Here is a 138,024-nt window from a genome sequence, read left to right on the forward strand (position 1 = left end):
TCCGTGCACCAACAGCCTGTTTGTGTCCACGTGATGCACGGTGAAGGGAAGCCTGCTGTTCTGTCAGTAAGCCTGCCTAGTGGAATGATGTTTTTGGCCTTTTTGGCAAGTGTGTGAGGAGAGGTCCTTGGACAGGCTTTTTTTTTTTTTTTTTTTTTTTTCTCAGGGGAAATGCTATTTCAGTTGTTAGTTACAATGGTTGATTGGTGCTTGTTTGAAAAATATTTGTCATCTCGAGAAGCAGTGTTCTCGCACCAGAGAAGTGAGAAATCTCCTGTACATCCTGTCTTCTCCGTGAGACCTTTGCACAATGTCTCTAGATGCCTGTAGAAATGGTGGGGGGATAAATGGGGAAGAGCTGAGGTGCAGTTTCTGTGCGTGCTCTGTACACGGAGCAGGCGTCGCCTAGTGAGAGCTAGGAGCCCTTTGCAGCGTGGTGGATTTGTTTTCCTTGCTTGTTGGAGCGTGATGCTTTTGTAGGTGCTGTGTGCATTGTAAGTAACTGTGAACTGTGCTGAGACAACAGGTGTGCTGGAGAGAGCCCCGCTGCAGCCTTTTTGTTTGGGCAGTTTTATTCCCTCTGGGGATTAAAGGGGTCTTGAAAAACTCACAAGTGCAACGTGCTACTGCTCCAGCCTGTCAAGTGGAGATGATGCCTTTCCTCCCATTGGGGCAGGGAGGAAAGTAGGTGAGAAATTCATCTGCCAGTGTGAAGTGGCAGGTTCGGAAGATGGTAACAGGCACGGTAGGCCAGGTAGCAAGATCTCAGAATCCTAGTATCGCCAAGGTTGGAAGAGACCTACGAGATCAGCAGTCCAACCATCCACCTATCATCAATAGTTCTCACTCATCCATGTCCCTCGACACAGCGTCTAACCGTTCCTCGAACACCTCCAGGGTCAGTGACTCCACCAACTCCCTGGGCAGCCCTTTGCAGCGCCCAGCCACTCTTTTGGAAAAGCAGTATTTCCTACCATCCAGCCTGAATCTCCCCCGGCTCAAATGGAGGCCGTTCCCTCCAGTCCTATTGCTAGTTAACAATGTGAGTTAACAGTGAGAGAGTGTTAACAGTGAAAGTGAATGTGTGTGGGGCATCCCTGACTTGGCTGACAGGAGTGGAACAGTGTTCACGTGGACGGCGGGGGGCTTGTTCCTGTGAAACGGTCCCTTGTGCTCCAGGAATCTCTCTGACTTTCTATCATGGCCTCTTCCTCCTGGTTTTCAGTGTGTACAGAGGCACTGGTAATGAAGAGAGAACAGACCTCTTCCTGGGCCACAGAATGGAATGTGCTTGAGAAGCAAAGGCAGGCAGGTGTGTGCAAAGCAAAGGCGTGTGTGTGCTTGCAGAGGGAAGCAGAGGGAAGCATGTGCACGCATCGAAAGCAAAGGCGGGCAGGTGCTTGTGAGGCAAAGGCAGGTAGGGGTATGTTTGTGAGGCAAAGGCAGGTATGGGTGTGCTTGCTTGCTTAGCAAAGGCATGCAGGTGCATGCTTGCATAGCAAAGGCAGGCAGGTGCATATGAAGGAACGGCAGGTAGATGGATGCATGCTTGCTTCGAAAAGGCAGGCAGGTGCATGGCTGTGAAGCAAAGGCAGGGAGACGTGTGCTTGCTTAGCAAAGGCAGGCAGATGGGTTCTTGCAAAGCAGTGGCAGGCAGGCAGGTGATTGCTTGTGAAGCGAAGGCCGGGAGGTGGTTGCTTGGTTAGCAGTGGCAGGCAGGTGTGTGCTTGCAAAGCAATCTCTAGCCAACTGAGGGGATGATGTTCTCAGGTTTTGTTGCTCTTTAATGACTTTCCTTTTTTTTTTTTTTTTTTTTTCCCTTTTCTTCTTTACTGCCTTCAGTGTCCCCGTCTCTTCCAGAAGCTGCTCTTTTGGCAGCCGCCGCGTGGGCTCGTTAGATGCCCTGAGTGTTTGGAAGAGAGCAGTTTTGTTGAGGGCTGTTGGTGGAATTTCTGTTGCCAGGAGCGCGCGGACAGAGAAAGAAGCGTTGTGCAGGCGGGGCAAAAGGAGTGCTGGGGGTCCTGGGAGCAGCAGTGAGGGAAGGTGTTTGAGCTAGTGCCGTTCCACTGGAACGTCCCTTTGGTTTTCTACTTCTGAGAGTACTGGAACTGGTTGAAAAAGATGTGACTTTAAGCGAGGGTGCAGAGCAGATTTAAGCTTTACAGGCGGCTGTGCCAGAGCGTGAAGCATCATCAGCAAGCATGGGTAGCACCAGCTTGAAACATCAGGGGAAGCAGTTAGCTTCCTCAAAACCCCCAAGTGGAGTGCCAAGGTGATGAGATGAAGCAGCACTGAGGGTGGTTTTCCAGGATCTGTGTCTTCTAGGGCTCGGGACCAGGGCTGTCACTGGGGTTGCTTTCACTGGACACCCGCCACCCCTCCTCAGGACCCATGGTGAGCGTGTGGGTGACAAACGTGTCACTGAGTGAGAGCATCAGGGTGGGAATGCATGGAACATAGCGGCCAGGGGAGAGACAGGCAGCACGGGGAGGGGTGCGTGGGGGGGGAAGGTCAGCCCCAAGGAGAAAGTCTCCCCGCATGGAAAGAAGGGCTTGTTGAATGCCTTGGGTGAGATGTTGCAGAAGAGGAAATGAGTGAGGTTAGTTAAAATGTGCCACCTGGGTTCTGTTTGAGCCCCCTCCAACCCCACAAGTGCCGTCCAAAGCTCTCCGGTGCCCCCTGGTGCTCTTTGCAGTTCCCCACTAAGGTCCCATTGCCTCTCGGCGTTGTCTGGACTCTCCTTGTGCAAAGTCAGTGCCCCCCAGTGCTGCCTGGAGCCACCCCAGTGCTGTGTGCGGCCCTCGCTAGCCTCCCAGTGCCCCGCAGTGGACCTCCCAGTGCCACCAGTACTGCCCAGTGCCCCCAGTTCAACACCCCCATTGCTCAGTACGTGACCATCTCCTTCCCCAGGAACAAAACAAGGCAGCAGAGATGATGACAGCAGCGATTGTGCTAGAGATGTTCAGTGTGGAGGAGCTGCAGCTCTTGGCTCCCTGCAGCCACCCCAACATCCCCAGAGGTGGGCACGGAGGCCTGGGGGGGCTTTGGTGCTGCATGAACGACTGCAGGCAGAGGTGTAGCAAAGCGAACGCAAACCATTTAATAGTTAAACGTACAAAAGAGTAAATAAATGACAATATTCCCAACCATTTCCCACCCTAACAATAGTTGCTGATCCCACCCCCTAAAATTCCCACCCTCTAATCAGTTTCCCACCCCCCGATCAAGTTCTCACCCCCCCGCTCCCTCCCACCAACAGTTTCCTCCCCGTCCAAAAAACTTCCCAGCCCCCAACATTCCCACCCCAGTAATTCTTTCCTCCCAGTTCCAACGATTTTGGAGTATAACATTGTATCAGAGTACAATTTCTCACTCAGAATTGCCACCCCACAAAAGTCCCTCCCCCTCCCCACATCCCCAGTGCCAGCAGTTACGGAGTACAAGAATTTTTGATGCCAGCCATCTCCCACCGCAGCCAGTTCTCACCCCAGTCATTTCCCACCCCAACAATATCACAGTACAGCTATTTCATTTCCCACTCCAAAAAGATCCCACCGCCCCAAAATGCCCACCCACAGCCATTCCCCACCCCAAGAATTCCCACCCGCAATTCCCACCCGCAGCCATTCCCCACCCCAAGAATTCCCAACCCGCAATTCCCACCCGCAGCCATTCCCTCCCCCCAGCCATTCCCACCCGCAATTCCCACCCGCAATCATCCCTCCCCCCACCCCCATTCCCACTCGCGATTCCCACCCCCAACCCTTCCCCACCCCAGCCATTCCCACCCCCCAACCATTTCCCACCCCCCAAGCAACATTTCGCAGCCCAAAGCTTTGACAGTCCAAGACTTTTGCAGTCCATCAGCTTCAGAGTCCCACATTGCCCCAGTCCAAGACGCCGCTTGTGGACAGCCCAGTTTGGGAGGGGTAGGGCTGGCGCCGGTGCTGGTGCCCCTGGAACAGTGCCGCTGCTCTCTGGGTGTCGTGGGGGCCAGCGAGGAGCCCAGGGCTACAGGGAGCCATATTCATCGGCTACGGCCACGTCTCCTGCTGCACCAAGAGGGCTGGTTTCTTGGTCTGCTCCCGCTCGGGCCACTGTTGGGGTGTGATGGGCACCGAGCCCTCCTGCTGGCCGCCGTGCTGCCACAGCCAGCTTTGCCTAGCGCCGATGTTTGTGGCCTGGAACATCCTGGCAGCGCGGCAGCTTCCTCTTTGCGGCTGGGATGCTGCCAGCGTGCTGCTTGTGCCCGGTGCTCTTGCGTTTGGTGGTGGTGCAGGCGGGCGTTGGGCACCTGGGTGGCTCGGTGCTGTCCCCACGGTGCTTGTCTGCCAGCCGGCAGGAGATGCATCCGGGTGGCAGTGCGAGGCGCGTGAGAACCACGCGGGGCTGTTCCTGCTGCGCCTCTTCCAGGAGCTGTCCAGTTTGCGGCAAAGGAGGCACGGGGCGCTTGGCTGTCTCAATGCTGTCCCCCTGGTGTTTGTCTGCCACCCGGCAGGAGATGCATCCGGGTGGCAGTGCCAGGCGGGTGAGAATCACCCGGGGCTGCCTCCGCTGCACCTCTGCCATCAGGTGTGCCGCGGTGGGCGACGGTGGTGTGGAGGCAGCCAGTGGGTTTGGCAGTGGCAGACGGGTGAGAATCACCCGGGGCTGCCTCCGCTGCACCTCTGCCATCAGGTGTGCAGTGAGGGGCGCCGGAGGTGCTGGGGCAGCCAGTGGGTTTGGCAGTGCCAGGCGGGTGAGAATCACCCGGGGCTCCCTCCGCTGCACCTCTGCCATCAGGTGTGCAGTGAGGGGCGCCGGAGGTGCTGGGGCAGCCAGTGGGTTTGGCAGTGCCAGGCGGGTGAGAATCACCCGGGGCTCCCTCCGCTGCACCTCTGCCATCAGGTGTGCAGTGAGGGGCGCCAGAGGTGCTGGGGCAGCCAGGGGGGTCGGCACAGGCAACTCCGGGGATGCTGTCTTCTGCGGGAGCGAGTTGGTGCGGAGCCCAGATTCAGCATCTGTCTCGTTGCTGAGCTCCCTGCTGGCCCTGGGGGAGTCAGGCAGCTCTGCGATGGAAGAGCAGGAGTCGAAGCTGCTGGAGACATCTGGGCTCAGTCGCTCCGTGGCAGTGATGCACTGCATCAGGTCTTTGCTTTTGCAGCTGTCCGGAGCGCTGGCTGCTTCTGGAAAAGCGGAACATCCCCAGAACAATGATGGCAGCCTTCCCACGCCAGCTCGGTGTGGACACGGACCCGCCATCTCTGCAGACCACAAACTCACCATCAATCCAGTTGAGGAAATGGTCAATTTCCGCATCGTCAGCAAGAGTGTTGGTGCTGGGTCTCTCTTCTGGAAAAGGGAAGAAATCCCCAGTGGGGCAATGCCAGCTTTCCCACGGCCACTCGGCGCAGACAGCCGCCCAGCAGCTGTGCTGCTCCCAGACTCACCGTTGTTGATCCACGTGAGCAGGTCATCCATGTCTGCGGTGTCGTCCAGGATGCCTGTGTTGGCCGTCACTTCTGGAAAAGGAAAAAATCCCCAGTGGGGCAATGCCAGCTTTCCCGCGCCCACTCGGTGCGAACACCCCCCCGCCAGCTGTGCTGCCCCCAAACTCACCCTCGTTGATCCACATGAGGAGCTCCTCGATGTTGTCCGCGATGTCCTCCGGGGTGTCTGCGCTCGTTGTCACTGCTGGAAAAGCAAGAACATCCCCGGTGGAGCAATGCCAGCTTTCCCACAGCCAGCCGGTGCGGACAGCGTGCCGCCCGCTCCGCAGCCCCTGAACTCACCGCCTGGTTCCAGCGTGGCAGCGCTGCAGGTGAGCGGAGCCGTGGCGGGATGGGGGCACACGTCGGTGGGCGCAGGGTGCCCCCGGTCCTCCGAGAGCACCACGGCGTCTTGGAAGGGCTCCATCGGCGCCTCCCAGGTGTCAGGCAGGGTGCAGGGCACGGGGAGCACCTGCTGCTGCAGGGAGGGTACCTGCAAAAGAACGGGTGGGGGGCCGGGGCGGGCGGGGGCCTGCGGCAGGCAGGTGCCTGCGGGCTGCGGGGGCTCCCCGTGGAGGAGCACGGCCCCAGGCCACAGCCCCATGGGCTGCTGGGGCAGCAGCGTCCCTGCCAGCAGGGGATATCCCGAGCAGGGAGCAGGGGCGGTGGGGGAAGCCATAGCTGGGTGCAGCCCCCCAGGTAGGAGCAGCAGCACCGGTAAGTGCAGCCCCGCAGCTGGGGTCAGGCCCCCAGGTGGCAGCTGAGCCGGGGTTGGGGGCAGCCCCCCAGGTGGGAGCTGCGCTGCCTGTCCCCAGACACCTGGTCCCCCAGGCCAGACAGAGGCCTGAGGTGCCAGGTAGGTGGCAGTGGGGACAGGGGAGGGTTGGGGTGGTACCGGCATCGGTCCGCGGACGGTGGGCTGCATCCAGGCGGGGTCCGGTGGCGGCACAGTCGCTTCAACGAAAATGGCGTCGGGTGTCAGAGGCACCGTCAGCGCTCGTCGAGGGAATCTCTCTGTGGGGAAATGCCAGAAGGGGCGCTGGGCTGAGAGCCGGGGCACTGGGGTGAGATCCGGGTGAGAGGAGAGGGATCTGGGGCGCTGGGGTGCGATCTGTGGTCACAGGGATGAGATCAGGTGTGCTGGGGTGAGATCTGGGGCCCTGGGCTGAGATCTGGTGAGCTGGGCTGAGATCTGGGGTCACAGGGATGAGATCTGGGGCCCTGGGCTGAGATCTGGAGTCACAGGGGTGAGAGAGATCTGGTGCGCTGGGGTGAGATCTGGAGTCACAGGGGTGAGATCTGGGGCCCTGGGCTGAGATCTGGGGTCACAGGGGTGAGGTCTGGGGTGCTGGGGTGCGATCGAGGGTCACAGGGATGAGATCAGGTGTGCTGGGGTGAGATCTGGAGCCCTGGGCTGAGATCTGGTGCACTGGGCTGAGATCTGGGGTCACAGGGATGAGATCTGGGGCCCTGGGCTGAGATCTGGAGTCACAGGGGTGAGAGAGACCTGGTGCGCTGGGGTGCGATCGAGGGTCACAGGGGTGAGAGAGATCTGGGGCCCTGGGCTGAGATCTGGGGTCACAGGGGTGAGAGAGATCTGGGGCCCTGGGCTGAGATCTGGGGTCACAGGGGTGAGAGAGATCTGGGGCCCTGGGCTGAGATCTGGAGTCACAGGGGTGAGAGAGATCTGGGGCCCTGGGCTGAGATCTGGAGTCACAGGGGTGAGAGAGATCTGGGGCCCTGGGCTGAGATCTGGAGTCACAGGGGTGAGGTCTGGGGCGCTGGGGTGCGATCGAGGGTCACAGGGGTGAGATCTGGTGCGCTGGGGTGAGATCTGGGGCACTGGGGACAGCTGGAGCATCAGAGCAGGGGGAGCCCGCTGCCTTACCTGCCATGACAGCTGGAGAGTGGCAGTTGGGGGAGCCCCTCCCCCCAGGGGGGTTCCGTGACCGTTGGGGTCAGCCCCTTTCCCCCAGGCTTGCGATGATTTGACTTTTCGTACCCAAACATCCTTCCCATGCCAGTTGTTTCCCATCCCGATGATCAGTGACCATCCCGATGGGCATTTGGCAGCCCAGTGCTCTTCCTTGCCAAGGGTCTGCCCGTCCCAGTGGGGATTTGCCATCCCTGCAGTGAGTTCTCACCCCAGGGATGGTTTCCCCTCCCGTCCAAGCGATTTCCAGTCGTCACCGCCCAAAATTGTGTTTATCCAGGCCATGGCTAAGAACTTAAAGTGCCAGCATTAGTTACGAGTTCTTGAAAGTGGTAGCGGCCGTGGTAGGCCAGTTAGACCTATGGTAACAAGGGACAGTAACAACATGTGGGACAGCCCTGGTTTAGCTGAGAACAGTGCAGGAATGAGTCAGTGCCCGTGCAGCGTATGCCGAGCTTGTTACTGTGAACTGGTCCTTTGTGCCTCGGAGAACATCACTAACTTTAAACCGTGGACTTTTTCTCCTGGCTTTGGCTGTCTCTTGGGGGCATTGCTAGCGAGGACAGAAGAGACAGCATTGTCTTTTCTGCTCTTCCCTCTTCCGTGCTTCCCCTTTCTGCTCTCTTCCTCATCTACTCTTCAGCTCTTCTCCCTGAGTGTTATCCTCTTTTTTTCTGCTCATCTGCTGTTCTTTCTTCCTTGTATCCTGAGTCCTCTCCTGCATCTGTACTCCTCTTCTGCTTTTCTTTTTTCTTACCCGTATCCTCTCTTCTCCTCTTGTTCTCCTCATCCACTCTTCTGACTTAACTGTATCCTCTTTGCACATCTTGCGCTCTACGGTTCTTCTGTTCTGGCCACTCTCTGCTCTTCTACTTCACAGCTCTTTTCCTTCTCTGCTCTTCTGTGCTCTCTTCCTCCCTTCTGTTCTTTTTCGTTTCTGCGCTTCTCACGGACCCGTGTCCTGTCTTCCCATCTTCTGTACTTCTGCCATACCCGTATTCTCTCTCCTTCTCTTCAGCTCCTCTCCACTTCTGCTTTTCTGCCTTAGCTGTCTTGGCTCATCTCCCTTTCTGCTCTTCTCCCCGTCTGCACGTCTTTCTTACCTTCATCCTCTCTTTTATTCTCCTGCTCTCCTCCTCTTCTGCTCATCTCCTCATTGCTCTGCTGTCTTGCCTGGATCCAACCGTTTTCTCTCTTGCGCTTTTCATCTTCTGCACTTCTTTCTTACCTGCATCCTTTCTTCTTTTTCTTCTCTGCTGCTCTTCTTTATTTCTGCCTTGTCTGTGTGTGCTCTTCCCCTGTTCTGCTCTTCTAGTGCTCTTGTCAGCATCCAATCTCTGCGCCGCAGCTCTATGTCGGACTTTATTTTGGGGTGGAGGAAGGTACGTAGGGCCTAGATTTGTACAAGAAAAGCTATTGTGCTGTGCCCAGAAGGTGATGAAGAAGAGCCCTGGGGAACCAGGAGCACAAAGGCAGCGTGTTTCTCCGAAGGCCACAGCGTGAGCACATGTTCCCTTTGGCGGATTCCTTTGTACCTCTGCAGGAAGTGCTTTGGAATGGAGAATTTTCTGGAGTTGTTTCCAGTTGTTGCTTGGATGAGCTGAGGCTTTTCTCCTTGTATCTTGGCAGGAAAGCAGAGCGGAGGGAACGTCTGTGGTGAGATGCTCAGGTGAAGTTGCCTTCCATGCACCAACAGCCTGTTTGTGTCCACGTGATGCACGGTGAAGGGAAGCCTGCTGTTCTGTCAGTAAGCCTGCCTAGTGGAATGATGTTTTTGGCCTTTTTGGCAAGTGTGTGAGGAGAGGTCCTTGGACAGGCTTTTCTTTTGTTGTTTTTTTTTTTTTCTCAGGGGAAATGCTATTTCAGTTGTTAGTTACAATGGTTGATTGGTGCTTGTTTGAAAAATATTTGTCATCTCGAGAAGCAGTGTTCTCGCACCAGAGAAGTGAGAAATCTCCTGTACATCCTGTCTTCTCCGTGAGACCTTTGCACAATGTCTCTAGATGCCTGTAGAAATGGTGGGGGGATAAATGGGGAAGAGCTGAGGTGCAGTTTCTGTGCGTGCTCTGTACACGGAGCAGGCGTCGCCTAGTGAGAGCTAGGAGCCCTTTGCAGCGTGGTGGATTTGTTTTCCTTGCTTGTTGGAGCGTGATGCTTTTGTAGGTGCTGTGTGCATTGTAAGTAACTGTGAACTGTGCTGAGACAACAGGTGTGCTGGAGAGAGCCCCGCTGCAGCCTTTTTGTTTGGGCAGTTTTATTCCCTCTGGGGATTAAAGGGGTCTTGAAAAACTCACAAGTGCAACGTGCTACTGCTCCAGCCTGTCAAGTGGAGATGATGCCTTTCCTCCCATTGGGGCAGGGAGGAAAGTAGGTGAGAAATTCATCTGCCAGTGTGAAGTGGCAGGTTCGGAAGATGGTAACAGGCACGGTAGGCCAGGTAGCAAGATCTCAGAATCCTAGTATCGCCAAGGTTGGAAGAGACCTACGAGATCAGCAGTCCAACCATCCACCTATCATCAATAGTTCTCACTCATCCATGTCCCTCGACACAGCGTCTAACCGTTCCTCGAACACCTCCAGGGTCAGTGACTCCACCAACTCCCTGGGCAGCCCTTTGCAGCGCCCAGCCACTCTTTTGGAAAAGCAGTATTTCCTACCATCCAGCCTGAATCTCCCCCGGCTCAAATGGAGGCCGTTCCCTCCAGTCCTATTGCTAGTTAACAATGTGAGTTAACAGTGAGAGAGTGTTAACAGTGAAAGTGAATGTGTGTGGGGCATCCCTGACTTGGCTGACAGGAGTGGAACAGTGTTCACGTGGACGGCGGGGGGCTTGTTCCTGTGAAACGGTCCCTTGTGCTCCAGGAATCTCTCTGACTTTCTATCATGGCCTCTTCCTCCTGGTTTTCAGTGTGTACAGAGGCACTGGTAATGAAGAGAGAACAGACCTCTTCCTGGGCCACAGAATGGAATGTGCTTGAGAAGCAAAGGCAGGCAGGTGTGTGCAAAGCAAAGGCGTGTGTGTGCTTGCAGAGGGAAGCAGAGGGAAGCATGTGCACGCATCGAAAGCAAAGGCGGGCAGGTGCTTGTGAGGCAAAGGCAGGTAGGGGTATGTTTGTGAGGCAAAGGCAGGTATGGGTGTGCTTGCTTGCTTAGCAAAGGCATGCAGGTGCATGCTTGCATAGCAAAGGCAGGCAGGTGCATATGAAGGAACGGCAGGTAGATGGATGCATGCTTGCTTCGAAAAGGCAGGCAGGTGCATGGCTGTGAAGCAAAGGCAGGGAGACGTGTGCTTGCTTAGCAAAGGCAGGCAGATGGGTTCTTGCAAAGCAGTGGCAGGCAGGCAGGTGATTGCTTGTGAAGCGAAGGCCGGGAGGTGGTTGCTTGGTTAGCAGTGGCAGGCAGGTGTGTGCTTGCAAAGCAATCTCTAGCCAACTGAGGGGATGATGTTCTCAGGTTTTGTTGCTCTTTAATGACTTTCCTTTTTTTTTTTTTTTTTCCTTTTCTTCTTTACTGCCTTCAGTGTCCCCGTCTCTTCCAGAAGCTGCTCTTCTGGCAGCCGCCGCGTGGGCTCGTTAGATGCCCTGAGTGTTTGGAAGAGAGCAGTTTTGTTGAGGGCTGTTGGTGGAATTTCTGTTGCCAGGAGCGCGCGGACAGAGAAAGAAGCGTTGTGCAGGCGGGGCAAAAGGAGTGCTGGGGGTCCTGGGAGCAGCAGTGAGGGAAGGTGTTTGAGCTAGTGCCGTTCCACTGGAACGTCCCTTTGGTTTTCTACTTCTGAGAGTACTGGAACTGGTTGAAAAAGATGTGACTTTAAGCGAGGGTGCAGAGCAGATTTAAGCTTTACAGGCGGCTGTGCCAGAGCGTGAAGCATCATCAGCAGGCATGGGTAGCACCAGCTTGAAACATCAGGGGAAGCAGAAGAAGAAGAAGTAGAAGAGCTGAGGTGCAGTTTCTGTGCATGCTCTGTACACGGAGCAGGCGTCACCTAGTGAGAGCTAGGAGCCCTTTGCAGCGTGGTGGATTTGTTTTCCTTGCTTGTTGGAGCGTGATGCTTTTGTAGGTGCTGTGTGCATTGTAAGTAACTGTGAACTGTGCTGAGATAACAGGTGTCCTAGAGGGAGCCCCAAAGTCCTTAGTTGAGTGAGGGCCTTTTTTCTCCCTCTCTCAGTTTTTTTTCTTCTTCTTTTCTTTCTGTTAGTGTGATATAGCTGGCCCATCAGATAATTCACTGGGAGTTGTGCCTTCTTGCGAAGCTGTGGCAGGTGGGTGCATGCACTTCACTGCTAGTATGACCAAGCTGAAGATGCCTGAGCTGTGTGAGAGCTTTGAGAATTGGATGGATAGTTCTTGACCAAGGAAGAGCCCTGTGGTCCTAGCCCCCTGGGGAGAGGCTGGGATTGCTGAAGGGAGCGAGGATTCTTTGAGTGATCTGAATGGTCTAGGAAGGGAGGTGACAGGTTTAGGGTTCCTTTGCAGTGCTCTGCCCAGGCTGTGACACTGCCGGGGTTTGATTTTGAGTCACTCTGAATACAAAAGGAGACAAATGGTATTTTGTGCAGCCTGAAACCCTGCAACTCTGCTGTAGGGGCTCCAGCCCAGAGTAGGTGCCCTGTCTCCATGACTGCTGACCACGCTCTTCCCTTCTCCACAGTGACCACGGCCAGCCCCTGAAGCCCCAGTCATGAAGACCCTGTACGTCATGCCCAATGGCCATCTGTCTGTGCTGCCCATGTCTGTGATGGGTGATGGAAAGAGGTTGGGAAAATTGTCATTTTTCTTTTTCAATGCTCTCTACGTTAAATGATGAAATGTTTAGTGTTCACTTTGCTACACCTCTGCCTGCAGTCATTCATGCAGCACCAATGCCCCTGTACAGTGCATTCCTTAAACCCAGAGTAGAAAATGTGTTATTTGTGGGCAAATTGTATGATGTACATTTTTTATTGCTAAATCTGTCTATGATGTACTTAAAAAATGATTATTTTTTTGATAGAATTGGCTTCAGTTTTTAATTTATTTTTCCAGTCGATCCTTTCTTTTGTGTCCTGACTTGATCTGTCTGGTAGCTGCTGTGATAGTCTTACCATTGCCCTTTGGACTAAGGGTCTGTGTCTGCTGTGGAATTGCCTAGCAGGGATAATGGTAACCTAGTTGCAACTGGAAAACTCCACCAAAGGTGTTTTTCAGTGACACTGTTTGTTTGTTACTGGTGGTGTTCTTGTTACAGAGGTAGACAGGGGCAGAGCAAATGAAGTGCTGAGTAGGCAAGTGAATGAATGTGAACTTCTCAGACAAAATTCCTTCGATCAGGCTTTGGGCAGGGGGAGGATGTGTTGAAAAATCCTGTTGCCAACAGAGTGAAGCGCTCTTGCCCTTGATGACATCTTTTTTCCCATAAGTCTCCATATTGAGTTAGACAAGTAGTCATAGTCCAGCTGCCTACATATAGCAGTAAGCAGCCGTAGGGGAAGAGGATCTGATTTTGGCATTCTTTCTTTTACTCTCTTCTGAATTCCAGCAGTTATCTGAGTGCTATAATCTAGTGGTGGCCTTTTCACAGTGAATTCAAAAAGTATTTACTGAGAGTTGTAGTTGGAATATCTGGGTCTGTTGAATGGCCATCATTTTCTTTCCTGTTTTATATGGATTGCAAGATCAAGTTACCAGTAGTATACAATTATAATACAAGTTACCAGTAACCTTTTTTTGTCTTGCTTGTGCATGGGGAAAACTAGTGTTCTGTGGATCTGAACCTAGTATAGAAAGATCTGGTGCTGAAGATTGTGGAGCTATTCTGCAATAAAGACATCAGTGATGGAAGAGCAAAATACTGGGTTGAGAAAGCTGCCAGGCTGCTCCCTGGGAATGCTGCTGCTCTCTTGAAGGTTGAAGGTAAATTCCAGCTTCTCATGTCATCTAGTCATCTCAATATTTCCTTGGCTAGATTATTTTAGAATCAGGAATCTTAAATCAATTACATATTAATTTCTTTGCTGCCTGCTGTTTTTTTCTAGCTTGCATGAAAATTACAGCTCTGGACTTTCACATGCATTTTAAGGTTTATCTGTTCAAAAATGTGGGGAAATTGTTAGTAATAATATCTAAGAAGTTGAGCTTAGATAGGCAATACCTGATGTGTCTCTTGTGACTAAACTCCTTTTTAGTTTTTTGAGTTTAAAAATGAAGTGTGTGGGAAGTGCTGTCATTCTCAACTACTGTGTAAATGCTTTCAGTTATACAGTGTCACTTTGGCACTTAGTTTTATGTAGCACAGCAGCAATGACATTGAGGTTCTTAGGGGCTTCTGTTGGTTTTCTTTTGTTTTACTTGGACTAGTGTATGGTCAATAAGTATACAGATGCTATGTAGTATATAGAAAAGTTAGGCTGGTAAGGTTATCACGTTGAGAAAGATAATCAGAGATAAATGAAAAAATGCTCACTGATGTTGTGGGCTCACAAGAAACTCCATGAGGAGCGATCTCCAGAGAGAGATCCTTCCTCAGTGGCAGTCAGCCCTTAAATGGGGTCTAGGAGAGGTGCAGCCGGGCTCCATCCCTTGTGGTCACACAACTGAGTTGCCTTCACCTGCAGTCCCAGGGCTGACTCAGTGCTCACCTGCGGTGATCAATCAGAGGTTCAAACTGTGATTCAATAGTTCTCATACGGACTAGCTATTCTGTAACAAGGTGTGCTGTCTCTGAATCAAACTGTCTGACAGTCTTAACTTAGCATCTACAAGAGGCACCCTCTGAAGTTTTTTCCCCTGTTATCTTGTTTCTAAGATGTTGGAGTAATTTCATCAAGTCTGTAGTCCGTGTAGTGGAGGTGAGCAAACAGTGGTGATGTGGTTGTTGAAAAGACTGATGCAGAAAAAAAATTAATTATGTTGCCTTCATGTTTCATAGGAGAAGTTACAAGAATATAAAGTTGAAGATGGCTGAAATGAGCTCTTTTATGTGACTCAAGCTGAATTCCATGCAAGACCTGATGACGTCTCTCTTAACATCAAACTTGGTTGCACTGTACCACTCATGCAGTAAATTACGAGATGCTGTGCTCCATGTTCAGGAGGCAGAGAAGAAAATACCTCTGGAGACGAGCTTGGAATATGGTGTTTCTGTGTCGTAAAGACACTTGAGGTATTTAATCATCTTTTGATTCTGTCATAATCTTCCATATCCTCAAAACTGGTCACAGTCTCTTAGTTTCGTTCCACTGACAGCTATTGCTCAAATAATGTAACTCCTCCAAATGAAAGTCAACTGAAGCCAATTGTTTAATGGGGATTTTCTTCCTAAAGTTAAACCTTGTATATTTTCTAACTTCAAGTCTAAGCTAGATATAGTAGCTTCATCAAGGAGAGAACTGTTTGAAGAGTTCCTGGAACTTCACTGCTGAAAGATACATTAATGCCTCACCTGTGAAAGTGAGTTAGGTAGCAGTGTGTCCTGGAGAAGTAATATCCTTGCCTTCACAGAAAGATGGTTATTCCTCTTCCTCTGATGAACTTTATTCTTTAGGAATACCTTGAATCAGCCCAGGACTTGGAATCTAATACAAAGAATTGGAGAGCTATCAAAAGCAGTCATCTACTGGCTCATTCTAGCTTTATTAAAATGAAATTTGCTTTGGGAGATGTCTGTCAGTGCAGAGAGGTGCTTGAAAGGTATTGTTTTATCATTTTTGTATTTAAAAGTCCAGAACGGAATACTTTTTTCTTAGTCAGAGAACATCTAGCAGGTGTCAATTTCCCTGCGTAACCAGTTTGTGGACAGGAGAGGAGTTTCTCTGTACTAAGGTTCTTAGTAGGCTTGAAGCCCAAGCTATGTATTTGTCCAGGCTACAAGCCTTGGAGAAGACTTGGTGATATCCTGGGTCGGTTGCCTTCTGTCTCTTCAGTAAGAGAACGTTGTTCTATACTTCAGCATCTAATTCAGATTTCACAGATATTTGTGGACCAGTTTTGTCCTGGTCAGCTTAACACAACCCGCATATGATATGATATGATGAAGAATTGTAGATATAAATGGGAAGCAGAAGGCCACCCCCAGTAAGAGCATTCTTCTTCAGGGAAAACTGGTCAGGCCAGCTAAGCCAACTGACTTCAAGGTATATCACCTGCGGCACAGCCGGAATAGTGCAAAACAATGTTTGTAGCCCATTTCTTGGTGAAGTTCTGTGTTCCATTCTTCCTGTTATGTTTTCTTTCATACTGACTTCTACTGACTTCAGTTGATTTCACTTCCATAAGTGAAGGTCAGTGCTTTGGGAACTTGAGGCTGTTGTCCTGCTTTCTTGTGCAACTCAGGTTTAAACAACTGAGGTGGTAGTAGCAGTTGAATCACCGAGTTGCTCGGTCCACAGTTAAATAACACTGACCCAAAGCATGCGATGGCTTTCACCAGGACTTTGTTGAAAATGAGTCTTTTCTGCCTTCTAGCTTTGATCGTCTCCTTCACTCTGTGAAACAGTATGTGAGAGAAGCTGAGGAGCTGTCTCACACCGTCCTGGAAATGAAAGGACAGCTATACATGCATGCTGGGATGTTTCTGCTCAAACTGGCCCAGAACAGTGAGGTGCAGTGGAGCGATGCGTGTCAACTGGCAGCACTGTGTTATTTGAAAAGTTTCAGCATAAGTCACTTTTCACTTTCTGCCTGTAGTTAATGCAGTTCTTGACCACTCTTGCTGTACATGTGCGGAACACCCATATTCCAAAGATTAATTAGTGTTTGTAAGGCTCTCCCCTCACTAAGTCTTACTCTTCCACATGCCTTTAAAGGACGTGGACAGGAGCTAACTGAGTATCTCCCACATTCTTGTTCACAGACAGTCAGTAGAGCTTAGTCAGTCTTAATTCTTTGCCTTATGAAATACTACTAATTTTCCATTTTGTGCAACTGCTGGTGTTCAGAACTTTACTTTCTCTTGTGTGTGCTTACAGCTATTGGCAGTAGCTAAAATTACTCACTGTGTCTTCTTCATTGATATGTTGCAGAGTGCCTTCAGAATGAGTGTATATTTCTAAAGTTCTCTTGTGCTAGAAATAAGAATATGTTTCCTAATGTTCAAGACTAAACTAAGTGATCTGCTTTTTGTTGTAAAGAAGCTGTGACAAATCCTCTCCTTTCTTCTCCAGGTTCTTAAACCAAAGTCAAAACTAATAAAAGGGGATCCCGCTGGAGAAGACAAGCTGGAAATGTTGGCTTGTGATCGCAAAAGCCAGTCTGGTAATAAGAATTAATCCTTAAGAAAGTTCCATAGATCTCTTTTAATTTTATGAATAGTTACTTGAAGAGTTAAGTGGCTCGATTCCCAACCTTAAGTAGCAAGAGCAGCCCACTGTTGGGGTTGTCCTTCAGTGTTTTTATGTGAAATCCCATTTTTGTTTTCTAGGTCATATGTTGCTGCGCTTAAGCCGTGGCAAGGACAATTTCTTGAAAAAGACTGGAATCTTTTGCCAACACAAGGGGTTTACTGACGTTATTTGAAAGCCTCTTTGGGAGGGGGGCTTCTCTTTCCTTGGCATAGATGAGACAAGCAATGTCAGTACACGAGCACCAATGTAAGAAGAACTTAATAAATATGATAATGGTAAGAGGTGTTTCTTAAATTCAACTGAAGCACGACTGTTTCAGAGGAGCTTTTTTAGCTCCTTCCTTTTGCAACAAAAGAGGTGGGGCTGTGACAGCTGTTCAGTGTATCAATGCAAGGGGGTGATGTGCACGAAGCTTCCATTGATGCTTGTTGCTGAGAGGTGGTACTGTCACGCCTGCTTCTGAAGAATTTCTCATGCACTTCCTGCTTCCACGGTGCTGTCTTCTTGTCTGCTTTGATTCATTTTCACTTCAGCTGTCTGCTTAGCCTTTTGTGTCTGAACACTAGGAAGTGTTAATAGGAAGGCACATCTTGTAATGCAAGAATGCAGTTTCCAAGCTTAAAAATGAAGTAACTCTAGGATGAATTGCTGAGACTTGATGATGAAGTCTGGCTTTGAAATTGAGTGAGAGAAGATTAGAATACTGGTAGTTTTCTACCTAGCTGTTAGTTTTCAGAAATGTTTAGATTATTAAATCTAAAATGATCTAGCAGGATACAAAACAATAACTACAGCAACAACTATGGCCTTTTTTCTTGATAGATATAGCTAAAGAGAGATACGTGTAGGTATAAAGGAAAAAAGTTTATAGTTTTACAGTCTCTCCTAAGAGGTTTGTTTCTTTATATTATTTTGTAATGTGTATTTAAAAACAAACTAACAAAAATGAAAACAAAAAAAAAAAAACAAAAAAACCCGAAACAACAGCACTCAAAGGCTTGTGCTTATTATACATGGGATAAAGATTTCCCCTATTAGAGGAAAAGCCGTGTAAGCATATTTGCAGGAGTAAAAAACAAAACTGAATTCAAAACAGAAATTAAGCATTCAGGTTGTTTTCTTTGCTGAAAATGGTAGATCTCTTGAGCTTTACAGACTTAGAAAAACGGGAAGGATGTCTGTATAATACATCAGCTTAACCTGATACCTCAAAATGGAGAGGTTAATGTTTAAATTTTTTATGTGCTTCCTTGGAGATGTTCTCTCCATTTTTCGCCTTGACAGAAAGAGCAAATGTACCAATATGTTTGCCTTGTGCACTTCTGTGAAGTTGGTATTTCTCCTTTAAAAGTTACTTGTGTAATCAAAACAGATGGAGAAATCACTTGAAGAGTGTTACATCTGCTTTTCAAAATGCTTAGTTCCAGCTTGTTAGACAAAGGCAGACAGGTGGGAAGAGGTTGCTAGGAAGCTCCTAGGATGGGAGAAATCTTCAGAGCTCCTTACTTCTCTTGGAATGAAACCCAGCTTTGATCAGACGCTAGCCTTCCTCCCTAGGACGTAGATACTAACTTGCTACTGCTTTGTTTTTGCACAGGTGCTGTTCAAATGCACAATGTAGTGTGCTGGTAGTCTCCAGCACCCTGTGTGGCTTGGTTTGCAGTGGTGCTACCCCCAATGTGACAATTTTAAAAACAACTTTTTCACTTGCTGCAAGAAACATCAAGACTTGAGACAGATACTCCTGAATCCATTTGCCTGTTGGACCTTGAAGTCAGTGCACTTTCGTACATCTTAAATGCATTTAAGTGCTATTTTATCTTTTCTTATTTATTTTCTTCTCCTTTATTTTCCTTTATTTCTTTTGGTATCTAATTTTTTGGTTGTTGTTGTTTATTTATTTTCACAAAAACAGGTATTTCTACTCGGGATGGTATTCACTAGCAACTTAGAATTGCAAGAGAAATTTAATATTCGTAATGAAACACATCAGCCTCCTTTCTTACTGTTGCTGCTGTGCAAACAGTGCTGTACTGAGAAGCAAACATCCTGGTGGGATGCTGTTCATATTCTTATGCAGAAAAAAAACAATGTAAGAATTCTTCAGTTCAGAAATATTTGAAACAAGCCTTTAGACAGCTTCTGAATTGATTCCCATAGTTTGTGTAAAACTAGTTTGCTTTGTTGGGCTGTTTTGGACATGAATGTTTTGTTGCAGTAGGGGTTTGAGACCTACTGCATACGAGCTTTCTGTAAATGGGCTTAATGTTTCATGTACAGCATTTCTAAACTAGAGCTAGTTTAGAACCTACTAGCTATTTGTTTTCGTCAAACAAGTCACGTGAATAGAAGAAAAAGAGAAAATACTAACTGAGGACTGTTTCCTTTGATACTCAGACCAGAATCAGAGACAAAACTGAAGTTGCTTGCACAGCATGGATTAAGTACTCTGCAAACACTGGAGAAGCATGGCCTTCGGCCTGCCTTAGTTATACACTGGGCAAGAAGCCTGCAAAATATAGCAAGCTAAGATTATTTTTAAAGGTGTACAATCCGTTTTTTCTCTCCTTGTGTAAACTGAACACACAAAGTAAACAAAATCAGATGAGAAGGTACTATTGAGAACTGCTGTTAACTTTGTCGGGTAAGTTACTCTATCTAGTCAACCTATCAGGTACACTCTCCCTCACTACCTCTTCACATTACAGTGAACTGTAGTGTTGTTTTCTGTCTTTATGTTACTTCAGATAACTCTAGAGAGAGACCTCCTGAAATTTATCACAAGTGTCAGAGAACAATTCTTGAATTTTTCAAGAAAACAACTACACCAGGAAAGAATAAGTGTTAGTAAGACTTGATTTGAATTTGTTGAGGTAGTTTCTATTTCTTTTCAACAGGGCACCAGCCTGAAAATTTTCTGTGATCAGAAGGAATACATTGGAAGAAGTGTCTACTACTGGAAGAAAATCCTGATTAGTTTGGAAACAATAAAAAGAACAAAAATATTCCTGAACCAACTGATCCTCTCTTCAAATGTTTCCATAATGTGGACATTCAGGTGCAGATTGACCAATCTAAGATTGGAGTAAGGTTATATGTCTTTATACAAGCTTATGGTTGTGATTTAACCTGGAAGATGGCTAAACATGATGTCATCCTGCACGGAACACCCCTTTGGCCAGTTTAAGTCAGCTGTCCTAATTCTGTTCCCTCCCAGCTGCTTGGATTATTTGCTGAGAATGGCTTGGTTCTGTACAACATGCTTAGCAGGAACTATAAGCATTGGTGTGTTCTCAACATTGCTTTTCTCCTAGAACCAAAACATCGCATCATACCAGACACGCTGAAGGAAACAGTTCCATCCCAGCTGCAAATAAGACACTTACATTTACATTGGAGCTTTTTTGTTTGTTTGTTATGTACTCGTTGTTGGTGGGTTTTTTTTGTTTTTTTTTTTTTGCATTGTGCTAACGATGAGATTTGGTAGTATCAGAATGTATCTGATGAAGGGGGAAAAATATTTTCTGAGAACTTTTCTTAGATGTGAACCTGTATCTGCTTGGACGACACTGAACTCCCTTAGCACCAACTTTGTTGAAAAAGTATTTTCTTGTCTTAGAGGAAGATGAGTAATACCTGATTACTTCCTGGATGTTGGCATGCACTAGCTGTTCCAAGTATTCACGCATATGTTAGGTATGACTTGTCTTTGGCTTTGGTTGTAGGTCTTTCAGGTTGCAGCCTATGAAGAAGAGGCACGAATAGCATTTGCAGTGCTGGATGCGGTTGAAGGCAAAACTGATGATGCCTTCCTAGCATTTGAAGCTATCAAGAATGTGATTTCATACTGGAATCTTGCCAAGGTTGGTCCCTAACCTGCATTACCCCAAATGCTCTTTCGTTACTTGCATTCCAACTGATTCTTATTAATCCAAATGCTGTTGCTTAGCTTTGCCAAAAAAAGGCAGAGGAGATTGTGAATGGTGATGTTTTGCCAGAAGAACAAGGAGAACACAAAACCTATCTTCTTAAAAGAAAGCACTACCTAACGAAGATCATTGATGAGTTCTCCTCAGATCTGTCAGTAGCTGACAAAGTAAGTAATTCTTGCCCAACATCTTGTTTGGAGAGATGCAGTGGTGTCGCTTACAGTTTCAAATTGAAACCATTTGCAGCCTTTGCTTTAAGGCAAGTGAAAACTTACTTGTTCCCCCAGACAAATAACTTGCCTTACTCCAGTGGGTTGATATATTCTGGGAAACTTCTCTAACAACACGAGAACATGCAATGTTTTGACTCCTGCAAATGGCAGTTTTTATGTAAACAAACAGCTTTTTCCCACTATCTTCTCAGTGTGGTTGATAGTTTCCAAGTAGAATTCAGGCTTGTGTGAATTGTCCTCTTACATTAATTTTAACAGAGGTTGGGCTTTGCTGGGAAGGAAAAACAAAACAAAACAATACAAAACCAAGGAACAAAACTTAACAACATTTCTGTCTTTTTGTAATGAAAGCCTTGTGAGCTGTTCTACCAGAGTTCAGAATGTAGCCTCTTGCTCTGAGGAAGGATTGCAATCATGACTTGCATTTCAATTAATTTTCCAGCTGCCAGTGTCTATTGAAACTGTAACAGAAATGCTGAACGCAGTGATCCAGGAGCTTGGAGAATTTGAAGAGAAGGAAGAGGGGAATCTTTCCTCCAGAAAGATCTCTCAAGCTGCAGGTTCAGGAGTAAAACATTCCATTCCATTTCCTAAGAAGTTATTGTTCTCACCAACTGACAGCTACAAGGTACATGAGACATATGATTTCAGGGAAGCGTTACGTTTGAATAACAACTCAAAGTTCAGTACATTCTTTTTTTTTTCCAGTTTTCTCCTAAAACTCTCCCTCAGTGGGCAGAAGATGCCCAGTCTTTACTTCAGATGCTCTGTCAGCAAGTGGAGGCTTTAAAGGTAAATAACTTTGTCACTATATTCAATGCAGAACAGTTGATCTTTTTGTTACGGTAGGTACTTGGTGATCCAAGCATTGGACAGACATTCTTTCTGGACTAGTGCACGACTCATGAAAACATCTGCTCTGAACATCTGCTGAAATTGAGTGCGAGAGTAAAACTTGTTGCCTATAAACTCTGACTGGGGACTCAGAGATGCGGAGGGAGCCTTTCTAAGGACTGTGTGAACAAGAAAGAGTCCTGCTTTCATCAGCTTGGCTATCGTCCTCTTGGTTCTGGGCTTTTTCTAGCTTTGGAGAACAGTCTCAGAGTTCTGTACAGGACGGGCAGATCTTGAATTATTCCAGCAGTTAACTCTTGATTTTTTTCTCAGACCTTAAACATGCTTTTAAACAGCAAGAGAGTAGGGATTATTCCTTAGGTTTTCTTCAAATACCGATGGAATACCTTTACATTCTCTTAATTGAAACACTGTCTTTAACAGAATGAAATTCAGGAAATGAAATGTAATAACTCCAGTGTGAGTGTATCATCTCATTGGTGGTCTGCTAAAAGCTATGGAACAGATGCTATGTCAGATAGTTCTCAGCACAAAATCTTCGTGAAGCTCCCTTAACAGGTAAGTTGTTGCTCTTCCAAAGAAAACAACTGCAAAGAATTATGTTTCATGCCAGAGCCCAAATCCAGCTATGTGGGAAACACGTGGCTCCCCATTCACTGAATGTACTGCAAGTTTCAAAGCCAAACATAATACTGCACGAGGGAAATTTGGATCTGGCTTTGCTAAAAAGGAAGGTCAGTGGGACTGTAACATCTGTTCGGTGAGAAACAAACCCACTGCCTCCTAGCATGTTGCCTTTCAGAATCCAAGCAAAACTAATACAAAAGCATCTCTTCAACGATTTTCCTTTAAACTTGAAGAAGCGGATGCTCCAAGCGTCAGAATTACTTGAGAACTGCTTTTTCTTTAGCTGTTCTGTATGCCAAAACGAAGGAAGTGATGAAAACTGTTGTTCCTGTAAGAATCCTAACTCGCAAAGTCAACCTAGTGTGCTACTATCTGTTGTTCAGGATTATTATATACATAATAAATATATAATATTTATAATATTTATATAACTGTCTGTTAAATTTCAAAGACTGAGAGCAGTATTCCGGTGATCTCAGGAGCATGGAACTAAAAGATGACTTCTTGAACAGAAGTTGTTTCAGTAACAGCTACCATGGTAATAGGTTGAGATTAGTTAGTAAAAAGCACAGATCTCCCATGACTGACTTGAAACAAGTCCTCTTCAGTTGCTATTCAACGTCTTCTGTAATTTCAAACACTCAAAGTTATTCAGTAGTACGCGTTGCTGCAAACAGCTTTTTTTTTCTCAGTCCTGCCTGAATTTTACTTCTCCGCTTCTGTAGACGACACCTCTTTGGCTCTTCTCCGTAATCCTGTATTGTTTGATGTGAGGATATAGCTGACCCTTGTGACAGTATGAAGATGCAGGCTTGTTCCTGATCTGAGCCTTGAATTTCAAAGGCAATAGTATAAGACGTAACTGTGCATGGAGATTGGAGCTTGTTACATTGCAACACAGTCTATAATTTCTGCCCCGCCATTCTGTAACTTGGACTATTTTTTTTTCTGTGGGCAAGGAGAAAGTGCGTAGACTCCAAATCTATTTCTAACTACCTGGGAATTAATTAGCTCAGTAATAAGGGCATTGTGGGGTTAATGTTGCTGTTGTTCTCGAGTAATTCAGTCTTCATGTTTTGCTCAATTTCTGTCCAAAGCTGTGACTGCGCCATCAGACGATCCACCATCTGATGATGTTATTATTGCTGATGAGCTAACAGCTATCCCAAAGCCTTTCTGGGTCTTCCAGAGGGCTTTCTGTAGGTAGGCCCCAGGTTTACTTCTGTAAGCAGGCCCCCTCTCAGAGATTGGTCTTTGCTTGCTGCTTTGCTGTGCCTACCTGCCTGCTCCCTGTGCTTGCTGCATCTGATACCAGTGGTTGTGGAGCAGGCTCCCCAGGGCTGTGGGCCTGGTCCTGAGCTGCTGCAGCTTAAAGACCGTTTGTGTTTGGGTGGTCCTTCTTGGAACATGAGGTTGGACTTGATGATCCTTGTGGATGCCGTACAACTTGGGACATTCTGTGATTCTATGATCTTGGTGTTTGCCTGGAAAATACCGGATGATTTTTTTTTTCCCTCATTTTTTCCTGGCATTTAAAGTTGTAGTTTCACTTCTAAATGTGAGAGTGGAGTTGGATAAGGGGAGGGTAAGTTGCTTCTTTATTTTCTATTCTCCCAGGTGGGTCTGTATATTTTCTGCCCAAGTTGTGGTAGCTCTGTAACTGGGAATGTTCCTAATGGTCATAAGAAGAGTCTGCTGCCAGCACAAAATTTGGCCACAGGACTGCCTGCTGGATTCAATTCTGTAGATCGATTATATGTTATTTGAGATGGCATGTTCTGTTTATTTTTTCCAAGACAATCAGGTTTTGAGGTCACTGAGATGCATTGATTAATCAGTCACTTGCAGCTTGTTTGAGCTCATCCCACACAACAGCATTGTTAAATAAAACCTTACAATCACTTTGAAATTGTAGCTCTGCGCTACGCTATGCCACTGGTGTGAATGTCTGTGCTACAGATGGCATCCTTCCTCATCCTCATCCTCCCACTGTGCTCCTCATTGGCAAAAGCTGTCTACTTCACACAATGGTTTCTACCTGAGCAGAGATTTGGTCACTTTCCAGTTTCTCTGTGGCACCCCCCTATGCTGTTAGTTCTTTTTTTTTCTGTATTGGTGTCCTGTCTTGTCTTCAGTTTGCCCCAGGATGCCAGGTCAGTTGAAAAAAAATTTCAAATTATATCCATCCTGATTTTTTTAATGTATTATCTTTTTTCTTGATGAGGAACACACTAGAGTCTTCAGAAGAAATCACCATTTCAGGTGTGCGTACTGTTTATCTGTGTAACCAACTAGTCCTCTCAAGGCTCTTGTTGTCTAATGTGTTTGGTTCAGGATCAGTCCATGTCCTTCGTCCTCCTTGCTTTGCTGTCCTCTATGGATTTACCTGAGGTTTTTTCTTCAGCCTGCTTTGCTTTCAGTGCTGACAATCATGAGGAACTCTATGTTGTATGCTGCTGTGTTCATTTTCCTCAGCACGTTCCTTCTTGATGTATAGCAGGTACTGGTGATAGCAGAGCCACTGTTCTGTGTGAGTGACTTGTGCCAAGCCAATGTTTATTGAGCTCTGATCTGCAAGATTAAACATAGCTTCAAGCTACCTGTGTGGAATTGTGGTTTGCGCTGCTTTGAATTTAGTCCTGCTGGCCAGAGATGGACAAGGCAGGGATGTTGGGATACTGAGGAAAGTGTTGGCGCTTGATATTCTCGCTGGATTTTATTTTTTAAGCAAGCATTGGGAACCACTGAAGTTTAGCAAAGGAGCCTTAGTGGTGTGGTTGTATCAGGTGTACCTGATTTCATGATGATATGTGGCCTTTTAGTAGAGTTTAGGCTCTGACCCCTCAAAGCAGTGAATGGAATGAGTTCCGGGTGATACCAAGGCTAATACAATAAGGTTCCGATGAAGCTGTCACAGAAGAGTTACCTATCTTTACCAGCCTGGCTGGTGTGTGATGTATGTTACTGAGATGCTCCTTCCTCTGTGTTTGATGAAGTAGATGCTGTTACATAAGGGCATTAAGGCATTGGATCTTAGCTTCAAAGCACAGTGAAGGCAGTTGGAAAGCAGGAAGGTGACAAGTTGGAATCATATTGTGAGCCCAAATTCAGCAAGCCGTTACTGCTAAACAGGGGCCTCAGGCATACGTTTTAAGTTGTTCTGATTCCTATAAGACTTTGCAACTATCTATCTATAAACTATCTGTTTATAGGTTTGCAGTGTAGATGCCTAGGAGCCATGTTTTTCCTAGGGAGAACGGTGTGCTTGCGTATCTTGTGTGCTCTTCAGCAAGGACATGGTAAAAACCAGTCCTGGATGTTTGGTGAGGGAGCAGAGTGAGAGAGGTGAGCCCAGTTAGTGATGGGAGTCCTGATCCAACGGGTTTCTGTGCCTCTCTCTAGAGCGAAGACGTTTGGAAATTTTCAGATTAGCTTTGGATAAGCCTCTGAGCTTCTGGATGCTTTTCATGACCAGTTCAGACCTCTCAAAAGCTTGAGGTTTGTCCATTACTAATTTCCAAAGGAATTGCATGGAAAAAATATATATGTTTCTTATTTTAAAAATAGAAGCAATAATGAATATGCTAGTAGTGTCACAGTCATGGAGGAGCACAAAGTAGTAGTGAAGTGATAGGAGAAAGGAGGAAGAATGTCCTTTGGTTTTTTTCTCTAGGATCTCCAAGAACTGTTGATAAATGTGAAAATATGTAATGTGCACATAAAAAAAGATAGTTCCTACAGTTAGAAAAAAATAATGTGAGGTACTCAAGTTTTACCCCTGGTCAAAAAGCTTTGGAATTCTCCCAGAGTAGAGAACAATTTCCCTGATTTTTCATTTTGCTGAGCAGTTGAAAGCATCCAAGAGGACTTGCTAGGATCTGGATGAAGAAAGAGTGTTGAGAGGAAGAGGAAACCAAGTTGTTAAGATCTGTGAAGAAGGAAGGAATTAATTATTGTTTGAATTGGTAGATGCATAGAATTATAGATCACAAGGTTGGAAATGACCTACAAGGTCATCTAGTCCAACCATCCTCCCATCACCATTGCCAGCACAAGCACTAAATCTCATCTTGTAGCTCCTCATGCAGATGCCCCTTGAACACTGCCAGGGACGGCGACTCCACCACCTCCCTGGGCAGCCATTCCAGTGCCTGACCACTCTGAGAGAAAAACCTCAGAGAGGTCTAACCTAAACCTCCTCCAGTACAACTTGTGGCCGTTTCCTTGGGTCCTGTTTGTTACCTGGGAGAAGAGGCCAAACCCCTCCTCATCATCACAACCTCCCTTCAGGAAATTGTAGAGTGCAGTAAGGTCTCCTCTGAGCCGCCTCTTCTCCGGACTAAACAATCCCAGCTCCCTGAGCCGCTCCACATAAGATTTGTGCTCCAGACCCCTCATCAGTTCTGTTGCCCTTCTTTGGACATTGAGGCCTCAGTGCCTTTTTTGTAGTGAAGGGCCCAAAACTGGACACAGTACTTGAGGTGCAGCCTCACCAGAGCTGAGTACAGGGGGATGATTCCCTCCCTGCTGCTGCTGGCCACACTATTTCTAATGCAGGCCAGGATGCTGTTGGCCCTCTTGGCCACCTGGGCACACTGTTGGCTCCTGTTCAGCCGAACATCAACCAGTACTCCCAGGTCCCTTCCTCTTCACAGTCATCCAGCTGCTCAGCCCCAAGCCTATAGCACTGCATGGGGTTGTTGTGGCCAAAGTGCAGGACCTGGCACTTGGCCTTGTTGAACCTCAGCCCAGCGATCCAGCTTTTCTAGATCCCTCTGAAGTGCCTCTCTGCCTTCAGGCAGGTCAGCACCACCTCCCAACTTGGAGTCATCTGCAAACATACTGAGAGTACACTCAATCCCTTCATCTAGGTCATCAGTAAAGATATCAAACAAGATGGGCCCCAGTACCGACCCCTGGGGTTGCCAGCTGGATTTAGCTCCATTAACCACTACCTGTTGGGTGCAGCCCTCTAGCAGTTCCTTAGCCAAAGAAGGCTATACCTGTCCAGGCCATGGGCAGCCAGTTTCCCCAGGAGAATACTGTGGGAGACCATGGAAAAGGCTTTGCTGAAGTCTAGGCAGACTACATCAATAAATAGCCTTTCCCTCATCTACCAGGCTGATCACCCAGTCATAGAAGGAGATGAGGTTTGACAAGTATGACCTGCCTTTCATGAGCCTGTGCTGGTTGGGCCTGATCCCATGGATGCCACACACATACCATGAGATCTCACCCAAGATGATTTGCTCCATAACTTTCCCCTGACTGGGGACTGGCTTGTAGTTCCCCAGATCCTCCTTACAGCCCTTCTTGTAGATGGGAATCACAAGTAGTACTGGTACCTCTCCAGTTAACCAGGTGCGCTGGTAGATAGTGGAGAGTGGCTCAGCAATCACCCTCACCAGCTCCCTCAGCGCCCTAGGATGGAGCCCATCCGGTCCCATGGGCTTGTGACAGTCCAGATGGAGGAGGAGCTCTCTGACTGTCTCCACCTGAATCACCAGGGGTGTATTCTGCGTAGCATCCCAGACTTCGGGATCGGGGCACAAAGTGCCCTGATGATAACTGATCTGCCTTTTAAAGGCAGGTGTAAAGAAGGCGTTGAGGACCTCAGACTTCTGCTTATCCTCAGTGGTCACATTCCCCACTGCATCAAGTAAAGGATGGAAATTCTCCTTGGTCCTTCTCTTACCATCGATATATTTATAAGAGGATTTCTTACTCTCTTACTGCGGTGGCCAGTCTGAGTTCAAGTTGGACTTTTGCCGTCCTAACTTCCTCCCTGCATACCTTAGCAACTTCCTTGCAATCTCCCCAAGTAGCCTGTCCCTTCAACTTTGTCACCTTACTGCCCTTCTTGTCTCCCTAGAGCCCATCTGACAGAAAAACATTATTTGAAGACTCATTTCAACAGGTATTGTACTAAAACATATTAGTAGTGGGCATGAGAAGTTGAATTGAAGAAATCTGTTATCTGTATGTCATTCTTAATGCCCTGACACCTTAATAATGTTATTTGAACAGAGACTAACAAAAACTAACAGTTAGCACACAGGCATGCTTGTATATCTAAAGATCATGCAAAAATGTGAAATTCTGTCTCCAAGTGTCACTGTGTCCATGAAACAAATATAAATATATATATATATACGTTTGGGGTTTTTTTGCACAAAGACGAGAACTGTGTTGGAAACATCATAAAAATACTACTTAGAAATAATTTTAAACAGCATCTAGTTTTAAAGCATTGTAGTTCGGTACTAATTTTGTAAGAGCAAGTTTCCAGGGTTGTTATGCACCATTTGTTCTAATAACAGTGGTGATTTTTTTTTTTTTTTTCCTGACACTTAAAAGCAGGAATTGGAGGCTGAGGAATAGAAGGGATAAATAGTTAAAACTTCTACTGCTATAATGATAAATAATAATTCTTTAAAAATCTGAAAACTTAGGCTGGTTTAAGGGTCTAGAGAGGTAAAACGTATTTCACTCAAGAATGATCAAGCATTTTTTAAAAAGCTTAGGAGATGAATGCATTTTTAAGAAGCAGAAATGTGAAAGACGAAAAGTAGTGCATCTCTGGTGATGAATCTTGGGATTGTTATTGTAAGCAAGGAAGAAAGGGTGAAAGAGCTTTTGAGATATTTACAAGTTGAAATAGGAGTTTTGGATCAGTTTTGAAAAGGTAGCATGTTCTGAGCTGGGTAATGTGCTGCTAGAAGGTGCAGTAAGAGAACATTTCATTAGGAAACTTCAGTAGTGGGCATTTGAGTAAAGATGACGTGAAATTGAGACCTGAAAGGGAAAAAAAGATCGAAGGCTTGATTCTTGAGATTAAAGAATCTCAAGCAGGTGTGTATTTTTTTCTTTATCCTTGTTATCCTGTGACTTACTGGATTTTAGAAATCAAGCAAATACAACAGTGAGAGAAAGCTACAGGAAAGAAATTTACACTAATTGGTCTTTAATCGAGGGGCAAGGAATTTGTGAATAAATTCTAATAAGTACCATCTGTAACAAAATTTACCTTAAGAACAATGTCACTCCATTAACGTTCTGTGGAGAGTCTAAGAGTGAAAGAGCAGTATAACCTTTTGTAAACATAGTCACCTCTTTGCATTTGTCTATTAGTAAAGGTGAGCTGGACACTTGTTCAGCACTATCATTTGCACATTTCAAAACAGTGTTTTGGTTTTTTTAAATAACATCTGATAACCTGAAGGTCTTTTGGTGCAGAAGTGTGTTGTATTTATTCTCTGTATAGTTCTTTTGATGCATGTGTTGCTAAAATGGATCAAAAGAGAGCACAGAGCCTTCTGAATACCAGTACTAAGCTGCTTGTTAGTGGCATGGAAGAGAACTTGTAGACATTACAGATTACTTTTTCCTCCTCCTCACCTTTACTTCAAAGTGTGCAGCATTGCCAGACAGCATTCAGGTGATAGTTTGTGAGCTTTCCAAGTACAAAAAGTTTGAGTAGGTTTCCAAGTAGGACCAGCAGTCCTACCAGGAGAAGCTTACATAGGAAGTAGGGAAATAAAAAACTCAGAACTTGTCAAAAACAACTTTTGCATTTCACTCTAAGTGTTATTTTCAAATTTCTCCACTCTGCTGGCTACCTATGCTTTTATTAATTTACACTTAGTATTTTGAGGGGTTTTTTTTTTGGCTAGTTTGGCTGTTCGAAGTTTTTTTTTAATTTCTAGCTTATTGCCTCAGAAAAAAAAGCAATGAGGAAACTTAGGGCTGTAGCAAGAACTTTTCTGAAAGCTGTCTCTAGAGAAAATACGAACTACATGTCAATTACAGTATCTGTACTGATACAGAAGTCTTCTAATCTGGAGTCCATGAAAGGCTTTGCCCCTTTTGAGTAAACACGGAAGTACCTGAGCATTTCAGAGAAGAACCTTCAGACCTCTAAGCAGTGTGCACTGAGCTCTAAATGCAGAGGTCAGTAGCTGGACCTGCTTACCAGCACTGCTGAAGGAAATCACTGTAAATGTGCGGTAAAAAAATCACACCTGGCAGGGAGGATACCTTTTTATTAATCACCAAAAAAGCAAATGATGCAAATTCCCAGGAAGCTTTGCAATAAACACTTTCTGGTCCCACTTTTTCAGAAAATCTGCAGAATTACTTTGTTTGGAAAGACCTGGAGAGTTCGTCTAGTGAGGCCCCTCTGCTCAAGCTGAGTCAGTTAGAGCAGGTGTCTCATTTGAAAGGAAGAAGTAATTTTATTTTGCCATCCATCAGCTCTCCTGAGGTTTTGTATTGTATTTTGGAGAGATCAAATTGAGAAGCACTGTTGCATCACAGCACTAAATACATCACGGTGATGTTTTCAGTAATGATGTTTCTATGTTTATAGTTAAGGGCATTTACATTTTATGTTGGGGAAATGTTCATCAAGTGGTGGTTTCACACCAGTTATCAACAGAACACCACCACACCATGCTGTTACTGCCCCTCAAAGGAAGAGGGGGGAGAGAAAATGTGGTTGGAAAATAAATGAACGAAATGCTCATAGGTTGAGATAAGGACAATTTAAAGGAAAAGGAGGAAAAAGAAAAACACCAAGCAAAGGCCATACAAGGAGAGGAAACAATTATCCTCTGCTCATCATAGAGTGGCCTGGGTTGGAAGGGACCTCAGAGTCCACCTGGTTCCAGCTCCACTGCTGCCAGCAGGGTTGCCAGCCACTAGATCAGCTTGCCCAGGGTGCCATCCAGCCTGGCCTTGGAGACCCCCAGGGATGGGAAATCCGCAGCTTCTCTCAGTAGTAAGCAGTGTTTGGCCACCCCTTGGAAAGCAAGGCCTCAGTACATGTTGTAGCCCTTCCCCAGCTCCTCATGCTGTGTGTGGCATCGTATGGTATGCGATATCCCTTCAATCAGTTTAGATCAGTGCCCTGCTGATGTCCTTCCCCCTCCTCTTGCCCACGCCCAGCCTGCTGGCTCAGGGGCTGCAGAGTTGATGCTGTGCCAGCACTGCTTGGCAGGAGCCAAAACACGGCTGTGATACCAGTGCTGCTCTGGCAGCAAGTGCAAAGCACAGCACCGTGTGGCTGCCGTGGGAACAGCAACCTTGTCCCTGCCTGCCCCAGTACAGCACCCCTGCATATGTGCATCACTGCTATAGAGAAGCACATACCAACATAGAAATTGCAATGTTGCACCTGTTATTCTGGCTATTAAACCACATAAACAGAACAGAGATCTGAGCAATGTTTGTTGAATTAAGGTTCTTCTTATTTTGAAGTTTCTAATGAGAAAATTCCTCTTTCTCAGGAACATATTATTTTGTTAACTTAGGAGCTTGGAATATTTTGATTTACAAGATAGTCCCATAAATATACTGGAGTTGAAGATAATTCATTAAGCATTCTAAATCTTTTCCTTCTTATCTGCTATTACTTCACAAGGCAGCAGGTAATGAAACATACAACAATGTCATTACTTCAAAGGTTTTTGTATTCCATAGGCATTCCACTTAGAGGCGGTGGGTAATTTGTCAGCCCAGTGACAGATGAATTTAAGGATACAACTGTACCTAGTGCACAGTTTGCTTATGCACATCAGTGAGGTGTAGTCTGTAAATCTTACAAAACCACAGTTATTGTGTAACGTTTCCTTAACTTGATTCGTGAGCTCTAAAGAGTTAAGAAAAGTCCTTATATTCTTCGTACCCATCTCTTCTACTGCGTGCACAGTCTGGACCTGGTTATTAATAATTACATTTTCATCCTTGCAGAGAGAATGATATTTAAGAATGTTGCTTGGAAGTGTTTTTCTCAGTTGCTAAAGAAATTCTAGGTGAAATCCAAAGCCATGATTTGAAGCCAAATGGTAGCAACATTCTTGTGACGGAAGAAAACAAAGAAGAATATATTAAGTAAGATTAAATGAAGATTTTAAAATACTTTTATCTCTCCCATTTCTTTTAGCTCAATCAAGAAAATACTGTCACACTATGTAATCTGAAGCATTATTGAAATTCTGTCTATGAATAAGTACTGATGGCAAAATGTGGCAAAATGTGGCAATTGTTCAGATTCCGTATTTGAAAGGAAAATATTGATGGAAATATTTAAAATAGATATATATTACATTTCCAAAAGGTAATATATATATATTACTTTTCCCAAAAGATTCAGTTTAGTAGAAGCTCCACTTGTTGTGTTTTTTTCCCAGAGATAATTAAGTTTAGCAGAACATCGTGACGACAAATGTGAACGTCAGGTACTTCACCGTACCATTGCACACATTTATTATTCACATTTTGGCTTTGTAGACTGCTGATATTCTATCCAGCCATTTATGGTGTTGCTTGTTTTTAACCAAAGAACAGTTTTGGATGCTTTTGTGGTAAACTTGAGTTTTTAAAAATGCATAGTTTTGATACTAGTTTCCATGTGAACTGCCCTGATAGAGCTGTTATGTCTAGGCATTTGTAACAAGGCAGCATTATGAACAGTGTAATGTGTTGTACTGTTGTAAATGAGGAATTATGATATAGCAGTAGCAGAATGTTTTAAAGCAAGGACAGGAGCCTATGAGTGATTACAGAAGAAAAACATGAGCGATGAGGTGCTTTGTCTCAAAATATCCCCTTCTTGTCTTGTAATATCCCCAGCGAGCAGCAGTATATAAGCTCTGCTTTAAGGTGTGAACTTCAACATCATCTTACATAGAGGATTTGCTCAGAACAAAAAGAAACAAATAGGAAACCACTACACACGTGGCAGGCATGAGATAAATTGAATGAGTAGAATTTTCCTCTTATGATATATTCTGTGAAGGCTTTTTTGTGGGAAAGGTTTGAGGGATGAGGGAGTAGGAATTGCTTTCATCATGAGTCGTCCAAAAACATTTCACAGAAATTGTAACATTTGCAGAAGGAACATATTGGCATTTTGCAGTTGTGCAAGATATTAATTGGGATGAAGAGTAAGGAGTATCTGCAGAAGACCATTCTCCTCTAGTTTTGAGGAACCCAGGCAGAGCTCAGATTGCAGCCTAAGTAATATTCTTTTGCCATAATAGGTCCTGTGTTACGCTCCCCAGAGTTTCATCTCTTCTTTAGATTCCAGTTCTCCTGACAGGTTAGGTTTGAATTCAGCATATCTGCTTCTCCCTGGGTTCAGGTTCTTTGGGTCTCCTGCCTGCTTTTCACCTTTTTATTAATGGAGAGTGGAGTTTCTACCACAAAGCAAAGTTTCATGATTAACAGAAACAAACATGGAACTTTCCAAATGGACATAATCGTTTCTTGATAAGCTAGCAGTCCTACTTATCTTCACTAGTACCGCCTGACCTAGATTTTACCTTGTTGTGGATAATGACTGAGATTTCTGGGGACAACATTAGATGAATCTAGCTCTGCCTTTTTTTTCCTTTTCCAAATACTTAGGGATTGCTGTGCTCTCATTAATATCATCAGCTGCCTCCTGTTTGAGCCTAAAATGCTTTCCATAGCGGAGTGGTTGGAAACATAGGGTTTTAACTTAAAACTGTTTGCACAGACTGAAGATTGAGTTATCTAGCCATAATTATTACATTCTCCTTTCTTTTATAAAACTTGTTGTCATCCATACACTCTTAGTATAGTTCTCCTTTCTGTCTTTTCCTACAAAGGAATCACTCAGATGGCCTTGAAAGCTCTGAAGATGCTGCTTCAAATAAAAACAAGACTGTTAATGGCAGTGATTCCCCACTACTCACCAATGGAAGCTGCAAACCTTCTCGACCTCCCAGGCCTTTTTGACCACCTCCACCCACACCCCGCAGACCCACATCAGTAGCTGGTGCGTATTCTAGGGCCAGACATCCACTTCAAAGCTGTGGATTCTCTGTACAGTCTAAAAATGAACGTAACGTTTTCCGATGCGTGTTTTTAACTACAGTTTTTTTCAGGGTAAATTCTTGGATATATAACTTCTATTTTAACAGCTTGCATTCAGCATCGTTGTTCCTCTTATAAGTAATTTCTGTTTCCACGACAGGTAAGTGATGATTGCAGCGATACTGCTAAATATGTTGGAGCTGGTGCCAAAAGAACATGAGTGAGTGCTACTGTTGCATTCAGTTAACTTTAATGAGACCCGTGAACAAATCTGCTGAAGGACTTACAGAACTGCCTCAAGTAGATAATACTGGAGCTTGAAAGACTAGTGATTTGTTTCTACAGTCCTGGTTAAATTATTTGAAACAGCAGCACTTCAAACACTGATTGCGTGAAAATAAATATGTTTTTTAGTACATCTTATAATTTAGAAACTACAAAGCTTTAAGACAGTGGTAGGTGTTTTCAGGTTAACTCCTCCACATGCATACACTACCATGTGTTTTGGTGATCTTATTGTCACAATTGATAAATACTGAGGCTGGACGGAAAACTGGGCTGCAGTAATTATTTTAAAAGATAAAGGCAGTGTAGTTTAGTAATAAGACTTGTGTATAGTTCTTAACACTGCCTACCAAATGGCCTGCATGGGAAAAAAAATCTGAAAGCGTTTAAAGAATGCATGTATTCTCCCTTCCACAGCCTTAATTTTTCTCTTCTTGAAAATGTTATGCACGCTGCCTCTTAAATTGTTGCAAATATTAAATGGGAAATCCATCAACGCAAGCAAGTAGCTTTTTCTTTATAATCATCTAATGTTTAGAAAATGCAGACAAGTTGCTTTAGTGAATAACTTTTCTTTGTCATATCAAAGCTGTGCAGCTGAATAGCTGATAGTTCTTGGATTGAAGCATTTTTACAGAGTGCAGCTAAAGTTGCCTTTTGTGTGTGTCTGTGTGTGTGTGTGAAATAGAAAATGTGGCTATATGTGCATACTACTTCAAACCACCACCTTTTGCACATCTACTTTTGTGACTTACAAATTCTGAAATAGATTACCAATACAGAGAGAAATGCAATGACATGTCTGGCGTCGTAGGAAGTGTAAATGGTTCTCCATCCACATCCACAGAGAATGATGGGGCCAGTGCAGGTTCACTGGCAGGTGCAGCTGCAAATACATCTTCAGAACCAAGCCCTGAGGGGGGAACAGAAGCAACTACAGCTCCTGCAACTGCTGCACTCACCACACCTCCAGTATCAAGACAAGTCCAGCCAGTAACTCCTGCAACTCAGGCACTAACTACAGTCAGTCAAGGTCCTCTTCCACCTGGGTATGAGTTTAGTGAATTTTTCTGCTGCCTTTTCTGTTTTCTTATTTTAAGCATACCAAAATACACATAACATCTGTCTTTTGCTGCATAACAAAAATTCACATAATCTGCTATATGGCTTTAAATTTCATAGTTCATACATTGCACCTCCTGAGAGCAATGTGGGCGCAGCGAGATACTTCATACCCATGTGGAATTTGTCAGATGATTGGTCTCTTGTCTCAGAGATATTATTTAGATTCTTAACTTTTTCTTAAAAAAATAGAAATGTTTCTTTACTCTGAGTAAGAAAGGGAAAGCAAAAGCTTCTTAATGTGAGTGGTATAATAGATAAGAGTGCTGGGCAGGTGGCAGCCATGTCCAGCATGAAGAGAGCTAGAGAAGAGGATAGCGTGGTTTTAAATGGGAAGAGGGAGCTGGGGGCCCCAGAACCGAAGAGGAGGAGGGGGCCCGCCGTGACCATCAAGTGGAGGAGGGAGAGGAGGAAGAGAGCCCGGTTCCATTGCACCCGGACCTCCGCTGTGACTGATCATGGGGAGCCCATGGAGGTGGATCCACCTGCAGAGGAGCCCATGGAGGTGGATCCACCTCCAGAGGAGCCCATGGAGGTGGATCCGCCTGCGGCACAGCTGGCCTGGCACCACACCACCGTGCCAGGCCCCGCATCGGCGCGGTCACAGCTCCGCCATCGCTGGTCCGGGCGCTGGGCTCCTTACCCGCCGCGCGGCCCCACCCCCAGCATTAGCTGGGTGGCATTGTTTAACATCTGCTCCTCCTCCACCTTGTTGCTCCTCCGCGGTTCTGCAGGCCTCCAGTTCCATCTTCCCCTTTTAGCAGTTAGGTCCCCCTTCTGGGTTTTGTTGTTGATGTTAGTGTTAGCGTAGTTTTAGTGTTTAGTTTTAGCGTTAGGCATAGGTTACTGTTAGTAGTTTAGAGTTAGGCATAGATTGCTGCTAGCAATTGGCAGTAAATGCCGCTCACTCAGTAAGCACTCCCCTGATTTACCATGCAGAGAAATGAGTGCGAGTGCACTGAGACGGGAGGTTTGATGACGTCTGCGATGAATTGAATTTCTGTCTTGTGACTTTTCTTCTGTTGCAGAACATTGAGGAAGGAGAGCGTGAGTGGCTGAGAAATGGAGTTGGGACTCAGGGGAGCAATAGGTGCCTGTGTGACCCTTGCCAGGTAGGTGTGCCTTACTGTAAGCGTGCGCTAAGGCAGTGCTGTTCAAACACAGCTTGTGGCACTGTCTGCAACAGATCTGCTTGCTGTTAAGCTTTTCCCTTATTTCATGTCCACCTATCCTCTTCAGCTCCTGCTCCCCTCACCTGCAAGTGGAGCAATGCTCAAGTTGGAGGAATCTTTTCCTCGGCAGGTGGTAAAAGATGATGCAACTGCGTTTCATGCCCTTCTTTGTTATTGGGTCAGTAGGCCAAGGATATCTTCAGAACAGCTAAGTCAGTCTGTAACACCAATGTGCATGAGAGAATGATGACTCTTTTTCCCCTCTTGTAGAAAGCAGCCTCCTTGAGAGTGGGAGAGCAGCAGGCTCCTGAAGGGCATTTCTCCCCAGCTGAGATCCCTGAGCCCACGCTGGCGGAGAATGTGCTGCACCACGATCTCTTCTGCGGAGCCACTTTGCAGCTCACAGAGAGTGCGTCAGTTGTAATCGTGCCAGTTTCCATGTGCCATAAGCCAGTAAGTCGTGCTCTCTGAGGCTGATAGAAAGGCACAGACAATAGGCAGGGAGGGAACAATTTGTAGCTGTTGCCTACGGTAGTGTGTCCCGGCACTGCTGAAAGAGGCGTAGTTTGTTCTGTCCGTCCTTCGGTGTGTGTGCTGTACCTGATGCACGCAAGAAGCCTTGAGGTGCAGACTCATCTTACTGCTGTGCTCTGTGCACTGCCAGGCAGTGTCCAACCCTGTGCAGGCGCTGCCTTGCAGGAGATGGCTTTGGATTCTAGTTTGTGTGGGTCTTTTGGGATTAAGATAGAGGTGGAGTTTCTAGCGTGCCCTAATGTCGGAAAGGTGGTTTCTAGTACTGGCAGCCAAAGCTGCCCAGGAGGGTGACTTGAGCTCCCAAAGCGAGCTGTCAGCCAGTTGTTAGCTGTGAAGGTTCCCTGACCGTTTCTGAATTGATTCTTGTAGGACTCACACAGTCCTGGAACTAAGACTTGGGAGACAGTGAAGAAACCCAAGGCAAGTGCTGCTCAGCTGAGGAAGAAAGCCAAGAAGGAAAGCAAAAAGAACCAATAAGGGCTTGACCAAGAAGGCCCACAGGACACTAGAGTCATCTGGAATGGTTCCTCAGAGGTGGCACCAAAGGCAGCTGACTGAGTCGTCCGGTTTTCTGGCATGGCCGTGCTTTCCCTGTCACGGACAGTGCAGAGGAACTAAGGCAACTGGGAGGGAAGGGCTTGTGCTGCGTTCCAAGCAAAGAGGACTTGCCAGAGGCAGGACTTCATCTATGGCAAGAGATGGAGACACTGTCTTCCTTCAGGATGCATCTCTTCAGGGCCAGAGCCGGTCTAGTATGAGATTGAAATACAGCTAGCCGGGCCTGGAGAGAGAGAAGGTGACGTAGCCACAGGGTCAGGCTTCTCCTTGTGTCTGACGGGAGGCTGAATGACTCACTGCTAAGCAGAGATCCTGGACACTGGGGTTTCATTTTGGGCTGTGTTGATAAATACAACCCAAATCCTTTTGTATTGAATAAAAGCGAAATCAACTTTTTAAAAACGGTGCTGCCTGTTTCTGTAGCTGGTCAAAAGGTCCCTTGCTTGGGCTGGCAATTGCGGGGCGATGAACCGGTCGGCTCTCCCCTGAAATTCTGCTGGTTTTCCCTCATTTCCTTGTTGGTGTTCCCAATGGGTGGCTTTTCAGCCCAACTGTAACTGCTAGCAATAGGCTGTGAGCATCCCCTTGCTCTCCATGGACTGCTAACAAAAGCACAAAGGAGGGGAAGCAGCCCAGGAGGAAGAAAGGTGTCCCTGCACTCAGCCCCTTGAGCTCGCCTCTCTTTCCTGATGGCTTTTTCAGCCTTGGGCTGTACTGAGGGTTGCTGTTTGCCCTGGGAAACCCAGCTGCACGCAGGCAGCGATGGCCTGCACATCAGCCTCCCGTTTAGGCACGAAGAGTTGAGGTGTGGGTGGGATGGTGTGAAGAGCAGAGCTGGGAGTGGGGAGGAGGAGAGGGCAGCAGGAGAACGTGCCTCGGGCCCAGAGCTCAGCCCCGAGGAAAGGAGCTGGTTGCAAAGAGAAAACCAGCTTCCACTATTTCTAAGTGGTCATTGCATCTTAGGTCTGGGTCTGGATCCAGCAGGGGGGCCCACGTGCAGCCGTTCGGGAGGAAAGTCCGAGAACAATTCCACAGCAAAGAAGGCAGTTTCAGTGCTAAGGCCTGTCTTCCAGCTGGACATCGGGGTGCTGTGGCTGCAGGACCTCCAGTCTCCCAACGACATCATCCCTGGTGAGAAGGCAGCAGCCACCTTCCCCTTCCCACCACACGTCCGGCCAGGTGTGTTATCCCTGCTCTTTGGAAATGGCAGAGAGCAGCAGAGAATTGTTTGCAAAGCTTGGGGTACAGCGTGAGTTCCTCCAAGAGGAACCACAGACCAAGAGCTGTTTCTCTGAAGGACCTTTCCTATGGTCACGATCATGTTACATGGGAATGTGGCTTGCTGTGGCAGTGAGGCTGTGCCTTCTCCTGGCAGACGATGTCAAGACTGAGTCGCTGAACTACCATCAGCTCTTGCGAGCCTCTGGCATCCCACTGCACATGGTACAGTGCTGCATGCAAGAGTGCATGCTCCTGTACTGTCATCTCCTGAGGAACAAGGAGCCTGTCTCAGCATTATGACGTGCCAAGATGACTTCCTCCTCACGAGGTTCTTCTAAAGCTGCATTGCAGCACTGGAGGGCAATACCAGAGTCATTGCACTGTCCCACACTAAGTTGAGGTTTTGAGGGTGTGCAATCAAATCACCACTGGCCAGCCTGGATGTGGCAGGCTAGCCAAATGTCTTTCCCCGTGCTTGCCTCCCGGAGTGATGGGGAGCCGAATGCTGATCCCTATTCATGGCAGAAATTCTTCTCTTCACCCTTCAGGAGTCTCTCCACACTGCACCGGAGCCCGTCATTACATCTGTGGGAGCACAGGGGGAGACCGAGGTGCACGGGGTCCTGCAGACTCCACGTGTCTGTTTGCAGCACGCTCCCAGCATGAGCAGGCAGCTCCCGCAGGACGAAGAAAGCGGGACAGAAGAAAGCACCTACTTCTGCTCAGACCAGCACAGCACTCCATGCAACAGAGGAACGTGAGTGCTGCAGGTAACGGCGCCGCACGGTGCGACAGCAGAGGCTCGATCAAAGCTGCCAGTCGTTCCGCGGCTCAGAGTCCCGTGCGGAGGAAGTCGTCTTGGCCCGGTGGTTCCGCCGCGGGCGCCGGCTCTCGCCGCGGCTCGCTCTCCCTCGCCTTCTCCCACGCGACAGCGGAGGCTCGCTCAGAGCTGCTCGCTCTCCACGCCGCTGCGGAGCGGCCGAGCCGCTCGGAGCCGGACAGACCGTGCGCAGTACGGCCGCTGCCACGGCGCGACCGTGTGGGCCGGTGCCCGCCGGGGCCGGGCCGTCCTTCCGTCCTACCCGAGCCGCCGCCGCCGCCGTGGAGCGACCGAGTCGGTCGGTGCTGGGCGGACCCGGCCCGTTCCGGGCGTACTCGGGCTGCGTGGCTCGGCGGCAGGCGCGGCTGACTGCCCCCGCTGTGAGGGGTGTCCGGCCTCTGTGGGTGCCTGTGCCAGTGCTGCAGCACTTACAGTGCGGGAGTGCTCCTGATGTTTGGTGGCAACCTCTGGTCCTGGCACTGGGCTCCACTGGATGCAGCCTGGCTCCGTCCTCTCTGCCCCTCCCTGCAGGGATTGATGGCCGTGGGTGGGATCCCCCTGAGCTGCCCTTCTCCAGGCTGGGCAGCCCCCTCTCTCTCAGCCTCTTGTCATAGAAGAGGTGTTCCAGTCCTTTCACCATCCTGGTAGCCCTCCATTGGACTCTTTCCAGCATGTCCATCTGTCTCTTGTACTGGGAGCCCAGACCTGGACACTGTTCTCCAGGTGCAGCCTCACCAGTGCCGAGCAGAGCAAAGGTAATGGTGCAGAATAATGGTCCTTACTGCTACAGGTCAGGACTAGGGCTATGATGGGAGCACGCTGCTTTATGATTGACATGGAGAACTGCTAGGAAGAAGGCCTGGTGGGCCTGAACACAGGTGCCAGGTGGCCCAGCTTTTATTTCACTGGAAACCAGAGACTCCATGGGCAGCAATGTGGAGATATGTTCTCCATGTAGTTGTGCCCCTGTGGCTTCTTTCTGATATGCTTGGGAAGTCCCACTAGAGCAGACTGCTGCGTGAGACAGAAGCCTGATACAACATCACTCGTGTGGGTGGAGTTTTACTATCTCTGTGTTCACCTCTTTTATGTTTGTTTGTTTCTTTGTTTGTTTGTTTTCAGTTCAACTCTTATGTGTGCAAGTCTGCCTTTACTAAATCCTTTCCTTGTGACCTTAGGCAACAATCAAGCGGGCCTCAGTTTTCAGCGCTGAGCAAGAAGCGCAGGCGCTCAGGAAGGTCATGAAGGGCTTTGGTAAGTTGATCTCCCTCCACAGGTCAACTTTTATTTTTTCCCCAGTGCTGGGAATGGCTGCTCTGATGGTTTGTTAGAGGGAAGCATAGCTGCTTGCATTGCTCCACTGTCCTAAACACACTGCACAACTGTCCTAAAAATCGTTGAAAGGTGGAAACAGAACTGCCCTTCATGTCCCAAAATGCAGCTGCTCTGGTGGTGTGGGTCCTGGCAGCTTTGTGCGCATAGCTGTAGTCCTGGGGCTGTTGAGAACCGGCTGTGTAGGGGACTGGAGGTGGCACAAGAGCAGAGGTCTCTTCTGATTCTTGTGCAAGCAGCCTGACTGGCTTCCATTTGTTGGTTTCAGGCACAGATGAAGACCAAACAGGGACACGAGAACCCTTTGAAACATGGAAGATGTGTCAGATGCCATCCTCAAGGGAGCAGCCAGATTCTAGCAAGAACACACACACAGCATCCTGTGTCTTGACCAAACTAAACGTTTCCCAGTGTCAGCAAGTTCTGAGCACTATTGGCAGGGTAGGTGGTCTTCAGAGATGTGTGAACGTGGTTGTGTCACTTGGGTGAAAAGTGAGAAACGACCTAATCTCCGTAAGAGAAAGGTCAGCAGAGACTTTACCTGACCAGGGTTGTTTTGTTCTTGTTCAGTTCAGAGCAGTTGTTGATGCAAGGAGGGTTGGAGCCTGAAGAGAAGTGGTGAACAGCTCAGTTCCTTCTGTTCTCTTGGCCTTCTAGGGTTTGATTGATGACTTGAAGACGGAGCTGAGTGGGAATTTTGAGAGGGTGATCATTGGGATGACTCCCACCACCATGTATGATGTGCACAAACTAAGGAGTGCTGTGAGGGTTTGGAAATCTTCCTTCTGTATTGCTTAAGTTCTGTCCAAGGACTTACTGCTTTGTTATGTATGTTTTCTTATTTATTACTAACTCTTAAAGAAACCTGGTTGCACGTCACAAGCAGTTGCTGGTATCTTAAATCTTGCTGTGGCAATTCCCTAGGGAGCAGGAAAGATGAAGGTTGCCTGATTGAAATTCTGGCTTCTCGCACCAATGAAGAGATTCATCACATTAATGAGAACTACAAGCTTCATAAGTAGTGTGAAAGGCCAGGCCTTGTCCTGCTAATGATGATGGCTGGAGTGCTGCAGTGATGCTGAGAGCCGTGGGCATGGTTCTGTACTTAGCTACGTTATGGCTAGAAAATGTGGGCAGCACCCAGGTGGTGGCCCTGCTCCTAACGGATGCTGTGTGTGTGTTCTTGCTAGAATCTGGCTGCTCCCTTGAGGATGGCATCTGACACATCTTCCATGTTTCAGAGGGTCCTTGTGTCCCTGGCAGAGTGAAGTGTGACTGCCACTGGGGCAGGGGGGAGAGGAGCTAAGAAATTTGATTGGCAGCACAAAGTAGCAGGTCTTGAAAATGGTAATAGCTGTGGTAGGCCAATTAGAAGACTGCTAGCAATGAAAATGAAATATTTCTGAGGGACGGTCCGGATTTAGCTGAGAGTGCTGCAGGAATGATAGAACGTTCGTGCAGCATATAAGGAGCTTGTTGTTGCAAAGCAGTCTTTTGAATCTGTCATGGTTTTATGTTTTTTGGTTTTCAGTATTCTGCATCAAAACATCATGTAGTGTACTGGAATTAAAGTGTTAATGCTCCAATTCCAGGTACCTGTCCCTATACATTACGGAAGTCGTGGATCTGACCCTTCCGGGTGGGGCGGGCTCTTACTGCCTGGCAGTGGGTGCTGGAGGTGCTTTCCCAGCCGTTCCAAGCTTTCCAGGTTTGATTCGGTCTCAGGAACTCTCTCTCATATCTTATTTGATTTATTAGTCTCAGTTTCAATTAGATTGTGTTATATTGTGTTATCTTGCATTCCGATATCATAGTTAGTAAAATAAGTTTTCCTCCTTGCCGCTGTTTTTTTCAATCTCCCTTCCTTCCTTCGCATTTTGTGGGGCCGGGGGGATGTGGGGGGGCAGGGGCCTACTGCCCCCTGTCACAGGCATAGATTGATCTAGTAAACTCCGTGTTAACTCTCTGACTTTCTGCCATGGACTCTTCCCCTTAGTTTTTGATGGTAGTGAGGCATTGCTGACAAGGACATAACAGACAGCATTAAATCTGCGGTGTCAGGAGACCTGGAAGATGCGTTGCTGGTGGTGGGTGAGTGCTCTGCTTTAAAACGTTGTCTACAAAGTGATGTAATGATGAAAGGTGCTGTGTCTTCCCTCGAGTGGCTGTTAACGTAGTTTCAGGAGGCAGACATGGTTTGTCTTTGTTTATGGGCACAAAGCCAGGCTGGGTGGGACTTGGAGCACTCTGGTGTAGAGGGAGGTGTCCCTGCCTATTGCAGGGGGTTGGAACTAGATGATGTTAGGGGTCCCCTCCAACCCAAACCATTCTATGATTCTATGCTTTACAGACCCAGTCAGGCGAGAAAGCTATCTTGTGCTTTATGGTACAGTGTGCTTGGTCATGGGGTGCTTTGGCAGCAGAGGTTTGCTGCCAGGAGGCATGAAGACCTTCATGCAAATACTGCTGTGCGCCAGGCACAGAGATGTCAGCTCACAGCTCATCACTGACTGGATGCCTGCACTGCAGCTGCTGTTTGTTAACCTGGAGGTGCATCTTGACAGAAGAAACACCTGCACCAAGAAAGTGCTGCAGCATTGTGGAAAACCTCCTGCTTTTACTGACTTTAATTCTCTTGTTCTTGTCTCTCCTTAGTGTAAAGTGCATGTGAAATAAGCCTGCGTGCTTTTCTGAAATACTGTGTGATTCCATGAAGGTAAACAGATCATGGAGTAAGATTGCTTGCTTCCTTCTTGCATTTTCATGCTCAAGTCAGCAGCATCATGGCAATCGTGAGATGGAAGCTGCAGCCAGTCAGGAAACTGGCTTTTCTAGGAAACATCAGGCTTTTCTGCACATCAGGGTAGTAGTCTTACTCAGGAGCAAGCTGCTGCTAATGGATCGCTCCATTAATGCAAAATTGCTGTAATTAAGAGCAGCTCCTGCACAAGACTGGGCACTGAGACCTTTGTGTCTGTCGGTGATTCTCCAGCAAGTTCTGTATTAGCTGCATGGGGCTGCTTTCCTTTCTAGGGCCTGGGAACAGCCAACAGCACTCTGATCAGAGTGATGGTGTCCAGCTCCGAAAAAGGATCTTTTTAGATCTGCTCTTCTTACCTGTATCCTCTCTTCTGTTCTGCCCTCTTTCTTCTCCCCTCTTGTTCATCACATTTCTCCCCCTTACAAGCTCCTCTCTTCCCTTTTTCCTTTGTTCTGCTCAATCTTTTCTCTCCTCTCCTTCTCTTCTCTCCTCTCCTCTCCTCTTTGTTGGCAAGAGGGCTCCGAGCTCCCTTGCTGGTGCGGAGAGAGAGGCTCAGACTCCCTTGCTGGTGCAGAAGGAACGATGAAGGACCTTTACTGAAGATGCTTACAACCTTTTATACCCGTGCAACAGCAACTTACATGTAGGAAGCAGGAGCCTCGTGTGTGTTTACGTCTGGCACAAGTTACTGCTAAGCTTCTTTACTCATTAGCAAGATAATGACTTTATCCCACATCTCCCCCTTCTCTATTAAGAAAAAAAGAAGCACGGTTCAAAAACAATCCTAAAAGTAGCTAAACTAAAATTAATACACTGAACAAGGATGGGTTCTGTAGAGTACAAACAGCAGTCCATATTAACCAGTCCCAACGATTCCAATTCTTATGATTCCTTGGTGACACAGTTGACAAAGTGCGTCTTGTCGCTGTGAGTCCAAACCACTGATGAAAGTGCTGTGGTCATGTTACAGCAGATGATGAGACGGATGGCCAGACCCCCCAGATTCGCATGAGCACCCACTGGACACCCCAGGACTCCTCTGGGACATCCCCAGACCCTTCTGGATGACTCCAGGACCACTCAGACCCACATGAGAACTCCCTGGACCCTACCAGACCCTGCTGGGACATTTTCAGATCAGCCCAGGGACTCCTCAGAGCTCTTGGGCCCATAGTGGGAACTTCCAGATCCTTCCATGGTGCCACAGGACCAACATGGGGACTCCCTGGACACCCCAAGGTCCCGCTGGGATATCTCCAGACTCTTCTGGTTGAGTCCAGAAGAGCCCCCTGGAGCCCCCAAACCTCTCTAGGATGTCTCATGCAGATCCTTCTGCATGATTTCAAGGGGGGATAAGGGGGGATAAAGGAGGGTGTGGGTGGGGCGAGAAAGGGGTCAGTGGGGCTTTTTTGGGCTGGAAAGGGGGGTTGTGTGGAATCTAAGGGGGGAAGGGACTGTGAGTGAGTGGGACTGCTGTGGGGTGGAAAGAGGATCTGGTGATGGAGGGAGGGGTGGAAGGGGAAAACTGGGGAGTTGTGGAGAGCTTCTATAGGGTGTAAAAGAAATAATTTTAAAAAATAAAATATAAAAAAAATAGGAGGACCCTGGGAACTACAGGCCAGTGATTCTCACCTTTGTGCTTGGGAAGGTCATGGAACAGATCATCCTGGATGACATGCTTGATCAAATGAGGAATGAGCGTGTGATCCGTGACAGCCAGCACAGCTTCACCAGAGGAAGGTCATGCTTGACCAATCTGGTGGCCTTTTATGATGGAGTGACGGCATCATTGGACAGGGGAAAGGCAAACAATGTCATTTACCTGGACTTGAGCAAGGCCTTTGACATGGTCCCCCACCACATCCTTATCTCCAAGTTGGAGGGATGTGGATTTGATGGGTGGACAACTAGATGGATAAGAAACTGGTTGAAAGGCCACAGACAGAAGGTGGTCATCAATGGCTCCAAGTCCAGGTGAGACTGGTAATGAGTGGCATCCCCCAGGGGTCTGTCTTGGCACCGGTGCTCTTTAACATCTTTATCAATGACATCGATGATGGAATTGAGAGCACCCTCAGCAAGTTTGCTGACGACACCAAGCTGAGTGGTGCGGTTGACACGGTTGAAGGAAGGGATGCCATTCAGAGGGACCTCGAGAGGCTAGAAAGGTGGGCCCGGGTGAACCTGATGAGGTTCAACACGGCAAAGTGCAGAGTTTTGCACTTGGGCCGGAGGAATCCCAGGCATCCATACAGACTGGAAGGAGCGGTCCTTGAGAGCAGCCCTGTGGAGAAGGACCTGGGGGTCTTGATGGATGAAAAACTTAACATGAGCCAGCAGTGTGCTCTTGTGGCTCGGAAGGCAAATGGTATCCTGGGCTCCATCAAAAGAGGGGTGGCCAGTAGGGACAGGGAGGTGATTGTTCTTGGTTGTTCCCCTCTTGTGAGGCCCCATCTGGAATACTGCGTCCAAGTGTGGAGCCCCCAGTACAAAAAAGACAGGGAGCTGTTGGAGAGGGTCCAGAGGAGAGCCACGAAGATGATCAGGGGCTGGAGCACCTCCCCTGTGAAGATAGGCTGAGGGAGTTGGGCTTGTTCAACCTGGAGAGAAAAGAAGGCTGTGGAGTGACCTCATTGCAGCCTTTCAGTACCTAAAGGGAGTCTACAAACAGGAGGGGAATCAAGTCTTTGAAAGGGTTGATGACTGCAGGATGAGGGGAAATAGTTTGAAGTTGAGGGAGGGGAGATTTAGGTTGGACGTTGGGGAAATTCTTTACGGAGAGAGTGGTGAGGTGCTGGAACAGCTGCCCAGAGAGGTTGTGGATGCCCCGTCCATCCCTGGAGGTGTTCAAGGCCAGATTGGATGGGGCCCAGGGCAGCCTGGCCTAGCATTAAACAGGGAGATTGGTGGCCCTGCATGTGGCAGGGGGGTTGGAGATTCGTGATCCTTGAAGTCCCTTCCAACCCTGGCCATTCTGTGATTCTGTGATTCTGTAAAGGGGGTCTGGGGCAGAGAGTGGGGATTGTGGGGGGACGACTGGGGGGAGGAGAATGAAGCTTCCATGAGTGGAAAGGGGGCCTCGGGGAAGGAGGGAGGGGAGAGCTGGTGGTTGGGGGGGGCTACTATGGGACATAAGGGGGGTCCTGTTAGGGAATATTGGGGGTCAAAATGGGGGAATGGACTCCAGAGGTCAGGAAGGAGGGCATGGGGGGTACAGGGGACTCTATGGATCAGAAAATGGGGTCAGGAAGGAGGGGGGCAAACTGAGGGGACTGGGGGATGGTAGGAGACTACGGTTCAGAATAGGGGAATTAGAGTGGGGGTACTTGGGAGGACAGGGAATTCTGGAGGTCAGATAGAGGGGACTGGGGGGGTATGAATCTGCGGGACAAAATGGGAAGACGTACGGGGGGGCGGGAAAGGGGACACAAGGGATCAGAGTGGGGGACCGAGGAAGGAACAGGATGGGAGGGGGCCAGGCATGGGACCCTGGGGGTCAGAATGGGGAACAGGGGCAGACACTGGTGGAAGAACAACTGGGAAGGGGTGGATGAGGACTCCATCGATGAGAATGGGGGAATTGGAGGTGGGGACAGGGGAGAGAGTGGAACCCCAGGGGTCAGACTGAGGGACTCCAGGGGTTGTAGGCAACCAGTGGTGGAGGTGGGGGGAAGGCAGTGAAATACCCTGGGTGGGGGACGGGTGGCACGGGGCCTGAAGCCTGAGTGGGGCTCGAAGGGCAGTGGGAGGCGAAGAAGACCGGGTGAGTGGGGGGACGGAGAGCCCTCAGGGATCTCCTGGGGAGGTGGGAGAGCGACTCAGGGGAGGGCAGAGCTCCAAGGATGGGATGCAACAGGCAGGCATCAAGATACTCCCCTCAATTCTCCTTCCAAGCTTCTCTCTATGCAATTATCTGGATATTTCCAACCATACAAACACCATAATCCTCAAAGGAAGAGGAGGGATTGATGTGGGGTGCTCTGTTCAGCAGCACATCAGTTTAAGAACCAACGTGTGAGTTTAGCAAAAGGAACCCATGAGCGATAGTTCCGAAACTCCGTTTCAGCTTCAGGGGGAGAACAGCCTCGTTTCTCCTCCGGAACTTCGCACGGGGACACAAATGAACGCTTCTCCCTTCTGCCTCGATGACTGTGCCTCGCAAGAAGCCTCGATCGCCGAGGTTCGCTGCTTCGGAGCTGTTCCAGCCAGAACCGCAGCGACCGACCGCGAGGTACGGGGGTTTTCGCTCGGTCCCCTCACCCAGGGATCCCCGAGACAACAGAGCGGCCGGGCAGCTCTGGCGAGAGCGGCTGACGCGGCGGGGACGTCGCCAGGGCAACGGCTCTGCATCCGCGCCCCCGCCGAGAAGAAGCCTCTGGGAGGGCAGCCTCGCGTCGCTGCCCACCACAGACGGAGAGCAGGAGTCGGGCTGTGAGGATCAGGCGGGCTGTTTCAGCGAGGAGAAACCGTAAGCCGCCCGTACGCGGGACTACACCGCAAGGAGGGTTGCGATCGCTGTCGGTGAGCGGTAAGTGCGGGGGCTCCCGTTAACGAGCCGGCAACGGGGCGAGGGCAGAGCCAGCAGTACCGGCAGCGGGGCGGGGCTGATCAGTCACACCCCATTAGGCTATCGAGTAGTGTTAGTGTGCCCCCAGATGGACCCCTGGGGGACAGCGCTGGTGACCGGCCTCCGCCGGGATGTGGAGCCACTGACAACAACCCTCTGGCTTCCACCATCCAGCCAATTCTCTATCCACTCGAGAGGCTGCTCCTCAAATCCATCTCTCTCCAATTAGAGATAAGGATATGGGGCGGGACCATGTCAAAGGCATCACACAAGCCCAGGTGCATGACATCAGTTGCCCCTCCTTGGACCACCAGTGCCGGCACTCCCAATGTAGAAGGCCACCAGATGGCTCAGGCACGATCTGCCCTTGGTGAAGCTGTGCTGGCTGTCTTGGATCGCGTCCTCATCTCGCATGTGTCTGAGCATCTCTTCCAGGAGCATCCACTCCAAGATCTCCTTGTGCTCAGAGCTCTGCCTGGCAACCATCTGCCTTCCTTTCCCCCGTTCTGGATTTCCCTTCCAGCTGTGTTCCCCGTGAAAAGGCAAATGGTTTCTCACTGTACAGCTGTTCCAGTCAAGCTTAATGTGGCCTTCAGACTGCCAGCTCAAATCTTTGTCTCAGTGCTGTCAGAGAGAGGATGTAAATGTTCCCCTTGTGGACAGCAGTGTTGGTTTGAAACTCCCTGCCTACAGTTACAAGCAAATCCACCTTTGCAGAGCTCCTGGCAATACAGTTCCCAGCTGCAGGCAGGAGTGCTCACAAGCCCTCTGGGGAAAGGAGAGGCCTTTCAGAAGCCCTCATGTTCCCTGTGCCCCTGCCTGCTCCTCGTCCCCACAGAGCTCCCCTGCGGTTCTCCCACGGAATTTCTGTTGCTGGGAGGGAGCTATGGGGATACGAGGGGACACATCAATTCTTCTGCACAGGAAGTGTGCACGGCCAGCAGAGATGGCTGCCGTCCTGGGAATCCGCTCTTGGAGAGCATGGGCCTACCGGGCCTTGGGAGCAGCTCTTGTTGCCACCCAAACTCCTCTCTCAAAGCACGGCTCCATCACATTAGTTGATGGCAACAGACACGACACCAGCAGAAAGACTGGAAATAAGGCCAATTTATTTTTTTGGGGAGTACTGCGTCCAGGGCTGGGGCCCCAGTACAAGAAAGACGCAGAGCTTTGGATCGAATCCAGAGGAGGGCCACTAAGATGATCAGAGGGCTGGAGCACCTCTCCTATTGAGAAAGGTGGAGGGAACTGGGCTTGCTTAGTTTGGTGAGGAGAAGGCTCCGGGGAGACCTCATTGTGGCCAATTCTTGAAGGGAGGATATAAAGTGGAGGGGGAACGGCCGTTGACGAGGCTGGATAGTGACAGGACAAGGGGGAATGGTTTTAAACTGTGGAAGGGGGGGCAGAATTTGGTTAGATGTTAGCAGTTCTTCCCGCGGAGGGTGGTGACGTGCTGGAACAGCTTGCCGAGAGGTGGGGGATGCCCCATCCCTGGAGGCGTTCAAGGCCAGGCTGGATATGGCTCTGGGCAGCCCGGTCTGGTGGTCGGCGACCCCGCACATAGCAGGTGGGTTGAAACTAGACGACCTTCAATGCCCTTTTCAACCTAGGCCATTCAATGAGTCTTTGATTCTAAGATCTTCCATTCACAGGTGGAAATCTGGACAGCTTCCCAGCCCCCTTGCCGAGAGCTCCACCGCGGTCACCACCGTTGGCTGCACCTTCCCCTCTGGAGCGACGCGAGCATCGAGCACTACGGAGGTGAAAAGAACAGCGCACGGAGCGTTACGGGCTGAGCGCAGGCAAGTAGTGCAGGCTGGGCTCCAGCCCGGCTCTCAGGATCTGCTGCCTATGGAGCTCACCAGGGGAGCTGCCGCTTCAGCTCCAGCTTCTGCCGGTTTCTTTCCGCTGTGCTGGCAAAAGCCTCTTGCTGATGGAGGTGCGGCTCCAACCTTTGGAGCACCTGAGCCACTCGTGGGGAAAGGAGGCTGCAGCAGGAGGAGAAAGTCATCCCTTGGGCTCTGCTGAGCCCCCCTGCCTCTCCCCTCACCCAGCCCAGCATCCCCATGCTGCCGCGTGTCCCCACCCTTGCACCCCGCCAGAGTTTTTGGCCAGGCCGTGCCTGTCCCCAAGCTGCAGGGTCACAGCTGCCCGAGTGCCTCAGGCAGCCAGCAGAGCCCGCACACACTTACTCAGCATGCAGTGCCAGCTTGGTCGCTGTTCCCATTTTACTTCCCGGCAGAGGATCCACATCCTTCCTCCACCTCCTCTCCACTTGCTGTCCCCTGGGCTGGGCTGGAGGATGCGGAGCACGCATGCTCTGCCTGGCCATCAGCTGCCAAAGAGGAGACGCTGTCAGCAAAGTGGCTGGGAGCACGGGGCTGTTTCTCAGAAGCCCTCTGTCAAGGGCCCTGCAGCTTGCCCCGGCAAGCAGGAGACTTGGCCCTGCCAGCCCACGGCTGCCCGCCGCCCTTCCCTTCTCCCTGCAGGGCTCTCCCTGCGAGGTGCCAAGCTCTCCTCCCCAGGAGGAGCAGGCCAGCCCCTGCCATGCTGCACGGCGCCTGTCCCACTCCCCACCCCCTCAGTCCTGCTGAGCTCGCAGCCTGGCTCTGAGGATGGCGGCTGTTGCCAGCAGGCTCGATCCCTGACAGTACCTGGGGTGGACGCTGGTCCGCCCCTATGCTCCAGCCTTCCCACGCCGCCCTTTCTGCCCGTGCTTGCTCTACTTGCTGCTGGTGCATGGGCCACGTGCGGTCTACTTCTTTCCACAATGCGGACACTTCCCGGAGCTCCTGCAGAGACACAGCAGCATACAGGATCAGCCTCAGCCCCTGGGACTTTCCTTCAGCTCCACGCTCCTGCTCCTCGCCTCTGGCAGCCGGTCAGCACTGTTTTGTCCCTGAAAGACCAGGGGCCCTAAAGGCAGGACGGGATCCGCAACTTGTAGCAAACGTGGCTCAGAGGTCGTATTCCACTCTCATGGCCCCTGCTCAAAATCAGAGTGCTGTGGCAGGTGGCAGGCCAGGAGGCGAGAAAAGATAGGGAAGGTGTGCAGCACCCTCCATCTACTGAAGAGGAGCTGAAGGAGCGGGTAGAAATGTGAAATGATGGCACCCCAAGGGCTGTGCTCCAGGTCACTGCACACACAGAGGCTTTTGCTTCCCTCCCTGTGGAAGCACTCAAGGCCAGGCTGGGTCAGGCTTAGAGCAACCTGGTCTAGAGACAGGTGTCCCTGCCTACAGCAGGGGATTGGAACTAGGTGGTCTGAGTGGCCCCTTCCAACCCAAACTTCTCTATGATTCTACCATTCTGTCATTTGTGCAGTCTCAAGCAGCACAGTCCCCGTAGCAAGGCAGGGCCGGTACCTGCAGCACCCTCTTAGACTCCTCTGTGGCAGGGGGTGCAGTGCTGGTCTGGGCAGGAGTAGATGCTTCCTTCTGTCCCGCTTTCTTTGTCCCGCGGGAGCTGCCTGCACATGGCGGGAGCGCGCTGCAAACAGACACAAGAGGAGTCTGCAGGAGCCCAGGGCACCTCGGTCTCCCCCCGTGCTCCCACAGCCGTAAAGATGGGCTCCGGTGCAGTGCGGAGAGACCCCTGAAGGGAGAAGAGCTTCTGCCATCAATGGGGATCAGCATTCAGCTCCCCCAGGGATTGGGGGCCAGGGTGGAACATGAAGCTGGTGTGTCTGCCTCGAGCAATTGTGCCGCGTGCTTGCCATCCCTGGAGAGAACGGCTCACACTGGGACACGTGTGTCAGGAGCCTCTCTGGGTGCTGAGAGCTGGCAGCTCCAAAGGGGAGGCTACTCCTACACGAGCACACGCATCTCCTTCTTCTTTTCGCCCAAGGCTCTCACCTGGCAGAAGGCTCCTTCGCCACGTCTTTCTGCCTTGAGCTTGGCTTGCGCTGCAGCAGCATGGAGGGGGGAAGTGTCTTCCGCCTCTGCAGCAGCCTGCTGGCAGAGCCCCCTGAAACCAAGACAGAAAGAAGTTCTTCAGAGCAGCCCCACGGACACAGCACGTGAACCTGGATCCGGTCACCCGGCACGGGACAGGGCCCACCTCCCTACAGCTGGGACCCGTTCCCTCACCTCTACTCATCTTCCGCTCTACTGCAGCTTTCTTTTCCGCAGCAACCTCTGCTCTGCTCTTTTCCACAGTGAGCTGAAACCTGGAAACAAAGAGTGACAACCCTTGAAGAAGGATGACCTCCTACCCATGCAGCTGTTGGCGGTATTTATCTATGTGCTATGCAAAGCGTGGCATCCTTTTCCTTCCTGGCCATGCCAAACCAGCACACGTAGCCCAAATTCCTCTGCACGTGCAGTCCATTCTCTCTGATGAGAATCGGGACAGCTTGGGCACCAGTAACACAACCATGATTCCCAGGAGCCAGACTTTCCAGGATTTCTACCCGACTGGATGCCGAGCACGGAGACCCAGCAGGGCACGTCTCAGAGGAGGAGGTGGGAAATAAGCCTGTCTCCTGGCCAGCTAAGTGCTGCAGAGGAAATGCGCTCACCTCGGGAACACCCGGATCCCATGGGCGGTGGTCTCTGTCCCGAAGTCAGCAGAATCTTCTGTCCAAAATCTCTGCAAAGGGACACAGACCTGCTGGAGGCTTGCCAAGGCCATTTTTTCATGGCTCTTCTTGACAGGAAGCAAGCCTGGCTCCCATGCCAAGAGAAAGCTGCTCTCCACCAAAGCCTCTTCCGTGAACATCAGAGCTTTGTTCTGCTCTGAAGGAGCAGGATGGCCAAATAGAGAGGCTGTGCAAGAGCACTGCCAGGCTTTCTGCAGGGGCAGAGATCCAGGAAATCTCTTTGCCAGTGGAGAAAGCCGTGGGGACAAGCATTGGACTGGCCTGCCACATCCAGGCTGGCCAGCAGTGATCTGATGGCGCACCCTCAAAACCTCCTCAACTTACAGTGCGGAACAGAGAAAGGACGGTGGCATTGCTTTCCAGCGTTGCAATGCAGCTGCAGAAGAACCTCATGAGGAGGAAGTCGTCTTGGCACGTCATAACGCCGATGTTCTTAAAGACAAATGAGACGGGCTCCCTGTTCCTCAGGAGGTGACAGTATAAGAGCACGCTCTCTCGCACGCAGCGCAGCACCACGTTCAGCGGGACGCCGGAGGCTCGCGAGAGCTGCCGGTAGTTGAGCGACTCAATCTTGACATCGTCTGCAAGGAGAAGGCACAGCCTCACTGCCACAGCAAGCCACATTCCCATGCAACATGATCGTGACCAAATCCCATAGAAAAGGTCATTCGGAGAAACAGCTCTTGAGCTGTGGTTCCTTCGGGACGAACTCACGCTGTACCCCGAGCTTTGCAGACAATTCTCTGCTGCTCCCGGCCATTTCCAGAGAGCAGGGATAACACACCCAGCCAGACGTGGGACAGGAAGGGGAAGGTGGCTGCTGCCTTCTCACCAGGGATGATGTCGTTGGGAGACTGGAGGTCCTGCAGCCACAGCACCCCGATGTCCAGCTGGAAGACAGGCCTTAGCACCGAAACTGCCTCTACTTTGCTGTGGAATTGCTCTCGGACCCCAGCAAAGACCCCGAGCCCCGGAACCAGGACTCCCTGCACGGGGAAAAGACAGAAAGGCTGACGAGTGTGTACTTTAGGGGCGGCAAAAGCCACAAACATCAAGAGCATGGGGTCACTGCTCTCCGCCCTCCCCACTCCTGATGGACAGCAGGGTGAGATGGGGCTCTCCGGAAAGCTTTGGAAAAATCTGTGATCCCTGCAAGACAGTCACCTTCGTATAGTGTTTCCCAACATCCTTTGGCTAGAGAAGAGCCCGGGCATTTACAGCACAGGGCTTAAGCCTGGGACTTATTCCCAAGGACATCCTTGGCATAGGGCCAGAAAAAATCCCCCACCCATTTCTCCCTTGGCTCTCCCCGTTCTGATCACAGGGCAGAGCAAAGCCCCTGCGTGTGCCGAACGTTTGCTCAGAGCAGCTCTGGCCTTGGGTTTCCCTCCCAGTTGGCCAACAGGCTGCTCTGGGCACCCGGCTTGGGCTCAGCGTGCTGCTCAGTGTGGTGCTCAGGGAGGGACTGCTCTGTGAGGCCCACACTCTTGGCGGGACTGAACCTCTCTCCAGGGCGAGGGCCACCAGCATACCAGCCCACCTTGTCCAGCTTCATCTGTTCCAGGATGTAATCAGACACGGCATCCCAGACCGCCACAATCTCTGCAAAGGAAAGAAAAGACATGTCATGCTCCAGGACAGCCTCTTCACAACTGCTTGGCAAGCTCCTCACACAGACAGTGATCGATACAGGCACACGCACACACCCCAGAAAAGCACCGCCATGGCTAGCGGAGCTGGGCTTTGCTCTGATTTCAGCCTTATTCAGGGCCCCGAGGGGAAACGGGGACATAGGAAGCCTGTGGGACACAGGATGCCTTTCCTCCCAGAGCTGGAACCTACGGAAACATCTGTAGGTGTGTTCTCCCAGGGAAACCTGGTCTTGGACTGCCCTATCACAGGGGACTGAGCATGCCTAAAGGAACCTGGGGGCTCTGGGCAGCTCTACTATTGGGACCTGGCTGCCACGTGGTCCCCAGAAGAGCTGGACCCTTGGGCAGGGCTCTTGCAGCAGCCCCCAGCCATGCCCAGCCAAGCACAGAGAGCAGGAGCTGAGGCTTTGGACAGCTAACAGCCCCGTGCGATGCCTTGGGAAGGGAGTCCGGAAAGCCTTACCTTTGGTAGAGAGTTCCAGCAGTGTTGGGAACGTGTAGACCAGCTCGGAGCTGAGGCTCACAGTCCAGCAGCCTTCCATGTCGCTGGCCGACAGCCCTCAGCTCAGAACTAAGGATGCCCTCCACCAACAAGGCTCCTCAACCAACCAACAATTCTCCACAAAGTGCCCCTGCTCCTCCACGTGTCAACAAAGGTCACCCAGTGCAGCCTTGCTGCCCCTGAGCCGACTCCTGACCGCAGAAGGACAGAGCCCCTGAGCAGTGCTGCAGCAGCGCCCAGGCCTTGCAGGGAAGTGCTGGCACTGATGCTGCCCTGTGGAAGATCTCCTTGTGATGCAGCGCATCGCACTGTGACATCAGCCCGGGTCACCTGGAGCTCTGTTGGGTCACTGGCATGGAGAGGAGATCTCCTCTTCCAGGAGGAGTTCCAGTTAACTTACTGAATTCTGTTATGAAAGAACGCAAGCCTAACTTTAATGGCTTAGTAAGAGAAGTTGTTTCACGTCTGCTTAATAAACAAAAACCTGTGCGTTCACAGGCACACACACACCTCACGAGGTTGAAATATCATTATTGACAGTCACCGTGGTTTACTCGGCAAATGGCACGAGAACTTGCCACGTGTCATACAGGCTGAAGCTGGTGAGCTGCTGGCGACGCACAACGATGATGACACTGCATCACGGCTGTGCCACGCTGATGTCACATGTGGTCTCCTCTGGTGGTGGCACAGAGTTCACCACCGTGTGTGTCCCCGTCCTCGTGGCAGACAATGATGGGCACCAGAGGGCTCCAGTGTCACTGAGTCCGGCTGTAGGCAGGCCTGGAGGGGTGACAAAGGACAGCAAGAGGCTCAGAGACAGCACGGTGACAACGCGGGGCCACCAGTGCCTACCTCTGTGTGGTGATCACAGCACAGGGAATAATGTCATCCAAGGGATGGTGACACACGAGCGATGGCGACACCGGATGATGGTAACAACAGTGACAGCCAGGGATGGGGACACTGCATCACGGCTGTTCCACATCGAGGTCACCCTGTGTCACGGTGTTACCTGAAGACAGTGACACTCGATGACACCCAATGGCATCCAGTGAAGGTGATACCCAACGATGGTGACACCACCAACCCCATGTCACACCCCACGTGTCCCCCAACTGCCCCCAGCCCCCCTCCCTGTACCCCTCCTCGTCACCTCTTCAATGAGGATGGCACCGCGCTGCAGTTGTGCCACCATGGCAGGGGGGACAGCTTGGGACAGTCATGGACAGCCAGGGTGACAGCGTCCAGGAGCTGTAGGACGCTGATGGGGCTCTCGAGGTAGACGGGTTGGTACGGCCCCAGATTCCATGGTTACAGTGACAGTGTGGACTTCGGGACAGGCGGTTGTCCCGGTGCTGGCATCCGGTGCTGGGACCGGGGGGGGGGGGGCAGACAGGTGGACCCTGGGGGTCAAAACGGGGGAGGCACAGAGGGGAGGGGTGGGCACCTTCGGCCCACGGAGCCGAGCGCGTTCCACCGCCGCCTCCTCCTCTCCCTCCCTCCCTCCGCCGCTCGGGCGCGTAGCGCTTCCCCACGCCGCTCTTCCTTCCCTCCACCCCCTGCCGCTCCTCCCTTTTCTCCCCCCGGCCCCCTCCGGGCCCCGTCCTCCCTCCCCACCGGCTCCGCTCCCTCCCCCGGCTCCCGGGGGTCTAGCCGAGCTGCCCTCCCCCTTCACCGCCCCTACTCGGCACCGCGCCCCTTTCCCCGGGCCGTGCCGGGGATTACGCGCAAATCGCCTCGGCCTTAACCCTGTTTGCGGCCGCTCGGGCTGTCGGGGAGCTCCCGGGGTGTGCGGACGGCCCTTCTCCGTTGCCCCGGACCGGACCGGACCGGCGACCCCCGGCCCTCATCGAGCGACCTTCGAGCTCGGCGCCCCCTAGACTCGCAGGAGGGGCCCGAGGGGGTGAGAGCATAAAGGGCAGGCCCTACTGAGCAGCCCCTTGCCCCCGCTGTGGCATCTGGGCTCAGCAGCTGGTCCCGCGTATAGGGCGAGCACTGCGATGTAGTCCTTCGAGGCATGGGTCGGGACGCGATCCGTGGCTGGGACGTGGGCTGGGACATGGGCCCTGCGTTAAATGCAGAGCAGAGATGGACACCGTGTGCATCGGTTCATGGGGGCACCACGCCTTAAGGAGCAGCACATTTCTCTGCCCTCCACCAAGGCTTTTATTGACACACTGAGTGTTTACTTGGAGGCTTCTCAGTTTACGAGTTACCAGCATACCCTTGAACCAGCATACCAGCCAACGTCTCATGGCTCTTCAAGTGGAGCTCATGTCTCCTACAAACTCAACCCTTTCACTGATTGTTTTTTTCCTCTTGCTGTACAACAGCAGGGTATGTGAAAGAGCAGAATTTCAGAGGAGATAGGAAACAAAGCTCCATCACCACGTGAAGCCACGCTGTTCTCTTCTCCAGCATTTCTGTGTTGCTTTCGTTCCAGCCTGCCCTTTTGAGTTCACAGCTGCCAGGTTTGATCACAGAAAGTAATCACTGGGTTGTCTACTTGGTAAGTGCAAACATCAGGAAAGCAGTTGGAATTCACAAGAATAGAAGAAAGGAAATTGCATTGCTAATATTTAAAGATATAGTCATTTTCTTTGTGGTTTTAGGCTTTCATACAGAGCATTGGGATACTGCAAACTGAGGGTAGTTTGCAAGAAGTAGCAATTTTTGCCTCTCCTGCCCTCCCTCTCAGTAAAAAGGTGAAGTACCTTCTGTATTTTACTAAGCCTACTAAGTTAAAGTGGTGCACCACTAACTCAAGCCCAAAGAAGTGCTGCAGTGGTATAGCTCATCGGGAGACTGAAACTGCTGCAGCTCTTCCAGCAATAGAAAAAAAGAACTATTTTTGTTGACCGTGAGTTTATGAGTGGTCTGTTGTTGAATTGCTTTTGTTGAAGGGTTGTAACCTCAGAAGGGAGCAAGCCAGATGACTGACAGCAGGTTACTTTTTTGATGATGGTGAGAAATTGCATGTGGTTGTCCGAGGATGTTTGGTCTCCCTCCCTTTACCCCCAGGTGAAAGATACTGCTAATGAATACCATCCTACAAAAGCCTGTAGACTAAGAATTGGTGTCAGAGTCATATTAGCTCCCCTACTGTTGCCTATCGTAGGCGTGGCGACCTGGTTCGGGAACGGCACGGCGACCAATCCCAGGTCGCTCGGTCCATCGGCTCGCGGACACCAATGTGGTGGACGGCAAATGGCGTTTATTGGCGGGAGAAACAGCCTTATATAACCTGGGCACTGAACGCTATTGGCTATCGGGAGGGGGACCCTGTCTTCCCGTACAACGCGATATCTTCCGGGCGCCAGACCCTCACTACAACATATCCCCCCTCCCTATGCACAATTAAATTAGGTAAAATATAACAATATATAACAATCTTAGAAAACATAAGGTGCTCTGAACAAGAACATTCTTATAACAGTTGTTGGTGCTCTACCAACATGATGTTAATCGGAAGGAAAAAGCGGATGGGCTGTGGCCTCAGGTGCACTCCCCATGGATGCGCCAGGTAAGCTGGATGTCCTCGAAGAGCCTCACCAGGTAGGCCTCGCTCGCCTACAGCTGGGCTCTGGAAGCGCAGGTCGGTCTTGAAGTCCTGCGTGATCTCGCACACCAGGCACTGGAAGGGCAGCTTGCAGATCAGCAGCTCCGTGGACTTCTGGTAGCGGCGGATCTTGTGCAGCACCACTGTGCCGGGCTGGTCACGCCGCCTGTGGCCAGCACGCTCTTGTGGGCCACCTTGGTGGCAACCGGGCCTTTCACTTCCGCAGGCAGGGTCGAGGAGTCGACTGCTGCCTGGAGGCAATTTACAAATTGTGTAAAGCTCTCGCTTCCATTTTGTCTTATGGTGGACCATGGCAATGGCTTAACAATAACTTTAGAGGCTGTGCAAATAGCATCCCTGGCTGCACAAGTAATTGTCATAACTTCATGGGCCTGGAGGCCCAGGGCCTGTGCTTGGGGGGTAATCATTGTTGGGTCTGTACCCATCAGCCGCTGCAGGCTGGAACCATGTAGCGGGTGATCCGCCCCAGTTACTTGAGCTAGTTGTCTTGCACAGTTATCTTCCCATTCTTGTTTAAAAACAATCATCCCTGCTCCGTCAAAAATTAGTCTACAGGTTTGTTTTATGTCAAATGGGAGCATATTGTCTCCCCCAAAAACACCATCTATAAGGGTGGAGACCATAGCTGAGTTAAGCCCTTTATCTGCAATTGCCTTAACAATTGCTTGTATATCCCTAGGGTTTATCGGCGAGTGGACCCTCTGTCCCCCATCCATCACCCGGACTGGGAACGCTAGTGTGGCCGATGGGGCCCAGTCAGCACATGCAATCTTTATTTTTCTCTAGTCTGTAAGAGGGATTTCTCCCCCTCGCGGTTTCTCTTTAATTTGGATGGGAATATTTCGGCTCTTAACTCTGTTCGTATTCGTTCCCTCCTCCTCCGAGTTTAAGTCAATTGCGAACCACTCGTCCCAGCTAGTCTCTGACCCGGAGTCAGAGCCCGACTGAGCGGCCACTTCCGGTTTCTCGTACCTTTTTGTTAGGCTCCGGCCCCGCCCGCCTCCCTTGCGGGCAGGCCGTTCCCTCCCTCTTGGTTCGTCCCGCCCTCTGCCCAGCGGGATGTTCGCCCCACAGCGGCTTTTCTTCGGACGGCCGCTCTGATTGGCTTTCCACCCTTCACTCACGCTCCCCTCACCTTCCCCCCGCCCTCCCTCTCCTGGCTCGGCGCCATCTTGGGGCGCATAGGGGGGCGGTCGAGCCCAAATTTCCTCGGGCTCCGATTTCTCCGCGGCAGCCCTGGCCTCCTCAATTAACCCACCCCAGAAGGATTTAGCACGTTTCTGTCCCTCCGTGGGCGGGTCGGGGTTCGATTGAGAGGACACGTCATCGTCAGAGGGGTGCAAACTCCGCGTGGCCGCCCCGACTCCCAGTCCCGGGGCGGCCGACAAACGGCTCTCTGCCGCCCTCCAGCTCTCCCGCTCCCGCATGGCCCTGCGCAGGGCCCGCGCGACTCTCCCCCACGACTCTAGGCTTCTCCCACAGCCCGAGGACATCGTCTCCTCAGTTAACGCTTTAGTGCATTTATCCCACACTTCGGGGTGGAGAATATCCACCGGCTGGTCAATGACCCCAATTCGCAAAAGCCTCGCAATAGCGAGAGTAAAATCTTTGGGCTTACAATCGATGCCCCACTGCTTATCTAACTGCGATACGACTTTCACAAGGACTTCCATCCTCCTTGTTGGTCCGGGAGCGTCCTCCCCGCCGGGCTGGTCCTGCCGCTCCGGCCGCCGTTCACCCGTCCAGGCGAATCCCGGGTTTCGGCACCACTTGTTGCCTATCGTAGGCGTGGCGACCTGGTTCGGGAACGGCACGGCGACCAATCCCAGGTCGCTCGGTCCATCGGCTCGCGGACACCAATGTGGTGGACGGCAAATGGCGTTTATTGGCGGGAGAAACAGCCTTATATAACCTGGGCACTGAACGCTATTGGCTATCGGGAGGGGGACCCTGTCTTCCCGTACAACGCGATATCTTCCGGGCGCCAGACCCTCACTACAACACCTACTTACCACGTGATGCACTGGATAATCACACGACTGCTGTTCTGTATCCTTTGACATCATCCAGCCTCTGTAGCCATGGCCATGCTTTGTGGCAGAAGTGGTCTGCTATTAAATATTTGTCATCCTTGCACCCTGCTGAACCACAAAAGCCAAAAACAAGAAACAAGACTCTTATTTAAGCTACTTCTTCAGCTCCAGCTCTATACATATTCTACTACCTTAAAGTTCAAACTGGTTCTTGGTGTCCCTTTTGCCCCATTTTTTATTTCATATGCCTTAAATCTTACAGCTGTGACTAGATAGATAGACAATTTTGTTCACCTCATTTCATCCCCTGGAGTTCAAAACTTAGTTTCCATTAGTGGAAAGCTAGTATAGGCCCCTGAAGACTACAACAACCTACTTAAGCTTAAGGTATGTTTCAAGGTCGTGTTGGATAAGGAGGAAAGAAATCAGCTCCTACTAGCTAATGAAAACTGCAATGTCATTTCAGATCAGGCCTGCCAGTTTGGGCTCCAAGATGCCAAATTTGTTTTTTCACTTCTTTTTGTTCAGGGGATAGATTCAAACCTGCTGACAAGCCTGTCCTTAGTGATTTCCCCTCATGTGAGCTTTGCTCACCCTATCTGAGAGCCCCATTTTACAGAGACCAAGGTCTGTGCACTGCTTGACAGAACTAACTGAAAATCACAGGCCAAGTACTCCTCTAAAAAAATGTAATTCCGTCAAAGCAGACATGGAATTTGAGGACAGGTGTCAAAACCACTGGATTATTTATTTATTTGTTTGTTTGTTTGTTTGTTTGTTTTTAGGGGCATGCTGCTGTGTTTGCAGAGGGGCAAGAGAACTGAAGGCAAGGGAACTTAAGTTGAGGAGGTGCTGCCCACTAAAATAAACCATGGCACCTGTCCCCTGAAGGAAGAGGGTGGTGGTTTGGGAGGAAACCTTCTAGAGGTCTACGGTTGAACCAGATGATATTAATGGCCTTTTCCTACCTTAACGATTCTGTGAGTCCATAATTCAGAGAGCAATCTTCACAGCTGGCCTGGGAGCAGGAAGTGAGCATATAGCTGGTCTGCCAAACTGCATCAAAACATCTCCAACACAGCCTGGGGGTTTGTTTCATTTCATCCTGTTTTTTTGACTTCGTTCCAAGTTGTGTTTTTGTGTGTTGTTTTTATTTTCTTTTCCTTCAAGTTTTTCCACTTAGTCTAGACGTTTGGGTTTGAATTTCTCAGTAGTCCGCTGTATACGCTGCGTTCAAAGATGTCTCATATCCTTCTGTCTCTTCTGTTCCCTGCCCTTAATGACTCAGTGAGAACTGGATCAACAGAGTGAATGCTTCATTATTGACTTTTTTTTTTTTTTTTTTTAAACATGAAACGCATTGAAAATAGTAACACATGCCTGCCTTCTCTAAGCAAAATATTTTGGCTGTGTTGGACACGCTGAAACATACAGATTTTGAATTCAATGCAAATGTTTTGTTTAGACATTGACAACAAAACCCCCATCTCTTGAAGTACTTCCATTCTTCATGGAAAACAAACAAACAAACAAAACAACAACAAAAAAGCCTTCCATTGAAGAACTTGCCATTTTCTTTCCCTAAATTGAGGCAGGAAGACCTTAAAACAATGATTTTTCTTAATATTTTTTTTTCCAGCATTGCCTTCAGCATGTACCATATAAAGAATATATGCTAATGTTCATCAACTGATGCTAGCATCAAATTTCCTTCTTTTCTTGGCACATAATACGCACGCCTACTTTGAGTAAATTCTTCAAGGAAATGTTGCTCATTCTCCTCATAGTAGATATGCCAGTTGGATTCTTTTCTGTTAAGTAATTTTGGATGACATCCAAAGGTAAGGTTTGATCAACGGGGTAACTGGGTAGTTCCTGCCAGACAGATAGGTGGTAACAACCCACAGGAAATGGATTACAAGCAGATAAAAAAGCACTTAGTTTTCAACCCTTCAGATAGAGCCAAAGTAACACAATGGGTTAAGGAACACATTTAAAACTAAAGGTATGTTTTATAATTGGCCAAATCCTGATACCTGTCTTGAAGCCCACTCCTTTCTCTTTTTGAGGGCATTCAGACAAAATGCTGTAGAAGTTCTGGATTTCTCCCACTTCACAGTGTCTGTTGCTTGGGAATATTTCGTGCAAGGAACCTGAAAAAATGCTTTTACCCACACTTTCTTCATAGACTTTTTCCACCTTGTGCTTTTTCTTGTCGTTATTATTCCTCTTGTTACTGTAATTCCTGCTTCTGTATGTATCTGTACAAGACAGGACGCTTTTAAACAGTTCCCCAGTGTTTTCAGTGTCACAAGGTGGAAGTTATTAATGCAGCTGGCAGGAATGTGTCTGTTGCCTTAGGGAAGGGCTGCAGGAAGCAAGAAATTGCAGTGAGAAGAAAGCCCTGCCCTCAGAAAAGAATTTTAGTGAAGGACCAGCAGAGGTATGGAGGGACAACCCACCTGCCACTTCATTGCCTTCTTCTTGTTTTACTTCCCCTTCTCAGTATTTTTTCTCAGATGTTAGCATCTCCTACTTTCTTTGTTGTTCTACTGACTTGATTCGGAGATATCTAGCAGGAGGTTGATGTGTTTCTCATTCAGTATTGTCAGGGCATTAGGAAAAGTATTAACAGCAGGTTGTGTGTTTATGGCCTCAACTTGTGCCAGGAAGATTCAGATTGGACATTAGGAAAAATTTCTTCTTCAAAGGTGTGGTTAGATGCTGAAATGGGCTGCCCAAAGAGATGGTGGAGTCACCTTCCCAGGAGGTGTTCAGAAAACATTTAGATGTCATACTGAGGGACATGGTTTAGTGGGGAAATATTGGTGGTAGGTGGATGGTTGGACTGGATGATCTTGAAGGTCTTTTCCAACCTTGGTGATTTAATGATTTGATGATGATGAAGAGGACTACAGTGATCAGAATGGGGGAACTGGAAGGGGGAAAAGGGGGAGGGGAGGCGCAACCCCGGGGGTCACACAGAGCGACGGGGGAGATTGTGGGCGACCAGTGGCGGGGGGAGGGGAGGAGGGCAGTGAAATACACGGGGCGGGGGAGGCGGGGAGACACAGGACAGCTGCCCCCGCCGAGCGGAAGCCCCGAGCGCCACAGAGACCCCGCGGGGCCAACGCAGAGCGGCACGCGGCCCCCAGCCCCCTTAACCCCGGCCCCGCCCCGGTGCCCCCCCCCCGAACACCCACCTGTAGAAGCTGAGGGGGCGTTCTGAGCCCCGGGGTGCGCCGCCCAACTTCCGCACGGCCACCTCCTCCTCGGGTCGCGGGGCTGGTGACGTCACCCAGGGGGGACGGCGCGGCGCCACAGCGACGGAGCGGCGCAGGGGCGCTGAGGCGCTGTCGCCATGGCGACGACATCACGCATGCGCTGTCGCCGGGGGGGCAGCTTCACGCGCTGCAATGAGGGAGGGCGCGCCGTCGCTACGGCATCAGATGGAAAACGGCGCTTGGAGACTGCAGCTGCGGGGCAGCAGCTCAGCACAGCGCTGCCGATGACTGGAGCCGAGCGAGAAGCGGACTCCGCTGGGCCGGACTCCGTGCCGGGCTCGAACGCGCCTCGATCCGCGCGATCGCTCCCTCTCTTCCGGGGCTGCCCGGCTCAGCCAGGAGCCGCTCCCGGACACCGGGCGGGTCCCGCCTCTCGCGGTCAGCCGCCGCTTCTCGCAGCCCGGCAGCGCCTCGCCGCAACGACGGAGGACGGCTCGGTTCCCCCTCCGAGGACAGCCGGATTCTGACGGGGGACGGACGGGGCCGGCGGCGGTGCCCCCGCGCCGCCTTCCCCCGACCGCGCGGCGTCCCCGAGGGCGGCGGCGGGGCGGCGGAGCGCCGCTTTCCCCGCACGGAGCCCCGCGGCTCCTCCATCCCGCCGGCGCCATCGGCATCACCATGGCGGCGGCCCCGCGTCCGCAGCCGCCAGTGGCGGAGAGCCCGCGCTCGGCCCCGCCTCCTCCGCTCTGCCATTGGTCGGTGCGCCGAACGGGGCGGGCGCTCCGCGCGGGGTCCTTTCTGTCCGCGGGCGCGCCGTCATTGCGACATCACCGCGCGCGTTCCCATGGCCCCGGCCCGGCTGCCCTCGGCGATGCCTGCCGTTGTGCGCCCGCTCCGCTTCCGGGGCCCCGGCTGCGGCTGCGGGAGGAGGGCGGGGAGGTGGGGGGCCTCAGCGAGGCCGGGCCCGCACCGCCCCGCCCCGCTCCGCTCCGTGCGGGCCTTGCTGGAGAGCGGCGAGCGCGGGCTGGCGGCCGCCGGCAGGTGGGGGAGCGGGGCGTCCGGGCGGGCGGCGCGGCCCGGCGGTGGCGCTGGGGAACCCGCTGGAGACGAGCGGCTCCGCGGGCACCTTGACGTTCCGCTCCAGGCGGTCGCGGTGCCGGCCCGAGGCCGGCGCTGTGCGGGGTGGGGCTGAGCGCGGGGCGATCAGCTGCTGCTGCAGCTCGGCCGGCTTCTCGGCCGCCTGCGCAAGGCGCTGCTGGCTCGCGTTCAGCCGAGCGTCGGCCCGTAGCTCCAGAGCCTTTTCCTTCACGCGGCCTTCCGGCCGCTCTGCCCCAAGCCCGCAGCGATGCCTGGGGTCGTTGTGACCAAAGTGCGGGACCCGGCGTGTGGTGGTGTCGAACCTCGTGCCGTTGGCATCAGCCGTCGATCGGCCTGACCGGAGCCCCCTGCAGGGTCTTTAGGCAGATTATAGGCGGATGCCGTAGCTGAGGGGCGATGGGAGACAGGGAGGGGAGCATCCTGCCGTGCCACCGGCAGCCCGGGGACCACGTGCTGTGGGTGCCGGCATGAAGCTCCTCCATCCGTCAGCACGGGAGCTGCGGTTCTGGCTGCAGCGGCAGGAACTCAGCGCAGCCCTGCAGAGAGCGGTCCGGCAGCACGAGAAGAAGATGACGGCCGTGGAGTGCGAGAGCCTCAGCAGCGTCTGCAGCCCGCAAGGAGCTGAGCGGGGCTGGGAAGAGGAAGCTGTGGGAGTCCTGGGGAGGGACTCCCAGAATAGCAGCGTGAGTGGCAGGATCAGCTGCTTCCTCCTGACACCGTTTCCTTTGAGAAGCCAGTGCAGAAGCCAGACCCCATTGTCACATCTGTGGGGTTGCACAGAACGCACAGGCATGGGGTAAGTTTAGGTTGGATATAAGGACAAACTTCTATACAGTAAGGGTTGTTGAGCACTGGAATGGGCTCCCTGGGGAGGTGGTTGAGTCACCATCACCGAACATGTTTAAAAACTGTTTGGATGTGGTGCTCCAGTACATGATTTAGAGGAGGGTTGTTAGAGTTGGGGTACTTTGGTCAGGTCGTGGTTGGACTCGATGCTCTTGAAGTTCTTTTCCAACGTGAGCGATTCTGTGATTCTGCAGGGACACAGTGTGTTGGACTGCTGTTTGTTGCAGAGCACCAGCACAGGGCAGGACTGGGGACTGGGAAGATCACAGAAGATCACAGAAACACCAAGGTTAGAGAAGACCTGTAAGATCATCCAGTCCAACCGTCCACCTATCACCAGTAGTTCTCATTAAACCATATCCCTCAACATGAAATCCAAACGTTCCTTGAACACCTCCAGGGTTGGTGACTCCACCACCTCCGTAGGCAGCCCATTCCACTGCCTGACCACTCTTTGAGAGAAGTAGTATTTCCTAACGTCCAGCGTAAATCTCCCCTGCTGCAGCTTGAAGCCATTCCCTCTAGTTCTGTCACCAGTTACATGAGAGAAGAGGCTAACCCCCAGCTCACTACAACCTCACTTCAGGTAGTTATAGAGAGCAATAAGGTCTGCCCTGGGCCTCCTCTTCTCCACACTAGCTGCTAATGGATCGCTCCATTAATGCAAAATTGCTGTAATTAAGAGCAGCTCCTGCACAAGACTGGGCACTGAGACCTTTGTGTCTGTCAGTGATTCTCCAGCACGTTCTGTGCACGTGGCTGCTTTGCTTTCTAGGGCCTGGGAACAGCCAACAGCACTCTGATCAGAGTGATGGTGTCCTGCTCCGAAAAAGGATCTTTTTAGATCTGCTCTTCTTACCTGTATCCTCTCTTCTGTTCTGCCCTCTTTCTTCTCCCCTCTTGTTCATCACTCTTCTCCCCCTTACAAGCTCCTCTCTTCCCTTTTTCCTTTGTTCTGCTCAATCTTTTCTCTCCTCTCCTTCTCTCCTCTCCTCTCCTCTTTGTTGGCAAGAGGGCTTCGAGCTCCCTTGCTGGTGCGGAGAGAGAGGCTCAGACTCCCTTGCTGGTGCAGAAGGAACGATGAAGGACTTTTACTGAAGATGCTTACAACCTTTTATACCCGTGAAACAGCAACTTACATGTAGGAAGCAGGAGCCTCGTGTGTGTTTACGTCTGGCTCAAGTTACTGCTAAGCTTTTTTACTCATTAGCGTAGGGTAATAGGTGGGGTTGAGGGTGGAACAAGGGGTGGTACAAGGAGAGTGGGGATTGGTTCATGGGTTTCCTGGGTGGGTTCGTGGGTTTCCTGGGCGGTCGCGTGTCACGGTATATAAGTGCTTGTTACGCAGCAATAAATTGGCTTTCGGCATAGGAACGCTGGTCGTTCGGTCCGTCCGACTGTCCCCTCGCCAGAGGTCGATGTTGCGCAGCAACAATTAGCAAGATAATGACTTTATCCCACATCTCCCCCTTTTCTATTAAGAGAAAAAGAAGCACGGTTCAAAAACAATCCTAAAAGTAGCTAAACTAAAATTAATACACTGAACAAGGATGGGTTCTGTAGAGTACAAACAGCAGTCCATATTAACCAGTCCCAACGATTCCAATTCTTATGATTCCTTGGTGACACAGTTGACAAAGTGCGTCTTGTCGCTGTGAGTCCAAACCACTGATGAAAGTGCTGTGGTCACGTTACAGCAGATGATGAGACGGATGGCCAGACCCCCCAGATTTGCATGAGCACCCCCTGGGCACCCCAGGACTCCTCTGGGACATCCCCAGACCCTTCTGGATGACTCCAGGACCACTCAGACCCACATGAGAACTCCCTGGACCCTACCAGACCCTGCTGGGCCATTTCCCAATCAGCCCAGGGACTCCTCAGAGCTCTTGGGCCCATAGTGGGAACTTCCAGATCCTTCCATGGTGCCACAGGACCAACCCGGGGACTCCCTGGACACCCCAAGGTCCCGCTGGGATATCTCCAGACTCTTCTGGTTGAGTCCAGAAGAGCCCCCTGGAGCCCCCAAACCTCTCTAGGATGTCTCATGCAGATCCTTCTGCATGATTCCAAGGGGGGATAAGGGGAGATAAAGGGGGGTGTGGGTGAGGAGAGAAAGGGGTCAGTGGGGCTTTTTTGGGCTGGAAAGGGGGGTTGTGTGGAATCTAGGGGGGGAAGGTGTGAGCGAGTGGGACTGCTGTGGGGTGTAAAGAGGATCTGGTGATGGAGGGAGAGGTGGAATGGGGAAACTGGGGAGTTGTGGGGAGCTTCTATAGTAAAGGAAGTCTAGGGGCAGAGTGTGGGGGATGGGGGGGAAAGCAGAGGTTCTGACACAGTGCCTGTTCAACAGCTCCCCTTTGTGTCCCTTCCCAGGGAGAATCCACACTGCCTGAATGACACTGGGCACACAGCTTCCTTCTTAGCTGGACGTCAAGACACCTTGCTGACACAGATCTTCTGTAAGAGACGCAAGGTTAGTTTGGAAATCCATGAGCTTCTCTAAGGTCATGCGTTACATCGAAGATCTAAAGGTAATCACAGAATCATAGCATAGCCTGGGTTGAAAAGGACCACAATGACCATCTAGTTTCAACCCCCTGCCATGTGCAGGGACACCGTCCACCAGACCAGGCTGCCCTGAGCCACGTCCAGCCTGGCCTCGAATGTCCCAAAGGATGGGGCATCCACGTCCTCTATGGGCTACCTTTTAAAATGCCTCACCACCGTCTGAATGCAAAACGTCCCCCTGATATCTAAACTAAATCTCCCCTGTCTCAATTTAAAACCATTCCCCATTATCCTGTCATTATCCACCCTCGTAAACATCTGTTCTCCCTCCAGTTTAAACGTTTCCTTCAAGTCCTGGGAGGTCTCCCGGAGCCTTCTCTTCTCCAAGCTGAACAAGCCCCGGTCCCTCGTTGCACCAAGAATGCCTCGGCGGCTGCATTTCCCTCGTCCCCCACCAGGGGGCGCTGCTCCCCATCCAGCTCAGCACGCACCCTGCGCTCACTTCCAGGGGGCGTTCTCAGCAGCGTGCGCCCTTTGCACCGGGCAGCCCGGGCTGCGCTTTACTGACGTGCTGCTCGGCCGCGTTCACAACGTGTGCTCCAGTCAGCCCGCAGGCTGTCGGCTTTTCAGCGTCTATTACACAGCCCAGTGCCGGAGCTGGTGTGCGCTAAAGGCACCTGCAGCTGCCGGGACAGCCTGAAGAAAAGCCTCGGGAGGGGTTTGCACGACCCCAGGTGAGCCGTCAGCCCGGCGCTAAGCGCACAGAAGGGAACGCTGGAAGGGCCGCTAGAGGCAGATGTTGCCTGCTGGGTCCCCGAAGGGAAACTGCGGGCTGCCGGGGAGAGAGAGGGGAGTGGAAATTCCCCCGTTGGAGGCTTCACATTCAGACACTCCAAAGGAGGAGTTGAAAGCTGCCATCAATCCATGCGTGCAGAGCTGTGGAGCGGGATCATCTCGTGTCTGCCGTGGCCCAGAGGGAGAAACGCACTCCCGGCTGGGCTGCGTTACACAGAGCCAACCGGGCAGCAGAGCACGCTGAGCTCCTCTGCTCACTTCCTCACTGTCCCAGCTCCAACCCCTTCCTGTGCCTCTCGGAGCCCAAGCCGGGCTGCAACACGCCTGGGAACCGCTGCTCCCCTCGTTGCAGCCCGTCTGGCCCAGCAAACCTGCCGTGCTGGGCAGGAGCTGGAGCCGGGACCGGGCTCCCGCCTGGGCTACAGCAGCGCCGGTTCCGCCCCGCCCGGTGCCGCTCCCCGCTGCCCTCCCACCGCTGCTGGCAGGGGGCAGGAAGCGTGCGCTCCTCTGCACGAGGCACGAAGGGCTCCTACCTTGGGTGCGGAGCAGGCTGCTCCCACCTCTGGTGCAGGCAACCGGGCTCCTGGGAGTCGCTCCTGGGAGAGCAGGGGATGCCGAGTGCCCGCAGCCCGGAGCTGGCCGCAGGACGGCCTTGCTGCACCTCCTGCCGCCGCGGTGCTGCCCGGATGGCTTCCAGCCAGGCTCTGGCCGCTTCGGCACAGCCTCAGGTGCCGGGCAGCAATTCCCACAGCGAGCACGCCCCGAGCCGGCTGCCAGGCCGTGGGCAGTTTCACAGCTCGTTCTCGTGGCACATCTGCACCCGTGGGAGAGAGGGGAGGATGGGGGCTGTGTTTTGTCACGCTAATGAAGCGTCACTCTCTGCTCCGTCCCTTTGCTTCCTTTGCTGGGGACATTCGCACATCCTTGCGGTCGCACATCCCCACGTTGCTGTCCTGGCGCTCCTTTAACTCCTCTCACCCGTGAGCAGGTCCCAGAAGAGGCAATCTCCGGCTGCCCTGCTCTCGAGGGCAGCATCTCCCTGCAGCTGGCGCACTTCCTCACTGAGCGCTGCCCATGGCACTCATGGCACGTTTCTCCTCACTGAGCGAGTGACTTCTATTGCTAACAACTTCCTATCCTGCTTTCTCAATTCGGTCTTCTCTGCAAGGCATGAGCATGGTTAAGCTCTCTGTTGTATGAGGGCTGGCTATGCTATAACTCTCGAGGCCCACACATCTACTGTGGGGCAGAGAAAGAGCCCTGGTATGGACCAGGTACATTACAGGTACAGGGACCCGTATGTCTTAAGGAGATGTCCTCCATTTGGGTGAAGGAGCGAGGGTGCTCCCCCAGAGGGTGGATCCACAGCTATAGGCTGTGTGATGCAGATCGGTGTGGGAGCACAACCCTTGAGAGCAGGGTCCCACTTGGGGAGGTATCTCTGAGGTGAAATCTTGCAAGGCACCCTGAGATTGAGGCTATAATGCGCTCGGGAATGTAAGCTTTGTAATACTTTGGAGAAATCATTGCAACAAAAATGCGCTGGGGGGCATTTGCAGTTAGCTGCCAGGAAGGGGCCTGGTAGGATCATGTAACGAGTAAATGTCCAAACTGGTTTTTCATTGTTGTTATCTTTGTGATTGTTAAGTGTTTCTGTTATAAAATTATTGCTTGTGGAATTCCATTTACAATACAAGTGCTCTTGTTGCTGGGAGACATTGGTTATAGCTCGTGCCCAGGGAATTTGGTGTTCCTGTGCCCTGGGGAAGTAGGCAGACTCCATTACCCAGCAACGAGACTTTATAAGCGGCTGCTATCTAGTGTGAATGCTAACCTTTGGATCCAAGGTGTGAGTGGTGTGAACGTGGGAATCGAGTTTAATTGGATATTTGTTTAACCCTGTATTTGTTATCAGAGCCTTGACCTGTAGTACTGCCCAGGAATTACAGTGGAATAGAGGAAACTGGCATTTTGGTTGGCGTTGTGGACTGGGGTTTAAAGAGGAGTATGTATTTGGTCACAGTAACTTACTAGCTATAAGGTGTGGACTTTGGGGAACAATAAAGAATCAATGAAATTTAGTATGGAGGAACACAGGGAAAGGAAGTTCCCAGGCAAATTCCACCTGAGATATTGCTGGAGAGCCTGGGGGCCCCGTGAGCAAGAAAACTTTAATTAAAAATTGTAATCAGTGGTGGTTGGAAGGCGATGACCATTTAGCAGTTAATATTGTTTTTGCGAAGGCAGGAGATGAGATGCTGGGAGCGAATAGCCTTCATCTGCAGAGACCTGGGAAACTTGATATCCCAGTGTTAGCACGGGAAGCCTTAGGAAGGGAGGAGCTGAGAGCAGGGCTCTAGGACCCAGAGATCTCCTCAGGAAGAGCTGAAGGGGGAGAGCTGGAAGGGCCCAAGAGGGTTCTGCCCCCGTTGAACGGGAAAGCAGTTAGTGCAAAAAGAGGCGCTGGATTTGGTAACAGATGCAGTAACAGTCAAGGGTAGAGAAGATTAAGCTGAGGAAGGAATTGCAGCAAAGTGTGGAATTTGTAGTAACTGGAGCATCTAATTGGGTGTTAAATACTCCAGTGAGTGGTGAATTTGTAATTTGTGATTTGAATTTGTAACCGTAAGGGAAGACACTGGCAAAAGTGAGCCTTAACTTAGTGTAGGTAAACAGGTAGGGATACACAAATGTTTGTAGGTGCCAAATTCACCAAAGCCTTTTCTAGGGCAAGATTTATTAGAACAACTGGAATCTTGAAATCAAGTTGAAAGGAAAATTGGAATGTAAGGTACAAGAAGAACAGTTAATGGAGGTGCTTAGTTTAGCATTGATCACTACCCCTGCTGGGACCAGGATCCCAGACAAAGGAAGTGATCAAGTCTATCCTGGGGTGTGGGTAGTAGAGACCCCAGGAAGAGCTAAGAATGCAGCACCACTAGCAATCGGAATAAAGCAGGGAGCTCGGCCGGTTCGGATTAAACTGTACCCCCTCAGATTCGGAGATGGGAAAGGAATCCAGCCAATAATTGACAGTTTTCAGAAATTCGGGTTGTTACTGGAGTGTGAGCACAAGATTTAAGGGCCATCAATAGAATAGTGTAGGATTTATACCCATTGGTAGCATACCCATACACGCTGCTTCCAAAATTATCAGGTGAATTGGCATGGTTTACCGTTCTGGACCTAGAAGATGCCATTTTTTGTCCACCATTGAGTCCAGAGAATCAGCTCATGTTTACCTTTGAGTGGGAGAATCCTGATTCAGGAAGAACAACACAACTTACATGCACAGCACTTTTCCAGAGGTTAAAACAAACAAACAAACAAAAGTCCCACTCTTTTCAGGAGCCAACTTGCCAAAGACTGGAGCAATGGGTACGGCCCCAGGACAAGGAACCCTGTCACAGCACATGGATGACCTTCTGATAGCTACCACAACAAAGGAGATATGCATAGCAAGGACAATTAGTCTACTAAACTTTCTCGGACTTGATGGCTATTGAGTTTCTCCACAGAAAGCCCAGATGGCGTGGCCACAAGTAACCTATTTGGGTTACGAAATTGCTGCTGGATTCCAAACCCTAGAGAACTACAAGGAAGGAAGCGATTTGCCAGACTGTGGAACCTCAAGCAGCAAAGGCGCTCCTGACTTTCCTAGGGATGACAAGGTGGTGTTGCATATGGATATACAACTATGGAATACTGGTAAAAACTCTCTATGCCCTTTTTAAATCCTATCCAGAGGTCCTCATTCAGGTTGAGGAGGGCAAAGCAGACTAAGGTTTACCTGTGGCAATTAGACACAGACTCTGTTGTTTGTGCAGAACAAAAACTTTTATTGTGTACAGTGAACTTGAACAATATGCTCTTGGTCAAGTGTCTTATGAATTGTGACCCTTTTGCTGCATGCGGCAGTGCTGGATCTTCCATCCCGCCCTGAAGGAGATGGCACTAGAGCTGGGCTCGTCCCTCTTGTGCCATCCCGTGGCACACAGGCCACTCACCTCTGTCAGCCACCTCAGGTTTGCCACTGGTCAGCTTGACCTTGATAGCATCTGCTCACTCCCGTGCCAGGTGCACAAGCTGGACGCCTCGTGATCACGTCGAGAGGTTCGGTCTGGCACAGATAGTTACAATCTTTCGGTTTTCTCCCTTCATTCTGCTGAACTTGTTTACATCTCCCAAGGTCTTTTGCTAATCAGAGCAAGAATGTCCTTCTTTTCTCCCGGCGATACACAGAGTAAAGGAAGCAAAATACAGGACCTGGATAAACTAATCGAGGGGGCTTGGAGAGCATTCAGAAACAGAGGACACAGAGGTGCAGGCTTCAAAACAAGATAATAGTTCCCACCTCCCTATTATGGGCCATAATCATGGCTGAGCACAGGAAAACTCACTGGGGAACTGAGACCCTGTATAAATACTTGAGCCAACGGGTTGTGGCTTGGAATTTATACACCACCACTAAGCAGGTAACACAGCAATGTGAGATCTGTTTACAGAGTAATCCTAGAACAGGCCCCAGGGTGCCCTGGGACAAATAGGGAAGGGAATTTATCCTGGGCAACAATGGTGAATTGATTTCCCTGAACTCCCAAGAAAAGGGGGGTATAGGTATATGCTGGTATTAACAGACACCTCTTCAGGTTGGCCATAGGCTTTTCCCTTGCAGGACCAACAGGGTGCAGGGAGTAACTAAAGTACTGTTACAAGAGATAATTCCAGGATTTGGGGTTCCAGAACATATCATATCATATCATATCATATACAGCGATCAATGTGAAAGAGCAAGCTTGTGGAGCTACACGTGAGTTAAGAAGACATCTCAACCCCAGTGGAATATTAAGAAGACTGGACCATTGGAGCTAAGGATTAAGAGACAGTAAGTTTAGAATGTGTTTATAGATTGCACTTGCTTTAGCCTGGCGTGAAATCACCTATTCAAATATCACTAGTGGTTAGCCTAAAGCTCACTGATTGTTGGATATGTACAGCCTTACCAAGAGATGGAGGAATGGAAATCCTTCAGTGTGGGATTCCCTCCACCAATTGGACACTATGGGTGGCACAGGAAGTAGGTGTAGGTGTGCAAATAAAATCACGACAATAGGAAAAAGGACCTAAATTCAGTATACAACTATAGACAGGCCTCAATGTGAGACCCTTCCTGAGAACTAGAAAGGACATTATGAGGAGGATACTTAGTGCTTCAATGGAACAGCGCCTCCTCCAGGGATACTGAGAACCTCTTGGAAAAGGGTGAAGCAGGTAATAACCCCCATATAGACAGGCCCTCTGGGTTCCGTAGTTTTATTGGATGGTTTATTCCTAGACTAGGAGTAAGTGAATCAGAAAAGGCAATTATCAGTATAGCAGCAACATTAGGGAAATCAAGAACTCAACTATGGATGCTATTCTTGGATTGCAGACAGAGGCATCCTCTCTTAGTCAAGTAGTATTGCAGAAAGGAATGGCTCTTGATCTCCTGACGGCCAAAGAAGGAGGGGTGTACGCTATAATCAATCAAAACTGACGAAACTCAAAGAAAAGAAACAGATGTGCACACTAAACTATGGGAATAAATTCAGGTGATCCACCTTTTTTGGATAACACCTCATTTGGATTTACAGAACTGTGGAGCAGATTAACCAGTTGGTTACCAGGCTTTGCCTGGCTAAAGCAACTCTTCAAGGCTTGTGTAATCTTACTCTTTCTTGGAATATTCGTATGTGTTGTTACATTGTTTCTTGAGTATGTTTAATGGAAACAGCATAAGATACACTAAAAGATGGAAAGCGGGGCGTTCTTCATAAATCCTGAGGTGAGAATGGTGTCATCTAGCGACGTGACAATTGCTAGATTGTAGAAAAGGGGGGAATTGATGTGGGACTATTTCTTTAGAATTGTTTCGGAATTATGTACTAGGTAAGGAGGTGTAGAGCAGAAAAAGGTGACGCAGACGCTTTGGGGGGGACGTCAGAGGGGGGGTTGACTCACCCTTCCTAGCAGCAGCCTGGAGAAGGGGGAGGTGAGCCGAGGAATGCATCTCTCGCACCGCTCCAGGCACTCGTGCTCACTTACTGGTTCCTTGCTGTGCCACTACAGCAAGGAATAAGAGCTGCAAGCCACAGTAACTCAGCAGTTGGGGTGGAGAATATTATAACTTCTTGGAACCAGTGAATATCTCCTCCTATACTAAGGGTAATATCAGAATAATCTACTCCTCCTTCCTTAGAATCAATCGTAATATCCTCTCCTATTCTTGCATATGTGTAACTTGTCTCTATAAATATCCTTAAACTGTCCTTTTACGGTATGCATGTTAGGAGAGGCTACTCCCTCAGTACCCAGCGTGTGTGTGCAGTGCTGTAACTCAAAATATACCTGCTTTATAACCACTTTGTGGTTATGGAGTTTGATTTTCCACAAGTCATCCTGTTCAGGCCATGATCTGTGTTCTTCCACACATATGGAAGTTCTGTTTAGCCTTGAGTGAGAAAGAAGTGAGAACACTTGGAAGAATCTGGTGAACCATGTCCCAGACTAGACTAGGGTGGGCTTCTTTGTTAGCTTCCTTGTTTGTTTTCTTTTTCTTTTTCTTTTTCTTTTTTTTTTTTCTTCTCAAGAGCAGAGTCAGAAGAGGATGTGTTAACCTCCTCTACCATAGGGATACTGGACCTTTTGTTACAAAACCATTGCTTTCTAGAAGACTTTGATGTGAGCGGAGGAAATAATTTTGCTCATGTGTGCAGCTGGGTTACCAGCACAAAGGAAAGAGATGCGGCTGTGATCACGGCAAAGTTCAGAGGAACATCCCCTGCAGAAAGATGTGTAGAGTTTAAACATTGCCAAGTGAAACTTGGAGCCCACTTTTGCCCCACAGAAAATGCAATAGAAAAGGAAGCAGTCTTCTCCGGACACAAACCCCCGGTTACCCCGAGGGCGGTTCCTTCTGGATGATCTTAAAGTCAGTAGATCTACATAAGTGAACAGCAGAGCTGGCCCTCGTAAAGTAGAGAGCTTAACCATGCTCATGCCTTGCAGAGAAGACCGAATTGAGAAAGCAGGATAGGAAGTTGTTAGCAATAGAAGTCACTCGCTCAGTGAGGAGAAACGTGCCATGAGTGCCATGGGCAGCGCTCAGTGAGGAAGTGCGCCAGCTGCAGGGAGATGCTGCCCTCGAGAGCAGGGCAGCCGGAGATTGCCTCTTCTGGGACCTGCTCACGGGTGAGAGGAGTTAAAGGAGCGCCAGGACAGCAACGTGGGGATGTGCGACCGCAAGGATGTGCGAATGTCCCCAGCAAAGGAAGCAAAGGGACGGAGCAGAGAGCGACGCTTCATTAGCGTGACAAAACACAGCCCCCATCCTCCCCTCTCTCCCACGGGTGCAGATGTGCCACGAGAACGAGCTGTGAAACTGCCCACGGCCTGGCAGCCGGCTCGGGGCGTGCTCGCTGTGGGAATTGCTGCCCGGCACCTGAGGCTGTGCCGAAGCGGCCAGAGCCTGGCTGGAAGCCATCCGGGCAGCACCGCGGCGGCAGGAGGTGCAGCAAGGCCGTCCTGCGGCCAGCTCCGGGCTGCGGGCACTCGGCATCCCCTGCTCTCCCAGGAGCGACTCCCAGGAGCCCGGTTGCCTGCACCAGAGGTGGGAGCAGCCTGCTCCGCACCCAAGGTAGGAGCCCTTCGTGCCTCGTGCAGAGGAGCGCACGCTTCCTGCCCCCTGCCAGCAGCGGCGGGAGGGCAGCGGGGAGCGGCACCGGGCGGGGCGGAACCGGCGCTGCTGTAGCCCAGGCGGGAGCCCGGTCCCGGCTCCAGCTCCTGCCCAGCACGGCAGGTTTGCTGGGCCAGACGGGCTGCAACGAGGGGAGCAGCGGTTCCCAGGCGTGTTGCAGCCCGGCTTGGGCTCCGAGAGGCACAGGAAGGGGTTGGAGCTGGGACAGTGAGGAAGTGAGCAGAGGAGCTCAGCGTGCTCTGCTGCCCGGTTGGCTCTGTGTAACGCAGCCCAGCCGGGAGTGCGTTTCTCCCTCTGGGCCACGGCAGACACGAGATGATCCCGCTCCACAGCTCTGCACGCATGGATTGATGGCAGCTTTCAACTCCTCCTTTGGAGTGTCTGAATGTGAAGCCTCCAGCGGGGGAATTTCCACTCCCCTCTCTCTCCCCGGCAGCCCGCAGTTTCCCTTCGGGGACCCAGCAGGCAACATCTGCCTCTAGCGGCCCTTCCAGCGTTCCCTTCTGTGCGCTTAGCGCCGGGCTGACGGCTCACCTGGGGTCGTGCAAACCCTTCCCGAGGCTTTTCTTCAGGCTGTCCCGGCAGCTGCAGGTGCCTTTAGCGCACACCAGCTCCGGCACTGGGCTGTGTAATAGACGCTGAAAAGCCGACAGCCTGCGGGCTGACTGGAGCACACGTTGTGAACGCGGCCGAGCAGCACGTCAGTAAAGCGCAGCCCGGGCTGCCCGGTGCAAAGGGCGCACGCTGCTGAGAACGCCCCCTGGAAGTGAGCGCAGGGTGCGTGCTGAGCTGGATGGGGAGCAGCGCCCCCTGGTGGGGGACGAGGGAAATGCAGCCGCCGAGGTCCAGCCCAGTCCCCAAGTGTGGGGAAAGCGCATTTCTGGAACGTAGGTCTCACCCTATATGACTACATGACCCACATGACTATGAGCTACTTTATGGCTCCTTTTGTATACCAGAGGCTTCCTCCCGCTTTGAGAATGGATTTGGCCTAGGTGAGGCTAAGATGTGTATTACAGTGTTAGGTGAGGGAGCTGTAGAGCTAGGGACAAAATAATGTGGCATGATGCACGTGAAATGATTTGCCTTAGGGCATTTCATCATTGATGATAGTCCAAAAAGTCCACCAAACAATCTCTCCTCCTCAAAATTAAGACACTTGCACTTATGCCTTTGCAGGACAGATCTTTCCAGGTACAATCCCTTCCTGGTTTTGTGCAATTATCACCAGCCTCTGTTTTCAAAAGACAGGTGCCTGTGACAGATAGGTGAATATCTCCAGGAACCAAACTGAAACAATAGAAGCTAGGCACTTAATAAAAAATAATCCCTCACAAAGCCTACCTAAATTGTTCAGTATCGAAATATTTTACAAATCTGGGTCATGGATCCCTAAGTTCATTTGGGGAGATGCCTACGTGGTCACCCTCACAGCGGTATGAGTCCCTTTTTAAAGCCGGTGGGGCAGGAAGCCTCCTCTGCATCTCCCAGCATCCCTGGCCTTTGGTTATTACTAAAAGGTTTCTCTTTAGCTCCTGTTTGATCTTCCATCATCACAAAACAGCTGCTGTAAGGTCTTCTTCCCATTTGGCCTCTGACTAATCACATCTATCCTGATGTCTGATAGAGAGAATGCCTCTTTGCGGTCTAATGGGAGCAGTGAGGGATTCAACAAAGGACCTTCCTTCCACTTTTAGAAAGAACTTTCATCAAAACGTAACTAAGCTAAGAAAACGGCTAGAGAACTGCTTACCATCTCCTTCAATCACATGACTGCAGTGGAAACAAAACAGCTGAAGAGGAAGGAGAAACAACAAAGTTTTCAAGCAATGATTTTATTGACGGTAATTTCTCAAATGTATCTCAATAGCTTTCCTGTTTTATTTAAACTGAAATAAAAGGAGAAGGATGGCAAGTCTGATTTGGGTTTCCAATTGAATCTTGCGTCATCTAATTACAAATGTCTTCATGATATTAAAAATGAAAATATTTCTTTACATCTGCTCCACGCTCTACAAATATGGTTTTGTTTTGCTGCTTCCCTAATCCTGAACATCTGAGCATTTGAAATCCAGCAATGAAGAGTCACATACCCATTTTTAGTAAACATCCAGCTGAACATCTGTACATCCACTCAACACACAACTCTTGCCTGGTGTATGTTCTTGCTCTATCCTGACTGCAATACTGTTGCTAATCATGTCATGGCATTTATTGTCTGCAGGGATGCCAGCATATTTCAATCACCTGCCCTTCATCGCTGACAAATTTAGGATCCACCTGCAAATTTGCAGAACTCCCAAATGTAATCCTCCTTTATTTATCCAAGCAGAGATGTGTACACAACACCTTGCACCTGGCTTCCAAAGAATAAAGGTCTATCCATTATGGTGCTGGACTGCACAGTCAAGGGAGTCTGGAGGGAAACGGTACAACTACATATACCTCTTCTTTAAATGCTAGGTGCTGTCCTCTGACAAATTTAGTCTTTGTTAGTCTTCAGCAACCGGATGAAAGAGCTGCTTGATGCAGCTTATCTTAACACACAGTCATCTTAGAACTGCAGCTGTAAGGAAGACCACGCCATTCAAAAGCTGTGTGTTAAACCACTACTCCTGAGTGGCAAGTCGTCTTTATGTTCTTGGGGAAAACTGGGTGTCATTAGCTGCTCTCATTTAAACATCTGTAAAAGCTTGAAACAGCTCAACATAAGTAACACTAAGCTTGAAGAGCAACTAGATTCTGATTAGCCCAGCTATCCTGAAAATAAGAATTACAACTATTGTTTTGTACTTTTAGATCACTAAAATAACATTCCTTTTACTGTCTTTAACCCAAAAGTTACAAAAAAAAAGCACTGAAGTGATTCTGATACGTTATTAATGACAAAGATTACATTTTCAGCACCACTGCATCTTGTGAAGAAAGTACATGCTACAGGATATTTTCACAACAACAGGACTAGACTGCTTATCTTTATAACTTAAATGGAAGATAAAGAAGTAAATCTTGTACAGAGACTTGAAATATGAACTGTCACCTAAACTGCTTTAGAGATACTTACGTGGCAAGTAACTGGAAGCCATAGAAATGTTATAATGCCCACTAGCACTACGTTTGTCACAGAACTTTACTGCCTTTCCATATATCCTGCTTCTCACTTGGTGACATTTTCTTCTGCAAGGACCTCGCAATGCTTCCTGGGACATCTCCTGATTTTAGCTCCGCAGGCAGAGGTCTTTTCTCAGTGGAAGATCAGGCACATCAAGGTTGAAAATGGGATTAGGAGATGCATTTGCTGATCACTGCTGCACACTTTTCTAACCCTTTCTTGGAAGCTGATCAGCAATATTCCAGGTAAGTACGTTAACCTTTACACTTGTGAAAGACAACGTGTCAGCTGATGCTTACCTCCACGTGCCACTGTTTGCCCATAGCGTTCACCACATGTCCTTCAACTGGTCTTCTGTGTGCTCCACAGATGGGGACGCCCATTTCGTTACGGCAGGTAAACCATATAATTATTCTCCTTTCAGTTCATGAGCATCAGCAGTGAGTTCCTTCCTGTTCAAAAATTCATTAATTGAGAGCATGAATAGAACAATTTCAACTTCAGAGCTTCCGTAGAGATCATTTAATTTTTAGCACTTGCTTCAGTAACAGGATTTATACTATAATAATGTCTTTAGCAGCATCAAATACGACAGTTCAATATGATTATTTTTTTAAACAAGCTTGATTGATTCTGAGAAAAGCCTGCTAAGTAGGATGCATCAAATCTCTATGAAAATAGCTACGGAGCTTGTCTCAAACAGGTTAGAAAGCTGTAGTCATGCCTGGCTTACATTCTGGCTCTCTTAGCACAGGTTTCTTTTAGATTTACTTAAATGTAATTGAAGGAAAGAAAAATGCACTCCTCTGCATTTTCCCCGTGATATCAAACATCAGAGAAAGAAAAATATAAGCTGACAATACCGCTGACACAACACTACAGGTTGTTCTTCAAATCGGCCTCTGCCATGATAATGAAATGATAGCTTCCTTTGTACTAAAAAGCAAACAACTAGTAACGTGTGTTGTATCCTACAATGCCCCCTCATCCATGCATCACTGGGGGATGTAAAAACATGCAGCTATGTATTCTGCAGCTGCAGAAGCTGATGAAACGAGATGAAGGAAATCTGAAAAGAAAAACACACTTTGTGCAACTCAACTAAAAGCAAAGAACATAGGCAAGATAATGACTGAAGCAGCCGAAGACAACCAATTTTCTGCCCTTTGTATTAGAAAAATAATGTCAATCATTTTGCTGCTATAAGCAAGTTTGCACCCAGATTTCCTATTCCCTATGGTACCACCCTGTGCTGCAAATTGCAGTCTTTCATCCCGCCCCACTCCCATGCTTTACCCTCAGACTCTTCAGAAATTTAGATTGGAAGCTGGATGGCAAAACGGGCCCTAACTCTCTACATAACCACGTGTATTGCATTAAAAGCATGAAATCAATGGCTACACAGTTTACTTAAAAAAAAACAACCATGAAGGATCCCACTGAAATGAGCGCATTTATTAGTGAAAAAGGTGATAAACTGGACTCAAATTGGGGAACCCCTGTTGGGAAAACAAAAACCTATTTAAAAATGACAAAACTTCTGCATCTGATTTGTTTTTAAGTGTCTGCCACAGTGTATCCTACTGATCTTGAAACATCACCAGGTACAAAACACACTTGACAGGAAATCCGGTGTCGAAGTAGACAAGTAGTTAATATTTTATGCACACATTTTAAGATATCCACTCTCAGTTTTGTGATGCATTCTTAGACCTTTTTCTCATAAAAGACACTTTGGTTACTCCATCTCAGCAGGAAAGCCTTAGGAACCATAACCTCTACATCCCTCCCAACTGTCATTCCATTTTCATCATTATCAGTGATAGAAGGAAGGGTGAAGACCCATCTGCCGTTATTCTTGACAAATCCAACTCCTGCCAATACTTGTTGGCAGATATCACAGCAGAAGCACTTCCAGTGGTTGTTCACAGCTTTAGTAATGCAACCAATAATGAACTCACCTGTAGGAAACATAGTAACAGGATGTAAAATGCCATGCTACACAAAGTTAAAAGAAGCCTGCAACTGAATCGCTAGAATTACATCACCATTTTTGCCTTGCTCCTCTTCTAGAAAAGGACACTTTTCAACTGTTGTTCACACAGTGTTGGCTTCTACTCCACTAGGCCTAGAATCAAGGCTTGAAAGAGCTCCATACTCAAAGCACAACAGAACTGAGTTTGGATGGCCCTGACCCTCCTGCGAGAAAACTCCTGCAGTCAAAGTACAGCAGAATACAAAGACACACAAAGATACAGCAGGAGAATGCACTTGCTAAACAGCAAATCCAACACGCACAGCAATTTCTGATCTACCACAGAGTCCTGTGCTGGGAGGCACTGAGGAAGTGAGAAAACTACCATTTCATATTCTCTGCTGCACAGCCATGCCAAACACTCACGCTGTTCTCTGCACGCACGCTGCAGCCAAGGCCCTGAGCAGCGCAAATGCTGCCTGCAATACGTCGGGAGCTCCGCCTCCTGCTGCTGCCAAAGGCTGACACCCGGCTCTGAAGAGCCTACAGATCAAACAGCTGCCAAAGAGAAGTGATCAGGCAGATAACAGGTATGAACGAAACGAAGTCTAACATGCAAGTCTGTGGCATTCCCCTGAAGTCATAGCTTTCCAAGAATAAAATGCGATGGTCTCTAGAAGTGTCAGGAAAGCTTGAGGCATCGCTGCTGACTGCAGCCCTGCTGATTTCGGCTACTCTCACCACATTCAAGAACTGGAAAAGCCCACTTTCAGGCAGGATTCATGGAGTGCTGCAGCCCAGATGGGTTTTTTCTCTCAATGAAAAGCCTTCACATTAAGCTTACCTGACATCGAAGTCACTAACTATTCTGTGAAATGTGGTATTCTTGAACCCACAAGCCTTTCTCCCCTGTGCACAGGGCCCTGAAATTTTCAGCTGTTCGAGGGACAATATTTGAAAGCAGCTCCGTGGTTGTGTGTCCTACAGGTTCGTCACTGGCAGAAACAAAACACACAACAACAGGGTTGGTGTCCTTTGACAGCTCCGCTGCCAGAGAGAGGTGGCCCTTCTGCAGCTCTGACAAGCTTTGCTGGCATTCTTCAAATCTCCTCTCAAAAGAATTAGCCAGTTCTTGAACTTTAGCTCTGACCCCAAATTGCTCTACTTTCACTTCACCATCTGAAGACAAATCCAAGAAGAGATTTCCTTAGCTCTAGTCACTGCAGCCAGAGATCAGCAGCTTTTGTTCTGTATAATCTCCAGGGTAAAACAAAGCCAAACAAACTACAGAAGATACTGAAAAGAACTGTAAAAACCACTCAACCGACTAACCAGCATCACCTGTAGCTGTCCAAATTAAAACACTGTTTGATGTTTCAGAGGGCACTAAGTTCATTTCTTTAGCGATGACATGCTTTGCACACACCTCAAGAACTTGGTCCCTTCTCATAAGGATCCTGTAACACTTCTTCTGTGTATGGAAGAGGACCCTGAGCTCTCCAACACCGCGCTCCTTCCACTGAGCAGCATCTCTGGCCCAATTGTAAAATTTCGCCCTCTCTTTGAAGGGAATTCCTTCATCTTCTTCTCCAGACTACCTCCACCTAAAACACAGCACAGTAATGCGTGATTCCCCCAGAAGTTGTTGTCACCAACAACACTGTTACAATTCTGACATCATAATCCAAAATCCAAAATTATTCGATGTTTTCCTTTCTTCAGTGGCTTTGTACCCACAGCTCTATACTCATCATGCACTGAAGTGACCGAACAGCCCTGCCTTCTCAAAAGGAGAGAGCCCAACAGATTTCAGCCTTTGAAATTCATTTTTAAGCTATCAAGTGTGCCGGCATATTTCCCAGTGAAATTTCAGGTCTGCTGAATGATGTGCTGAGTGATAACCCAGCACTGTTAGCATTCCAGGTGTTGCCCTTATGAAGGCTGCTAAGTAACTTAATACTGGCATTTGATCAGAATAAGAATCAACTGAAAATAATAAATGGAGGCCTCACAGCTGCGTATCCTCCTCACTTTATATGTGCACATTACTGCCTTTTAACATCCTTCAATTAACACATCTTCCACAGTTAAAGAAAAGCTTGAAAGAACTGGAGAAACATGTGACAGACAAGCATTTCTGAAGGAGAAAAAGAGCAGGCAAGGCAAGAAAGAAAACAACAGACGTCATAATATGATTAACAGATGAGGAAAGGCAGACAAGATATTGCAGAAAGAGGAAGACAACATTTTGCAGACTTCATCAGATTAACTGTTCCAATTAAAGGACACTACATACTGTTTATTTGTGCTCTATCAGTCTTGCTTAGTCATTATACTAACCTGCAATTAAGTTCTATTCTTTACAGGAAGCCAAACTAGAAGACTACAGTCATTGCAAGCTTCTCCTCTTATTAGGCATACTAAGGTTAAACACGAAATCCAGACATGAACAACTGAGTTAAGCCTTACAAAGCTACATCAGGCTTCTTCAAGCAAGTTGTTCTACTTCCTAAAAAGCTGTATCATCACCTCCTGGTAAATTCTCTGACACGCAAGCAGTTTCTGTGGATTCTGCTTCTCCGCTGCTGGCAGCTGACTGCACAAATACTGTTGCTGTTGCTTCACTGGTTGATGGAGTATGTAATTCTTCCTTACTTGTAGAGACTAAGTCAGTACGATTAATAAAACAGTAAGCAAATAAGCCATAAGAGCCTAAAATACAAACTTCAAACTACATTAAGTCTGGACACTAAGAATAACGACTCCCTCCAAAAAAGCCACATTTTCTCTCTCCCCTCCCTCCCTTCCAGAAATTGATAAATTTCTTCATTTAATTACAACAGCAGTACAGTAAAAACATGATAGTAAGTTCTCAGTCTCCAACTTTCCTATAGTGCTACTAATGTTTCAGAACAGCTAACTAACAGGGATTAAGGGAAGTGAACAACTGGGGAAAAACAAAAAAACAAACAAGAATTGTTGTTGGAAGCTTTCAGACATTCTTCATCACACTTAAAACACACGCAGCTTTGACTCAACAAGAGACTGAAGTACCTTTGAAGCAGTACAATTCCAAAACAAGTACCATTTCCCTTGGAAACTGCTCTGAAATCACTTAACTCTTACATACCTGCTAGGAGGAATTCTACTACCCAAAGCTGTTTCTACTTTAGGAGGCAAAGCTGTTTCCTTTCTCTCCCGGAGAAACTTAAGTTCTTAGTAGTACCATAGTTCCAGTGCCAGAACAGACTTGAGACACAGTCAAACAAGTCAAGTAGTTTCTAATCTGCCGGACGCTTTATTTCTCACTAAGTGAAAATAGTCTAAGAATAATACTGCAAATTTATTGCCTAAACTTTCGTAAAGACTTGACTCATACTTTTTCTTTGAGTTTTTACTTCTTTCTGAGAGCCTTCTGGACTGGCATCCTCCACACTGTGGTAGTGAGGGTCTGGCGCCCGGAAGATATCGTGTTGTACGGGAAGACAGGGTCCCCCCCCGATAGCCAATAGCGTTCAGTGCCCAGGTTATATAAGGCTGTTTTTCCCGCCAATAAACGCCATTTGCCGTCCACCACATTGGTGTCAGCGAGCCGATGGACCGAGCGGCCTGGGATTGGTCGCCGTGCCGTTCCCGAACCAGGTTGCCACGCCTACGATAGGCAACAGCACTGCTACTAAAGCCACAGACAGACGTAGAAGGGACCTGTGGAGTTTCTCCGTTAGCCTTCTGCTCAGAAGATTTAGTTTCCCAAGCAGTAACACATTCACGTTTGACTAGGGGGCCTGCTGCGAAGCACAAAAATTAGTGGAAAACAGCTGATAAGACAGCTAAATACCGTGATCATTTTTGGCACATACATTATAAAGTAACCTAACGATACTCAGAACATCTTAAATGTAGAGCTTTTGAAATAACATCATTATGTAAAAAGACACTCATTCAGGATAACCAAGGAACTGTAAATCCATCACACTTGGGTTTTCTGCTGCTATCAAAGAACCTCCATGCAGTAATGAAGACTTCAATCTTGCAACTGCCACTACAAATACTAGCTTCCTTTGACATTTACTTATATTTCTGGAAGCTCAATACGTGCCACCTTTTATTAGTACACAGACACTCACAGCCTCAGAAAGAGTGACTGGCCAAATGGAAGATGACAGTTTTTCTCAATTTAAATATTGTAAACATATTGTAAATGTTGTCTGTTTGTTCTAGTAGCACCATACACTTTCCTTTTGAAATTCAAGTCTCAGACCAAGAACAGGTCAGCATTTTCATATTGTTACAAGAATTATTGATGGCCATACGCCAAACAAAATACAGCTACAGAGAAGAGCCATATGGGTATCATCTACAGAGGAAAAGCAAAACCAAGGACTGAAAAAGAAAGTAAGAAACAGAAAGCAGTCAGCAGCAGCGTGTGCTACCGATGAACTTTGAGCATTTGGAACTCCAGATGATATTAACCAGAGACTGAATAGAGCTTATTTCACAACACTTCTGGGAAGTACAAGAAGAAAATCCACGACAAACAAAGGCTCAAGCGACAGATGTGAAGTTACTGGAAAGGAATGGAAGCAGACAAGGAGGATGCCTCCTAGTTGAAGGGATAATTCGAGTTGAAGCTTAAGCACAACTGCTGTTCTTGTAGGTTACCAGTCAGAGCGAGGCCTTGAACACAATAACTGCCAGCTCAACACAAAAAATGCACTGTCAGCACTTCACCCTGACATTTTAAACAACGCCTCATTGTTTAAACAATATTAGCATCTCCTGGTTCTAGCAGTACCAAACTCCTTCCCTACAAAAAAAAGCAACACTAAGATCAACTCTGACGCCTTGGACAGATTCAAAAATCCTACCTGCAACTCCCTTTCTCACTACAGAGTTGCACTGAGTCCTGCATAAGGCACGCTTCTGTTCTTACGTGCAAAGAACTACAACTTCATATTTACTCAAGTTGAAAGTCTAGGATTTGAAGATTCACAGACGTGCATTAGAACTGAAAGAAACGACATACTATTAAGACAGAAGAAGTAATACACAATGACCAGCATTAACAAGTGACTGACTAATGAGCTGCACACTTGAATAAATTACTGGTTCAATTAACACTCACCTTTCTCCAGGATTTTAAACGAGAAGTTGGAGGGCCCACCCTGTGCCGAAGGAGCCGGCTGGGATGCCTCGCTCTCCCAAGGTTTCTGAGCAGCACTACAGCTTTTGGGGGGTTCAGCTACTCCCGCTTTTTCCTGCTCTGCTTTCCGAGATGCTGAAGTTCCTTCATCGCTCTTTCTTGGACGATTCAAGCTGAATCCAAAGAGGGAGCCGGGGGCTGAAGTATTCCCAAATGGGAACGTCCCTTTGTTACTGAAAACGCTCCTGACAGATTCAGATCTAAATACAAACTTTGGAGCAGAAACCTCCATTTTTGCTGGCATTTCAGAGGTGCTTGATACCTCTAAAGCTTCTACGGTGGCATCAGAAGCATCACCACCATGGCAGAGGTCGCTTCTCTCCCTGGTAGCTTCCTCCAGCACAGCCACAGCGTTGTTACCACAAGGAGATGCTTTGGCTGCATTCGTACGAGAAACATGAGATGTTACCAACGTGCCTTTCTCACGGGTGTGCTCACTCTTGTCCCTGTCTGCTGTTTCTTCAGACTGGAGTGTAACTCCACTACTTGAAGGCAGTTCATTTTTGTCTTTTTCATCCATGTTTGTCAAGTCAGTTGTACACTCTTTGGATGGATCATCTTTCTTAGCAGTATTTTTACTGGACTCCTGCATACCAAATTTAAATCCACCAAGAGGCATCCACATTGAAAAATTACATCCTTCCTCTGCAGGCTTTGCTTTACCATCTGCAAGATTCTGAGAGGTACATGCTGATGTTTTCCCTTCAAATTTCAAGGAAAATTCTTGTAGAGATACTTCTGAATTAGTTTTGCTTGTATTCTGGCAAGTAACACATTTTGGGGCAGTGGGTTCATTTCTTACTAAACAGATGTCACAGTTCCACTGGCCTCCCTTTTTAGCAAAGGCAGATCCCAATTTGTCCTGTGCGGCACTAACACTGGATTCTAGAGGTTTTAAAACCACACGTTTTGTGAAATAGCCTGGTTCAGGCAGTGGTGGATTTGTGGTTGCCTGTGGAAGGCTGTAGTTGTAGCGATCATCACCACCACGAGGTGAAATGATTCCAGCAGATGGAGCATCAAAATGCAAAGGTGCGCCATACGCGTCTTGAGGAAACACGGCAGCACAAGTGTTTCGCAGAGGTGGCGTGCGGATTGCTTGTTGATGAGCGTATCTACGCTGCTGAGGTGCAAGTCCATGCATGCCACAGACAGGTGCCTAAAGAAAAAGCGCCGTTACTTCCTTGTGGAAAAGGAGGAAAAGGGATTAGGGTGCTAAAGCCCACGCAACATGTACTCTTAATAGCAAGGCGTACCGTAAAATTACATTTCAACTCTAATCAGTTTAAACTAAAATCATACGTTCAAAACTTGAGTGGTATCTGAAAACACAGACTGGGGAGAAGCGTAAGCTGAATAGACTCATTTTTCTTTAGTATTAAAAAAAAAAAAAAAAAAAATCAAGCCCCCATACTATTTTGGGGAAAAGAACATTGCAGACAACGAGCAGAGGACATATGTTAGCAGGTTAAAAACATGCTTTGCTGGCTGTTTCTCCCAAACCCAATATCCCAAAGCTTAGCTGATTACGGAACTTTCTGCCTGTCTCCAGCAGACCTCAAGTTTAGTAAACGCTCTCTAGGGAACCGCAGTTATATCCTGCTACACACAGAATCAAAACCAGTTCAACACCTCAGTAGAAATGGCTTGAGCGGATTCATACGCCCTCACCTTTGTTGGTGTTACACTGGTTGCAGCAGTTCTTTGAAGAGACTGTGAGTTACAAGCAGGTGACTGGCTACAGTGAACAGATGGGCCAGAGGTAGCAACTGAAAAGGAACACCAAGAAAAGAGTTTATATCCAGTTTTTGTGATTACTGACTTGAGTGAACTTTCCCAGCGGACCAGTTTTACTCATTCATCTCCGAACACTGCAGAAACATTTTAAGAAGTCTTACTCCGTTTAGCTAAGTGTTCAATTAAAAATTCAGCATCAACTTACCCCTTAAAGGAGCTTCATGAAGATTTTGTGCTCTCTGATAACCATCTGACACTGTATCTGTTTCATAGCTTCCAGCAGGCCAGCAGTGAGATGATACATTTACACTGGAACTATTACGTTTCATTTCCCGTATTTCATTCTATTAAAGACAGTGTTTCAATTAAGAGCATGTAAACGTATTACATCGGTATTTGGAGGAAACCTAAGGAACGATCCCTACGCTCCTCTGCTATTTAAAAGCATGTTCAAGGTCTGAGACACACACACAAAAAAGATGAGTTAAGTGCTGCAATAACCTATGATCTTCCTATGCTTTACGAAACTGAGACTGTTCCCTGAAGCTAGAAATAAACCCAGAACAAAGATGACAGTAGCTAAGCTGAAGAAAGCACAACTTTCTGCACACACAATCCTCCGGATTACTTCCCATACCTGAGTACCAAATCAGAGTTTGTAGGCAACAAAGTTTTACTCTTGAACTCACTTTAAGCAGATGTTTATAGCAGTTCTCTTCACTGAGTTTTAAGAGGTAGCCTGGTAAGGGAAGTTCAATGCTTGGGTCACAAAGTACTTACCAGAACAAAAAGATCAACTGTTCTGCATCGAATATAGTGACTCAAGTTGCTTACCATTAAAGCTTCCACTTGCTGACACAGCTTTTGAAGTAAGGACTTGTGATCTTCTGCCCACTGAGAGTCAGTCTTAGGAGAAAACTGGAAAGAAAAGAAAAAAACTAATTGAACTTGGATTTTTTTATACAAACGTAACACTTCCCTAGAAGAGTAACCGGCTAATATACCTGGTAGGTATTTGTTGGCAAGAAAGATAACTTCTTGGGTGATGGAATTGAATATTTTACTTCCACATGTGCAGCTGGTGAGATATTTCCGGAGGCAAGACTTCCCTCTTCACCATTCTCTCCAAGCTCCTGGATCACTGCATTCAGCATTTCCATTACAGCTTTAACAGATACCGGCAGCTAGAAACGTATTTGAAATGCAAGTCATGATCGCAATTCTTCCTCAGAGCAAGAGGCTGTGCTCTGATCTACAGCTGAACAGTTTGCAAGGCTTTCTGCACAGAAATTCTGGGTGTTTTTTGTTGTTTTTGTTCCCCCAGGAAAGCCCTACATCTGTTAACATTAACGTAAGACGACAACTCACACAAGCATTAATTCTTTTACTTACTTTGTCAGCTACTGACGGGTCAGAGGAGCTTTCATCAATGATCTTCATCAGGTAATGCTTTCTTTTAACAAGATAGGCTTTGCGTTCTTCTGGAAACGTATCATCACTCTCAACCTCTTCTGCCTTTCTTTGATAAAGCTAAGTAACAGCATATGGATTAGGAATAATCAGTCAGAATGTAAGTAATAGAAAAGCATTTTGAGGTAATGCAATTTACAAACTTACAAAGGCAAGATTCCAGTACGAAACCACATTCTTAATAGCTTCAAACGCTAGTAAAGCATCATCCATTTTGCCTTCAGCTGCATCCAGCATTGCAAAAACTACACGTGCCTCTTCTTCATAGGCTGCAACCTGGAAGACCTACAACCAAAGCAAAAGACACGTCACACATGACACAGTGTGGACACTTGGAACAGTCAGTGACTGTAAGCATCTAGTAAGTAGTTGTATAATCAATGAAAATTATATAAAGGAATATTATATAATCAAATAATATTAAGATGTTATAACAATGAAATAAGCAAGAGAGTTAGACACAGCGAGACAAAGAGAATAAATAGGAGGCTTACCCATATCGTGGGCTCACTCAGGAAACTCCAGTGGAGTGGATCTTCCGAAGAGAGAGAGAGAGATCCTTCCCCCCTGGTAGTCAGCTCTTAAATGGGTCTAGGAGAGGTGGAGCCAGGCTCCACCCCTTCCTGCAGCACAGCTGAATTGCTTTCACCTGTGCTCCCAGGGCTGACTCATTGCTCACCTCAGGTGATTAATCAGAGGTTCAGACCGTGACTCAGCAGTTCCCATACAGTAGTCAAATAGGAGGAGGTACTAAGGCAGTTCAGTATCTTCCAATCAGAGTTTTAAAACTCAGAAGTTCAACAGAAAGATACTACCAAATCTCAGTAGTAGCAGTACAATGACAAAAACAAACAAAAAAAAAAAACCAACCACAACCCATCAACACACAAAGCCAACTGAAACAAAAAACAAACCAACCAGCTAACAATTCATATGTAAGCCTCTGACATACAACCCCTCTTACTCTCATCTTTGAATAATCCATCAGTACCTGGATGTCCACACTATGGAAATGTCTGAAGAGAGGATACGCAGGTTCGGGAATACTTCTGTGCTTTTTGATAGTTCTCAAGCTAAGCAAAGTTGTCTTCCAGTAGTAGACGCTTCTTCCAGTATATTCTTTCTGGTCGTGGGAGTTAAGGCTAACGCCCTGTTGAAGAAGAGAAATTCAAACTATCGCAGAATATTTAAGTAGAGTGTTATTCATACTTATTCTTCTCTGATGCAGTTGAGAGTAGTGAGGTAAGAGTATTTGACTAGAGCAACTGCCTTGCATGACATCCCATCAAAATTAGTAGCAGCAGTTCTCAATACTACATTCTCATCTGATTTTATTTAGTCTATTAAGTTTGCAAAATTAGAGAAAAACAGATGATACTTATTTACAGATAATCTTAACGTACTGTTTTCTGCAGACTTCTTGCCCAACGTATAATTAAGGCAGGCTGAAGGCCGTGTTTCTCCAGGGCTCACACAGTACTTACTCCGTGCTGTACAAGAAGCTTCAGTTTGGTTGCCGAGTCTGGTCTGAATATCAAAAGAAATATTCCTCAATTAGTATTCCCTCTTTTTCATCTGTTCACACGTCATTTGTTTGATGAACATAACAAGCAGCTTCAGTCCTAAGCTAGCTCTTCTTTACAAATGCACTGTCAGAAATGTAAAGCCCATTTTTATAAAGTTCTTCAGCATCTCACACCCCTACAGCAAAAAACATTTAACATTTAAAGGACGTCAAACAAAAGGAACTAGTTTTACGCAACCTATGGGAATCAATTCAGAAGCCATCCAGAAGGTTGGTTCCAATATTTCCAAACTGAAGAAGCCTTACATTGTTTTTTTCTGCATAAGAGCACAAACAGCATCCCACCAGGATCTTTGCTTCTCAGTACAGAACTGTTTGCACAGCAGCAACGGTAAGAACAGAGGTTGATGTGTGCCACGCTGAGTATTAAACTTCTCTTGCAGTTCTAAGTTGCTAGTGAACACCATCCCGAGTAAAAAAACCTGTTTTGGTGAAAATAAACAAACAGAAGGTATTAGGTAACAAAAAACAGGCATTTAAATGCATTTAAGAACTTAGGAAGCTTGCTTACTTCAAGGTCCAACAGGCAAATAGACTCAGGAGCATCTGTTTCCAGTCTTGATGTCTCTTGGGGCAAGTGAAAGAGTTGTTGTAATGATCTGCGCAGTGGGAATAACACTGACATGGAATTCCACTGCAAGCCAAGCCATGCAAGGTGCTGGAGACTACCACTGTGCATCCAAACAGCACCTATGCAAAAACAAGGGTTGTACGAAGCTAGGATCTGCATCCTAGTTAGGAAAGGTATCATTCTATTCCTGTTATGCTCAAATTCAAAGCCTAAAAAATGGGAAGATATCATTAGTTCACAATTCATCCTGGAATTATTTCATTTTTATGCCTGTCACCTGTGTTCATAGATTACACATAAATAATGTGGGCCTTCCTATCAGCACTCACCAGCGTACAAGCACTTTCCAGCTTCAATTGGAAATGAGTCAGAGCAGACCAGAAGACAACAGTGTGGAAGCAGGAAGTATGTGAGAAATTCTTCAGAACCTGGCATGATGATACTGCCCCTCAGCTACAGCTGAAAGTGAAACTTCTTGCAAAGCACCCTCTGAGTAGGGCAACCACGAGCAGCTATTACAGATACTTGTCTTTTGTTGCAGATGAAGCACTTGTAGAAGAACCTCTAATACAGAGTCATGCTTACGTTGAGTTTAAGTAGCATCTCTTATCAATATCGTATTTACTCAGTTCTCCCTGCTCTGGTGCTTGGGGACTGACATCTCCCATATCATCTGTGCTGAGAAAAGACCTCTCTTTAGAAGCTCCACTCCCAAACAGGCTTTCAAACAATGTAAATAAACCACTTATGTTTGCAAAAGGTTCCACAATCTCTCAAGAAGTCTTCCTTGCCGTGGCTTAAGTTCAGCAACATATGACCTAGAAAAACGTAATGTCACATAAGAACACTCAACTTAAACAAGGACAACAATATTTAATGCAGTGGGCTGTTCCTGCTGCTTTAGGCTGGGAATCTAGATTTCCCCTTATGATATTTACAAATCAAATTTACAAATACAAATTTCTAACTTACACTCTCCCTATAATTAAGTCACCCTTTTAGCATATGGGCTGACAGCAGTCCCAAGGCATTTTCAAATCCAGTTCTCCAGAATTACTGTGTATTTTTATTATAATGACACTGCAATTGTCTTCAAAATAAGTAGCTGTCAGTCTCATCTATTCAGGAACAATTCAGCCTGATGCCAGGTGTTTTCTTTGTTTTCATCTAGAGCCCACAGGATAGTGAAGACTGAAAACAACTACCTCGGCTTCACCAAAAAAATTTTTAAAAAAATGCACCAAACCAAACCTGTTGGAACAAAGAAGGGAACAAAAGTGACAGGAAAGGAGCAATATTTTCTTTTATACTTGGGACTAGCAATGCTTACAAATAGTATATTAGTAGGCAGAAACCAGCAGACTAGGAGACACTGAAAGTTAAATTCTATCTTAATGTCCTGGAAATAAAAAGAAAAAGCCCATTACGTGTCAGGATCAAACCGCTCTTTTGTATTTCATATGTAGCCAAAATACAGAACGTTTGATAGCATGTTCTAAGACGCCAAGTATGCTCTTTAACAAGCCATTAACTCTGACATTAACTGCTCATAAAATGGAACTACGGAACATTTATAATTCTTAGTTTTTATTACCAGACTGGCTTTTTCGGTCACAGGCCAACATTTCCAGCGCATCTTGCCCAGCACGATCTCCTCTTATTAGTTTTGACTTTGGTTTAGGAATCTGGCAAAGAAAGAAAAGAACTGCTACAGCTTCTTCTCAACAAAAAACAACTCACCCTCATTTAGTCTTAAAAGTTAGGAAACAAGCTTGTTTCTTTCCTGAAAAGGACACAAGGTGAGTAACTGAACAATTGCAAATAGCTGTAAGAGCGCACAAGAGAAAGCGATGTTTTGAATGCAAGCACTTGTGCAAAAGGGAAAACTGATTTTATTCCATAAAGCAAAGAATTAAGCTTGATCAAGCTCTGCTGCTTACGCAATTAGTATGTGAGAGCTACTCAGGTCATTCCCCTCCCCCCCATACCACTAACCTTAATATTAGTTATTTTAGCTGCACTACAGAGAAGGGAATAGCCTATAGGAAACACACTCATTAGCCCTTAGTCACTTTACTTCTGACAAGTGAAACAGATGAGATTTTCTTCACACTACTTGAAATCTTTTAAACAAGTATGGAAGGGTAAGATTTGGCCAGGAGACAGCCTCAAAAACAGTAGTTAGTTTTTGGAATGCAGGCGTTCAGTGCGCGTACAGTGAGAGCATTCAAGAACTGCAACAATTACAGGCACAAACTGAAGAGTGACTTACGTGGAAACTTTTCAGATAACACAATGCTGCGAGTTCACATGCATCTCTCCATTGTGCCTCGTTGTTCTGGGCCGTTTTCAGCAGGAAAGTTCCAGCGTGCATGTAGAAGTGTCCTTTCATTTCAAGGAAGGTACGAGACAGCTCATCAGGTCCATTCGCACACGGCTTCACAGAGTGAAGCACACGATCAAAACTGGAACATAGAAAAGATTCATTTTCAACCAAGTCCTGGTCTCCCAGGATTTATACTAGACCCCTATCGCTGAGTCTTCTCTGAGGCCTTTAGCTCAGACACAGCTTGCGGATCAAGCCTAGCAACATTTGCCCTTTGCAGTTAGTACAGAGGAACTCCTCTTCCATCCATAAAGCAGCTACTCACTGAAAATGACGCTTGCTAGAAGTTCGGTGACCCAGAAAAAATATTCAATTTTTTTCTTTTTTTTTTTTCTTTTTTTAAATAAGCAGAACAGTTAAAAGAGTACCTTTCAAGGGCCCCTCTGCTTTCTCAAACATCTCTAGAAGCAAGCGTCATTTTAACCAAGCTAGAATAGGCCAGCAGATGATCCTTCTTGACAGCTCTCCAATTATTTTTATCAGCCTCCAAGTCTCGTACTGATTCAAGATATTCCTAAAGAATAAAGTTCATCACAGAATGAGGAACCGCCATCCTTCTATGAAGGCAAGAGTTTCTCCAGAACATCTTGCTACATAATCCAGTTTCCCAGGTGAGATGTTAACGTATTCTTCAGCAGCAAAATTCCAGGAACTATTTGCCTCAGCAATTCCCTCCCTGATGGAGCTGCTGTATCTAACTTAGTACCTCAGCTAGAAACTAAACAACTCTTTAAGGCTTAAGAAAATCCTAAATAAATCATTGTTTCCGCAGACATTACATTTAAAGGAGTTAAGCCACTTGAGAATTAGCTGCCATCGTAACGATACTAAGAGAATAACACCGGTTTCAAGGACATGGGAGATTATGACAGGATCAAAACATGATTAAATACCTCAAATGTCTTTACGACGCACAAACACCACTCCAAGCTGGAGTCTACAGGTATTTTCTTCTCCGCCTCCTGACAATGAAGCACAGCATCTCTTAATCTATTATTTGAACGGTAGAGAGCAACCAGTCTGACGTTAAGGTAGGGATCGTCTGGTCTCGCATAGAGCTCGGTTTGAGTCATATCAAAGAGCTGATTCCAGCCATCTTCGCCTTTACGCTCCAGTAACTGCTCCTATCACATACGAAGGCAACACGTTAAAATTTCATTCTCTACGAGAGCCTCTTCAGCAACTATGTTACCTGACTGTTTTCTCATTGCCATTACAGACTACATTACTCAAACTGCTCTGGAAAGCTGGTAGGTGCTACAGAGAGTTTGACAAACATTTTAGAAGTGAGGGAAAAAAAAAAAAAAAACCAAAACCCATAGCTTTAGAGTTTGCATCTTGTAGATGCTAAGTTAGATGCTAAGTTAAGACTGTCAAACCATCTGGTTCAAAGATGCCACATGTCAATACAGAACAGCTTGTCTAAAAAAATAAAATAAAATAACATAACCACACAAAAAATCCCAAAGCACAAGCCTCTCAAGACTTCAATTTCATTGCAGTTGCGCTCCAGAAACTAACACCTGTACAAAAGTGAGATTGTATGACTGAAAGCATTTATACAGTATTAGGGAATAACAGCATCTCCTACACTTGACAGTTTTCAACTCAAATTAAAAAAAACTAGAAAGCAGTGTAGTCATGTAATAGAGACAATACTTAACCTATCTAATCTTGACCTCTTGGATAATATTACTACCATGGTTTTCCCATCGCTTGACGCAACTAAGGTTTCTTCTAGGCACAGAACAGAGATCAGAAGCTGGAATTTACCTTCAATCTGTAAGCAGCAGGATTCCCAGGGAAGAGCCTGGCAGCTTTCTCAACCCAGTACTCTGCTCTTCCATCAGCGATGTCGTTACTGCATAGTAACTCTGCAATCTTCAGTACAAGATCTTTCTGCATTGGATTCAGCTCCACAGAACGCTGGTTTTCCCCATGCATACACATAAGAAAAAAGGTTACTAGTAACTTGATCTTGCAGTCAACATAGAACAAGAAAGAAAACATGTCAAACATGTCCCCCATTAAACAGACCCAGCAAGTCAAATTAGAACTATCAATAAATACTTTCTCACTGCTTTAAGAAAAGCCTCCCTTTTGAAAGGCCACCATTGGTTTGTAACACCCAGACAACTGCTGGAATTCAGAACACCGTAAGAGAAACAATGTCAAAAACAGCTCCTCTACCACCCGCTGCTGCTCTACTCAGACAGCCAGACCAGGGGTATCTCTAGCCTAACCTAATACGGAGGCTTCCGGAAAACAGAATTAAGTCACAAAGGCTGATGGCACTCAGTCACTGTGCTGGCAACAAGACTTTTGTGTGTATCCTCTCCCTCCCCGGTGCCCGAATAATGAAACACAGACTGTGAAGTTCACATTTATATGCTTACCTAATCGGAACTGTATTTGCCCCGTTCCCTCTACCTCTGAGGAAACAAACAAACAAAAAGCCCACCGCTAACAAGAAAACAAACAATGCAACTGAAAAACACTCTCAGTCCAGTCTTTCAGTAGCAGGTGGATTACTGCTGTCACCATAATCCCTACTGCAGAATTCTACAGGGCTCACATATTCTTAGTCCAAAGGGCAGCAGGAAGAAGACTATCAGAGCAGGAAGCACAAAGATCAAGTCCATTTACAAAGGAATAAAGCAGGACATCAGGGAGGTGAGTGAGGTGCTTACCTTGTAACACCCAAAAGCTTTTTCCGTGTTATCCTGAGCCTCATAGATCTGTGAGCTTTGGGATCTCTCTCTCAGACACTGAGATAAATAGATGTATATCTACAGAGTAAATAAATAAAGAAAGAAAAACCAGAAGGATCAGTATTCCTCAGTATTACAAGTCCCCCCACACCTTGCAGCTAACGTGGGACTTTAATCTGTCACACAGGACAGTTAGCTGTATTTAGTTCAAGGGGCTTGATCTAGATCTTCAAGTAAGGCACAACATTATTGCTACACGTACAGATGTTGCATATTTGCCTGCAAGCACTGGCCTTCATTAAATAAAGCAGTAGCTCACAGAAACTGTAGGAAGGACGTAACACGATGGCATAAAAGACATTTCTACCGGATGGGTTTTTACAGCACCACGTAACTACCCATGCTTTAAGTTGCTGTTTTAGGAAGATTTAAATGGCACCACATTCTCCCATTTGCTGCTACCTTAAAACAGCATGACAACGGTCTTCATTTCTCCACTCTACTTCATTTAGCTTTCCCATCACACTTTAAAGAACAGAACAACATACGTAACGTTTATTACCTCTTAGCAAGTTCGTATTCTTTTATCTCAAAGTACAGCTTAGCAAAAAAGAATCCTTTTAACGATCTCTGGAGAAAAAAAAAACCAAAAGGTACATTTTAAATATACAGTACTTTTGAAGTAATTGAGTAGGGAGACCCTTCTTTCCAGGGGTGCATAATACTTCCTAAAGTGTCTTCACAGTTATCAGTTCCAGTTCACTCCTTGTACTCTGGGCTTTGTTTTTGAAAGACACAGGAGTAAGAAAATAACGTTTCTTCCCAGTAACTGGCAAAGGCTACCAAAGCGAAACTGAGGTTAGTAGCAAAGCAAGTCCTCACACTTGTTACTTTTCACAAGCACACTTCCGACTAAAGAGAGGAGAATGGGGTCAGCTACATACAAGCTGTTTCTCTTGCAACCTATCTACGTTGCAGAAGAAAACAAATGCCACAAATCAAGCTCCTCCTGTCCATGCTTCTGTCACCTTCCTCTCTCGCCTGCCCCGCCTCCTCGTAAACGGGGCTGGAAAGGAATTTCAAAAGAAACGCCGGCAGCCTCGCACAACCCTCCTCTCCAAAATCAACGCAACAGGAAGACCAGCAGCTACTTCCATCACCGACCGCGCTCCACAGCCAGTCGTTCCAGAGAGCAGGGGATCACCCGGCTGCCCAGCCACCAACGCAGGCAGCAGAGCTATTTCCCCCCGCCTCTCCCTCTCTTCCTGCCGGCGTTTCACAACGCCGTCGCACCCACGGCAACAGCAGCCGCACAGCGGCCAAACGAGCCCAAAGCCGAACGGCACGCGTTCCCTATTCCGGCTCCTCGAGAGAGGGAAGGCCGGAAGCCCGGGCGGGGACCGTGCGCACGGAACGGGAGGGAGCCGAACTCCGCCCCGCCGCCGGGCTCCTTCCGAAGCCGCCGAGGGCTCAGCGGCTTTCCGAGGCGCGCAGCTGCGGCGAACCGCGTTTCCGAGGAGGCGACTCCGCGCCCGCCCGCCGGCAGCCTCCCTCGGCTTCGACTCCCCGCCGGAGGAGCCCGCCCTCGGGCCCGGCACCCGCGGGAGGGGCGGAGGGACGGGGCGGGCGGGGAGCGGCCCCCACCGCGGCCCGGGGAAGGCCGAGGGAGCGCCGCCGGCGGCGCCGGCCGGGCCGCAGCACTCACCGCTCTGGGAGAGGAGGCGGCGGCCTGCACGGAGGCGACGTACCGCTCCACCTCGGGCTTCGTGCGCCGTGCCATGGCCGGGAGAGGGAGGGAGCGAGAGGGAGCGGCGGAAGGCCGGCGCTCGCGCGCCGCTAAGGGAGCTCCCCGCCGCACGCGGCGGAACGCCCTCCCTGCCGACCGCGGCGACGCGCGACGTCACAGCGCGGGGCGGGGCGGCGCATGCGCGGCGCCGAGCGGCCGGTTCGCGCTTCGCGCGGCGGCGCTTTGAGCCGCGGGACGTCGGGCCGCTCGGCGCGGGCTGCCGGGCGCCGCGAGGGGCTGCGCGCGCCGCCGGTCCCGTCCTCGGCCGGCCTGCCCTCGCGCGTCTTACGGAGCTCGGCGTGGTGAGGCGTACCGAGCCGCTCTCCTCACCCGTAGCGACGCGCCGCGGAGAGCGGAAGCGTCGTTTCTGCGTCGGGTATTGGAAAGGGCGGTTGATCTGAAGAAGCGCGCTGTGGCGCATCCTTAGAAACAGCTGATGTGAAAAGTAGAAGTTCCGTGCGCACATTAGTAACGTGTTTTAGAAACGCAGTTACCGAGTTACGTGAGAAATCCTTTCTCACAAAGCTGCGGTAGGCTCTAGATGTCCTAAGCGATGTGGGTGTAGTGTTCTGAGCTGGGAAACCCGCTGTGAGGTGGTTCGTTAGGCCAGCAGAAGTGAAACACATTGAACACGCTTTCAAGGAGCCAGGGCCTTTGCACGAAGCAGAGCTGTCCCACTCTGTGGGAACCTCAGGGTGCCGCAGGCGGGCTCCAAGACACTCCCCTCTGTCCTCCTTCCCAGCTTACCTCTGTGCGAGGACAGAGGGATGACCAGAACAGTGACCAGTGTGAAGGGCACAAATGCTAGGGGTAATTAAACAACTAAGAGCTTATGTTTCTGTGCTATCTTGGTGCCTGCCTGTCACGTCCCAACTCCTCACGGAGTGAGACAGTCCGGCCTTGTGTAGAGGCCCTGGCTTCTCTGATGTTTGCTACATCTGTTTTTCTCTTGCTGGCAGTTTCTTATCTAACAGAACAACTCTACAGTATGTTTTCTAATCCCTAACACACTATACTCGCATTGTTTGGACCATTTAACAACTATTCCAGTTTTGCAAGAAAGAATTAATCACATAATTCAGTAATAATGTTTTAAAACATACCGCTAACATATACAGAATTTTACTTCTTAGATCACTATTTCTAAGGATAAGTTACAGAATACAAATGCATGATGTTCTACTTCTTCAAACCAGTTGCTCTTTGTAATGTCAAATGCAGAAACAACATTCCATTCCTACACAAGCGTCAGTTATTTTATGCAAAATCTTGTTCAGGAGCAATAAGGAGATGTTCGAATTGCTTCAACTCCACGAACCGATCCGAGCACAACAGAAGAACACGGACCCGGTTCTTCCATCCGTACGGACGTCACTCGTGCCGCCCTGCAGACGCGGGTCAGTGCAGCACGTGTCAGCGCGACAGCTGCTGTGCATCACTGCCCGAATCGCCGCAGCGCTGCTGGCAGTTACCGGCAGACACAAGCCGTTCCACTCCTCAGTACCAGCACAGACTTTATCGTAACGTGACCGTGCACATAACAGACGGCGGTGAGAGCCAATGAGAGGGCCGGATGGGGCAGGGCTGGCCAATAGGAGAGCCGGAGGGGTGGGGTGTGCGGGCCGCGATGCCGGGTTGGAGCCGGGGCCCGCCTGGTACCGCGGTGCCGCCCGGTGAGCGCAGCTCCCCGAGGCCCGTGCACTCGCACGCATCCCTGTGTGCGTGTAAATGTGAGCAGTACCACGCGGCCGCATGCAAAGACCTCAGTGCACACGGCCGTGTTCAGGGCTACCCGTGTAAAGCTCACAGAGTGACGTCAGGCTGCAGCTCAGCAGCTGTCACCTACATCAATGCTCTCAGCTCCCTGGGGTCACCCGAGCTGAGATCTGACACTGCCCTGATGGTGCAGACTCCCAAAACCCTGGATTGCAACCGCTCTTCCTCTCCTAACCCCAGAGCTGTGCAGTCACCACCGTCTGTGACACCAAAATGCATCCTCAGACACACTGTGGATCTTGCCCCTCAGTCCCCAGCCCTCAGAATGCCTTGCATGCTGACCTCTACCTCTGTGTGCTCCAGCACCCAATAGAAGAGACTCCAGGACTAAACACTGCTCACCTCTGCATGTCTCCAGGTCAGGACAACCCTATTGAGCCAGCTTTTCAATTAACTTGGCCCTTCGCACATCCTTCTGCCACCAACCACCCCAAGGCTATCCCTCTCCTTGCCCTTGTTGGAAATATACGAATAATTTATCAGGACAGTATCTCTGATAAAGCAGATTTTATTTGCAATTGCAATGGCGGGCTTCTTGCAAGCAGGAGAGTGCCCAGAAAAACAGCGTTACATCCTTTATGCCCTATTATTCAATGCTTATCTCTTTCTCCCCTCGTTCCTCATTGGCTGAGTACTTCAGGTTCACAATTTTCCTAATGCTCAACTAAACATATGGATACTGGATAAACATAAATTGCTGCTAGCTAAGCATATATCGCTAATTAGTTAACTTCTCACACTTGCTCACTCAACACTTGGTCACTGTTTCTGCACATCTGCTCGTCCTTGCATAGAGATAAGCTTGGAAGGAGGACAGGGGGGAGTATCTTGATGCCTGCCTGTTGCATCCCAACCTACCCACAGAGCAAGGCAAGCCAGTCTTGTGTGGAGGCCCTGCCTGCTTTGATGTTTGTTAAGTTTGTTTTTCTTTTGCTGAGGGTCTCTTATCCAAACAGAACAGCCCTACAATATGCTTTCTAGTCCATAATACTATATCTATACTATTTGGAACATTTAAAAACTATTGCAGTTTTGCAAGCAAAAATTAATCACACAATTCAGCAATTATATTTCCAAAGCATGTTACTAACAATACGGTATTTCTACTTTTTTACATCAGCTATTTCTAAGGACAAGTTGCAAAATACAAATACATTGTGCTCTACTTCTTCAGATCAATTCCCCCTTTTTCACATCTAATGCAGAAACAACATTCCATTCCTACACACCCACAAACACACAGCTACCCCAGCTCTGTACCCTGTTCCTGCAGCAGGACAAGTCTTCAAACCCCGCAGCTGCTCCGAGGCTTCAGGAGCTCGGCATGTGCCCGGTGCCCAGAGACACCGCCCAGCTCCGAGGAGCTGCAGCCCCGCACCCCTGCAGTGAGCCGAGTAACCACGGCTCCGAGAGCTGCTGCCACCTACAGCTGCTGCCACGGCACGGCCACGGTGTCTCGAAGCTGGGCCGCCACCTGCTCCCTGCTCCCTGCTCCCTGCCCGGTGGGTGTGCTTCCTTCGTGCGACTGAAGCAAACCGCAGCGAGTCCAATCTGTTTAACTCCAAAAAGAGCAATTCCAATATCCCTCCAAAGCCACAGGAGAGCTTTGATCCCGCTGGGGGACAGGGCAAGGGCTTTTGCCCTGGGCCAGCTGCTAAATCATAGGTATTATTTCACATCCTTATTACTGTTTCGCGTTGAGGACCAGCGGAGCTCCCAGCGCCAGCATCCATACATGCATCCACCCATCCCTTTATAAAAAGAAAACGAATCACAGCACTCACCGGGCACCTCCGGAGGCTGGGACCAGGACGGGAGTGTCGGTGCCGGGGCCGCTCTCCCGGGACACCCAGGGACAGCCGGAGCCCAGCGTCAGACACGGCCCCTCGCAGGGAGAGAGCAGCGCGGCGGCAGCGAGGACCGGGGCTGCAGCTCCGCGCTTTCCGTGCCTTCGCGGAGGCTCCCAGAGCTCAGCCTAATATTACACAGTGGGCAGACATCGCGGCGGACGGGCCGGAGAAGTGCAAGCGGGGCGCGGCGGGGGGGAGCGCTGCCATCCCCGGCACCGACCGAAGACGAGCGGGGGCACAAAGTCAACCCCGCACACGTCGTGCGGAGCGGGATCCTCGCTACGAGGAGAGGGGAGAAACAAAACGGCACACTGCCAACATACGCGAAGAGCGGATCGGCTGCGGGATGCGAAAGCCCTGGGAAAGGAGAGAAGCGGGAGAAAGGGGAGAACGCAGGGAGCGATGGGGAAAGGGGCGACCGGGGCAGGGGCGCGCAGCACCCCTCCCGCCGGGGCTGCCCCGCTCGGCGCAGTGGGGAAGGGAACCCGGGGGGACGGCGGAGCGGAGCGGCTCTTCGTCTGCCGCTGCCGGGGACGGGAAGAAGCGCGGCGCGCAGCGCGGGACGGGCTGAGCCGCTCCGCCGCTCCCGGCTCCGCCGCCGTTACGTAAAGCCCCGAGAGGCGCCCGGCGACGGGCACGGCGCGCCGTCGCTCTCCCGAACGCCGCCAAATCTCCGCACCGCGGCACCCCGCAACTTCCTCGCGGCTCCCCGCAGCTCCGGAGCCGCCCTCCCCTCGCGCCACCGCGGCTCCCGCTCCAACTTCCCGGCCCGCCCAGCCGCGCACCCACCCGCCGCATCGCGCTGCCGCCGCGCGGCCCAATGGGGCGGCCGCAGGGAGCGGAGCGGAGCGCCGAGCTCCAGCGGCGTCGGCCGGAGGAGCGGCGGGAGGTGGGCCCACCCCCCCGTCCTACCTCTGCTGAGAGGGGGAGGGAAAAAGCACAGCAGAAGGGGCCGCGCCGGCTTCGGAAAGTCCGCGTGGGACCGCGCGTGCGTCCGCCGTGCTGGCAGGAAGCGGCTCGTCGGGGGCGGGCGTGTGGGGCGCGCGTGGCTGCGTGCCGAGAGCAAACTTTCCCCGCACGGACGCCTCCGAGTGCTGGAGGGGCGCCTCCTGGGGGTGAGGGCGGCGCAAAGGCACCGACGTCGCCTCACGCGGTGCGATGCCCCGAAGTCAGAGCGGAAAGCGGCGGAGCGCCGCGGGGCTGCGGCGCGCTGAGAGCCCGGCGCGGCGGGAGGGCCCGCGCAGCGCATCTCGCTGGGAGCGGAGCGCTGCGGGGATCTGCCCGGCACCGCTGCCCTCCCGGCCCCCCAGCGCTCGCGGTGCGATGTGACACTGAGCAACGGTGACAGCCGGCGACTGGTGGGTGCGTGTCGAGCACCGCTCCTGCGCTTTTAGGACCTTGCCGTCCCCCAGACTCGCACGTTCCTGCCTGGAACATCTCTCTCCCCCCGCCTCCCTCCCTAAATACATCCCCCTTATGGCACAGCTGTCGCTTTTACTAATTGTTTGTGGGATTCAATTTTTTCCCGAAGCCTTATTTCCCCTGAGAAGATGAATTAGAAAGAGGCCATAAACGATTTCCAAGACGAATTAATAAAAACAGAAGCGCTAATTGGGCAATACATTTCAATACATGTGCCTGTCCAGCCCCGTATTTCTCTGAGAGCAGCCAGCTTCTCTATTGCCCAGAAAAGCAGCAGGGTGGTAGGCAAAGAACGGGATGGGGAAACTTCAGCACGTGCACAAAGGTGTGGTGGGAGGGCAGAGCTCCCTGCTGCCCACGCTGTTCTCAGCTCTGGGGGCAGGCGGGCACCTCGCTCCTTCATGCCCACAGAACACCCTTGAGCCCTAACCCAATTAGTGCCCAGCTAATTGCCTCTGTGTCAGGCAGCTGTTGAGGGACAAAGCACGGCTTTCCCTCGCTCCTGCCCCAGTGCTTTGCCGGTGAGCACTCACGCAGGATGCTGCCTTTAGACAGTATTGTATTTTCTACCTATTATTTTTGAAATTTCACGTGTATAGCCTAATTTTAAGCAGTTATTAAATAACTGTATTAAAGGCCGCAGTATTAAATAAGCAGTTATTGCTTGGGGGGGGGAAGAAAAATTCCCCTAGAACATGAAGTGTGTTATGGGAACCTGAATGAGTCCAGCCTCTTAGGCTGTTTTAAAAGTTAGGCTATACACGTGAAATTTCAGAAATAATAGGTAGAAAATACAATAACCGTATAAATTCATAACCGAATAAATTCATAACCGTATTTTCTGGAACTAAGGGCTCAGCTCAGGAAAGCCTTTTAGGCCATGCTTGATTTTCAGTGCGGTTTGTGTCTCACTCATAACAAAAACATTGAAGTGCTCTCACCTTAAGAAGACCCGGCGTGGGGCTGTGAGGTCCTCTCCAATTTAGGCACCTTTAGTGCCCCTGCATTTACTGACCCCTCGGGCACCCTGCCTTTCCAAGGGCCTCACCCACATCCCACAGCTCTCTCCTGGGTCTCCCTGCTCCTCACCTCCATATAAGATGCAGCAATATTTTTCCTTGTCTTAGTACAGAAAGGCAGGTGTGTAGGTGTTTCTTTGCACCAGAGTCTAATGCAGCATCCACACACAATGTCTGCTCAGCCAGACCTCTCACTTATCCTTCTCTCCCTCCTCAACCCTTCCGTGTTTGTTATCTTGATGGTGGGTCTCTGTGCTCCTCTCATGCCTGCGAGCTCCTTGCTGCTCAAGCACTTCCTGCCATATTTCATGTCTTCCCCGAGCCTCTTCCCAACTGGCATTGAATAGAGTGCAGCAAAGACAATACAGAGGTCACCTGCTTGACACAGAAGTGTTCCTTCTCCCTCACAAGTTGGACTGTACTTCAGTCTAGTCTCAATATGTCACTTTTCAAGAGATGCATCCCAAACACATCAACATACCAGCACATCGTATTTGATCAAAGGCAGCTGAATTTTGCAAGACAACTGAAGTCAACACAAGCTGTGGTTCAGTGTTTTACAATCCTGCTGCTGTCCATAACAGCTGAGATTTCTCCCCAGGGTCAAAGCACCATTGTTTTCAGTGCATGCAGGGTTCCATCTGGATAACTTTAAGGGGAAAGGACTGAAAGGATATTCACCCATTCCCCAAATTATATTTGAAGTTCCCAGTTACTATTATTTATGAAGCAGTCTCCAATGCCTTTTTTTTTTTTTTTTTTTTTTTGTACAAAGTTTTCCTATGAAAAATTCATTTATACAGCACAGAATGTGTCTACAAATAATAGACACTCCAGTTCACCTGCCTCATTTCTACAGATGAGGCAAGCTCTACTTATGGCACCGTGGAGAAAATTAACAACACAGCATTATTGGTGCACATCACCCCTATGGCACAACATGCTGGATAGCACCACTTGCCCAATCATTCGTCTGTAGCAGTGTCATAGAGGAGAGTTTCCCGTTGTGCTAGAGGACAAAGAGTGCACCTCTGGACCTCAATAGGTGCATTGGCTCAGCGTATCTCCAGATGAATCCTCAGTGTCAAAAAGCAGCTGCCAAAATCACCATTATTTCAAGTTTGGTCATCAAGGTGTCCAGGATGAGATATTGGGCTGCTTCAAGGCGACCAAGGAATTTGCTTAGAGCAAAGCTGAATTTATGTGCAGGAAGGAAATGCTTACTTGACCACCTCCATCCTTTTGGGCTGTTGCTAAGCTGTTCTACTAAGTCTTCATTTTACATAGCATTGAAAAAGTCCTGAAGTTCAGCGTTGGCATTGTCATCGCTCATCCTCATAAAGGTGGCAAACTCAGAGGCATCAGAGCCAGAGGCAGTGAAAGCCAGATTGCCTTATGCTAAGGCTTATGCTAAGGCAACCTCCATCGAGGACCAAAGGCAGCCTCGAGGTGCTCAGCAGGCGGCTCACACTCAGCTGCTTTGCCATGCAGAGCTCCTCCAGCCTGTGTTCCCAGCCCAGCGGGAAGTGCAGCACAAAGCGGGCAGCATTTGGGCACAGTGCTGCCAAGTCCATGGCAGAGCTTCTGCTGAAAGCCCAGGAGCAGGCCAGCAGGGCTTCTTGTCTGCAGGCAGCCAGGGAAAGCTGCTCCTGAATTTTCCCTTTTTTTCCGCTGGAATCCAGCCACATGAGAGGTGAATGCTCTCTTCTTGCACTGCTTTTTCCTTTCTTTATTTTTTGAATACAATGCAATGTATAATGCAATTCAGGCCAGAAGAGACAGCTGCCTCTTACATGGCGCTTGGGGTAGCTCAGTGAGGAAGTGCTGATGGAGTCCAGCTGTGAGGTCCTCAGCTTGGAGTCACGTCCTGCCAGGAGGGGCCACGGCACACATGGCTTACTCTCAACAGCTCAGAAATTAAGAGCAGCTCAGTGGCAGCTTCTGGCCCTACATCAAATCTCTAAGAGGAGGAAATACTGCATCCATTGCTGACACTTAGCAGAGGGCTTTTGATTAAGAAGCTTTGGACACAACAAAGAAGTCTCTCCATAGAGGAGCACCCCCAGAAGCACACGGTATGGATGTGCTGGGAGCCCGTCCTCCTGCTCTTGCAGCAGGCAGCTGGGGATTGCACCCGGATGGCTTTTGCTCTGTGGCTTTAACAGCGGCTCAAAGGGTCCCCAGTAGTTCAGGTTTGAAGGAATGGCAATATGAATTGACATTTTGACTTGCTTGTTGTACGGAAGTTGTATGGAAATAAAGTGACCCATCATAAATCTGCTTTAGATTGCAGGACAAAATATCAATTTGCCTTGGTGAAATCTATTCTCCTTAAAAAGTCAAGTCAGCTCACCGAGAGAGAAAAAAGGGCCAGAAGACAAATGCTGCAGGACTTCAACGATCCACAGGGAGTTTGTTTTCACACTGTGCTGGGAATGCTTGCCAGCACCTTGCCACTGCGTTGTTGCGGCCACAAATCCCACCAGCGACAAAAACACAAAATCTGAACAAAGCAGCACTGAAAGAAAGCTGTGGCCACGACAGATTTTTTAAAACAAAGCACTCAAGCCTCTGAAATTTTATGAATGAACCATCAGCTGTGCATGTTAATTGTGCAGGCAATGCAGAGTTAATCCGCAGATTGCTTGCTTGACATAAGCTTTTCCTTACAGGCAGATTAACTTGGACTGGATCAAATTGACTGAGAGCCCTCGGCCACCCCATCACTGCATAAAGACGTTGTTCATAGAAACATCTCCCAGTCTGGAGACCACCAAAGCATAGAAGAAACACAAGCTAGTAAGCTCTCTGCATAGGGTAGAAGATGGAAATCAGCATTGCTCTGCGCAATTCTGATTGTTCTGGTGTAAACAGGATCCCCAGGGATCCCCAGGATTCCAATCTCCTCCTTTTTGAGAGATGTTTAAGATTCAATTCAAACCTGTGGCTCATGTCCAGTCCCTGGGAAAACAGTGATGATTTTGTCATTGATGTCAATTAGAGAACAATTACTGCAAGACTCAATGGGCTGGGTAAGCAACAGGTTCTTCAATCATTTTGTACATGCCATTAACAGCTGTAATTTCTGCACTTTTGCCTGTGTTTTATGTCTATGTTTTTGCTCATAAGTCTCTCCCCCTCTCTATCAAACTCAACTGCATCTCTATTTCACTACTGCAGGAAAGGGCCGCTTTCCACATAGCCATAGCTAATTAGCAGTGGATGAGCAATCAATTTTCCTTCCACACAGTAGTAAAGCAATACATTCTCATGTCATTCTATATTTCTGCTGGAGAAGCCTTACTGACACCACAGGTAGGACCACAGGGGTAGAGGAAGCTGAGTCAGGAGAGATCGATGGGGGCTTAAAATGGGGTGGGAATTGCAGCACGTAACGTTGAACTAAAAACCAGTGCTCTGAAAACAGCTCAGAAGCGCTGATATTCAGATGGCCCTCTGACTTGTTTGCCCTCACCCGCTGTAGTGATTTCAGTGCCTTCGCTTGTTGTTAGTTCTTTGGGACCCTGGGACAAGGGATCTCACATGAAGTCTCCAGCAGAGAAGCCTGAAGAGGACTGCCTCATTTGCATCAGCTCTTGAAGAGTTTCAGTTCCCCAGTTTCAAACCCTCCTTTTGAGGGGTCACTTTTCCATACTTACATACACACCTCCTGGAAGGATACGTATACACTGCTGCCTCCATTGGGCTGTGATACACTTTCCCATTAGTTATCAGACCCCTGCAAATACAGAATCACAGAATCATAGGGGTTGGAAGGGACCTCCAGAGATCATCGAGTCCAACCCCCCTGCCAAAGCAGGATCCCTACACCAGGTCGCACAGGTAGGCGTCCAGGCGGGTCTTGAATATCTCCAGAGAAGGAGACTCCACCACCTCCCTGGGCAGCCTGTTCCAGTGCTCCGTCACCTCACTGTAAAGAAGTTCTTGCGCACATTGGTGCGGAACTTCCTATGCTCCAGTTTTCGGCCGTTTCCCCTTGTCCTGTCTCCACATACTGCTGAAAAGAGTCCGGCCTCGCCACTCTGCCCCCCACACCTTAGATATTTATAGACCTGGATCAGGTCCCCTCTCAGTCTTCTCTTCTCAAGGCTAAACAGGCCCAGCTCACTCAGCCTTTCCTCATAGGAGAGATGCTCCAGGCCCTTCACCATCTTTGTGGCCCTCTGATGGACTCTTTCCAAGAGATCCCTGTCTTTTTTGTACTGGGGAGCCCAGAACTGGACACAGTACTCCAGATGAGGCCTTACCAGGGCAGAGTAGAGGGGGAGGATCACCTCCCTCGACCTGCTGGCCACACTCTTTTTAATGCACCCCAGAATGCCATTGGCCTTTTTGGCCACAAGGGCACACTGCTGGCTCATGGCCAACCTGTTGTCCACCAGGACACCCAGGTCCCTCTCCGCAGAGCTCCTCTCCAGCAGCTCATCACAGAATCACAGAATCACAGAATCACAGAATGACCTGGGTTGGAGGGGACCTCAAGGATCATGTAGTTCCAACCCCCCTGCCTAGCAGGGCCACCAAACATACACCTTTACTAGATCAGGTTGCCCAGAGCCTCGTCCAACCTGGTCTTGAACACCTCCAAGGACGGGGCATCCACAACATCCCTGGGCAGCCTGTTCCAGGACCTAACCACCCTCCTAGTAAAAAACTTCCCCCTAACATCCAACCTAAATCTTCCCTCTTTTAACTTAAAACCATTTCCCCGTGTCCTGCTATTATCAGCCCTTATGAAGAGTTTACTCCCCTCCTGGGAGTAAGTTCCCTTCAGATATTGAAAGGCTGCAATGAGGTCGCCCCGCAACCTTCTCTTCTCCAGGCTGAACAAACCCAACTCCCTCAGCCTGTCCTCATAGGGGAGGTGCTCCAGCCCCCTGATCATCTTCGTGGCCCTCCTCTGGACCCTTTCCAAAATCTCCATGTCTTTTTTGTACTGAGGGCTCCACACCTGAACACAGTACTCCAGATGGGGCCTCACAAGAGCAGAGTAGAGAGGGACAATCACCTCCCTATCCCTGCTGACCACCCCTCTCCTGATGGAGCCCAGGATCCCATTTGCTTTCCGGGCTGCCAGAGCGCACTGCTGGCTCATGTTAAGTTTCTCATCTATCAGGACCCCTAGGTCTTTCTCTGCCGAGCTGCTCTCAAGGACAACTCCCCCCAGCCTGTACAGGTGCCTGGGGTTCTTCCGGCCCAAGTGCAAAACCTTGCACTTTGCCTTATTGAACCTCATTAGGTTCACCCGAGCCCAGCTTTCCAGCCTGTCAAGGTCCCTCTGAATGGCCTCCATTCCCTCCACCGTATCGACTGCACCACTCAGCTTGGTGTCATCAGCAAACTTGCTGAGGGTGCACTCCATTCCCTCATCGATGTCATTAATAAAGATGTTAAAGAGCACCGGTCCCAAGACAGACCCTTGAGGGACACCGCTCGTTACCGGCCTCCACCTGGACATAGAGCCATTGACCACCACCCTCTGTCTGCGGCCTTTCAACCAATTGCTTATCCATCTAGTTGTCCACCCGTCAAATCCACCTCCCTCCAGTTTGGAGATGAGGATGTGATGGGGGACCATGTCAAAGGCCTTGCTCAGGTCCAGGTAAATGACATCAGTTGCCTTCCCTTCGTCCACCAATGCCGTCACTCCATCATAGAAGGCCACAAGATTAGTTAAGCATGACCTTCCCCTGGTGAAGCCATGCTGGCTATCTAGGATCACGTGCTCGTTCTTTATGTGATCAAGCATATTGTCCAGGAGGATCTGTTCCATAATCTTCCCAGGCACGGAGGTGAGACTCACCGGCCTGTAGTTACCCGGGTCCTCCCTGCTCCCCTTCTTGTAAATGGGAGTGACGTGACCCTTCCTCCAATCGTCCGGGACCTCACCTGACAGCCACGACTTCTCAAATATGATGGAGAGCGGCTCAGCAACCACCTCAGCCAGCTCCTTCAGGACCCTGGGATGCACGCCATCTGGCCCCATAGACTTATACTCATTCAGTCTAAGGAGGCACTCTCGGACTTGCTCAACCCTTACAGTGGGGAGGGATTTACCTCCTTGGTCCCCACATAGAGGTATGGGGGTGCAAGACTTAGGGACGTGAAAAAGACTAGAATCCTGGCCACCAGTGAAGACCGAGGTGAAGAACTCATTCAGCACCTCAGCTTTCTCTTCATCTGTTGAAGCCATTTCTCCTTTTAAATTTACCAAAGTAGGTACGCCCGTTTTGGCCTGTCTCTTCTGGCCAATGTACCTGTAGAAGGTTTTCTCAGCTCATCCCCCAACCTGTACCGGTGCATGCAATTATTCCTCCCCAGATGCAAGACTCTACACTTGCTTTTGTTAAACCTCATCCGGTTTCTTTCTGCCCAGCTCTCCAGCCTGTCCAGTTCTCGCTGAATGGCAGCACAGCCTTCAGGTGTGTCAGCCAATCCTCCCAACTCCGTATCATCAGCAAACTTGCTGAGGGTGGCCACTACCCCCTCATCAAGGTCATTGATGAAGATGTTGAACAAGACTGGACCCAGCACCGACCCCCGGGGAACACCGCTGGTTACAGGCCTCCAACCAGACTCTGCACCACCAACGACGACCCTCTGTGCTCTGCCAGTCAGCCAGTTCTCAACCCACCTCACTGTCCACTCATCTATCCACACTTCCTCAGCTTTGTTATAAGTATGTCATGGGAGACAGTATCAAATGCCTTGCTGAAATCAAGGTAGACCACATCCACTGCTCTCCCCCATCCACCCAGCCAGAGACAACATCATAGAAGGCTACCAGGTTGGTCAAGCACGACCTCGCCCTGGTGAACCCATGCTGACTACTCCTGATAACCTCCTTTTCTTCCAGTTGTCTGGAATGGCATCCAGCACAAGCTGCTCCATCACCTTTCCAGGGACAGAGGTGAGGCTGACTGGCCTATAATTGCCTGGATCTTCCTTCTTGCCCTTTTTGAAGACCGGAGTGACGTTGGCTATCCTCCAGTCCTCAGGCACCTCCCCCGTTCTCCAAGACCTCTCAAAGATGACAGAGAGCGGTTCAGCAATCACCTCTGGCAGCTCCCTCAGCACCCGTGGATGCATCCCATCGGGTCCCATGGATTTGTGAACATTGGTGTTGCCCAGGCGCTCTCGGACCACCTCTTCCCTGACTAAAGGGAAGTCTTCCATTACCCAGACCCTTTCACTAACCTCCAGGGTCTCGGATTCCCGAGGGGGAGCTTTTTCACTGAAGACAGAAGCAAAGAAGGCATTCAGTACCTCCGCCTTCTCAGCATCCCCCGTTACCAGAACACCCCCATCACTAATCAGGGGAGCCACATTCTCCCTAGTCTTCCTTTTACTGTTAACGTACTTAAAAAAGCCTTTCTTATTATCCTTTATCACCTTTGCCAGGTTCAGTTCCAGGCGGGCTTTAGCCTTCCTCGTCGCATCCCTGAAGGCCCTGTTTTCTTGCAAATGCATGTGGAGATGTCACTCTGAAAAGCTACTCTTTGTGCATTAAGCAACTCCTTTGTTCTTACTCTGGCAACCACCATACACTGTAGCTTATTCTAGAACTGGAGCAAGTATGCTTGCTTGGCTGTTGCTCATTTCACCTATGGTATGGAACTTCTAGGCAATGGCATAATGTACAGACAGTACTTGCAGAGCCCAGAGAGACCTGACTTCGTGCTGGAGCCCAAAGGGAGGCTTTGCAGCACAGATCGCTCTCAGCTGGTTCCATCCTGTACTGCATTCCTAGGGCTGGCAATGGAAAAGTGCAAACCCCAAGGATGCATATTCCAAAATGCAACCAAGTTAAGTTACCAGTTCACCAAAGTAAGCTTTTCCCCCCTTTTCCCATTTAATTCTCCAGTCTCCTGTATACCTATCACTTTCGCATGTGTGATCTGGGTGTGGAATTATGCTGTGAATGGTTTCTCTGAATACATGTTCACTTCATGTTCAGTTGCAAACTGACTGCACTTGCGCCCAATTTTTGATTTGAACAAATTGATTGCACCTCAAGTTCGCTGGGTCACAAACCCATGCAGGAGGGAGCGAGCTCCTCTTGGCCACCAACCACAGCTCTCCCGTATCATCACCCAGACGGGTTTCTCCTTGCTCCATTCCGACAACTGGGGTGGCACTGGCATCATGATCACGTTCCAACGCTGAGTCGGTCGTGACCAGCCCCATGGACCAGCTCCAGCTGCACTGGATGCACCTGGCCAGGTGTCTGCAGCCTTTCCCACTCCTACAGCCTCTTCCTGCAAACCTCACAGCTAAACACCAGCACAGCTCCCTGCGGGCCCAGCTGCTAAAAGGACGTGGGGGCTCACATATATCTTCAAAGATCTTCAGCAAGTCCCGACATCATTTCTGCCACTGTTGTGTCCTGTATCAAACAGTGTGCACGTTGAGTGTAAACATGAAAACACATGAAGCTCCCATCTACTCTGTTCCCCTAGGGATTACGTGTGAAATAGCAAATGGTTCGATCGTGTATCACAACAGAACCTGCTTGCGTTACAAAATCAACAGAACGCCATTAGCACAGGGCCTTATCAACACCAACTGCACAAAGAGACCGAGGAGAGAGGGCCCATGATATGCTGATGTTATTTGAGCTGCCTCTGGTTGCAGAGGAAACCCCGGTTCAATCAGTGCTACCTGTGCTGTCCTGTGCAGGTGCCTGAAGTCACAAGCTGCAAGAGCATTCACAGATCTAAACGTGAACGTTAAGAACTCCATTCGGGTAAGGCACAGTAATTCAAATTGTCATCGTAATCTGTGCAGAAATATTATTTCAGAATCAAACTTTCCAGTGTGATCATTTAAAACAGCTTCTCCTTGTCAAGAGAAACAACAGGGAGTTCAGAGGGACATTCAGCAGAGAACAAAGCCAAAGTCCCCATGCTGCTTTGCCGCATTTTGTCATCAATTTCAGTCAATCTAGCACAGAAAGTAAACAAAAATGTATTTCCTTTCCTAACGCCCAAGTCTGCTAAGCACATTTATAAAAATGTATTTCCTGAGATGCTTGGACACTATTGCAACAGCAATCGCCTGTATGTATGTAAAATATGTATGTAAAATATGTTTTGATACACAGTACAAAAATCAATAAAATGATCTCAAAAAGTTCAGTTTATGAGAAGTGGGTTTTTTTTGCTGTACTTTTCCATTTCTCTGTTACAAATTGATGTTTAGCAAAGACAGCCAGGTTTCTGTCATACATACACCCTGAAAATATCCACTTTCTATGTGTATTAAAAATACCCGAATATCTGCAGAGAATTTACCTTAATATCATTCTCTAGCTGTCTTACACACCAGTATATCAGCCTAATCAGGGGCATGTGTAGTTTAGGATTCACAAACGGCATCCACTGCAGCTGCTCCGCAGCCATAGGCAGCAGCTGTAAAAACACACAAAGGCAAACTTACATGCAGAATGTCAGCTTAGCGTGTGAGCAGGCTACAAGTGACAGCAAGCCTCCAAAAACCAAACCCCAGCAAACCAAACCAAAACCTCAAATTACTCCCGGAGTTTGTCAGATTGCACGTGCAAGCACTCACTGGTCACGGCCTGTAGAGGTAAAGAATTCCCTCCTTAGACAGATTTTAAATTACACAGGTTTGCATGCAAAGCAGAGACATGGCGTGTGAGCTCAACTATCAAGGCCAATACCAGTGCTACAAACCCTTCACAGAACAAAGGAAAGCAGTAAAAGCAGAACTCCAGAATACCACATTGATTTCCAAGCCTTGTTATCTCCAGAGAGGTTCTTTCGCTAGACTGAGGTTTCTGACCGTCCTTTCTTTCTTGTCTCTGGAGTTTGCTAAGGTGCTCATCTGAGATCCAATCCATAAGAACAGTCAGGAGCCCATAAACTTCAGAGTTCGGTGGTAGCTGTAACACATTCACATCATCAGCTATTTCAGCTTTCAACTTGACGACCTTCTAAACCAAACAGTAGCAGACGGACATGCCTGCCAGCGTTAGTTCTGACAAATTATGCATCATTTAACGGAAAAGGAGACAAAGCTCAGGACAGAAGTTACCAGCAGCCCGTGGAAGACATTATCTCTGAGGAAGCAGTAATCTGGAACAGGCCGTGCCTGCTCTGTTGGGCCTTGTATCTAGGGCTTGAGAAGTCCCCGCTGGCTGCGGGAGAAATACGGGCAGCTCCTTGTTAAAAAGGAGTCTGCAGACAGCTCCCACTTGGTACAGGTGACCACGCCATCACCTGCACGGACTTGTCTTTGTGTCAAGGGCCAGCAGGGAGTTCTCATGTGAACTTGTTTAGTTAGTAGAGATCTTCTCTTGTAAGCAAACTAGACCGCAGCTTGGATGACCACAAAGGAGGAGGATGAGCAGAATCTGATTTTGACAGATGAGAGAGAAGGTGAGAGGAAAACACAGCAAACAAATAAAAAGTAGATACATACACAACATAAAATTCAGAAGACAATTTTAGCAGCAAGCTTTACTCTTTCCATTTACTGCCTGCTTCCCCCAAATAGACTCTATTCTTTCTGTAACCTAATACCTATTAGAATGTAAAAAAGTAGCAGCTACGTTTTCGTATTTCAACAGGTATACAGAGCATGTTCCAATGCCAAAAGGCTTTTGAGTGAATTTTTCACCTTCCCAGTTCTTACCTTATCCCCTTTTGATGCTGCCCTCACTTCTTCCTGCACAAAAGGTGTCGTCTGTTGTGCCACTTCACGGGTATCCATATACATCTCTGCCATTATAAACTGATGTTTCCACTACAACAAAAAAGAACCATGAATTCTATTTTACTTCTTACCTACGAAGGAAGCATGCACAGATAAGAAAAAACCTTACTTCCAGATAGCTGAAATGAGCTTCTCCTGTCCTTATTTGTTCATTCAAGTACTTCTTCTGAACAATCTCATCATTTAACTGAAAGAATTGAAAAAGACTCAAACATCAGTGAATGGAAAACACTTTTTTTTTTTGTAAACAACACTCTGAAATCCTTTGACAGAGCTCCTGAGCAGCAAAGTGATTTAATAAACAACAGTTCTATTCTTTCTCTTCTTTTCATAAAGAAGAAACATAAAAGAACACACTCCAAAAAATGCCTAAAGAATTCAGAAACAGAGAGGGTGAGAATAATTTTATGCAATCACACCATTCCTGTCTCGGACAAACCAAATCATCAATTTTGAAAACATCCTGTTCAGACAAGTAGCGGCGCTAACTCAAACTTGGAAAGTTACTGATGGTAGGAAATAATTCCTCTTGCCTGTTTTCTCAAGGATTCATTTGCTTCTCTGAGATCGTCCCGACATTTGGAGATCTCCCTCAGTGACGTTTCTAGTGTTTTCACTCCTGCATCCTTCTGCTGTGGAAATATCACATTTCAAACATGATTAACCAGAGTATTCTAGAAACAACTACAATTTTAGTATTAAAACAATCCAACAAACTTCCATTTCCACATCTCAAGTACTTTAAAGAGAGAAGCATAAAAGCTGGCAAACACATAGTGGCTTTAGATAGCAAACACCAAGCGAAATGGCACGTAAGGCAATAAGCATCCTTAAATTACCGCACCTCTTTTAGTTTATCCAGGCAGGCCTCTCGCTCCCTTAGAACATCTTCTCGTTCTTGGAGCTGGAAAAATCAAGGGAAAAAAGATGAAGTAGCTCCAAAACCTATTCCATTTTCACTTCATCCTGACTTTGCCTGCATATGGGGTTTCGTTTTTATTTATGACTTTACACAACAGCTGACTAGTTGGAAATGTGCTAATGGCCATCTATGCTCAGCTCCCTCTCACACTAACACAAATGACTTTGACTTGTGGCAGCACTGCCTGGCATTCTGAAACACAGGAAGCAACTCCAACTGGCTGTTCATGTAGAAACAAAAGACCTTTAAAAGTCAGCATTTACTTCCAGAACTACTGGTTAATGCAAATACCTGCCAGGAGAAACAGAGTCTGATGCCCTGAACTCTAGATTGCTATTTGGTTTCTTCAGTTAGTGCGAAGAATCCCTGGTAAAGATCCATTTCCCTGTCAGCATTTAGGTCAGCTTCAGCAGTCGAGTGAGTGGAAAGTTTTAACTCTGTGTTAATGTGAACTGCTGCCTCAGCTTGACATTAAGAACAGAGACAGTACTGCTTTCATCAGCGGTCCTGAAAACAACTGAAGCTACTGAGTAACCATGGGAGCAGATGCACCCAAAAAAGGGTCAGAAAGTAATTTCATGCATTCATGCAATTCCTGTCTTGGAAAACCATCAATTTTGCAAACATCCTATTCAGACAATTAACACTGTTTACTCAGACTGATACAGTTACTGATGGTAGGAAATAATTCCTCTTGCCTGTTTTCTCAAGGATTCATTTGCTTCTCTGAGATCGTCCCGACATTTGGAGATCTCCCTCAGTGACGTTTCTAGCGCTTGCACTTCTGCATCCTTCTGCTGTGGAAATATCACATTTCAAACGTGATTAACCGGAGTATTCTAGAAACAACTACAAGCTAAGTGGCATTTCAGTATTCAAATAACTTCCAATGAATTTCCATTTCCACGTTTCAAGTACTTTAAAGAGAGAAGCATTAAGGCTGTCAAGCTCATCATGGCTTCAGATAGCAAACACCAAGCGAAATGGCACGTAAGGCAATAAGCATCCTTAAACTACCACACCTCTTTTAGTTTATCCAGGCAGGCTTCTCGCTCCCTTAGAGCTGCTTCTCTTTCCAGGAGCTGGAAAAATCAAGGGAAAAAGTTGAAATGGCTCCCAAAGCTGTTTGATTTTCACTTAATCCCGATTTTGTCCTGCAGATGGGGTTTTGCTTTCATTTATGGTGTTACACTATGGGTGACTAAAGTGACTGCTATTCCCTTGAAGTAGTATCATTCCATAAAACAAACCGTTTCTCTTTAAAATCTCTCCCTGAAATCTATTAATCCTTACCTACATGGTAGGAGGAATTTTACTAGCCAAAGCTGTTTCCAGGTTTGGATACAGCTGTAACTCCTTACTCTCCCTGAGAAACCTAAGATCTGTGCCTCACTTCCAGTGTTAGAAAAGACCTGAGGCACAGTGAAAGGAGTCAGATGGTGTTTCCCCCTGCATGTTTTATTTGTTACAAAGTGAAAATAGTCATGTAGTAGAGGTTTGAGAATAATTCTCTGCATTTAGTGACAAAAACTTTTGTAAAGACTTCATTCTTACTTTCATGTTTTGAATTTTAACTTCTGTCTGAGTGCCTTCAGCACTGCTGCCAGTGCCCTGGGGAGATGCAGAAAGATCCTGCAGAAGTTGTCCTGTATTTTTCTCACCAGGAGTTGGTTGAGGTTCCATAGCAGTAGCACTTTCACTTTCCAATTCAGTCCCGCCTGTGACACCTACCGCAAAGAACAAAAATTTGTGGAAAACAGATGATGAGGTAGCTTAATATGGAGACAATTTTTGGCACCTACATTGTAAATTTTCCTAATGATATCCAGAACATCTTAAAGTAAGGCTAGAACTTTTCAAATAGCACCATTATTTAAGAGTGGCATGGGAACTGCAAATCTGTAAGGCTTGGTTTCCCCGCAAAAAAAAGCAACACAAAAATCAACTTGGACTACTGAATAACTTCGAGTGTTTGAAATTCCAGAAGACAGTAATAAACAGCAACTAAAGAGGACTTGTTTCAAATTACTCATGGGAAATCTGTGCTTTTTACTAACTAATCTCAACCTATTACCAGGGTAGCTGCTACTGAAACTTTCACTGTTCAAGAAGTCATCTTTTAGTTCCATGCTCCTGAGACAACCAGAACACTGCTCAGTCTTTGAAATGTAACAGACAGATATATAATATAAATATCATATATATTAATATATTTACAGGGTATATAATAATCCACCTGAACGACGGATAGTAGGCTGACTTTAGGTTGACTTTGCAAGTTAGGATTCTTACTGGAACAAGAGTTTTCATCACTTGCTTTATTTTGGACTAGGCATACAGAACAGCTATAGAAAAAGCAGTTTTCAAGTAATTCTGAGTGATCTTTGGAGCATCTACTTGTTCAAGTTTAAAGGAAAATTGTTGAAGAGATGCTTTTGTATTAGCTTTGCTTGGATTCTGGCAGGCAACACGCTAGGAGGCAGTGGGTTCGTTTCTCACCATTCCAGTCCCACTGACCTTCCATTGTAGCAAAGCCAGATCCAAAATTCTCTTGTGCAGTATTAAGGCTGGCTTTGAAACTTGCAGCACATTCAGTTAATGGGGGGCCACGTGTTTCCCATGGAGCTGGATTTGGGCTCTGGCACAAAACACAGTTTTTTGCAGTTGCTTTCTCTGGAATAACAACTTACCTGTTAAGGGAGCTTCCTGAAGATTTTGTGCTCGCTGAGAACCATCAGAACCATCTGTTCCACGGCTTTTAGCAGGCCATCGATGAGATGACACACTCACACTGGAGTTATTACATTTAATTTCCTGAATTTCATTCTGTTAAAGACAGTGTTTCAATTAAGAGAACATAAAGGTATTCCATAGGTATTTGAAGAAAACCTAAGGAATGATCCCTACGCTCTTGCTTTTAAACCTCAAGTGTCTTTACCACACAGGAGCACCATTCCAAGCTTGTCTCCAGAGGTATTTTCTTCTCTGCCTCCTGAACATGGAGCACAGCATCTTGCAATTTATTGCATGAGCGGTACAGTGCAACAAGTCTGATGTTAAGTTAGACGTCATCAGGTCTTGCACGGAGTTCAGCTTGAGTCACATAAAAGAGCTCATTCCAGCCATCTTCAACTTTATATTCTTGTAACTTCTCCTATTAAACATGAAGGCAACATAATTAATTTTTTTCCTGCATCAGTCTTTTCAACATCCACATTACCTGACAGTTTGCTCACCTCCACTACACAGACTACAGACTTGCTGGAATTACTCCAACATCTTAGAAACGAGATAACAGGGGAAAAAACTTCAGTGTGCCTCTTGTAGATGCTAAGTTAAGACTGTCAGGCTGTTTGAGACAGAGACAGCACACCTTGTTACAGAATAGCTGCTCCAAATAGGACAACAGAAAACCAACAGAAGCCTCTAAGAACCTCCGTGTCCCTGCAGCTGTGCTACATAAAACTAAGTGCCAAAGTGACACTGCATAACTGAAAGCATTTACACAGTTGTTGAGAATAACAGCACTTCCTACATTCTGCATTTTTAAACTCAAAAAAACAAAAAGCAGCTTAGTCGCAACAGACACATCAAGTACTGCCTATCTAAACTCAACTTCTTGGATATTATTGCTGACACAGTTTCCCCATATTTTTGAACGTGTCAACCTTCAAACGCGTGGGAAAGCCCAGAGCTGCAATTTTCATGCAAGCTAAACCAAAACATCAGACAGCAAAGAAATTAACATGTAATAGATTTAAGATTCCTGATGCTAAACTAATTTAGCCAAGGAAATACGCTGAGAGATGACTAGATGACATGCCAGAAGCACCCAGTCAGATACGGAAAGTTTCTTCAAGGCACAGAGCAGAGATGAGAAGCTGGAATTTACCTTCAATCTGAGAGCAGCAGCATTCCCAGGGAGCAGCCTGGCAGCTTTCTCCACCCAGTATTTTGCTCTTCCATCACTGATGTCTTTATTACAGAATAGCTCCGCAATCTTCAGCACCAGATCTTTCTGTATATTGGGTTCAGCTCCAGAGAACGCTAGTTTTCCCCATGCACAAGCAAGACAAAAAAGGTTACTGGGACCTTGATCTTGCAATCCGTATAGAACGAAAATGGGAAAAGAAAATAGGAAAGAAAATGATGGCCATTCAATGGACCCAAATATTCCAACTACAACTCTCAGTAAATACTTTCTGAATTCACTCTGAAAAGGCCACCGCTCGATTATAGCACTCAGATAACTGCTGGAATTCAGAAGAGACTGAGGAAGAATGCCAAAACCAGATCCTCTTCCTCTACAGCTGCTTACTGCTGTATGTAGGCAGCTGGACTATGACTTCTCGTCTAACTCAATATTGTGACTTATGGAAAAAAAGAAGAAGTACATCATCAAGGGCAAGAGCGCTTCACTCTGTTGGCAACAGGACTTTCCAGCACACCCTCCCCCTGCCCAAAGCCTGAACAAAGGAATTTTGATCGAGACGTTCACATGTATGCACTTGCCTAATCAGCACTTTATTTGCCCTGCACCTCTCTACCTCTGAAACAAAACCACCACCAGCAACAAACAAACAGTGCCACTGAAAAACACCCTCGGTCGAGTCTTCCAGTTGCAACTAGATTACCATCATCCCTGCGAGGCAATTCCACTGCAGGCACAGACCCTTAGTCCAAAGGGCAACAGTAAGACTATCACAGCAGCTACCACAAGGATCAAGTCAGGACACAAAAGAAAAAATCAACTGGAAAAAAAAATAAATTAAAAACTGATGCCAATTCTACCAAAAAAAGAATCCTTTCTTAAGTACGTCATAGACAGATGTGGCAATAAAAAATGTACATCATACAATTTAATTTGTCCACAAACAACACATTTTCTCTCTGAGCTTAAGGAATGCACAGCACAGATGCATTTTAAAAGTCCATTTACAAAGGAAGAAAGCTGGACGTGACTGGGGGTCACTGGAGCACTTACCTTGTAACACCCAACAGCTTTTTCTGTCTCGTCCTGATTTGTCCAAGAAACCTGTGTGCTCTGGGATCTCTCTCTTGGACACTGAGATAAGTAGATATATATCTACAGAGCAAGAAAACCCAGAAAGATCAATACTCTCAATAATACAAGTCCCCCCACACCGTGTAGCTAAAGCTAAAGGGAATTTAATCTGTCAAATGGAGAGCAGGGCTACATTTCTTTCTAGATACTTGACCTAGACCCTAATGTGAGAAACATTATTTTTACACGTACCAGTGCTACTTATTTGCCAGCAAGTACTGACATTCATTAAAAAAGCAGCAGCTCACAGAACGAGATGCATCATATGATGAAATAAAAGCCATGAATTCTTTGGTGCCACATAACTAATGCAGTTGCTCTTTTAGAAGGATTTCGGTGGCACCCAATCCTTCCATTTACTGCTACCTTAAGAAATGGCATGATCGTGATCTTGATTTCTCTACTTCAACTAGCTTTTCTATTACACTTTCGAGAACAGATCAACCACATACATCAACACGTATTACCTTTTAGCAAGTTCATATTCTTTTATTTCAAAATACAGCTTAGCACAGATGAATCCTTTCAATGATTTCTGAATGGAAAAAGAAAACAAACATGACAGGCACATTTCAGACGTACACTACTTTTAAAGTAACTGAACAGGGAGAGCACTCTTCTTAGCAACGCATAACACTGCTAACAGTTAATTACCATTACTTCTTGTATTCAAGCCTCTGTTTCTGAAAGAGACGGGATTAAGAAAGGAATCTTGTTTCCAATCACGGGCAGAGGCTACCGAAGGAAAACTGAGGCGACTAGCAAAGCAAGCGACCGATCCTTATACTTGGTACATTTCACAAACACTTCTGACCAAAGAAATTAGGAGAATGGGTCCACTACAGTTGAGCTTTTTGTTATTGCTGCTGTTGCAACGTAACAGTGTTGCAGGAGAAAACAAATCCTACAAACTGAGTGAAGATGTTACCCCAGCTCCTCCTGCTCATGCTTCTGCCATCTTCCCCTCCTGCCGGCTCTGCCATCTGCTTTGCTTTTTGTACTTTCACTTTTGTTTCCTCCTTCTACCCCTCCATAGATACCTTTGGAGACTTACGTTTCACCTTTCACTCACGCAGTGTGTGTTGTGAAGGGGCTGAAAACATCAGAAATAGACTACTGCATCCAAAAAGCAGATTCTACCTGCATGAAGGAGCTAGAGAACTAGTAAGTCACAAGCAAAAACTTCACGTCAGACGTAAACTAAGTAACGTGAAACAAGTCTCTGTAGTCTAGATACGCCTGAATTTCATCTCCAACCCTCTTCCCACCCCCAAATAGGGGGGGGGGGGGGGGAAGTTATTCACGCAAGTCTCCTAAGCTTCAGTCTGTATTCTGAAGTAAAACAAGGACACTCTGACATACGCCAGAGCATATCATGCTTGATGCATGACCATGCTTGACATCTCCTTGTAAACAGGGTTAAAAAGAAACTTCATCAGGCATGTTGGCAGCCTTGAAAGGCCCTCCCTTCCAAAATCAACACAAGAAAACCAGTAACTATTTCCACCACTGACTGTGCTAGACATGAGTTGTAAGCATCACTGCAAGGATGAAACCAAACCGCAGAACTTGACCTCGAGCACAACAAGAAGAGAGGCGATGGTTTTTGTTGACCCCAACAGGAATCTCAGAACGGTTAAAGAGCATCTCTGAATTTGGCAGCGGTACGCTCCACACTGCGTAGTCTAAACAGCACCCAAGTCAGCTCAACAAAGCCACAGGAGAACTTTGTTGCTGTTGGAAAAGCTCAACATGAAGATGCACGCTGCCTCGCACTAAGACCCTGCTGCAGAACGGCAGCCCGCGTGCATTCACGCTCTGCAACACACTGCCAAATCTGCTGCCTCTGCAATAAAACCCACTCACAGCAGCAGGGCAGCACCTTTGGGGATTAAATAGCTCCCACTAACTGCATTGGTTGGCTCTCTACGATCTGTGCACCGTTTCCAGATCGCAGGGAATCATCTGGCTGCCAGGGATAGCAGCAAAACTCTACTGGCCCAGCTCTCCCTCTCTTTTTCCTGACCTTCCACAGCGCTGCCACACAGACAGGAACATCAACCACACAGACAGGAATATCAACCACGCAGCACGTGAAAGAAAACCAGAAGTTAGGAACACCTGTCCCCTATTTGGGCTCTTCAGTTCCACAAAACCGGAGGGATCCGTACGGACTCACAGCGCTGGGCTCCTCGTAAATCTGCCGAGGGCTCACCGGTTTCAAGAGCGCACAGCCCTGGCAAACCATCTTCCCAGCAAGTCAGCTCCGTGCCCTCCCACACAGCCGCTTCCCTCAGCTTCCACTCCCCCTGCCATCCGGCCTCCCACGCACCGGGCCAGGCCACGGCCACCCCTCAGGCCCGGCACCCGCGGGAGGAGCGAGGGGGCAGGACGGGCAGGGAGCAGCCCCCATCGTGACCCGGGGGAGGCCGCAGGAGCTCCACTGGCGGTCCCGGCCGGGCCCACGGCACTCACCTCTCTAGGAGAAGAGGCGGCGGACCGCACAAAGGCAACGTACCGCTCCACCTCGGGCTTCGTGCGCCGTGCCATGGCACCGAACCCGGCCCTCCGGCCAGCACTTGTCGTCGGTAGAGCGCTGGCCTCGCCACGGGAAAGAGGAAGCGGCGGGAAGCCAGCAGTCGCGCGTCGTGCACGTTCCTGCTCAGCACTCGGCCAAACACCTCTGCCGAGTGCTCCGTGGGTTCTGAGCACTGCACCGCGTGACCTCACAGTCAGGTGGGGAGCCTTGCTCACAAGGGAACTCGGCTGCAATGTCTGTCACCCGACTAAGCCTGTTGCCGGGGGTCTGGGCGCTCAGTCTTGCCAAAGAGGCCCGTGCTACACCAAAACAGATGGCACAGCTCTTTCTGCTCCTCCTTGAACCCCGGACAGGGTTTTCAGGGAGAAAACCAGAACGAGAAAGAGGAAACCGGACGTTCCACCTGACTGCTGCCTACCCCAGATTATTCAAGGGCTGGACGTGCTTGCAGTGGCTCTGCAGACCTCACCTCCGGGGTGGACACATCGCCGTATGAGTTCCCAACTGCTGGGACGGGTTCTCCAGATCCTTCCTGCAACCGGGGCTCCCCAGCAACTGTGAATCTGGATGATGATAAAGGAGCAGGGCAACTGGTGATGCATCTTTCTTAATCACTATCACTGCGCTACATGTCGTTATATTATGACGCGGTAACGATTAGACCCAATGCACTGCTTATTTCCTTTCCTGCTAAGCTTATCTTTTCACTACAGGGCACTGCTTTCTTTTCGTATTGCTTTGAAATAGGCAATAAAATAAGCTTATGCTTTCCTTGGTGTCTACGTCCTTCCTGTTGACCCAGTCAGTAGTAAAAAAAAAGGTAAAAAATAAAACGCAAGTGAAGGTAAGGTCGGGCAAGGGAAGTTAAGGAAACGGGGAAGGGGAGGGAAGAGGGACAGGGAGGGAACAGAGTGAAGGGGAGTGAGGGGAAAAAATAATAAAAATCTCTCTGGAGGAAGACCAACATCTTAAAAGCATGCCCAGAGGGATGCAAGGGAATTTGCAAATGAGATCAAAGTTCTCGAGTCCTTACCCTGGAGTTCTCTAAGGCTCCTATCCACCAATAAAAGTCATCAACACGAAATATCTCCACAAACAAACAAACAACAAAGAAACAAACAAACAAAAAACCCATATCATGTATTTTGGGGTGGTGCCATTCAGAACGGCAGTTTGGGATTTTCCATATTGACTATTTACAAAAAAGGTAAGGTGAACTACATTGGAGTATCTCCCTTACATTTCAGACACTCAATGAGAAAGTCTGCACAACATGAGAAAGAAAAGGGAAAGGGAAAAGGAAAGGGAAAGGGAAGGGGAAAGGGAAAAGGAAAGGGAAAGGGAAAGGGAAAGGGAAAGGGAAAGGGAAAGGGAAAGGGAAAGGGAAAGGGAAAGGGAAAGGGAAAGGGAAAGGGAAAGGGAAAGGGAAAGGGAAAGGGAAAGGGAAAGGGAAAGGGAAAGGGAAAGGGAAAGGGAAAAAAAACCTTGCTCTTAGTGCCTAGAGAGGATGTTCCACCATACATCTGCAGACTTTCTGGACAGCAGGTTTTATCTTGAAATGACTAATTTCCCTCTGCTGAACAGAAATGTCAGTTTGTTTCAGAAGTTCTTCAGTTCTACAGAGTTCCCGGAAATCACTGATTGTAGCCCTCCTTTTACTTTGGGCATTTTACCTCAACCTTTATAGACGTCACAGAGACCAAAGCACGGCTGAACAGATTTCACGGTTGGGCTGTGGTTGGATTTGATGATCTTGAAGCTCTTTCCAACCTGAGCAATTCTATGGTTCTGTGATCCCATATCCATTCCAAGTCCATCCCATATCCAGAGCCCATCCCATCCATATCCCATTTCCCAATATCCCATCCCATATCCATCCCATATCCATATCCCCACATCCCAATCCCAAATCTCACATTCCAATCCCACATTCAACATCCTACCCCACGTGCCAATCCCACATCCTATATCCCACATCCCAATTCCAAATCTCATTTCCAGTCCCTCCTCCCAAGCCCATCACCCACCTGTCCATCTCAATCCCTCATCCCAGTCGCAATCCCTCGTCCCCAATCCCAATTCCGATCCCAATCCCACCCCCGATGGCAATAGAGACCACCCCGAGCCCCCACCAACAGCCGATCCGCCCCGCGCCCGGCCTCTCATTGGTCAGCGGCAGTTCCGGCCCGCCTCTGATCTCTGTCTGATTGGTCGGCGGCAGCGCCGCCAGCTCCGATTGGCTGAGGCACAGAGCGCGGGAGCGGCCGTTGCTTCCGGCTCGGAGCCGACCGCCTTTCCTCTCAGACACCGACGGCCCCGCAGCCGCATCCGCATCCGCAGCGCGCCGGAGCTGTCCGGGCAGCACCGAGACGGAACCGCGGCACGACGGGAGCGGTGCTGAGGAAAGCGGCGCCGGAGGTGTGCGGGAGAACGGCTCCGGGCCGGGGAGAGGAGAGGAACCGCGCGCGGCCCCAGCCGCCCCGCCCTTCCCTCTGCCGTGGGATGCGGGGATTTGGGACGGCTGAAGGACTCGGGGCCCCAACCGCCTCAGCGCTGCTGCCCGCATCCGGCAGCACGACCCTAATGCCTCCGAGCCCTCCAGCGCTGCTCCCGGTGCCCCCCGGGGCTGAGGTGGGCTGTGGGTACGGGGGCGGTGGGGGAGATACGGGGGGATGTGGGAGTTTAGGGGCTGTGGGGGCTGCAGAGGGGCTGTGGGGTAATATGGGGTATGGGAGGGGGGTATAGGGTAATGTGGGGTGTAGGGGGATGTGGGGAGATATCGGGGGATGTGGGGTGTAGGTAGCTGTGAGGGGAATGTTGGGGAATATGGGGTTGGGGGGGCTATTGGGTGCTCTAGGGGGCTTTAGGGGGGCTGGAGAGGGATATAGGGCTGCGTGGGTTATAGGAGGGTATGGGGCTATAGGGCTCTGGGGGGCCTTCGGGGGTGGATATAGGGGTATGTGGGGCTATAGGGTGCTTTATTGTGGCTACAGGGGAAATTTGGGGCTATAGAAAGCTGTGGGGACTATAGAAGAGGTATAGGGGATATATGGGAGAAGAGGGGACTATGCGGGGGATATAAGGGGATATGGGGCTATAAGGCACTGGGGGGCTTTAGGGAGGGTTTTGGGGCTCTAGGGGGATATAGGGTGCTATGAGGCTATAGGGAGCTGGGGGGACATGGGACTGTAGAGGGCTATATGGAGCTATTGGGGAAGTTATACAGTTCTGTGGGGAGCCTATAAGGGGTAGTGGGAAGGCTGTAGGAGAGTTCTAGTGGGATATGGGACTATAAGGGGCAGTGGATGGGCTTTAGGAGGACTATAGGGTGATATGTCGCTCTAGGGGGTGCATGGGGGATATGGTTCTATAAGGGGCTGTGTGGGGTCATAGGGTGATAGGGGGCTATAGGGTGGGCTATAAGGGTTGTGGGGCTAGAAGGCTCCCCCCTCCCTTTAAAGGGTTAATGGAACTATAGGGGGTTGTGGTGGGCTGTGGGAGGGTCTGTAGGATAATAGTGGTCTGGGGAGGGTCTATAGTGAGGGTTGTTATACAATAAGGGGTTGTGGGGGGGACGTAGAGGGGCTGAGAGGGGCAATGGGGGAATATAGGGAGATGTGGGCCTATAGGGGGTGAATGGAAGACGTGGTTCCAGAAGTGACTGTGTGGGACCCTAGGGTGATGGAGGGCTATAGGGTGGGCTATAAGGGGATGTTGGGCTAGAAGGCTCCCCTGCCCCCCCTCTCCCTCCCTTCCCCTTGGCTTTAACCTATCCATAACAGGGTGGCTGAAATGCCAGTCATGAAACTTAAATCAGAATTGGAGTTGTATTGGAATAGAGTAGGATTGTTTTGTGGTCTTAAATCTGAAACGTGTTTTCTCCTTGGGCTTCAGGTACAGATATTGTTTAATAATGACTTTGAAGAAGGTTTCACTATCCAGTCTCCTGATCAAGAAGGTTTTTGGAGGACTTAATTATGAGTAGAGTTGCTGCTGAACGTCCACTTCCAACAAGCAAGCAGTGAGGTGCATCTCAGCCTTTGCTCACTGCAAGGTACCAGCCATTCAGTCTGTGCTTTGCGGTGATTTTCCATCAGCACTTCTGCTTGTATGTGAGCTATGTTGGGGGTATAGGGGGATATGGGACAGAGGGAGATGTGGTGGGGATATAGGGGACTGTGAGAGGCTATGGAGGGGCTATAGAGCTGATCTTGGGCTGTGTGGGGCCATAAGGTGATAGGGTGGGCTATAAGGGGATGTTGGGCTAGAAGGCTCCCCTGCCCCCCCTCTCCCTCCCTTCCCCTTGGCTTTAACCTATCCATAACAGGGTGGCTGAAATGCCAGTCATGAAACTTAAATCAGAATTGGAGTTGTATTGGAATAGAGTAGGGTTGTTTTGTGGCCTTAAATCTGAAACATGTTTTCTCCTTGGGCTTCAGGTACGGAAATTGTTTAATAATGACTTTGGAGAAGGTTTCACTATCCAGTCTCCTGATCAGGAAGAAAGAAGAAGGTTTTTGGAGGACTTAATCACAAGAGGAGCTGCTGTTGATCCTCCACTTCCAAGAAGCAAGCAGGTGAGGACATTGTGCATCTCAGCCTTTGCTCACTGCAGGGTACCAGCCACTCCATCTGTGCTTTGCGGTGATTTTCCACCAGCACTTGTGCTTGTATGTGAGCACCAGGCATCCGCTAACGCTGTCTGATAGCTTTAGGCTGGGCAGACACGGGAAGCACTGCCTGCAGCAGCAGCAGCTGAGCTCTGTGTGGCAGAGGAAGGAATGCGGCGTCTGGAGGAGCAGGAGGAGGAGACCCCGAGTGACTCTGCGTGTTCTGCAGGGCCGTTCCTCACAGACTGCCACTGACAGACGTTTGGGGCACTGCAGAGCCTGTTGGTGTGGACGAGGTAAAGCAGTGTTGATCTGCGTGCATGCAGGATTTCCCTGTGTTTGTATGTCTCAGTGTCTGTGGCCCTGGTTTTGTTCAAAGATGTCAGACCTCTGTGTTCCCCCTCCAGCTGGTTCTGAAGAGCCCTTCCATTTTTGAGAAGGCTGCGGATTTAGTTCAGCATCTCCTGATGTGTCACACAGATTCAGGGCTTTCAAGAAGTCGCTTCTTTGAAGTGTTTAAGATGGTGAATTCTGCCAGACAGAGTGCTTGTCTAATCAAACCTTTTAACCCCAAGGTTTGTTCTTCAGGTCCCGATGATGGCACAGGCATTAAACAGCCTGGAGCTCGTCGCTGGGGAGAGGCTGCGCATTGTGTTTTGAAGGGAGAGATAGAGGAAGGGTTTGAACAGTGTTGTGCAGGAATGGAAAGCTGGTAAGAGAAGAGGTGTGCGTTCAGAGAGCGAGGGCTGTATGGCTCATCTCTGTGTTCCAGCAGGAAATGCAAGGCAGAACTCTCTGCTCTCTGTTCTTTCTTGCAAGGTTGCTGCCCCTCAAAGTGCACTGTGGATGGGCAGCGCGATGACAGCTCAAGGATGGCAGCAGAAGATGCAGCACAGCCCTCTCCAGCAGCAAGGTGCACTGATTTGTCTAGCTAATTCTTGAAGTAGAGGGTGTGTTTAGCTTCCAAAGTCAGTGGCTTGATAGCCTTAGGATGGCTTTGGGGCTCTTCCTCTGTAACTCACGTCCTAAGGCAGTGAAGGTGTTCCCTTGGTCTGTACAAGTGGTTCCTGTACAAAGCCATGGTTGTCTGCCTGTAACAGATAGTGAAGGTGATGGTTTTGTGACTGCAATTATGGAGTCAGCATTTTAATGGCAGTTGCACCCCACTAACATGCAGCTTTTTCTGACACAGGCAGGAGATGGGCAGCAGGACTGCAGCTCCTCTGGCAGCTTTGCAGCTACGTCAGGAAGCAGAAGACGTGGATTTAACAGAAGAACTCAGTTACTGGGACGTTCCCCTGTTCTTCCCCTACCTGTCCCCTTGCCTCAGCCCGGATTCCTCTTGCATTCTCGTAGGTGTCCCTTCCATCCCCCAGGCTGCTCCTTGCTTCCCCCAAGCTAATCCTTTACCTTCCCGTAACAGACCACCCGCAATTTCCTCAGAGCCCCAATAGCTCCCTCAGTATTTCCCCAGCACGACCCCGTAGGCACCCCACAACCCCCCAGACAGCCCAGAGCCCCTTACTGACCTCCTCAGACCTGGTACTCCTCCCTCATTGCTGGCCAAAAACCTCACAAACCTCCATAGTCCCCAGCAGCACCCCATATCGCCCACTGAACTACCACTGAACCCCCTTATTTCCTCCCTCAGACCTCCCTTAACACCTCCAGGGCTCTTTACCGAACTCACAGAAAACCACACTCCCTGACAGCACCCCTGACACCAATACCAGGCCCCTCCTCTCCCCCTGCACCTGCAGGCTCTGTTGTCATATCCATCGCATGGGCGTATATCCCCCACACCCCGCCACAGAGCCCCATAACTGCTCCAGGAGCTCCTCAGACCTGGTGCACCTCCCCCACAGCCAGCCTGGGACCTCACAGAGCCCCATAGTCCCCAGCAGCACCCCTTATCCCTGCTCTGGGCTCCCCTAGATCCCCCCTATTTCCTCCTTCTGACCTCCCTAACCCCCTCGGGTCATCCCTTGGATCTCACAGACCCCCACAGTCCCTGGCAGGACCTCCATCACAAGTCCAGGACCCCAGTAGCCCACCTGGGGCCACTCCTCACCCCCTTTTCCTTCCAGGTCCCATACAACCGTACGGTGCTGGGGCTGGGGTGACTGCTGCGGAGCTGAAGCAGGTGTAGGGCACAGATGTGGGTGAAAGTGATGTGGGGGGCATTGGGGATATGGAGGCACAAGAACTTGGGAGGACATGGGGGGTGTGGGGATATGGGCCACAGGCTGCAGGAGCGGAATGCTGCGCAGGAGAAGGTAACGCGTGAGGTAAAGGTGGGACTTGTGGCTGTGGGGACGTGGGGTGGCATGGGGACGTAGGGGGTCTGGGGGCACGTGGGGAGGGGTTTGGGGTGAGAATGGGGGATGAGGGGCGGTGTTGGAGTGCATTTCTTGATTTCTTCCTGAGAGGGGGTTGGGGTTCCCTGTGGCCCAAAGGTGGAGCCCTGATCCATAACCCCCCATAACCCCTTATCACTTGGCGTGACCCCAAGGCTCCACATGACCTATAACCCTGTGAGCACCATAACCGCAGATGAGGCTGTGGACAGTGATGGGTCTGTTCTTGGGTTGTTCAGGGGGTACTATAGGGTGGCTCTGGGGCTGCTGTGGATCAGCTGCCTGTAACGTCCCCTGACCCTCACCTTGCCCACGTCTTGCTGGGCAAGATGGGGTTCAAAAGGGCAGTGGGGGGCTCTGGGAGAGGTTTCATGATTGGAGCAGATTCACCGCCAGCTCCGTGTGGGGCTACGTCAGCCCCACTGAGCTGTGGGTGTGTCCCATAGCTGCCCCGTAGCAGCCCCAGAGCCATCCTAGAGCACCCCAGAACAGCCCCATCGCTGCCCACAGCCCGTGGCCAGCAGCAGTTCCACCACCAGCTGTGTGTTGGGTAAAGGCAGCTCCTTGGTGTGGCTCTGCCCCATAGCTGCCCCAAAGTGCCCCTTTGGGGTCCTCCCATAGGTGTTCTTTAGCCGTCCCACAACTTTGCAGGGCTTCCCCACATCCCAGCAGATCCCCCCGGTGCCTGCGGGGTGTGCGAGAAACGCTCTCATCACTGCCGTTCCGTCAGGCACAGCTCTCGGTGCAGCAGCAAAGCTCGTCCGTTATTGCTATGGCATTACTGCACTCTCCCTCCTCGTGGTGAGGGACAAAAGGCGCAGCTGCTGCGTGAGTTCCTTCTGCTCCTGCAGCTCTCCTCCTGTGGCAGTCCCTGCTTGCCTGTTCCCTCTTGGCTGGGGACTGCAGGCTCACAGTCTACGCCACGCATCTGCTCTGCTGTTTTTCCAGATGAGGTCTACGGCCAACCTGTTCCTTTTGGGTTATTGTGTGCTTTTCTATGCAGACAGGCAGGCAGGATTTCTTACAGCTGTTGCATTTGCTGTGTCTCAGGCTCCGTCCTGCACCCGTGCCTTATCTCGTGTGCAGTCTTCACCTGACCCTGGTCAGAATGTCCTGGCCCTGCTGTGCTCTGCTCAGCATCTGTCTGCTGAGCAACAGCACTCTGTCACTCTGATCCTACCTTGTGCTATCCCTGCAGACGTTAGAATACTTTCTCTGCCACTCTTGAAACCGTAAGAGGTCAGATGATTTCCAGCAGCACACAGCTGCCACACACAGCCATGCTGACCACGGCAGGCTGCAGCTTCTTCTTGCAGAGTCCCGTAGCAGCGGGTGACCGCTACAGAAAAGGGGAATTCCACCGCTGATGTTCTCCATCCTTCTTCTGCACCACCATGCAATCCTTCCTCCCTGTGCTGCGCTGCTGTCAGAGTTCTTTGTCCATTTCTCGGGGTCGTTGCAGCAACTGTTCCAAATTTCTTTACCACTGTCCCTACTGCTCCAACTGACCCAATCTGGGACGCCTTTTTGTAAGGAATTCTGTGTTCATTCTGCAGCTGACTTGGACTTCTTCTCCCACGTCCCCATTCAGGAGTTGATCTGCTTCAGTCCATCCCAGCTCCATTCCTGGTTCAAGCATCCCTCCTTGCCATCAGCCTGGCTCCAGTCCCTTCCCCAGTCGCAGTGGGATCGGTTTGTTCTGTTCCCGTCCACTTAGAGAAACAGAAGCTTCCTGCCCACCAAACCTTGCAACAGGCATTTCCCTACAGAAGCATTCACGTCCTTCTTCTGGCCCCTTCGGCCAGTTCCCAGCTCTCCAAACCGAGACGTAGGGCTGCAGCCCAGCCCATGTCTTCTTTGGGGCAGCTCTGGGGCAGCGCCACCCCGAGGCGGAGATGCCTTTTCCCCACACACAGCTGGTTCTATGGCCACATGGGGTGAGGACGCGGGGTAGTGGGTCACGTGGGGGTCCTGCAGGGTCACAGAGTTGTGGGGTGACATTGGGTCAGATGGGGTTCCGGCTCACAGTGATGGGGCCAGATGGGATGGTAGGGTTAGATGGGGTGTCATGGAGTTACGGGTCACATGGAGTTAGATGGTGGGGGTGAGGTGGGGGCAGGGACCCCAGAGTTCTGGGGCCACATGGCAGCGGGTCGCAGCGTGATGGGGGCAGGCAGGGTCAGGGAGTCACAGGGTGGTGTGGGGCTATGGTTCACACAGGGCCGTGGGTCAGGTGCAGCCATGGGGTCACGCACGTACAGGGTTATGTAGTCATTTTGGGTTATGGCTCGTGTGGGGTAATGGCTCATGGCCCCACCTTTGGGCCACAGGGACCCCCAGTCCCCTCTCAGGAAGAAGTAAATCCACTCCAACACTGCCCCACAACCCCCTTTTTACCTCAAACCACTCCTCACATCCCCACCTTCCTTCTGTGTCCCCCTATCCCAGTGTCCCACCTGCAGCACACATCCTGCCTTCTCCTGGACAGCACTGTGCTCCTGCAGGCTCTGTTGTCATATCCATCCCACGGGCATATATCCCCCACCCCCCGCCACAGAGCCCCATAACTGCTCCAGGAGCTCCTCAGACCTGGTGCACCTCCCCCACAGCCAGCCTGGGACCTCACAGAGCCCCATAGTCCCCAGCAGCACCCCTTGTCCCTGCTCTGGGCTCCCCTAGATCCCCCCTATTTCCTCCTTCTGACCTCCCTAACCCCCTCGGGTCATCCCTTGGATCTCGCAGACCCCCACAGTCCCTGGCAGGACCTCCGTCACAAGTCCAGGACCCCAATAGCCCACCTGGTGCTGCTGAACCCAGTGTCCTCAGTGAGCTGTGCCACAGTGCAGCACCCTGAGCCCTTCTGCATTGCTGCGGAACGGGACACACGCAGATCCCAGGGCAGTGGACACTGCTCTGCATGTCACTGCCTGGCCCAGGAACTCCTCCCCTGTGCTGTCTGTGAAAGTCTTTTCTTTGCTCCTGGCATAACTTACATCTCCAGAGCACATGAGGAGTGTCCCTCAGACTGTGGCTCCTGGTTAACCCCGCTGCGTCCAAACGAGGAATCCTGTAGCAACCCACATCTCAAGATGAGGCTACAGCTGTGCCCCAGTGCCCTCATTAAAGAGAGGAGATTGAATTAGCATAACAGGACATCTTTCCTTCTGACATTTCCCACCGTCTGCATGTTGGCTGTGCCATGCAATCGGCATTTGGTCATAGAGCTGTGAGTGCAGGTATGTGTGCATACGGGGTGTGCAGAGATGGTGTTGAACATCAGAGTGTGCACAGCACGTGTCTGTGTGCAAGGCTGGAGCTGCGCTCATGTCTTCATGCATGTGGGTGTGCAATGGGGTGGGTTTGCACATGTGTGTACATGAACGTGGGTGTGTGCATCAAGGTCTTTGCACGTGGCTGTGTGGTTCTGCTCACATTTGCACGCGCATGGATGGAGCGTGCACACAGGGCTGTGTAAGGATGTGCTTGCAGGTGTGTGAATGCACGGGGAAGTCTTTGCACGTCGGTGTGTGGTTCTGCACACATATGCGCACACAGAGCAAGGGAGCAGTGGAGGTTCCTTGGAACAGGAGATTCCTGGGAGAGGCGGAACTCACATGAGAGTGCTGGAGAGCACAGAGCTTGGAAGCACAGCTCCACAGCACTGCGCTCTGCACAACAGCCTGCAGGATGGCATGGAGCACTGATAGAACCAGGACAGAATCACAGAATCACACAGAATGACCCAGGTTGAAATGGATCTCAAGGATCATCTCTGTCACCTTCCCACCACAGGCAGGGCCTCCACCTCCACATTTAATACCAGCTCAGGCTGCCCAGGGCCCCATCCAGCCTGGCCTTGAATAGCTGTAGGGATGGACAGGGCATCCACAGCCTCTCTGGGCAGCTGTTCCAGCACCTCACCACTCTCACAGCAAACAACTTCCCCCTGACATCCAACCTCAATCTTCCCTGCCTCAACTTCAAACCATTTCCCCTTGTGCTGCTGTTATCTACCCTTTCAAAGAGCTGTCTCCCCTCCTGTTTCTAGGCTCCCTTTAGGTCCTGAAAGGCTGCGATGAGCTCATCCCGCAGCCTTCTTTTCTCCAAACTGAACAAACCCAGCTCCCTCAGCCTGTCTTTGTAGGGGAGGTGCTCCAGCCCTCTGATGATCTTTGAGGGTCTCCTCTGGACCCTCTCCAACAGCTCTCTGCCTTCCTTGTACTGAGGGCCCTAGACCTGGAGGCAGTACTCCAGATGGGGAGTATGCGCCGCCTCAGCTTCTACAGGTGGGTGTTTGGGGGGGGCACCGAGGAGGGGACTGGGCTTAAGGGAGCTGGGGGCCGCATGCAGCTCTGCTTTGGCCCCGTGGGGCTTCTGTGTCGCTCAGAACCTCTGCTTGGTGGCAGGAGGTGCTGTGTCCCCCCCCAGTGGTTCAGACACAACCTCCCCAGTCCCTCTTTGTGACCCCAGGGTCACACCCTCCTCTGTGGTCCCCCTCCCATCTGACTATTGGAGCCCCCTCCTCCCTACAGTTCCCCATTCTGATCCCTGCAGTCCTCCTCCACCCCCCACCTCACTGCCTCCCTCAGTTCCCCCCTCATCCCTATTCTGACCCCCAGGGTCCCTTTCCTCCTTCCCTTCCCCCATCCCACCCCTCCTATTCCGCCATTCTGATCCTCATCCCCCCCCAACATCCCCTCTCAATCCCCTATCCAGAATCACAGAATCACACAGTCACTGAGGTTGAAATCACCAATAGCTCTCACTAATCCATGTCCCTCAACACAACGTCTCAATGTTCCTTGAACACCTCCAGGGTCGGTGACTCCACCACTGCCAGAGCAGCCCATTGCAGTGCCCAACCACTCTGTTGGAGCAGTAATATTTCCTAACATCCAGCCTGAATCTCCCATGGTGCAACTTGAGGCCATTCCCTCTCATCCTATCACTGTTACAGGAGAGAAGAGACCAACCCCCAGCTCACCACAGCCTCCCTCAGGAGTTACGGAGGGCAGTGAAGTCTCCCTGAGACCCTTCTTGCAGTGAGGGGCCCAGAACTGAGCACAGCACTCGAGCTGCAGCCTCACCAGAGCTGAGTGCAGAGGGACAATCACTTCCCTGCACTGCTGGCAGCACCGTTTCTGATACAGGCCAGGATGCCGTTGGTCTTCTTGTCCACCTGGGCACACTGCTGGCTCGTGTTCAGCAGAGCGTCAACCAATAACCCCAGGTCCGTTTCCTCTACACTGACTTCCAGCTGCTCTGCCCCACACCCATGGCGGTGCCTGGGGTTGTTGTGGCCAAAGTGCATCTCCAGTTGACCAGGAAGGCTGACAGATGATGGAAAGCAGCTTGGCTTTTCACCTCCACCAGCTCTCCCAGCACTCTTGGATGAATCTCATCTGGCCCCATGGACTTGTGGCAGTCCAGGTGGAACAGTAGGACTCCGTTTCCTCCTGAATTGTGGGGGGGTTATTCCGCTCCCCATCCGAGACTTCCAGGTCAGAGAGCAGAGAACCTAAGAGCTTTTTTTTCACCCTTGGCACTTCACATCCCTTGTGCACTGCAGTCTTCCCTTCCCTGAAGCTGCTCTCCCCATAAATTGTTGGCAGGGGTCTAAAGCCACCAGTCCTGCGGTTAGGATTTTGTGAAAGGGGTGCACCATTTGGTGTTGGGGTGCAATTTTCTGTTAAAGGAGTTAAATCTTCGGGCCTTGGGTTCAGGCTTTTGCTAAAGGGGTGCAGCCTTTTGTTCTTGGGGTTATGCTGCTTGGCAGCATTTGGCCTTGGGCTTCTGCTTTTAGTTTTCATTTCTCCTGTTTTGCATCTCTATGCCTCTCCAGGACTCCCTAGCAGAGACACTTTTTCTTTGCTGCAGCCTTCATGGACAAACTCCACTGAGCACAAGAGATCTGTGCAGACGCAGCAGCAGACATCTGTGCGCAGAGGGACACTGCTCATCCCATTTCTCCTCCTAGCTACGTCTCGTCCCACTCAGTGTGTCTTGAGGGGGTGAATCT

General features: G+C 49.2%; 6 protein-coding genes and 1 pseudogene across 44 annotated transcripts; 4 read left to right on the plus strand and 3 right to left on the minus strand.

The window, feature by feature from the left end:
• The first annotated feature begins 4,216 nt into the window (after window positions 1-4,216).
• Window positions 4,217-16,516, plus strand: LOC149914082 (uncharacterized). The gene is made up of 5 exons (XM_090127426.1): window positions 4,217-5,800; window positions 12,050-12,153; window positions 13,134-13,290; window positions 14,306-14,539; window positions 15,841-16,516. Exons 1-2 carry the CDS (start codon window positions 4,226-4,228, stop codon window positions 12,050-12,052), a joined length of 1,578 nt encoding a protein of 525 aa, XP_089983552.1. The 5' UTR covers window positions 4,217-4,225; the 3' UTR covers window positions 12,053-12,153; window positions 13,134-13,290; window positions 14,306-14,539; window positions 15,841-16,516.
• On the plus strand, window positions 12,080-38,276 carry LOC149914083 (RANBP2-like and GRIP domain-containing protein 8). Its single transcript, XM_090127520.1, has 13 exons — window positions 12,080-12,153; window positions 15,841-15,976; window positions 19,696-19,803; window positions 20,444-20,581; window positions 20,668-20,814; window positions 21,323-21,508; window positions 21,589-21,672; window positions 22,159-22,293; window positions 33,996-34,165; window positions 35,336-35,537; window positions 36,639-36,722; window positions 37,053-37,235; window positions 37,686-38,276. Exons 1-8 carry the CDS (start codon window positions 12,080-12,082, stop codon window positions 22,288-22,290), a joined length of 1,005 nt encoding a protein of 334 aa, XP_089983646.1. The 3' UTR covers window positions 22,291-22,293; window positions 33,996-34,165; window positions 35,336-35,537; window positions 36,639-36,722; window positions 37,053-37,235; window positions 37,686-38,276.
• An 11,145-nt stretch (window positions 38,277-49,421) lies between these two features.
• On the minus strand, window positions 49,422-64,777 carry LOC116244163 (coiled-coil domain-containing protein 81-like). Of its 16 annotated transcripts, none has more exons than XM_090127584.1 (17): window positions 64,149-64,777; window positions 61,914-63,313; window positions 60,925-61,053; window positions 56,486-56,700; window positions 55,840-56,344; window positions 55,291-55,756; window positions 54,716-54,777; window positions 54,008-54,161; window positions 53,500-53,756; window positions 53,095-53,165; window positions 52,664-52,743; window positions 52,430-52,541; window positions 51,941-52,064; window positions 51,230-51,367; window positions 50,768-50,910; window positions 50,438-50,563; window positions 49,422-50,328 (listed from the first exon to the last, which is right to left on the minus strand). In XM_090127584.1, exons 6-17 carry the CDS (start codon window positions 55,367-55,369, stop codon window positions 50,208-50,210), a joined length of 1,467 nt encoding a protein of 488 aa, XP_089983710.1. In that variant the 5' UTR covers window positions 55,370-55,756; window positions 55,840-56,344; window positions 56,486-56,700; window positions 60,925-61,053; window positions 61,914-63,313; window positions 64,149-64,777; the 3' UTR covers window positions 49,422-50,207. The 16 variants fall into 16 exon arrangements, 15 of the variants coding, with proteins under 15 accessions (XP_089983710.1, XP_089983707.1, XP_089983705.1 ...); XM_090127581.1 differs by having other exon boundaries at window positions 61,914-63,517; XM_090127579.1 differs by having other exon boundaries at window positions 61,914-63,679.
• A 434-nt stretch (window positions 64,778-65,211) lies between these two features.
• Window positions 65,212-78,920, plus strand: LOC149914084 (uncharacterized). Of its 7 annotated transcripts, none has more exons than XR_016460620.1 (3): window positions 65,212-66,063; window positions 66,308-68,586; window positions 78,779-78,885. XR_016460620.1 is itself a non-coding variant. In XM_090127668.1 (3 exons), exons 1-3 carry the CDS (start codon window positions 65,735-65,737, stop codon window positions 78,873-78,875), a joined length of 456 nt encoding a protein of 151 aa, XP_089983794.1. In that variant the 5' UTR covers window positions 65,212-65,734; the 3' UTR covers window positions 78,876-78,920. The 7 variants fall into 7 exon arrangements, 4 of the variants coding, with proteins under 4 accessions (XP_089983794.1, XP_089983795.1, XP_089983793.1 ...); XR_016460621.1 differs by having other exon boundaries at window positions 67,814-68,586; XM_090127668.1 differs by having other exon boundaries at window positions 68,487-68,586; window positions 78,849-78,920.
• Window positions 78,921-78,970: 50 nt separating this feature from the next.
• LOC149914085 (E3 SUMO-protein ligase RanBP2-like) lies at window positions 78,971-99,790 on the minus strand. 3 transcript variants are annotated; one of them, XM_090127629.1, is made up of 23 exons: window positions 99,607-99,790; window positions 98,464-98,531; window positions 97,881-97,979; window positions 96,964-97,116; window positions 96,084-96,314; window positions 95,559-95,704; window positions 95,077-95,269; window positions 94,399-94,489; window positions 92,745-92,923; window positions 92,480-92,655; window positions 92,133-92,175; window positions 91,640-91,798; window positions 90,796-90,933; window positions 90,571-90,708; window positions 90,183-90,362; window positions 90,013-90,096; window positions 89,384-89,522; window positions 89,113-89,210; window positions 87,364-88,600; window positions 85,369-86,026; window positions 84,579-84,902; window positions 83,665-83,842; window positions 78,971-80,715 (listed from the first exon to the last, which is right to left on the minus strand). In XM_090127629.1, exons 7-20 carry the CDS (start codon window positions 95,194-95,196, stop codon window positions 85,509-85,511), a joined length of 3,300 nt encoding a protein of 1,099 aa, XP_089983755.1. In that variant the 5' UTR covers window positions 95,197-95,269; window positions 95,559-95,704; window positions 96,084-96,314; window positions 96,964-97,116; window positions 97,881-97,979; window positions 98,464-98,531; window positions 99,607-99,790; the 3' UTR covers window positions 78,971-80,715; window positions 83,665-83,842; window positions 84,579-84,902; window positions 85,369-85,508. The 3 variants fall into 3 exon arrangements, with proteins under 3 accessions (XP_089983755.1, XP_089983756.1, XP_089983757.1); XM_090127630.1 differs by lacking the exons at window positions 92,133-92,175; window positions 92,480-92,655; window positions 92,745-92,923; ... (6 more) ...; window positions 98,464-98,531; window positions 99,607-99,790 and having other exon boundaries at window positions 85,618-86,026; XM_090127631.1 differs by lacking the exons at window positions 84,579-84,902; window positions 92,133-92,175; window positions 92,480-92,655; ... (7 more) ...; window positions 98,464-98,531; window positions 99,607-99,790 and having other exon boundaries at window positions 85,618-86,026.
• Window positions 99,791-105,039: 5,249 nt separating this feature from the next.
• Window positions 105,040-127,236, minus strand: LOC149914086 (uncharacterized). 15 transcript variants are annotated; one of them, XR_016460608.1, is made up of 15 exons: window positions 122,967-127,236; window positions 122,419-122,520; window positions 121,327-121,481; window positions 120,125-120,260; window positions 118,989-119,161; window positions 118,457-118,516; window positions 118,133-118,231; window positions 117,357-117,416; window positions 117,046-117,144; window positions 116,622-116,699; window positions 116,432-116,542; window positions 115,517-115,679; window positions 115,069-115,185; window positions 109,414-109,493; window positions 105,041-108,715 (listed from the first exon to the last, which is right to left on the minus strand). XR_016460608.1 is itself a non-coding variant. In XM_090127650.1 (13 exons), the coding sequence occupies exons 2-13, from the start codon at window positions 122,980-122,982 to the stop codon at window positions 115,380-115,382; spliced, it is 1,389 nt and encodes a 462-aa protein (XP_089983776.1). In that variant the 5' UTR covers window positions 122,983-125,601; window positions 127,066-127,236; the 3' UTR covers window positions 114,170-115,379. The 15 variants fall into 15 exon arrangements, 12 of the variants coding, with proteins under 12 accessions (XP_089983776.1, XP_089983775.1, XP_089983772.1 ...); XR_016460607.1 differs by having other exon boundaries at window positions 105,040-109,493; XR_016460609.1 differs by lacking the exons at window positions 105,041-108,715; window positions 109,414-109,493 and adding an exon at window positions 112,234-114,161.
• Window positions 127,237-127,370: 134 nt separating this feature from the next.
• Window positions 127,371-134,999, plus strand: LOC149914087 (uncharacterized; annotated as a pseudogene). Its single transcript, XR_016460619.1, has 7 exons — window positions 127,371-127,669; window positions 128,933-129,092; window positions 129,478-129,615; window positions 129,748-129,944; window positions 130,237-130,360; window positions 130,468-130,561; window positions 130,841-134,999. The product of XR_016460619.1 is annotated as an uncharacterized LOC149914087 (transcript).
• The last annotated feature ends 3,025 nt before the right edge of the window (window positions 135,000-138,024 follow it).

The sequence above is a fragment of the Phasianus colchicus genome, chromosome 31 (genome assembly GCF_987193195.1).
Source record: "Phasianus colchicus chromosome 31, bPhaCol1.hap1.1, whole genome shotgun sequence".
NCBI classification, from domain to species: Eukaryota; Metazoa; Chordata; class Aves; order Galliformes; family Phasianidae; genus Phasianus; species Phasianus colchicus.

Coding starts and splice junctions, on each gene's coding strand:
- LOC149914082 (XM_090127426.1), top strand. CDS start 4,226: ATGCTGCCAGCGTGCTGCTTGTGCCCGGTGCTCTTGCGTTTGGTGGTG.
- LOC149914086 (XM_090127650.1), bottom strand. Junction 118,517..118,988: donor TTAAAATTCAAAACATGAAA/GTAAGAATGAAG, acceptor TGATTTTTCCAG/CTCCTGGAAAGAGAAGCAGC. Junction 117,417..118,132: donor ATGAATCCTTGAGAAAACAG/GCAAGAGGAATT, acceptor TGATTTTTCCAG/CTCCAAGAACGAGAAGATGT.
- LOC116244163 (XM_090127576.1), bottom strand. CDS start 54,967: ATGTCCCCGTTTCCCCTCGGGGCCCTGAATAAGGCTGAAATCAGAGCA. Junction 53,166..53,499: donor TCCTTTCTCTGTTCCGCACT/GTAAGTTGAGGA, acceptor GTCCCTTTGCAG/AGATTTTGGACAGAAGATTC. Junction 50,564..50,767: donor AAGCTGGCACTGCATGCTGA/GTAAGTGTGTGC, acceptor CTCCTGCTGCAG/CCTCCTTTCCCCACGAGTGG.
- LOC149914084 (XM_090127666.1), top strand. CDS start 65,735: ATGAAGCTCCTCCATCCGTCAGCACGGGAGCTGCGGTTCTGGCTGCAG. Junction 66,064..68,486: donor ACAGAACGCACAGGCATGGG/GTAAGTTTAGGT, acceptor GTCCCTTCCCAG/GGAGAATCCACACTGCCTGA. Junction 68,587..68,954: donor TCTTCTGTAAGAGACGCAAG/GTTAGTTTGGAA, acceptor TTCTCCCTCCAG/TTTAAACGTTTCCTTCAAGT.
- LOC149914085 (XM_090127629.1), bottom strand. CDS start 95,196: ATGAAAGGACACTTCTACATGCACGCTGGAACTTTCCTGCTGAAAACG. Junction 91,799..92,132: donor AGCTTCTTGTACAGCACGGA/GTAAGTACTGTG, acceptor CTTCTTCAACAG/GGCGTTAGCCTTAACTCCCA. Junction 86,027..87,363: donor GTTTAAAATCCTGGAGAAAG/GTGAGTGTTAAT, acceptor TGTGCTTCGCAG/CAGGCCCCCTAGTCAAACGT.
- LOC149914083 (XM_090127520.1), top strand. CDS start 12,080: ATGAAGACCCTGTACGTCATGCCCAATGGCCATCTGTCTGTGCTGCCC. Junction 20,815..21,322: donor ATCTGTCAGTAGCTGACAAA/GTAAGTAATTCT, acceptor TTAATTTTCCAG/CTGCCAGTGTCTATTGAAAC. Junction 21,509..21,588: donor CACCAACTGACAGCTACAAG/GTACATGAGACA, acceptor TTTTTTTTCCAG/TTTTCTCCTAAAACTCTCCC.